The sequence below is a fragment of the Cheilinus undulatus genome, linkage group 2 (genome assembly GCF_018320785.1).
Source record: "Cheilinus undulatus linkage group 2, ASM1832078v1, whole genome shotgun sequence".
In the NCBI taxonomy this organism is placed as follows: Eukaryota; Metazoa; Chordata; class Actinopteri; order Labriformes; family Labridae; genus Cheilinus; species Cheilinus undulatus.
Window position 1 is genome coordinate 30,947,690 of NC_054866.1, and position 121,896 is coordinate 31,069,585.

Sequence of the window (121,896 nt, forward strand, 5' to 3'; positions counted from 1 at the left end):
ATGAAGAGCCTTTTTGGAGCCGAAAGACCTGGTCTCTAAAAAGAGCTGCAATTCCAATCACTCTGAGAGATTCTGGAGGTACGTGAACAGCCATGATTTTTGTTTACAAGAAGAACGCAGCTTGATAATCAGTTGTCCAAGACAGTCTGGCTGCAGACTACAGGACCCCCATTGCAGCCCACTATGGTGAGATGTCACATCTTTCAGAATATGAATGCAAGGTAAAACTTTAAAAATAAATTTGGATTAAACTTCCAGTTAGGATTAGGATTCAAAAGTTTAACATCCAAAACTTGACACAACCTAGTTACAAAACGTTGAAAAAAGCCGATTAAACAGTCTGCTCACAGGAAAAAAGCTTGTCCTCCACGGAACCACTCTAACACAGCTAACATATTAGCTACATAGATAACATATCTACATAGGGTAACTAAATCTAAAGCCAACAAAGCTGCGTTAGCGAGGAAAGCTACTCATGTTAAGTAGTTACGTAACTATGAAGGTAGATGAAGACTGAACAACTTTCATAGTTTTCTAAATCTCCCAAACTCATATTCTATACACCTGAAAAACCTAGTTAAATTCCAAGCAAACACAGCTGTTAGCTACATTAGATTATGCTAGTACTGCTAAATCTAGACCCATTTTAGCTTAGCTAAGGCTAAATAAGTTACATAGGCTTACATAATTATGTTAACTACATAGTTAGCAAAGCTAAGTAAGCTTTAGCTCAAGCTAATGAAGCTAGGGGGCTACCATTTGTGTAACTACGTATAAAACGGGTCAATACATAATTTATTCCCAGATTAGACGTCAGACTTTTTTTCTGTTTAATTTATGAAATGTATCTTAGTCTGTTATGTGGTTATTTCATGAATGTAGTGGCCAGAATTTGCTATAAATAAAACTGAACTTAAAAATAACCTAGAATGGCCGTCTGAGGCAGCAGACCCACGCCGAAGCAGCGCCACCGAGGAACTCACGCTCCCATTGATTACTATGGTGTTCAAAATTCGATGTCCGAGAAAAACCGAACGGGTGTGTGGATCATCACCAAAATCTAACAAATTCTTCCCTGTCACTATCCCAACATTCCCTAAAGGTTTGGTGAAGATCTGACTTTCCGTCGTCGAGTTATCTTGTACACATTCAAACAAACAAAGAAAGACAGATACGGAACCCTTTACATAACCCCCTACAGATTTCATTGGCGTGGGTAAAAAACATCTTGAATGTTGAACCGGCAAATTATGTTCTTTATATTCTGGCAGAGGCGGTGTCTCAAGGTTGTGGTCTGCAAGACTGGACAGCTGAGATCTGTGGTCTGCAGCCAGACCCCTTCTCTGATGGTGTGGTCATTTATGTCTACTGGTACTCTTTGTGTCTAGACATCCAATCCAACCTAGCTGAAGGCATACTAGACCAAGCTATTGGAAGTTGAACTATTTTCAGTATGAACATAGGTGCATCCACAAGAGCATTACAAACTAGCAAAGCACTCGGATTAGCCCTATCTCCCAATAGTACAGAATCCTGTAAAAAAAAAAAAAAAAAAAAAAAATCCTGGATTCAGACGGTGATCCAATCACTCCCAAAACCTAATCAGTTCTTCCTTATGCCATTTGTGACATTTCCTGAAAATTTCATCAAAATCCACCCATAACTTTTTGAGTTATGTTGCTAACAAACAAACTAACAAACCCTGCCAATCACATAATCTCCTTGGTGGAGATCATTATCATTTGGTATCCAGATTCCCAAATGGGATTTAAATCCATGCTGAGTTGCATTGTGTAAACAGGGTCAATGTAAATTGTGCTCAGTGTGTGTTTTATGCTCAGTAAAAGGTTTGTCATGCTCAAGAGAAAGTTTTACATGCTTATAAGAAAGTTTTACATGCACAAGAAAGTGTTGTGTTGGAAACTTTTTAAGACAATCCCACCTTATAGGGATGACAAAGACCATCAGGCTCATCCACAATACTTTCTGGTGAATGTGGAAAACTATCTTGTTCTCACAGCATAGATTTTGTGTGTACCTGGCAACACTTTTCAGTTTGTGTTTCCTTCAGGGCTCTTTTGTGTTTATGAAAATTTAATGCAAGAATTTAGTTTTTTTTTTCTTTACTGAGTTCCTCCAACACTCAGGATGTTAGGATTCTACATCAGAAGATTCAGATGCTTCTTTGAGTGCAACACTAATAACTGGCACCCATTAGTCTTTCTGTGTTTAGCCTCAGGCCTTGGTGTCACATCACATTGAAGTGACACAATACTTCAATGGGTCGGTTTGTTGATGTGAAACTGAACACTGTATCCATTACGAAAGTACCTTGATGGCTGTTAAACAAGTAAGTGTTTCTCTGGATTTGCACCATATTGGACCTTGGCATGCAAAGGAAGGCGTGGCACGTTTGAAGGGAAATTTGAACAGGGGGTTTTCTACATAATGATGATGAGTTCAATGCAACAAAAGCATAATAATGATTTCACTTTTACAGTGACAAGTTTAAAACTACAGTAGACTGATATGATATGAGATTCTTAGAGGCCATATCTCAGTGAAATCAAAATTAACTTTGAGACTGAGAGCATAAGGACCATGTTATGTCAGAATATATACATTAACTTCCCAGTAGAACAGTGTCTGGTAAGTTCTTTTAAGTGCTTTATCTTGTGAGCACAACTTCTGGTGTTTATTTTGGTGATTTGTCTTTGTTGTGATAAGACAGGCTGTTTACTGTAGTTTCATTAACTTAACAGAAGATGGAAGAATTGTTTACTCTTAACATTGAAGCTAATGGGCATCCAAATAGACAAAAAAAAAAAAAAATAGAAATAACTCTGTTAGTCCATCATGTCCTTGAAAAAATCTAAAAAACTATAAAGAATCCCAGCAGAGGTTGACTGTAAGACTTTGTTTGCCCTAGAGCCACAGAAATTATGATTCTGATACTCTTTGTGGGACCTTATTTTATACTATTATGTGTCTGTGGAATTATTCTGATTATTTTCAAACTATATGTGTTTTTTATTTTGGATATTTTCATGGAAAAGTTCCTGAAGGTCAGTGTCAATACACTCATATAATACACAGTATAACAATATTACAGTCATTCATACACTCTAATTTTTTTACTCACTTTCTCCTTCCTCATTTAACCAATGACGTGCTTCTTTATTGCTTTGTGGTCATTATCTTTTTTTCCCAGTATTTCCTGGTCAGTACAATTACAGTCTTATTTTAGCCCTTCCACTTGGGGGTGACAAATGTACAGATGTTGAATTTCACACATAACGGCTTCAACAGAAGCCTGATATGCATCCATACCTTTAAATCTGCTCAGCCTTCCTCTTATGATAAGTGAAGTGGAAAGTTTTCATGAGATTTCAATGTATTTCTGTCATGATGTCAGGATATCAATGCTTATTTTTCTGTGATAATACTGGGCAATTTTAGAGGGTTTCTCAAGATTTTGAAAAATTAACTTAAAACTGTCATTTTTACCCCAAGATAACATGATAAATAATTTGAAATATCAATAATTACCCAAAAAAGTGTTTCCACAGACTGAGGTTTAATGCACAGTATGTTAATACCACTGCCAGGGCTCTAAATAAAAAAAGTAACAGAAGATGAAAAGCAGAGATACTCAGCTTCACACAGCTCTGCTACTTTCTCAGAAGGCACACAGGATTGAGAGAAGACGTAGCAAGATGTCAGAAATATCCAGATTAAAATAAACCACGTAAACAAATGTGCACTGACATCCAAGTAAAATAAATCTAAGTTGTAAAGTGGATGTAGGGCGGCTAAAAATGGAAAAAGGTCTGATTTAATTATGTGTTTATTGTCACCTGTGGATGTTAAAAATATGTACAAATGCACATATTGGATGACCACTCAGCTTTCATAGGAAACAACATTTGGAAGATTCATAAAGTCATTCTTACACAGCTGAATTGCTCAAGACAGTCTGGCTGCAGACACTAGACACCAAAACGAGATGCCACATCTGTTGGAGTTGAAATGCATAAAATACTTTAAAAGTAAAACCTGATTAAATTTCTGGTTTGAAATCACAAAACATTTAATCTAGCCATATATCTTAAGCCAACAAAACTACTTTAGTTATGTAGGTAATGTAGCTACATAACTAACATAGCTAAAAGAAATGAAACTAGGTTAGCCTATTTTACGTTTACTAAAAATTTTACCCATTTCAAAAGTAGTTCACTGTAGCTTACTTAGCTTTTGCTAAAGCTATCACATCTACATTGACTTATGTCTTTTGTAGTGCTGTTAACTACATTGCTAGTGAAGCTAAGTTAGCTAAAGCTAACAAATCTAAAGTGAGCCACTGTCTGTGACACAACTTCTTAAAAGGGTCTAAACATAATTCAACCCCTGATTGAATATCAGACATTTTTTCAGGTTCATTTATGTAGTGTTGCTTAGCCACAGATTCCACATATCAGCTGTGCTGCACACCCCAGCGCCACAGTTTGACTCCAGCACACACTGGAAACTACCCATAGAGCTGTGCAATGCAGCACAGACCTGATCTGCTTGAGACAAGAGGGCAGAGTTCACACAAGAATAGTTTGTCAACAGCTGATTACTTTGCCCTTTTGATGTTAATTTGCGGCTCATTTTGACATGATTCCATGTTTCATTGCTTCAGCCATGGGTGAGTACATTATGAAATTAAAAGGGTTTGTGTTTTCTACAAAATGGCGCCATTGTAGTTCTGTGACCCAGATTATCTTTTACTGTGCTGCAGGATGAAACATAATGTTGATACAGTGACGGTTTATGATCAGGAGTCCATGCATTATGTGGTCATTTGAAGTTGACTGGATGCTTTGCACATCTTTCCAGTTGGATCAATCTGCTCTATGTGGATTGACACCGTTTGGCAGATGGCAGCCCTGAAAATAGAACTGTAGCATATCTCCAACAAAGCGGAGCGGGGTGGTGCTTCAGGCAGAGTACGATTCGTCTGTGGATTGTGGGGGAGCCGTTGTATGTGTAAATTGGAGGTTAGTGTGTAGTGTGTGCAATGTGGATATTTCATGAATACAACTGCCAGACTTTGTTTATGAATATATATTTTTTAAACCTTCAAATTATGTCTCTTCTGTCGTGCTAGATGCAACGTCATACAGTTGTGGTCTACAAGAGTGAGCGTCTGAAATATGCATGGGAAGGCAAGGACCCAACTGAGAGGTAGACAGAATGCCCAAACTGAAACATAGAAACAATCATGCACTGGATTCAAAGTGTAAAATTAAAAACCAAAAGGGATGTAGTGCAGGAAATTTAACAGGAAAATGTTGATTTATCATATGAAATTTAGTGCCAGTGATAAATATACACTAAAGACAGATATATAAGGGCTGGATGATCCCTCCCACTGAAATAGCACTGTCATTAGCAATGAAAAGAAAAGGATTTACATTACATTTAGGGAAAATTTTAAATGTGAAGGGAAACATTTGTAAAGAAAGAGGACAGATCATGTCTCATATTTACTCAGAGTCATTATGATTTGATGTACATTCATTCTTAAGAGATGGACCATGGGGCAGATTTGTTATTAAAAACCCAGGTAAGGTAATATAAAGATAGGTCTTTATAGTTTTGAAAGAGCATTTTATTTCTAACATTAATTTGAAAATTCTTACCTGAGTGCCAAGTTTAAGTTATTTAATGAAAATCAAATCTAATGTGCTAAATTAATAAAAATACTATTACAGAATTTTGCTCTGGCAAAACAGCACTCAAATGTGCATCAGAGAGCCCTGGAGTGTTCTTAGATTTTTTTCTTAGATAGGAACAATAAAAGATATGAAAGCTTTAGTGAATATGCCAGAACTTTCTTAAATTAAGTTTGAGGGTTTGAAGAATGAATATTATTTTAAGAACAGCAAGTGAATGAGTCCCACTGTGAGCAGTTCTTTGTTTCAGAGTGCTACATAGCAAAGGGGGAGGCTGGGCGACAGAATGTGCAGCAGAGAAAAACCATGGTCCATCACAAGAAAGCAGCACAACACATGAATGACGCACAGCAAGCTGGATCTAATTCAAGCAGCTTCTAGTATCAGTTCACACATTCTTGTGTAGCAGCCTTCCATGTAACATCCAGTGTGTCCACAGCAACCTTAAACTTAATGTGTTTGCCATGGTGGCTGCTGTAACAAGAAAGTCACTGCTACAGTGGTCATTTTTTAAGGTAATGTAGACATTTCAGTGTGAAATTTGACTAATTCTACCATTCCATCATTTGTGATACTTCTCTTAAGTCCATGTGACATCCCTGAGGACTTTGTTCATTTATCTTCCTATCTTTATGTTCCAAATTTGGCCTCAGGTTGAATTCAAAGCTTGGCTATGTTTGTTTAATTTACTGCATTATTAATTCATCTGATCCTTCACAAATCCTCGCACCATTATTAGCAGCTGTCAGAAGTAATGAACTGAGCAGGTCCCACCCATAGCTTAAGCTCCACAGGTGGTCTAACAAAGTCTGAGCCAGGGGAAAGTTTAAACCACTGTGAGAAACTGAGAGGTAACTTGATCCAACTATTAGTCTTTCTATCCAATTTGATTGCAGCTTATCAGATGTAAAGCTGTGAGAAATACGCCAAAGGAATGCTGATCCGAGGTGATAAAATATTTGGTTTGCAAAGCAGCATAGAGATGCTCAGTGAGTCGGCATTGTCAGTGATCTGTGAATGTGAGCTTGTTTGGCTGTTTGACTTGACAGTAGATATACCTTATGAGTTTGTAAGCTAAAACTCTTGAAACTTGATCCATGTTCTGCAAAATTTTCCATTTAAAAAAGAAACATTGATGGTTTTGATTCATTTTTTGTCTAAAAGTATGAGTTACACCTCTTTCCTTTGACCTTCTTTACCATTCTCCTCACTACAGTCCCAGTTAAGAAGGCGCCATGGTGAACTCACTGGGGTTAAGGTAAAGGGCATTGTGTGTTTCAGGTTGTGTGTCTGTGTGTATGCTTTCAACAGGTTTTCCAAAATGGAAGTCTTGCAGCAGGAAGCCGTGGATGATCTATGGCCTTGCTTCATAGGGGTTTGGGTAAAATATGAAACACATGGCATACAATAAAGTCCATCTGTAGAGTTATGTAGCCTTTTCATGGCCTCACTGTCTGTTAATCTGTTCTTCATTACATACTTCCACTCTTTCTACAAGTTTGAATCAGATGTGTGAGCTCAAGGATTCTCAAAGTTGATACAAGAACAGGAAACTTTGCATTTATCATCCGTCAGACCAGAGATTACACTACAGCGTTAGTCAGGACAATGATTCAGCCACCAAGCTTTTCTTTGCTGACAAGACAACAGCAGGAAAAAAAACGAGGCCTGTTTCATGTGAGCCAAAACGCATGTGGACAAAGCCACACTTGTGGGAGAGGCAGTTAAATCATCATGGATGTCCCATTCCTCCCTGACTCCCACATTCAAGAATGCATGCGCTTGTTTGACGACAGACTGTGAGGACACAGGCGAGATTTACTGAAGACAGTTACATCTCTGACAAGAATGGCTAGAGGTCGAAGGTCAGAGGAGTGAGTTAACCCTGAATTCTGCTTCTGGGTTTTTGAGTCAGGGAGTTTTTTGTGGCAGAGGGGAACAAAGAGAAGTGTCGGGAGCAAAACAAAAACGTTTTTTCTTTCCTTTCTGGAAAACTACATCACTAAAGTAGCTGCTGTCTCCATCTTTTATATGCAGGAGTTGTCTTTGTTGATGTCACCAATCCAAAAACTTGCAAGTTAATTGAACAGCTTCTCTTTTTAACAAGGTATGAAGACCTCACACACTTTGCCACAGGGGTGAGAGACACCTGCTCTGAGCAGTGATAAAACAGGTCTTAAACTTAATGTTTCCATGAAGTGCTACAAGCAGAATATGACTCATTTAGTGAGAGGTAGATTGCTCCTCTAACTATTGTTGGGTTGATTTATTGTCATGATATTTTGGTCACATAGTAAAGATAATAGATTGGCTTGTAGACATGGTCTTATAGTTTGTTGGAACACATATTAAGAAAGTCTTGTATGTACATCTACAGTGTTCAGCATCCTACTGTTTACAACCATACATGGTTTCAAAGCTGCTTTCTGTCTAATGTAATTCAAAGTTTTATAATGCACTTTTATTTTGTGTATTTTGGATCATTTTTAAAGTTCAAATTTGTTAAAGGGAGCATTATTTCAGTAATTTTGTGTACTTCCAATTCAAGCCACAAGGAGCTTATCCTCCCAATGAGAGGGCTTTGTGTGTTTGGCAACCCTCAGCTTCAATCTGGCAGAATTGAGGAAAGGAAATACACTGCATGTAATGTGTCTCATTATTCCTGTTAGGATAGCAAATGTCACCAAAAAAACAAACAAACTTGCGATCAATGTGATTTCTATCATATCTAAAGGTTATGTCTACCTTGTCATGCCCTGGAGCTTCTTTGTTATTTTGCTTGTTTTGTTAGACTTCTTCACATCTCAGAAAGCTACTAAGATTTATGAAGACAGTTTTCATATTTTGACCTTAAGCTAAAGCGCAAAACGGACATTTCTAAATCTGCTAGTTTCACTGTTGTTCATTATTTAATTCAGGTGTTTAAATCAGACCCGTTGCCAGAGGTGTATAAAATCAAGCACCTAGCCATGCAGTCTCCATTTGCAAACATTTTTGATACAAAATTCATCTGTGAGGGATATTATTGAAAAGTAGAAGAGTTAAGGAAGCAACTCGGCCACAAAGCAGAAGACCAAGTAAAACCACAGAGTAGGGTCAACGGCTGCTAAGGTGGTGCATAAAAGTCCCTCTGCTGATTCCACACTTGAAGAGCCCTCAACTTTCACCGGCATTAATGTAAACACAAAAACTGTGCAGTGATGGCTTCATGTAATGGGTTTCCATGGCCGAGCAGCTGCATGCAATCCTCGCGTCACCAAGTCCAATGCCAAGTGTTGGATGGAGTGGTGTAAAGCACAACGACACTGGACTGTGGAGCAGCAGAAATCTCTTCTGAGGAGTGACAAATCACGCTTCTCTGTTTGGCAGTCAGATGGGTGAGTCTGGGTTTGGTAGATGCTGGGAGATTATTACCTGACTGACTGCATTGTTCCAGCTGTGAAGTTTTATAGAGGAGGGAGCTGTGGGGCTGTTTTTCAGGGTTTGGTCTAGGCCCCTTACCTCCAGTGAAGGCCAATCTTAATGCTTCAGCATACCAAGACATTAAAATGCTATGCTTCCAACTTTGTGGCAACAGGCCTTCTCATCCAAGTGCCTAACCTCATAAATGCTCTACAGAATGAATGGGCATAAATTCCCATGGAAACAGTACAAAATCTTGAGGAAAGCCTTTCAAGAAGAGTCGAGGCTGTTATTGCTGCAAAAACCAGGCCAACTCCATGTTAAAGTGAGTAGATATGAATACAATGTCATTGCGGTCCCTGTTTGTGTAATGGTCAGGAAGCCGAATACTTTTGTCCATATAGTGTAAATTTGCATGGTTAGTGTTTTAATAAATGGACACAAGGAGGTGTCCAGGAGGCATCCTAATCAGATCCCTGAACCACCTCAACTGGCTCCTTTGGACGCAAAGGAGCAGCAGTTCTACTTTAAGCTACATCCAGATGTCTGAGCTCCTCGCTCTATCCTCCACCCACTTGAACTTGTGATGTCATTCTTTCGGTCATTACCCAGAGTTCATGACCACAGGTGAGAGTTGGGACAAAGTTTTATCTTTTGGCTCAGCTCCAGTACTGCAGACACTGCACCAATCTGCCTATCATTCTCACAGTCCAGTTTTTATTCAATCTCTGTGAGACTGAATTTTTTAAAATGCAGCATTATTATGAATGATGTGCATCAGAGGGGGTGAGAAGTGGGTGTAGTCTACGGAGAATGAAAAATGGGTATACTTACTAAACTCTGTACTGCACTGCTGGACCAGTGCCTCATCTGTTAGCATGGAGGAGGCAGGATTATGACCTATACTGCAGCCAAATTGCAGGGACAGCTCTAAATATTTTGGCGTCACTCCCAGATGGTTGTTGCTCTGTCCATCTTAATACACAGTAGATTTTGTTTGTTAGTAAAAGAAACATTTGATAGAATTTCTCTATATTTTTGTCTTTTTTTATTCATCAGTCTTCAGTCTTACACTAACAATAAGCATGCTGTAAGTAATACAGTTAGAATAGATAGAATTATGCAAAGATTTATTGAAGATCACTGCTTAAAGCCTCTAAACAATGTTAACTTTTATTATGACATTTTTAGTTTTATTCAAGCTTTTCTAGCACCCCTGCAGACAACAATGTTCATTTTTTTCAATCTTAATCCAAGGTACCGTGTTATTTGTGATCAAAGCCTCCACCAAGCACCTTTAATTTGTAAAATTTTCTTTAGAAAGTATATCTTGTGTCCCAGCTGCTCTCTTTCATGTGACATGAGTTTATTCACTGGCTATGACCATCAATCATTGTGTCACACTGGTTTAACTCGGTACAGTGTGTTCTCTTTCAGGTCACTGCGGGTTGAACTATCAAAGAAAACGTGGGCTAGAGTAAATATTGAAAGATCTGATTTCCAAAGAGCTGTGCACATAGAGGTTATCTCAGCTCAAGTATCTATTTCCTGAATACTGGCATTGTTTAGTCCTTATGCAGGCTTGAACCTTATATGATACCTACTGGCACAACTGATCTGATGCTGAATGATGTCAGTGAATGGCTTTAATTCGTCTGCGTGTTCTTTATAAATGTTTTATGCACTTTTATTGTCCGTGTGTCTTTGCACCGATTTTTCTCTGATTCCAACCATCATTTATCCTCAGACACCAAAATAGACCTGGGATGTTGAGCAAATATATTCCTGAGTTACTGCACTGAATTATTGTAGATAGGCATTTTTGCTTGATTTCCAAGAGTGAACAGATTGGATCTCACTGGTCTCAGACAAATATTAGATGTGTGCAAACAACAAAAATCAATGCATAGAGAGATGTTTGTTTTCCACAAGCTGTCTTGACTGTCGGGGAACTTTTTCAGAGCGTATTTTATTCCAAATTAACTTTTCTAAGCCCATTTTACAACAGGCACACTCCCTGTAGTTATTTCTTCACACATGAGCACTTTGCATGTGTTGAAACAGGAGCAATTATGTTATGTTGACTATTTAAAGTGTTATAGTCTCCTTTGGTTAATTGAACTGAACTCACATAAAGAAAAAGCATTACTGTTGTGAAAAAAGCAGCTTGTTTCCCTTTATTTAGCTTTAATAGCCTTCCAAAAACAGATGTTTTACTGGTTTGTTGTTTCTTCTGTGCAAAAGTAGTTAAATTAATAGTTACCCCACCCAAAAAAGAGCAAAGATGCTTTAAATAAAAGCACATATAGGGCACTGATTGGCTCAGATTTGTGTTATTTGTTTTTCTGCTCCTTTTGTCCCTCTCTCATCTATTCAGTATGTCAAGAGAGAACTAGCGGGTCTGGCAGCTGACAGTGTTAATCCCAGCATATGAAAGAGGCCTGACAGCTCTCTGAGGGAGAGGCCTGCATCAGTTTGTTTACAGCATGATAATCTGGAGCAGGCATCTTGATTGTGTGCTGGCAGAACATCAGCGTGCCATGCCTGCCGAGCCACATGGCAATTACACTGGCCTCTTATCTGTGTGAATAGACGCTCTAATGACAGATGGACATGGAGAGTGTATTTACAGAAAAAAAGGCCACCAAATGAAAGTACCTCTTCTTGCTAATCTTATTACGGGTGATAGCATGGTCCTGGGGTTAAACTGTGCTAGGGTTTGAACTGAGTAACACAAATCACAACTAAAAAAAGCTGCTTTTCTGAGCATTACATGAAAGTGAAAGCTAGTCAGATTTTACTCTTAAATATTCTCTGGTAGCCTCAAGTCTTAAGAAACATATCTGGTACATTACTCATCTTTCTGATTTGTTTTTGTGGCCACTTGGGGACAGCAAAAACGCCACAAACCACACTGATATATTATCACCTATTTCATTGATCAGGCAAACTTAAAAACATGTTTAGATCCCACATTTGTGTCATAATTTGTGTTTCTGGCCATTTGACAAATATGAGTCCAAAGCTGACTTTCCATTTAATGTTTTGGGTTTCCACCCACTACAGCAGAGATTATCAGGCCCGTAATATGCTAAATGCTTCACTCTGTTCCTCTGCTAGCTGCTTACTCTGTCTGTTTGCCATTTGGTGCAGGCCAGGTAGTATGCATGTATAAATGTGTTAAAGAAAGCTTACAAGATGGAGGTATTGACATGATGAGTGGTTCAAGAAAATGTTTTTAAGGCTGACAGCCATAGAAAGTACACATGTAACTAAAATACAGATGAGCTGCACTCTACTACAGAGGCACACACAGCAGTCTCTGAAGGTGACCACAGCTTTCCTCAATGTTTCAATGTATATCATATGCTCAGTAGTGGAATGTCTATAAAAGAAGGTTTAATTACATCAGAAAGTGCAGCAGTGATTAACCCCTGAATGACTCTAAGCGACCTTATTAACCCCCCCCCCGAATTAGCCGTAACTTCTACTTTAACGCCAGCAGGCAGAGAGTTTGATTAATTAAATAGCAAAGAGATCTTCTGACCAGATGTTTCCTGAGTCATGTGCTCCCTCAGAACCAGGACTTTAATTGACACCATCTGATGGACGGGAAGTGTCATCTACCTGTAAGTCTTATACTTCAGTATTCTTCGGCTTTGAAACACATTTTTGTACATTTTCTTTTTTAGGATGGATATACTGATGTTGCATGGAGATCATACAGATTTGCCAGATGTGTTCATACATTGTAATCAAGGTAGATGCTCAAAGTATTTGTACATGGGTTTTTAGAAAGAGAGATAGAGGTAGCTCCACCTCAGCTATTAGATCACAACAGCCTGGACCTCTTATAATGGAGGAAAGGTAAATGATACGTTCCTACGCATGTGTTTAAAGTGGGATTGTCTTTCATCTTGTGCTGGGACGCTGCCAGGAAAGATTCCCACTGTGGAGTTTAATGCTCCAAGCTATACGCCTAAACCTGTTTATTTATTTTTACAATTCAAAAGAACCTCTTTTTCCACTTATGTATCTCTTTCTTTACCCCTCCACCCCATCCCTCTCTCTCTATCATTAACTTTATGGGAATTTCCATGGAATTCTTTTGTAATGTATGTGATTGTGTAGACAGGAAACCATTTGTGTGTGAGTGAGTGAGTGTTGGGGTCTGCTTTTCTTGGAAAGGCAGAGGTTAAATGATCCATGCTCTGGTGTTTCACCAGTGTTTTTTTCCTTTGAACTGTGCCCCCACCACTGACATGAGACATGAGAACATCTGGATGCCACACTAACACTGAGTATTACTAAATATGTGGAGTCATGAGCAGAACTCAAACTTTTGTGTACTTGAGATTATGTAACAAAGATAAGCAAACAATGAAACAAAATTCCTGGTAAAACTTCTGCTCTTCTCCTCAGCCCTGTCCGTACAAAGGTTCACTTAAATGTACCTTGATTTTGTTTACAAGAGGCTGGAACAGGACATGACGTGCCCAGTCCACTCTGTAACAGGACTGATTTAAGTCAATGTGGTGATGGGAATACAGCGTTATGGACAACAAACAAGACAGTAGTTCACATTACATACAAATTCTGTAAAATTAAAGTCCAAGACATACACTGTAAATAAACCCCATGAATTGGATGCAGGGTGTTGTATTAAAGACAGCAAGATGGCTACCTGGACTAATATTTTGACATTTTGGATCCAAAAATAAATTGGTGGTGACTAACAAGTTGCTGATATTTCCCGCAGCAGGCATTTTCCCTTAAATTCTAAGAACTGTGTGCATGTGAAACCACTATAAGTAGGTCTAACTGCTAGGTTAAAGGTTGTAAGTCATTAAAACAGAGGATCTAAAAATCCTTATCATGCACCGCCTTCGGATTGATAAGGAACTACAAAGCAAGCCATCACCAGAAAGGGGTCATATGAGTATAGTTTATTGCTGCCACTTTTAAATCATAGATTAGATTAGACTGACTATACTTTATTGGCCCCAGCAGGGTTAGGGTGCCACTCTATGCAACTAACATACAGTAAAAACAAACGTAACAGAAAAGACAGGTAGCTATAAAAACAGAAGCTATACCCTGCTTCAGCGCGGATGCAAATCCAAATAAGCCTGTCATTTACAAAAGGAGCAACAGGATGAACTTTTGAGAATGACCATAACTCATGAAACTAATAAGGAAATCATTACTTTAACCACATCATACGGTAAAAGATAATCAAATGTAACCATCAAGACAAACAAATGACTATCAAAATTAAAGCTAGATGGAAAAATAAACTTGGAAGCAATATCTGGCTGATTTAGAATATGGGCAAAGCATCATAAGTAATGCTGTCCTGGAAATTTCTTGATGAGCAAGCAGTTATACACACAATTTTCACACCATATTTAGTAAAAATGCAGATCTCCAATGTCAACAAATCAAACCAATTATCTAGATAAAAATCATCCAATCTCCCCTAAAAAAAATCTTTGGTTTTAACATAATTTTCAATATCTAATTCTTCATCAATATTAAACCAACATGTTGAGAACCAATACTTAAACCCCTGCCTCTTAATATAGGCATGCTTTATATATATATGCTGATATAAAGCATGTTTGTGGCTCTGAGCCACCTGTCAGTGTGAACACAGAGCTGAGAACAACAAACCAAGATGAAATATGGCTTCACTCGTTTTCTTTCAAATTAACTACTTTGTATCAAGAGTTTGGATTTGTCTGCTATTTTCAAGGTCATATATCATAGCCCTTTTCCACATTTTAACACAGTGCCCTGTTGTCTAAATGAAACTTCTGTGCCAAGTTTTGTCAAATAATAGCCTTTCTCAGAGTGGTCAGCTTTGATATGTGTTTCTTTAAATGCAATGAGATCCTTCTCATTCAAACTCTTCTTTTATGGGGCGTGCTAATGTTTGGCAGCTTCTGTGAATGAGGATAACAGGTGAGGTGCAGGTAATGGGTCATTGTGACATCACAAGGAGCTCAGATTCTGACTGGACTCAGATTTTCAGACATAGGAGGATCACAAGCAAAGGCATGGGGTGGCTTATGTCACATTTTGTGGTTGTAAGAGGAAAAAATACTAAATTTTGCGTGACATGTCTCCTTTAATGTTAAAACTGTTGCATATTATACCTTTAAATGTAAGCAGGTTTTAGCCACGCCCCACCCTATATTACTTTTATTGGGCATAGCTTTAAAAAAGTGGGGGTCTATGTAAAATAACCACTGGAAATGACATTAAATTCTTAAGAAAAACACAAGAACCTCAAACTACAAGATGAGTGCATTCCTTATATTGTAGTATAAGCTTTTGGTTACATAGCATCATCAAGCTCTTCTCTCCCGTCTCTCTTTTCCTCCATGTGAGCCTGTGCTCCAAAGGGTTACTGTGGCTCCAGAGCCCCACATGTGTAAGGGGATATCTCCTCTCCTCGGTCAGCCTACAGCAGGGAGCTAACCCAGAGACGCTGCTGCTGCCCCGGCACTCTGCAGGCAGAGCAGTTAGAGGGAAGAAAAGACAAGGAGCAAGGATATGAAAATATCATCAGAGGACTGCAAAGCTGCTTGATACTAGCTCCTAAAATTCTTGTGCAAACACTGTACACATTCTGAAAATGCACATACACACAAACAGTCCTGGCGTATGTCTGGAGGAGGGATCAACTAGATCAACCACAGTGCTTGGCTCTCCCCCATTTTCTGTCTGCAGCCCTACAAAGGTGAAACATCACCACTTTGTTAGTTTTGGAGGCTTTCTGATTACCTCTGACTACTCTGTTCAAACAAACCATTATGAGCAAAAATATTACATCTCTTCAGAGAGTATTAGGAGTATTACAGCTCAGTGGCATGTGATAGTGATCAGCCCACAATGCAAATATTGTTTTTCTGTATCTGGAGTTTTCATTCCCAACTATGTAAGCAACATGTTCCAGTTTGGGAATATTCTCTTAATCCAACACTGCTTTTTATTAAAACAAGACAAACCTGATGATTAAATACAGATGAGGCAGGCTATTTGTTCTCTTCAGTGGCAGAAAATTGCTGTTTTTGGTGAAAAGCTCAATCTGGGTGGCACAAATCCCATGCAAATGTAACAGTTTCACAGCAAACCGTGTGCAAGTCCATGCACATCATGCACACACATAAACACACACATGACTGGAATGCAGCCTAAGCACCCTGTGCTGTGGTCAAAGCTGAATGCCTCACAAATAATCATGATTTTGCCTCTTGAAAGGGTGCAAATACTTCACATTTCTAACAGTAAAAGTTCAAGGGCACATGTTTGTGTTTGCAGTCACTTACTGGTTTCAGTGGTATGACTTAAAAAGAGCCTACAGATTTATTTTAAACAGATATTTGGAAAGTTATGCTTCATTAAAATCTCCATGGTCTGGCTTATACACTGAGTGACCACTTTATCCGGTATACTAGTTTAACTACTCATTACTGTAAATATCTTATCAGTCAATCACATGGCAGCAGCCAAGGCATATAGGCATGGTCAAGACAATTTGCTTAAGTTCAAACCGAGCATCAGAGTGAGGAAAAAGGTGATTAAAGTGACTTTGAACATGCCATAGATGGTCATTCCAGACCGGTCATTCCAGGCTGGTCTGACTATTTTACAAACAGCTGATCCACTGGGAGAGTATAAACAATGGACCAAAAATGAGAAAAAAAAGGATCTTAAAAAAAAGAGAGAAAAGAGAAGAGCACAACATGTCAAACCTTGAAGCAGATGGGCTACAGCAGCAGAGGACCACTCCAGTCTGCTAAGTACAGGAAACTAAGGCTACATTCACACAGGCTCACCAAAAATGGCAAATAGAACATTGACAAACATGACATCTAATGGGTCTTGATTTTTGCTGTGACCCTTGGCTGGTAAGGTCAGAATCTGGCATGAACAACATGAAAGAATGCCAGACCAACAACCAACATAGGTGGTTTTTGGATGCCCCAGGCAAAGAGCATTACAAGGCCATTCTCTATTTTGGTTGAAAAAATATAGAAGTGAAAATATTAAGAAGCATTTCTTTAAATAAAATAAAATCACTTAACTACATAACTGCCGGATATGCCCAAATGTGAGAAAGGAGAACTAGCTCATATTTAAGTAATAACTTAGCTTAAAGTGTTCACATCTAAGTAGTTTTACATGTCTCAAGACAAGGTGCATCTTGTAAAAAAGAGCACTACAGTTGTCTTCTCAGTTCTTCTGCTACACAATTATCCACTATTTTATTCATTTGCCTGGATGAATACAATAGGAAACCAGGTGGCACCTGTTTTCCTGAGACTTGATGCCTTTTTTCCTTACGTCTTTTTTCCTGACACCTGAGGATACCCTTAAATGAACACCATAGCCTGGTTTTTGTGTATTAAAAGTATCAAAATAAGATGAGGAATGAGACTTCTAAGGAGCTTGACCCAGACACTGATGAAATGACTTGGAGGTGGCAAAGACGGGATCCAGGATGGCATGAAGGAGCTGGACTTTGGCACCAATGAGATGCAATGGAGGTGGCTGGGGTGGAGGAGAGTTGCGATAAAATAACAGACTGACTGCTGAGGAGAGGAGAAGAGATTTTTTTAAAGATATATTTTGGGGTTTTTAATGCCTTTATTTGTAGAGTAGGACAGTGGATAGAGTCAGAAACAGGGACCGGAGAGTAGGGGAGAGACATGGGGGAAAGGAGCCACAGGCTGAACTTGAACCTGGGCTGCCTGCACACATGGGGCACAACCCAGGAGACCAGACTTTAAGGTATGACAGTAGCAGAGTGATTGGATCAAGAGAGGTCATGGCAGAAAAGGATTGGCTCAGGGCAGCTGATTATAAATGAAAGAATGAATGAAACGAAAATGTCTTCCTGCTTGAACTTATGCTAAGCTTCATTGTTTGCTGCCATGTGATAGGCTGATTAGACAATTGTGTTGAAGAGCAGTTGCAGAGGTGTATCTAATATAATGATTAATGAGTTTTTATACGTAAAATGCTAGCCTTTATCATGTTTTTAAATATTCACATACAAAAAAAATCTAGATGTAAACAGACATGAAAACATTTCAGTGTCATTATCTACAGTTGCACATGATTGTTTTCTTATTGAGTCAATGCATCACTCTTCAAGATAGCGAGAGTTAAGATAAAGCAACTTCTGCAGCTGTGTTGTTCAACTGAAAACAAATACCTACAGGAGGCTGACCTGACAAGACTGCGGTGTCACAGGTTTAAGCTTCAGGAATGCAAACAGTTTCCTTTCATTTGGGTGAACAACTCAGTATATATGAGTGGGATCACACCATTAAATCAAGTGAACACTTTATGAAGGATGATGCAATTGTTGCTAAAGATGTACACCCTTGAAACATGGTGTAAAAATAATAAAATACCAATGATTTTCCCTTTTACCCCTGTCAAAATACAGATTTGTCTCCTCTCTTGTCTGCTGTTTTATTAATTTGAGGTACTGACTAAGGTAAGATACCTTAAACTTTGATGCCCTACTAGTAAACATGAAGTGATTTATTTTTTTATATCACAACAGCAAAAATAGCAGTCCCAGGAATCAGAATCCAAGTAACATTTGCAAATTACTTAATTTTAATGGCTTCTGCACATGGCCTTAATTGCACAAGTACATGCAATGGTAACATCTCTCTAGTGCTCAGCTTTTAGGTTGAAAACATGGCAGAAGATCTGAACTTATTGGAAAATTGTGGCACTTTTAGATAAGTGCAATTGTCTCATTTACATACAGTTAGAATAAAGAAGTATTCAAGTAATACACATGTTAACAACCCTAGCACTGACAGTAAACCATACACTGCCCTTTGTGTCAGGAATAACTGCAGGACATCACAATAGCTAGTTAATAATAAACCCCCTCTGTACACTGTAGCTTGTGTCTGTCTTTGCTATCAGCCTGAGTCATTGTGGCAGAACAGCCTCATACTGCTACTGCACTTTGGACTGCTTTGTGTGTTTCTAGTGTATTTGTGTGGCTGCAGAGTCACAGTGCAACAAGCGAGCACATGATTTCAAATTAAGCTCAAAAATTGCTGTTGCATTATAAGAGTGAAGCAAGGTGTAAGCTTTGCGTGTTTGCAGAGAAAGCGGGGAAGGTTTTAAATAAAGTTGACTTTGGGGAATCCCATCTCATCACCTCCAGCTTTAGTGCAGCTCTTTAAATGCTCTAACTAAGACGTAGCCTGAGAATACTTAAGGACTAAACTCCATCACAAAAGGGGGTGTTTGCCTGATCTCCACTCCTTCAGTCTATCAGGGTGCAGGGCCCAGTTTGGTTTGCCAGGCCCGGCAATGCAATGTTTACTCTGCTTTACAGCCTGTCTGTTTGTTTTACCCTTCACTGGAGTCTCAGCAGCACTCAAGAAGTCCTGCCACATTTGGGGTCACTTGTAGCCCACCCACCCAGACAGCAGTCTGTCAGCCAAAGAGATAACAACACATCCATAAGGTGGTTGGCTGCAGGGATGTAAACCTCCCCCATGAAACAAACACACTAAGTAATAATCTACCATTTAATGTGGCTGGCAGATCTCCCTCTGATATGCCACTTTTCTCTTTCTCAAGTTTGCCAGGCTTTCCCTTGAGGACATCATAAAACTAAATCACATACGTCAGTCGAAAGAAAGAAAAAAACGTCTGTATTTTTTTCTCTTTTAGCTGGAACCTGTTCATCAACTATATGTTGTCATGGAAGGTAACAATTATATGATAGATTTATTTCAGAGGGTATCACACCTGAGTTCATAAAAGAAAAATGCTCTAGAGAAAAAAAAGACAGAAAGATTGGAGTTAGAAAAAAATAAACACCACAATAATAGAAGAGTCTTTGCTTTGCTCATTTGGCTGTAGAGTAGCCTGCTGTGCTGATTTTCACAGTGTAAGTCTAAATTTCACACATCTGCAATGCAAGTAAGCCACAAGGATTTATGTGCCAAAAAGCTTAATAGATGAACTCACTGGGGGATAAAGTGACACAGCCAACAATTGCTTAAGTTTTATGGAAGTCTAAGGAGGACATGGATCCATAAACTTTATAAACTCTGTTTTGCCGTAATGAGTAATGCACAGCTGTTTTCATGGGGTCTCTTCTTATTTATCATGTTAACTTGGGATAAAAACATTTGGTATTAAGTGATGAATTACTGTTAGTTGTTTTCTAAAGATCTTGAGAAATTTATTTGCTTTGTTTGTCATTAAAAACTGTATTTCCACCAAACAGTCTGGTTTAGCTCATTTTGGTTTAGAAAACCAAATCTGAGAGAAGTCTGGCTGCAGACCACTACTGTGAGACGCCACATCTGTCAGAGTAATGTTTTATTATTTTTTTTTTATATTCAACTTTATTGATATACAAAGTCTGGCAGTCACAGTCATGAAATAACCAAAAATATTACACACGGAGCAATATTATACTAATAAAACAGAAAAGGGTCCAACATATTGTCATGTACAGACCTGTTTTAGAAATAATTACCTGAACCGTGGCCTGCTTTAGCTTTTAGTTTAGGCCAAAGCTAACATAGCTAAAGCAAGCCACTGTTCACATTACTACCTTTTAAATTGGTCTAGCTTTAGCAAATCTAGCATAATCAAACGTAGCAAACATAGCTTCATTTGCTTTAGCTCTAGCCAGTTAGTTATGTAGCACTTTACATGAAGCTTTGTTAGCTTTGGATTTAGCTGTGTTAGCTATGTAGGCTATACAGTTTACGTAGGTTAAATAGCTAGAGGGAAGCTAAAGCATGCCACTGTTCACATAACTACTTCTTAAACAGTCAAGCTTTAGCAAATGTAGCATAATCTAACATAGCTAACATAGCTTCATTTGCTTTAGCTCTAGTCAGTTAATTATGTAGTAATGTTACCTGTGCAGTTTACATAGCTAACGTAGCGTTGGTAGCTTTGGATTTAGCTGCGTTAGCTATGATGTCTATGTAGTTTACGTAGGTTCAATAGCTAGAGGGAAGGTAAAGCAAATGTAGCATAATCTAATATAACTAACATAGCTTCATTTGCTTTATCTTTAGCTACTTTAGCTATGTAGTTACATTAAATATGCAGTTTCTGTATGTTACATAGCTTTGTTAGCTTTAGATTTAGCTACATTGGCTGTGTTGTCTACGTTATCTACGTAGCTTCAATAACGAGTGTTGTCATGGAGGACAAGCCCTGTAAGCAGACTGTTTACTCAGCTTTAATAAACATTTTGTAATAGGTTTTGTAGGTCAGGTTTTTGACCTTTAACTTTTGGTATCCTAACCCTTACCTTCACCCTAACTGGAAGTTTAATCCGATTTTATTTTGAAAGTTTTGGCCTGAATTTCCATTCTGCCAAAAAGTCAGACAGAACAGGTTGGTTATATTGGTACCTTTCCCAACTTTTTTGGTGATCTAAATAACTGTGAACCAAAGTGAACTTATTCAGCCCTTTTGAAAATAACATTTAAAGATGCATTTCCTCTCAGGGCTTCCATAATAGAATGACATATGTAATGGTTTCTGCAGAATTGATTATACTCTTAATTCATGCCCCACATTTTTCAGCGGCCTATTCAGCCAAGGATAAGCTGCCTATGTTGCATAATTAGTCCACATAAAAGTAGGCCTTTTGTATTCACACAATGACACAACTTCTGCTGCTTGACTTCAGGTAGTTGAATAACGTAGAGGTAAGAAATCTGTAGAAAGTAGCACTGCTGGTTCCTTTCATCACTGTTTTAGATCGACTAGCCTACATTTATTATTTTTGATTTGTGACGGCTGTAAACTTTAAATGTTGCCTGTGAGATAAATCTGTTGGCATTTCCTTCTTCTGCTTCTTGTTTGTTTTTTGATTAGCATCAGTTGCAGGTCATAGTTTGCTCACCAGTCTCTCACTTATCCCTACATGCTCAGAACAACTCACTCAAAACTGTGATTTACAAATCCCAACAACACCTTAGTTATAATTGTTGGGGGTATTATTAGTTCAGGCAGCTTGCTGTGAGTGCAGAAGAATCACATGAGGCCTTTAAAGGGGGATGGGCAGAGTTTCCCGAGTGTGGCAGGCTATAGCTTTAAGAGTTTACTACCATCTCTGCACTCACTCACTCACTCAGCACAGCACACAACAGAAAGTTTGGAGGCCAGGCGAGAGCTAAGTGGGATACCGACAGATAGGAAGTGCATGAATTAGAGGAGGAAGAGACGAGGGAAGAAGGGGAATATCAAGCAAAAGCGGAATGAGAAGCAACGTGGGAACTTCGGAGAAAAAGGTTAGAGGGGAAACTGAAACGCGCATGAGCTAATCAACAACGCCGGAGCGAGAGACTTTCAATGGAAGTGAACTAGTGAAGCTCCTAGCGGAGTCAAAGCGCACATTTTAGCATTCATAGTCAGTGTTGTCGTGATTTCTATGACTGTGCTGGTGAATCCTGAAAGCGCAGGCACACGGGAGACGATATGAACACTTTGGATATGAAGAAAAAGACTTTACGTAAACTCAAAGAAAACAGGGGATATGAGCGCTGATTGTTGTATTACGCCTCGATTTTTTCCTCTTTCGGGTTCAGTTTTGCGTCTTATTGGGGATGTTTGCGACGACTTGCATCTGTGCGGCTTCAGCTCGGATACTGACCCGGCTCTGCGCCCTTGTGTTGGTGGTCGCTGTGGGATTCGGCTCGGAGCTGCGGGTCCGGGTCCGGCTCTCGGACGGACTGGTGACCGATGAGGTGTTGGAGGCGGACAGTGAGAGGGACTCCATAACGCTGGAGTTCAAGCAGGGAGATGGGACGCTCATCACTTTTGTGGCGGATTTCAAACAGGTGAGAGGTGGTCCTGTTTACCACTTAAACTTAACTATGGAGCCCCCGGGGGTCGTTATTACCCACTTAGTGTGACACCAAAATGCTCAGAAGACAGTCAAAGACAGTGTCACGTTACTATTGCCTAGTTAACGTCAAATTCACCCCAAATAGAACTCGTTAAAGCTCAACCTAAACACTTAGAAGGGTTGTCATGCTACCAACATTTCAAAACTTTGATTATACTAGACTATCGATACCTGTTCAGCTACCAAGGTAATCAGAACAGCAGTCTTAGACAACCAATATTTGGTCATTTCGTGCTTGAACTACCAAGTATTACAAGCAAACTTTGGCCTACCTTGTCTGAATATAATAAGCTTTTAAAATAAAGTTTTCCAGGATTAATTCCTCCTTAAAACACGTTATTAGTTTCAGAGTTTCCGAATTTTTTAATCCCTTATATATATATATATATATTTTTTTTTTTTTTTTTACAATTTTACCAGGCTGTCAATACCTGTCTGAAAATAGAAGTATTTGACATCAAATATTTGGTCATTTCTTGCTTTAACTACAAAAAGGTGCAGACAAACTTTGGCATGCTTTTTCTAAAGTGTCCAAATCTTTTTAAAACCCTGTTTTTAAGGATTAATTCTTCTCCTACACACCTGCCTTATGAGTAGTTTTCTAAAATTTCAGCATTTTCAATCCTATACAACTCATTAAAATAAAAAAATGTAATGTTTACGTATGGTACTGAAGTAAACAATCTTAACAGTAAGGTAGGGTCCCTATCAGTTCTCCCTGAGGGATCCCTAGTACAGTGGTTTTCATCTTTATTTTGCACAGGGCACAACATCTTAAGGCATACCACATCCATTTCATATAGCCTCTTTAAAACATGGTGCAGTAACTTAAGTTGTTGTGTAGTTGTTTTAATGGTTGAAAAATTCCCATGGCACACCTAGACTTGCCTTAAGGGCACCAGTGTACACCTTGCCACATCATTTGAGAACCACTGCCCTGATAGCTAAACCAAACTATTTACAGTCTTTATGGGTTCAAATAGATGGGTAGTTCTCAACCATTGGGTCAGGACCCCAAAACTGGGTTGTAAATGTGCCTGGGGAAAATGGGGCTAAAGTTGATGTTTTAAGGAAGCTTTAAGCAGGCATACATCACTGTATTTTATTTTGTTTTACTCAAGGTTTCTGTGATGATAAATACATTTTGTCATTTTCTTAAGATTGTGGCTCATTCATTTCAGTCTATCAGGATAGCAAAGCTGTTTTTCTCATAAGAAAACGTTGATATTTCAAGATATCTTGAAACCAACCAAAATTTACATGTTATCACGAGAAAAGGAGAAGTATGATGCATGTTTGCCCCTCTCTGGGTTCCGTAATGTTGCACTTCACATGCTTGTTTTGCGCTGTCTCTTTTTTTTTTTTTTGGTTTCATTTTGTTCCTTCTAAGGTCCGGACTGTAAAATTTTTTTTTTATTATATAAATTTGAGAGAATTCAAAGGTTCAAATATTTGGTCACAATTTCTCATAAAGGAGGTACTGCCTGGTCCTGAGACAGCTATTTTACTGACTTGGGATCCCAGAACTAAATCAAACCAAAAAGGGTGTAAGTTCCCATGACCAGAAACTGCTGCAGTTAAAAGAAAAAGCCCAGTCATGACCTCCCAAGGGCTGAGATAATGTTAAAAAGAGAGTTATTACTAATGACTGCAAGTTCATCTATCTCTTGAGTCCATTTCCCACATTTGTTTCCAAAATATGAAGCCAACTATCCTCCTAACCTACTTCCATTCAAGGACGAATTCAAGACACAATGACCTAATCAAGCTTAGTGTTTTCTCTAGGCAGGGATGCAGGCCAGCATATCTTCAAGGAAAACATCCAAAAAGCCTGAAACACTCCAGAGCAGACCCTATCTCTCACATGAACTTAAGTAGAAGTCTTCATTGATCTTTTTCCATCTCAGTGTGAGTTTCACTGAGGTCAACACAGCTGCTGCTCCTCAGATGTAGACGTCCACAGACCCCAGTGGCCCTGCTGCTCCCAGGTCCAGAGCTCATCATTAGCCGCCATATTTAGCATTCTTCTAAAAGTAGACGAGCAGATCGAGTATCTCCCTCCTTCAGTCGGTGCTGCATCCATGGGGTTTTTTTTTGAAAGATGACTCTATTTCACTTTGACAATGAGTATTCAGAGACGCATAAATGTCAGCCCTGGAAGGAAAACTACAACTGCGGTGTGAACAGCCGAATTGGGTGAGTGGGGGGGACTTGGAGAGGCGCACAGAGCAAAGGCATGTGTCTGTGATGGTTGCTGTCACACAGAAGCTGACAGGCTGGCGAGATGTGAAGGGGGAGATTTACCAGGATTAAGTGGGCATGTCTGACCTTTTTGATCTGCACGTCTGGTTCACTAACCAAAACAGCTAATTTCGAGTTGAAAGAGAAGAGGCCGTCACCCCCAATCATTGGTGACAAAACTGATCCAAAGAGACATACACTGATCTGTGAGCAGAGAGCCTTTTGCTTGGGCGGTGCGGGGGCCTTTATGTTGCTGCACCCCTTCATGCATACACATATGGTTGTGTTTATCTGAATAAAGCCAACAGAACCCCTTAGATCACTTTACTTTTCCGCTGCTTGATTTATCTCTTTGGTTGTAGGTCAGCCTCCCTCCCGCCTCCCCCCTCTTCTTCTCCCTCTGTCCCCCTCTCTGTCTCTGCCTCGCTCCTTTCTGCTCTCCTCTCATTTCTTCTGCATGTGGTTTTCATTTAGAGCTTGTGCACTATCTCCAAGATTTATGGAAAGTTGGATGAGCTGTCACTTCCAGCTGCCATGAATATACAGTCCAGCACGTGGGAAGTAGAGCATTATAACAGGGATGTTACCCACTGGAGATTTATAATGAAAAACACAGCCAAGAAGTGGAAAGGTGATTTAAAAGTTGAACTACTTTTTAAAGGGTTTAATCCCTATTAATCATCTTTTACAGGGATTAATCCAATTACAGATGCTCGATTCCTCCTGGACTGAAGCCTTTGTTCAAGCAAATGATCCCATCTTTGTTATGACAAGACAGTTTCAAAAAGATCCCAGTAAATAATCCACAGACAGCAGGCGTCTCGCTCATCTCTGCTTTGCGAATACGTGGCAAAGATGAGATGGTAAATGTTAGAACCATTAGACACTGGCTGAGCAAAAAGGAAGTTTAGTCAACCTTATCCAAGCAGTGAATCCCTGTGAGAACCAGACATGCTGCGATTTCAGGAGGGTCTGTCTGCAGACATATGGAAAAGATGATGCGGTTCAGCTCTTTCCTTACACCTTTGTGTCATGTTGAGTAAATCTCAACATGTAGATGGCATCGTCCATTAAGTTAAACCCTTATAGAACTGTGCTGGTGTCAGTTTTAAGCAAGAGGGCCATCATGGTAGTGATATAATTTTGTTTGTATGTTGCTCAACCCACTTTTAGCAGAGTATGGGGAGACTTCTTGTCAGTAATTTCACTATTTCATTCCCATCTTGTATCATGTTGATGTATTTACAGCACAGTCAACTCCTAATTATGTAAAATTGCTGCAGTCTGTTTGCAGTTCAGTGATATACAGATGACAACATGCAGTTTTGCAACACAAGACAAACCCCATGTGCTGTTGCAGCTCTGTAAACAGGACAGCTCTTAAGTCATATGATAGCAGAAATTTCCCATGTGCTTTTTTCACTTTTGCATGGATTTATGGTCAAACACAATCACAGACCTTGAGCTAAACATGTTTTTGAGTTAAAAGCAAATGTCTTGCCTATCTGGAAGGCTGTTTTGGCTCCTTCCAGATATATAAAGCTAATCAGTTTGTACTCTTTGAGCCCCATTTTTCATGTTTAACCAGCAGGTTTGATCAATGCAGGGATGTGAAGGACTGCAGTCTTGAATGAGTGAACACTTGAGGAGAGTGCATCCTTGTACGTCTTAAACCTTGATTGTCTTGGCATTTTAAAACAGATTTGATTCAAGTAAAAAATCATCTAGAATTTGTCCAGAACTAAATCATTAAATACAAATGGGCTGATTGAATCTGTAAATTTCTCCACCTACAAATCATGTTGTAATAGTCTGCTGTCATAGATGCACCAACATGCCAAAAAAGCTAAAAAGAGCTTGCCTTGGAGATGGGATAAACCCCTTAAGCTGTTATTTGAATAATAAGAGATGTTTTATTTTGTATTTTTCTTGCTAGTGCTGCCAAGGTCTTTAATGCAGGGATTCTGTCGCTGTAGCAATAGGAAGTAGAGCCTGACCAGTTGATCGGCGGGCCGATTAATCGGGCCAATTATAACGTATTACAGATTAATCAACATAGGCCAATATGTAGCCGATATATTAACCCTTAGAGCTCACGCAGCACGGATACGTGTGGCAGGCACATCCCTTTATCAATCACTTGGTAAAGTTTGAACCATAAGTCGTAGTCACTAACATTTTCTAGTGAGCCTCTAGAGAGTCTCTGAGGACAATGTTGTCCTATACAACAATACGTGACACAGTTTATAAAACGTTGATAACTTTTGAACCGTAAGTCATAGAAACTTACTCCTTTTTCCTCTGAAAGCTGACCATTTTGCCGTTCGTTTGTGACCATCGATGTCTCTGTAGCTCTAAAGGACACAGTGTAGCGAGCCCAGAACTTTGGTGACTTTTCAGGGTCTTTGGAGATTAAATCCACAGCATTACATTCGATAATAAGCATTTTTTTAATCCATTTTCGATAGTGTACTTTGACTTTCTTAAGTGGGCAGCCATATTTGTTTTGACATGCAAAGCATTGTGGGAGTTGTAGTAGTAGTTTTTTTTTTTTTTAGCCCCCAATATCGGTATCGGCATCGGCCCCAACAATCCCATATCGGTCGGGCTCTAATAGGAAGGGTCTTATACGGCTCTCTTTCTTAAGTGTCTTGAGAACATTTGTCATGATTTGGCACATTGCAAATAAAAACAGTACTGCAAAAAAAAAAAAACAAGTACTGTAAAGACTGAATAATGAGTTGTACCGGTAACAAACACCCTGTCTGTTTTGAGGGTTTCCTAGAGGCGACAAAAGGATCTGACAACTCTGCTAAACAGAATTGAAATTCTCACCTGTATGTAACGAATTCAATCAGCAAAGTCTACAACATGCGGGTTCTGTGTAGCTGTGTAGCTGTTTAGATCTTCTGGTACCATCTGTTTTTGCCTTGTGGAGTTTACACTCCTGCTAGATATTGCAAAATAGTAATGTTTGATTGTTGTGAAGTATGGACTTCCAACCCTAACAGATTTGTCTAGAGAAAGGGTGCCAAAACAGCAGCTTGTGGGTCAACTACAGCCTGTGTTTTTTTTTAATTGACCCACATCAAAGCATAATGTCCTTGCTTTTTTGTGTTATGTTTCTTAGTTTTGACACAAGGAGGTGTTGTTTTCCAGGGCTGAAATTGGACACCATAAATACTAAATGCATTCACCACTAAATAATAATATCTCAATTCATAACATCGTAATGAATGTAGAGAGACGGATTACAGCAGATGTGTCGATGAAGACTGGTGTTGCTGCAGAGTTTTACATTGTTTATTGCACAGTTTGCAAGACTCACATCAAACTCCTGTCTTTCTGGTGTCTGAAGAAACCCCAAACAACCCAATATCTTTGCTTTTAGCCTTCTAGTAGATAGCCACTATGATCCTCGTTACCATTGTGAGTGCCACCTGTGTTAGGGTGTAAGGGATGTGCTGTGTCATGCAATTTTACGACTGCTGCATTCGCAGCCACACCCATTCTGTAACATCTGTATCACTGTACATATCGGCAAAGAGTGTGTGAAGATATATCCCTGTATACCCTGTATATATTTTTGAGTCCTGGCCTAGTGATATATCAAAGATGGCCTGCTACCCTTATATTTTTAAGGATGTGGCCCCCAGTTAAAAAAAAAAAATCTGGACACCCCTGGTCTATAGTCATGCTGCCCACCTCTACTGGTCACTTGTTTTTAATTGTCTCCAGCCTGGTCTGTGTTTTTATACCCCAGCATATTTTGTACAATGAAGCAGCCGCCCGCAATGTATAAATTGGGGCAAATTTGCAATCACATTGGTACATTTGCAGTGGCAGATGCACTTGTGCTCATGACAGTATGTGTTTCAGCATTTTTTACTATTTTTTGCGATCACATTTTTGTTAACATTTACAAAGATATGTAGTTCATTGTAGTAACAACTAAATGATACAAGTCAAGGCATATCAAATTAAGATAAAATAACACAGGGCAAAACAAAATATACAAAAGGCGATGTCCCCCCTCCCCAGATAGATCTCAATGAAATATAATAACACATAATATGATAACAATGATAAATAGTGATGATAAATGGTATAGAAATAATAACAATAATGCTAGTAATTATTAGTAATACCAGGTTTCAGGCAGCTTTCTGTTCTACCAGTAGTACAACTAAGTCCCCCCACTTGTATCCAGGGGTATACAGACATTGCAGCAGTAGGCAAAGACACCTCAGGCAGATCCTCACCTGTAGAGTCCCCACCCACCACCGCCATGCCAGCATACCTCCACCACCCTGCCACTGAGGAGAAGTACCAACCAAAGAGGTGAAAGGCAGATATTGTCCCCACAACAAAATGTACATTAACACACCATCCTCCACAGATGATCAGATAGTTGCATGAAAATGATCAGATGCAGCAACAAATCACAATTTTTTTTGATCATGTCTATTAATCTTTCCCAAGATGAAATTGTTCTTTTAGTAGCTCCATGTAACCTAGCCACTGAGAGCTCCATAACAGCAACATCAAGGTAAATATTTAGCCATTGAGATTTTGAGAGAGGATGTGGTGGTTTCCACTGTGTGGCCAGCATATTTTTTTTTTGGCTGCTTTTAGGCCAGCAAGTAATAAAGGTTTTTTAGAGAGAGATATATTTAACATTGACAAGTCATTCAGGAGCAAGGCAGTGGGGGTACATGGCACTACATAATCCAAGATTTCTGTAAGCAAAGAGCTGACCAATTTCCAAAAGTGAGAAACATCTTTGCATGTCCAAAACATATGTATGAAAGATCCAACAGGTCCGTCAGAACACAACGTACATTTTCGTGATGATGTAAATTTCATTAAATACCTTTTCCCGGGGGTGAGATAGGTTCTGTGTAAAAATTTAAGATGAAATTGTTGTTGATTTGGGTTTTTAGAGGTTTCCCCAAAACATTTCCTTATGTAATCCAAGTCAAGTGGGTGCAGCTCTAACAGGTGTTCAAGATCTTTCGTCCACACTCTATCAATACTCAAAGGTTTATATGAAGAGACATTTAGCAATGTATAAGTTTAGATACTAAACCCTTAGTTTGTCCTTGAATGTTCAAAATAGAGTGTAGGCGATGTGTTTTGAGCGGTTCATTCCATGGAACACCTTGTAACCTTCAGTTACAAGGGAAGCTTGTAACTGAAGATAGAGAAAAAAACGATGATCCAGGTAAATCATAATAGTTACCAGTATCATGAAATGGTCTCAGTCCATTCTTATCAAAGATATTTGCCAGTTTATATATACCTTTAGAAGACCATGTTTGTGATAAAAAAGGAATTCCCCCAGTGAGTAAAGAGTAGTTATTGAAAATTGGGCTGTTAAGATGCCAATTAAGAGTTGTTTTAGACTCCTTCTCTACATTCCGCCAAGTCAACAATAAGAATGATACAATTGGGCCAAGATGTAGTTTTGACTGTCTAAGGAAAATAGAGTAAACTAGATCTTCTAGTCTACTTGGTGATGCAAGGTTTACCTCAATAGATTTCCAAGTTATGTCTGCCTCTGGGTTGAACCAGGTAGAGAGAGGTCTTAAAACAAAAGACCAAAAATAATACTTAAAATTCGGCACTGAGAGACCACCCTTTGATTTTTCTCTTTGTGTCGTGGACATCTTGACCCGGGGGTGTTTCCCACTCCAAATAAATTTAGAGATTAAAGAATTGATTCTATTCCAAAAATTTGTTGGGAGGAAGTGGTACCATAGACGAGAAAAAATTAATCCTAGGGAGGATATCCATTCTCACAATTGATACCCAGGCTTGCAGGGATATAGGAAAATAAGTCCATCTGCTAAGGTCCGATTCAACCTTTTTATGTATGTCCAAAAGCATTTCATACTACTACAGTATACTGCTCGCAGCCTACTTTTCAGAGGGAAAAAGGAGGTGTTACAAGTGTTTCCTGTAGAGAGGATTTTATAACAGAACTCAGAATTTCCGTTTCAGATCATACATTGCCTGCTAATGCTAGGTTACTCAGTAATCACACTGTGTGCTGTATCAGAGGCCCATGTGGCTACTGTGGATTCTGGAACAGCTCTAAGAGTTAAGTGTCCATAGCTAAGGAATGTTCAACCATTAAATTATTTTTTAAATCCATTTTGCGTGGTATTTCTCTATGCTAGAAATTCTTAATTTAACCATAAAATTTTAGAACTGGCAAGACCTTTTTCTGCACTGGTGGGTCAAGGGAGCAACAGATGTTTTAGGCCATTTGATACTCACTGTCTCAATCTAGTGTGTTAAATTGGTCAGGATTCTTTAAACAACAGCATTATGGTGGGAATGAGAGTTTCAGCTGTTTATGAGTCTTTATCTCATGTATGCCTGATTAAAGCAGCTAGCGTTTCATCCAGAGGCAGTTTTTACCCTCAGGTCACTTTTGTGATTGTCTTCAAAGCAGAGGCTCCATGGATACACCCTACAGTGAGCTCTCTGTGAGAATGAAGTGGAGATTCTTCACACACCCTCATGTGCTATGTCAAAGGCAGAATGAGAGGCAGGTTGGTTGGCCCTCCCCTTGGGACATACAGTATCTGTTCTCTCACAGCCTTCATAAACAGTGTCAGACTTCAAAACTGTTGAAATGGTTTTGATTTAAGCATTTTTGAGCTGTTAGACATACCGGTTTTCCCCTGCGTGGGAGTCATTTCGTCCTTGATTGTCTGTTAGAAACACTTTTGTTTGCGGATGAAGCAAATGCAAGTCAGTGCAGTGCCGTCACCATGCTTCATGTCTTGTGCTTTTTTTTTTTCTTTTGGGTGCCACACCTTACTTCTCACTCAACCCTGAAACCCCATCCCACTTTGTCACTTGCACAAACTTGCAAAGTCTTTGTAACAGGTAAGTGTCACCTGTTCTGGGAAATGTTGTTGTTGCTTCAGACACTTTTGAGAGCACGTTATAAGGGTGCGCAGGGTTTTCTCTGAGCTGTTGTGAAAGGTCAGGCTGAGTCATCTGTGAGTCATCAATAGATATAATTACTTGTGTGAGAAACTGTCCCAAGACTGATGAAAATTAAATACAATCAGAGGAAGAATCAAACTTTTCTTTACAACTCCAATGTGTACGTGTTTTTTACATTGGTCAGTACCTTAAAAGACCTTTACTCCTACTGAGTTTCACTTTTCACTATATCCCTCTTTATGTGGGAGAGATAATCTCCATAGAAAAGTTATTTCAGTCTGGCGAGGTCACTTCGCAGGGAAAAACTAACACAAAGTTAACATTTTACACTCTAGATCATAGTTGATACCCTTATTTTGAATTGGGTGCTGTTTTTTCCTACACCTTTCATTATAATGTGTGCAGGCACTGCCTCTTTTCAAGATTAATCCATGCACTATAGTCTTTTCTCCACCTTTTGTTCCCCTCTGACTCCCATTCCCATGAAAATAGCTTCCTCTGTGGCCTTGTTGTGGCCCTTCAAGGCCCCCTTTGGCCTCTCGTGGCCCCGTTGATGTCTTTATCCTTTATCCTCCTCCCACCAGCAGGCCAGATGTTTGTCTGTAAGGCCTGCTAATAAAGGAAAAAAGCTGCCCGTTCTCATAATAGTGCAAGGAGAGGGCGCAGCAGAGGGTGACACATCTTCAGTTTTTTTCCCCAGTGATCAGAGACAGTGGACAGTAGTAGTTGTGGCTCATGTTGAGCATAGTTTATATAATTTCAAACTACTTCAGAGGTTTTAAGATTGCATTTGGCAATATAAAAAGGCAAACAAAGGGTTTGTGCTGCCAAAACTTTTGTCCTGTGTTCAATCTAGTGTCCTGAAATGTCCTTTCTGTCAAAGTTGTGGCTGTGTCCTTTCAGCTGGCTCAGTCTGGTTAGTTTCAAACTCCTTAATTCACTGTTTGACTTCACAATGCAAGCCTTATGACACTTCACTCAGAAACAGTGAGGGTCCACACATGGCAGCAATGAAAGCTTTATGGGGGGCAGCCAATCAGGGGGCCCATGGAGTTGAGGAAAATCATGGTCCATTGTAAAGTAAAGCTGTGATAACCATATTTTTATTCAACCTGAATAATAACCACTCCTATTTTTTAAATAAATTCTATTTATATATGCAATAGTATAATAAAGTCTTTCCAAAAATGCAAACCCATTTTTTTTTTTAAAAAAAGGCCTTTTTTTGGTAATGTAAACAATGAAGATGGGCACTTTGACTAAACTTTTGGAAAGTAATATCAGGGACATTATAGCTGAGTTATGATGTGCGCAAACGTCAGTGAACCTCAGAATAAAGTAGAATCACTTAAAACAGCTTTAAAGGAAAAATAATTAAAAACTGCTAAAAAGGTAAAAATTAGCAAAAATCTATTTAAAATGGTGGAAATAAGTTGTGAAAAGTGATTAAAGAGTGGCAAAGATGGTCAGATAGGCAAAAATAGGTCAAAATGCGCAAAAAATTGAATAACGCTGCAGGTGTGGGTTAAGACACGAAAAAGTGGTAAAAATGGGTAGTTTAAATGGTGAAAGTGGATTAAAAGCGACAAACATCTGTTAAGAAAGCTATGCAGTAGCAAAATGGGTAAAATTATTTAAAGGTAGCAAAAACAGGTGGCAAAAAATGAGTAAAACTGCAAAAATGTCATAAAACATGAACTAAAAGAAGTCACAAGATTAGCAAGAAGTTGGAAAATATTGCACAAATTTGTTAAAAATGGGAAATACTAGGAGCAAAGAAAAAAAATTAAAAATGAACTAAAAGGAGCAACAAAAATGACCAATATCTGGGGAAATAGGGCAGAAAATAATGGTTACAAGTGGCAAAAAGTGGCATAATTAGGCAAAAATGGTTTGAGAGTGTAATAAAAAAATGTTAAAAATGACAGAAAAAATGGTTATAACTGGTAAAAATTGATAAAAAGTGGCAAAATTGATTAAATGTGCCAAAAATGGGGCAAAAGGGAGTGCAAAAAATTGGTTAAAGGAAGCAAAATGTTGTAAAAATAAACTGTAAGAAGAAACAAAAATTAGCAAGAAGTTGGAAAACTTGGCAAAAATGGCATAGAAATGATATACGTAGATGTGCAAAAATAGGCTGAAAGTGGCAAAAATGTGTTTAATGTGGAAACAAATTTTGCAAAAATGAGCAGAAACAGTGATGAAAAGGGTTAAAATGTGACAGGAATAAATATTTTGAACATTAGAACCTAGTAATAGCTTCACATACTTTTCAGTTCCAAAGTGAGGCAGCGTTAAGCCAGGTTTCTAGCACCAATGCTACTGATCCAACACACATGTATTGATTTCATCAAATCATAACTGGGGAGGGCTCATACTCTCAGGTTTTCATGGTCCCAGTCAGGCTGAGGGACGGCATTACATCACCCTTTTTCTTGTCAAATAATCAGTCGCTTCCCTGGTCATAAACACTGTCTCTATTGTGAAAGTTTTTGAGAAAAGGCAAAAATGTTAAAGGAAGGGCATGACTAACATTTTAAAAACACCCATCACACAACTTCTGTAAGAATCTTTTTTTTTAATATATTCATAAAAGCAAACATTAGTGCAGGTTTTTTTCCACAAAATGATATTTTGATATTTGCAAAATCTGCTTTTAAAATATCAATGCTACATAGTTTTAATTATGCTATCCTGTGTCATGGTCATTAAAGAGCTGTTTGTGTCCCCTGCTACAGGATATTAGAGCTGTGGGACAACAGTTAGAGGCTCAATGGGACTGAAGCCATCTCCATTGTTTATGCCTTATCTATCTGCCTCATTTCCTTCCCTGTTAGCACCCTCTGTTTGTCTCCTTCTCATTTCCTGAATGCAAAGTCTCCATAAACAGTTGAGCTGTCTGGATAATTGTATCCAGACTGTGAGAATGAAAAGTCCCCTCATTGTGGCCTGAACATATTTTGTACACATTTAAAAGACCAGATTGTGGAAGTGCTGGAAAATTAAGCTACCTTCTATTGTTGTGACGTGAACAGCCAGGGGAGACACCTTTCTTTCCATAGCCTGCAGTGTTTTTACTGTCCATTCACTGCCGCTGTTTACTAATTGGCTTGCTTCTTGGACAGCCAGGTGTGACCCAGCCCCGAATTGACTCCACATTCCTGCCTTTGGAAACTGTGTAATTAGCTTCAAGTCAAGCATTTCTCAGCACAGCAGCTTTTCTCCCACTTCTTTTGTCCATGTGCGAGTGTGTCACCCTCTCTCCCTCTTTCTCCCAACATGATCTTTAATCCCTGCCTACACCTGGGCTTTTAGACAGGGGCTCCCCTCTGCCACCTCGGCAGAAACCCCCCTCTACCCTCCCTCCTTTCACCAACAGGGTAAATCCATGTGTTGTTTTTAAAGGGGGACACGGATCTCTAGAGAGAAGTGGGGTTTGAAGGAGAAAAAAAAACATTTTTCAGTTATTTATCTACATATAATAGCAAATGTGGAAACTGCTTTTTGAAAGAATATTTTACATTGTTGGATAAGGTAATTATGTTTTTCGGCCTTTACTGCTGATGTGAGTGAAGTTTTGGGGAGTCAGAGAGTGTATAATGGCATGCACCATTAGTGTCAGGACTGGGACTAGAATCTGCCACCAGTGCAATAAGAAACATCCTGGACCTTCAGCTCATTGCCACATCTGCTCTACCATCTGTAGTGACGGTGAATGTGCACTGTTTACAAACTGAACTACACTAACACCCAAAGGTCTGTCCATCTGTGTTACTGTAGAAAGTTGGCGTCAAAAGAAGTTGGAGTTATAAAGTCTATAATCTATGATATGATTATATTGTTAAGGTCTTTTTAAATGTGTGTGCAGGTGCTCGGTCATCCAGGTTATGACTGTCAGGGCTTAATACAAACAGGGAAATAGACTTGGTTAAGGTTCTTGAAAAAGTTTCGTCTGTCTTCTAGAAATGACTCAGGCTGATTTTTTTTTTTACCTGACATGCCAGATAAGAGTGTTTCATAAATCCATTGTGTGGGTATATTCCACATTCATCTGGGAAACCTCCCATATAAAACATTTGGGAAAGGCAGGACTTATAAAGAATAAAACGGCAGCTCGCCCACTGAGAATAAAATTCTCAGTGGGCGATTGGCTGAATGTTCTGTGCCTCACATTCATTATGGGCCAATCAGAACGGCAAGACAAAAAGAGGTTGTATGCATGCTCAGCTCTGGTAAAAATGCTGCCATAGTATATGGACAGTGGAATATGATGTGGATAAAACTTATGCCAAGGCCAGTCGGAAGAAGTCTTAAAGGTCTTCTCCACCAAGAGAAGCTTACAGTGCAGCTCTTTGCCCTTGTTTTAATAAAGACCAAATGTAAGAACAAAACAGAAATAAGATCTCATATACTGTAGCTATAACAAATCTCACCCAGATAAACAATGACCAAGCCTTTCAGGTCTGCATTTAGTTCCTAAAGGCCTTATCAATCAAGAAGAAAAACAGCTTTCTAACAGACTTACTACAGAAACTATTACTATCAACAACCTCTGTAAAACCAATTCCAATTTTGCTTGAATGTGGTATTCCAGGGTATAAAATAGGGAGCACAAACGTCCTTTTTTCATTATTTGAGCTGGGGCAGACAGTTTTTTCTTACCTTTCCAAACTGGTATGTAACTGTCTTGTCTCTTGCTGCTCTTTGGCTGGCCCTGGTTGGTCGCGATCACCAAGAAAAGAAGGAATGAAGGACTGATTACAACACTGCAAAATTTTAAATCACGAAAACATTATGAATAGTCACATTATCATGGATTATGGATTTAGCAATATGGATCTGTGGCATCAAAGCTCTGAAAAATTACCAGGCTTTGTGCCTGGAATAAAAATGTTCTGGAAGGGATATAAACTCCAGGAGCCCTCTGTTGATCAGTGAAAAGATAAGCTTCCCATCACAATGAACTCCATGGAGATTTGTATTATTGTTCCTGAGATATTGTACAAAATGCATATGCCACCACTTTGGATTGTCAGGAGTTGAATGACTTGACTTAAGCAAGGAACAAACTACAAGATAACCCAGCCAATTTTAGACTTGATTCCCCCTGCCCAAGCAAAGTGAACAAAACTTAATTTTATGATGGCTCTGAAGATCATCTTGCCAAATCTTCCTATGAGATGAAGTGTGTTAAGGGGGATTTTACCTTCCCTGATCTGCTCAGAAGACGGTTAGAGCTGCTCCAATTTGAAAGTGTAAATATTAACGATGTTTAAGATAGGAAAGCTGTTAAGCGGGGGGAAGTGGAGGGCGACGGAGTGTGCACTCTTTGATTTTTGTCAATGAAACACAAGCCAGTCCAGAGGAAAGCTGACTGAAAAAGGAAGTTCAAAAACAGGCATGGCAACAACAGTAAACATGAAGCATAAAGTAAGACAGACATCATAAATGAGTGTTTATACATGTGCTGTAATACATGTAGCAGTCAAACGGACACAGAGAAGAGTTTTTGCTACAGCAGCTGCATCCACTGGTACATCCATTTAGCTTGTTTATTCCAAAGTCTCACATGACTGTCTGAGATTTTAATTTTTGAAAACAATTATTTCTTAACAATGGATGAATAAGATTTATATTTCTGCTGCTGTGGTCTCCAAACATGTATAGATGTTTTAGTTTTACTCAAATCACATTAAAGTTTAAATTCTGCTATCATTACTGCCCTAGTACCAGGTTTTTAGTGTCTAAACTTTTTGGCCTCTGCTCTGACAGCCTGGCCGATAAAGTAATTCCAGACCAACCCAAACACCCACACAGAACCACCATGATCCCAAATGAGTCATCAGAGCGTGGCTGACCAACAGTCCTCCCTAGCCAGCCGTCAGCCTTATCAACAGACAGGGTCTTAGAGGGGATTGGAAAACAGGAAGAACCTCCCGCTCAGGGAATAGCTGCTGGCACACTGTTAGTGTTTGTGTGTGGGTTTGTGTGCATACGTTTGTGTTTATTTGAATGTCCACCCTAGCATGAAAGTGTGAGTTGGCACAGTTAGTATGGCACTGCTGTAGAAGTCATTTGAATATTTAACTTCCTCTGAGCTACAGAAAATAATCTCCTGTTTCTTTCAGTTTAAAGCTACATGTAGCTCTGGTTGTGAACAGGTACAGGCTAAGTGAAGAGAAGGTATTTGGTCAGCTGGGTTACAACTACAGTGACTGAGAATGTGCACTGTAAATGGCACCCTTTGACTGACTGAATAGGCTTTTGTGCACCTCTTAAATAACCTGGCCCACCAAAGGTAACCACCAATGAAAAAGCACCCCCACCTCTCTGCTGTTTAACAGGTCATAGTGTGACCCGCTAGTCACTTTTCATGAATACAGAATTGTGTTTGGCTGTTGGCCAGAGGTAGTTTGTCTCCAAATGGACTAAGTCCTGGGTGTCAGGGAGCGATGCTGAGGAATCTGTACTTGTGTGGATTATTTATAGCCATGCTGACATTTACAGGGCTCTGGCCGGGAAGACTCAAGGCTACACTGTCCTTTGATTATGGTATTACCCCATCTTTTTCAAGACAGGGAAATGTCACCCCCTTTTAATTCTTAATGTCTGCACCTGGTGATTTTCTCTAAATGCTGGTCTGCAGGCCTTTAATTTTACTAAAGTCTGTGAAAATGCACTTTAAGGTGGTGACTCATTCTACAGATGTTGGCCTTACTTCTTTAAGGACTGCTTCTGAATTAAAGTAGCCTCGCTGTTTATTTTCAGTTTTGGGCTTGCCAACTTGATCTTGATGTCCTTAAGAGTTTTTTTTTTCTTTTCACATGTAGGAATAGGATGTTTCATCCCTCTAACTGCATTCAGCAGAGTCTGACACCCGTCGGCATCATGTTTACCTGATCTTTTGTCAGTGTGTGAGTGGTGTATTTGAAAAGATGTAGCTTTTGTTTGGTCGGTGCGTTCACTCTCTTGGTGTTTGGATACTGTGCGCCATCAGAACAGCAGGCGTAAAAACCCCTCTGATTACACCTTTGCATATCATTCTTTTTTCTGTATTCACAGTGTGTGTCTGCAGTTTCTGAATGTGCCAGCGCTGGTTTCAGGGGGCAGACGTGAGTCTCGTCTAGTCCAAACAAACAGTGGAATCCAGCAGCTTCTGACTGGGCGGAGATGTGGAGATGATGTCATTGTTATTTCTCTTTTTGCTATTAGAAGCAGTGTTGATTATCATCTCTGCATTAATGCTGATTAATTTTTGCTGGTTAAAGGCTTTAATAAAAAAAACTTGTATGATGGAAGGCTGAAGATCTACTGGCTGTGGTTGGAAATTACTCAGTAAGTTCTTCCTGTATAAACTATAGTTTATAGTTTGAGAGTTAAGGGAAGGAGGGAGATGAAAGGATCACTACCATTCTCATGGTCTTCATATCTAATTTGAAGCTTTACAGCTAGTATGCTTGATATGGCATGACTAAACAAGGGGGGAGATGGCATTATTTGCAGTAGGATTATCACAATAACAGGATTTTAAACTTTAATGTGATTTTGATTTTAAAAAATTACAAATAGATAGAATTGCTTTTTTCAATCATCTGACAATGAAAATATATCCAGTTATTGGAATATAGGTCACATTCATCTGGAAAACCTCCTACCCAATTTGTTTAGTAAGGGCAGGACTTATTAAAAAAATTTGGAAGGTGATTGTAGGAATAATCTGTCTGTCAGGTCCTTTATAGCCCAATCAGAGCAACAAGATGAAATGAGGTATAAGGCGTTTTCAGCTTTGGTATGTAATGTGAGCTCGGCAGGCAGGCACTGTTGTAGTTTATAAATGGTGGAGCTTGTTGGTGAATAAAACTCATGCTGAAGCAGGGCGAGAGAACAGCTAAAACGTTCAGCTTGTTTTGATAAAGAAATGCTGTCCAGAACTGATTAATAATGCCACTATACTATAGTTACATCTGAGGTAATCACTACAGTAGCAGCAGCCATTGTACAAACCGTTTTACAGTACTTAGCTTTCAGTGTTGTTCTTTACTCTCTGTTTGATAAAGAACAGTGTTTCCCATACATTCATTTATTTGTGGTGGACTGCCACAAATAGATTCTGGCACTACCTGCTCGCCCTCGCTCTGTGAATGTAGCTATCGTTAAAATGACTATATCGCGAATATCCAAGTATAAATTATGTTGAAGTTTTGAGCCGCCAGGGTGCATTTCTCGCTGGAGTTTCGCTTCTCCCATTGTCCCTGAATGCATCTCTCACAGCAAAGAGCTGTCTTTTTCTCCTCCGCCTATCTGGAAAACTCCTGCACATGCGGCCGAGTTTTTTATACCAGCGGCGAGAGAAGCAAGGGAGAAGAAGATAAACAGAGCAGCGTGGCAAGTTAGCGGCTAGTTAGATGCCTTTTAAGATGGACAACGAGAAACAGCACTGGATCTGCAGGGTTGAGCGGTCGTTCAACTTTGAAAAGGAAGAGGTCAAACTCACGCGGTATTAGTTAAAATACGCCACAAGATGACTCCGAGATAATGGCGGCAGTAACAGAACACTCCACTAAAGACATTAGCCTAGCATTGTTGAAAAGCCAGGATTTAAAAATCTCATAGAGATACTTAACCCAGAATACGAGATTTGCCTGGGTGCAAACCTTTTGCTGAAAGCTCCCTGCCAGAGTCGTACATGTCAGAGAGAAGACGGCCCAGCAGCAGAAAAATGTGATCCACATCTCCACAGCTATGGAGACTTATCTCAGCCTTACAGTTCAAAACACCCACAACAAGTAGTTAAAATGTTCCTGCCTCCAGACAAGCTATCCCCATGATCACACAGGAGAGTTTATTGAATAAGGTCTAGAGATGCTCTCATGTCATGAACTTGTCAGAAACTGGTCAAGCATTTATCAGCACAGATACTGGACTAATATAATCACAGCTGTGAGCCTGAATGGAGGACTAGACTGCAGGGTTTTGGCCTCTGGCTGCATGCAGGATTGGTGAGTTTTGTGTAGGTTTGCTTCACCCTTAATGAGGGAAGTAATCATTTTGTAAACAGCAATAGTAAAAATAGCACAGAAAACATTTCAGGACTTTGCATACACTGTAAAAGACTGAGTATTTCATGATTTATGTATTTTTTTATTTATTAGTAAAAGTTTGAGTAAGTCCTTTTCAAAGTAAAGCTGCTAAATTGACTTTATATTGATTTTTACTTTCTGCATAAATTTGATTAAAATCCAATAGAAAAGTCTATTTTAATCACCAAACTAGTGTCATTTGGGGCTGAATTTAATAAAGCTGCTGAGAGGCCATTTCAAAATATTGCAATATATATTGTGTATCAGGATATAGCAAAAATATATCGGGATATCAATTTTAGGCCATGTTTTTTTTTTTTTTTAGGAAGCCCCGTAAAATAAAATACCTCAAGAAAGGGTGCAAAATCTGCAGGAACAAAATTTAATTGTTACTCCTTTTGATTTAAGTTACCTACTTTATTTATTCAACCTAATTTCTTATTTATTTTTATTTATTTCTTTAAATAAGCTTTTCTTTAAATGTGTTTATGTTAAGTTTATTTGGTGTTTGTTTACATTTGACATTAAATGAAAGTTTTATATTCAAATCCAAATCAAACTCCATGTTTTTTCTTTGCATGAGGGATTTAGAATAAAAGAAGCCATACGTAGATAGCACTGGTTGTACAGTCTGGTATGAACATACTACTAGTGCCAACACATCTGATACTGACCATACAGAATTACAAGACAGATTTCAGTGCTTCAATTCCAAAGGACATGTTTCCTTTGCTTATATGTTCTGTTTACATCTTATTTCTCATAGCAGCCTACTTTTGAAACATGTTTATTCTCTTTATAGTATTGATTCAGGCACCCTTTAGCACCCTCAGACCATAAAAAAAGAGAATTGCAAAATGTATTTTGTAACATCAGTTTAAATTGTCCGTATTTGTATTGATTTTTAAAATTTATTGCAAGGTACTCTAACATGCTTTCATTGAATACTGATTTTATAGTGAGTTTGTTTTTGAATCCTTGAGAATGGATCTTGGCATTTCTGTTCATTTTAGTTTCATTTTAAATTTACATCAATATAATTTGAAATTAATACTTAAATCAGTTGTTTGGGGGTATTTTTAACCCTTTTAACTGCGAAAAGTTCTACTACAGAAATAAAGAAGACCAGTATTTGAGCTGTTGTGATAGCACTCTCCACAGCCAGCTTAATGTTGCACCTTCAGAAGCAAAGTATCACAGATTATGACGAGTTTTCCTTCCTGTTTCAGCATCAAAACTTTTGATGAGTCATGCCGACTTGTTCTAGTTTTGTCAGTGCAAAGCTGAGTTAACTGCTGACTGTGGCATACACATTAGAAATGTCTAAATCAATAAAAGAGCAAATAATAACAGACTGTCTTGTTCTCGTAGATCTAATTGTATTAGATGTTTGCTTGAGACAAAGTTTCATCAGAAGAAACTCCCACATTAAGCAACGTTGCCCTCCCTTTGCCCCCTTTTTGGCCTTTACCCAAAGCAGAGCAGCAGAAGTAGACAATCATTAATGTGGACACATAATTACACAAGAGGAGGAGGCAACCCAGCGTCTACCACTCAAAGAAACGTAGTTGGTGGAGCTACCCTGCTCCTCTGTAATTACCCAGAGAGCCCTGGGGCAAATCTGTGCGGCTGACACGAATGCTTTCCCTCCTTTCTGTGCCTACACTTCCACATGTACACACACAGCGTCCCAGCATAGCGCCATGTGTCTGCAGTATGGGAGGTCCTGAAGTCATGGCCTCTGGGTCTCCCTACACTCGAGGGGAAATGCCGCTCTTCGCCATGTCTCTGTCGACTTTCTGTTCCCTTTTCATTACATCTTACTTTGATACATTCATGCCTCCTGCAGTCGTGACATTCTCTTTAATCAGTCATACTTTGTTCCTTTGGAAAGATAAACTAGAGTACTGGGTTATTATCACAGCAAGGGGACATCGGAGGTATTGAGTTTCAAATTCTTGTGTTTCAGCAGTCCTTTTCTTCATACAGCACTGAGCAGCTCACAGTGACGTGAGGGAAAATCTGGAGTTAATATCAAATAAACTCTAAATATAAATATTTGCTCTGTAATTTGCGTTCCAAAGGTCAAGTAGTCTTGCATGATTGTCTTTTGTAATACCCATGCTTATATTGTATGCATGCCAGGAACTCTTTTCACTGACTATAGTGGTTCTTCAAGAGGCTAACCAGTGATCATGCAAAGTAGTCTATTAAGAGCTACAGAGCGTAAACACTTCCAAGGCACGGCTGCATTGCATACTTGTCAGTGGGTACACTGTTGCATGCAGGAAGTTGGGCCAAAGAGCTTAAGGGAGAACTCAATGGGGTTATCTCTCTGTGTTTTATCTGTCCCAGAGTTCCTCCTGCTCTGAAACAGTTTCTCCTCTGCAGCCTGTTGGCTTCAGACGGCTGTGTGAAAAGCGGAGGAGGGGTGTTTTTAGGACTGTGTGCGACTATCTACAAGCCAAAAGGGTAGGGGGTGGGAATGGGGTTGTCCGATGAATAGGAAGACAGGTCTGCTGCTTTACTCTCCCCACTGCTGGAGCTTCCCATCATGCTTTGCATGCCCCCTCACACAACTCTTTATGGCCCTGGGTTTGGTGCCAGATTGCTGAAACACTTGCCAACAGCAACAAGTTTTATTTATTTTTTTCTTTGATTCCTCAACTATCACTATTTCCCTACTAGTGAAGCTTCACATAAAACAGAGTGCTAAATGTGTCAGACTTTTACTACATGTTTGAAACTTTGTTAACTCTGATAAGTTTAAAAAAGCATGTCTGAGGATTTAATGTGACAGTACAAAATAACCACATCATAGATGGAGGTACATTGCACAGACATATAGGCCATTAAAAGTACCAACAGAGTGTCAGATGAAGCTCTATGGGCTCTATGATGCACTTTTAGCAGACAGTTGTTTAAACAGCTCTGAGCTCCACATATTGAATTACTTTCTTTGAGTGTCTTGAAATGGAAAGAATATTTGCTGTAATCTGTACGAGCCTACACATATAAACAGTGAGTTATTACAGCCTCGCCTTCTGCACCACTTCAGTGTCTTTAGGGGAATGTCTGTTTATCATCTCATCCCTGATGTCTTGCAGGATGTAAAAATATTCCGAGCTCTGATCCTTGGAGAGCTGGAAAGAGGGCAGAACCAGTACCAAGCCCTGTGCTTCATCTCTCGCCTCAACCGCAATGAGATCATCCCCAGCGAGTCCATGGCTCGTCTCAGACAGGTACGAGCCATCTGGTATTTACCAATATTATCTTTTTTTTCCCAAACATGTCCTTAACTTCCATCATTCTTGAAAAAATTAGAAAAACCCTCAGGCCATTCGTTTGGCAGAGGAACGGCGAGGACTGGAGCAGCTAGAGATGAGCGCAGCAGTCAATCTAAGTCGGGCCTGGCAACTCAGCTCCCACATCCACAACATGTGTAGTGAGGCCGGGGAGGCCATCTACACCAGAGAGGCTGATGTCAAACATTGGCTGGATAAAGGTCAGAGTTCTGCTGTTGGTGTGTTAAAATTTCTGCCTTCTCCTCTATCTCCCTTTCTTCCCTGTACTGACGCTATCTATCTTTCCTGTTTTTATCACCTCAGCAGCTCTCTTTACTTTATTTTACTGCTATCACTTCCAACTATATCTTTGGCTTCTTCTTGATAAGGCTCAACTACTGGTCATGCTATCTTTGTTTACCCTTTTCTTTCTTGCTTTACATTTCTTATACATTTCAATTGGCTGGCAATTTATAGTCCTTAATAACCCAGAATTCTTTTTTAATATTTGTGATTTCATTCTCTCTTACTGTCCATAAGGGTGGATAAAGGGGCTAGCATTTTGGGGCCCATGGAGGTCAGCAAAATCATGGTCCACTGTAAAGTTGGGCTTGATAACCACATTTTATTTTTACCCTGAATAATAACCACTCTGATCAAAGCAACCAAAAATGAATTTTATTTAGTTATTGTAGAACAGTATAGCCTATTTCAAAATGTAAACTCCTTTTCTTAAAACAGAATTACATTTTTGTTGTTAATTTTAACAACCTGGATGGGCACACTGAACTAAACCAAAGCTAAGCCAAGTTGTGCACAAATGTCAGGATGCCAAAAAAATAATGCATTAGAAACTAACAAAACTTAGATTAAATACGTAATTGTGAAAAGAGGCAAAAAGGGGTTTCAAATGGGGAAGAATGGCCAAAAAGTGGCAAAAATGGGTAAATAGTCGCAAAAATGTGCTAAAAGTGGCAAAGAAATAGGTTAAAACAGGAAAAATTGGGATCGAAGTGAGTGGAAAGGGTAAAAACAGTCTAATCTTGCAAAAATTGGTGAAAACTGACCAATGTGAGGTAAAAAGTAGCAAAAAAAATGGTGAAATGTGAAAAATGGAACAAAAAGTGCAGAGAACTGGCATAAAGTAGAAAATAGTGGCAATAAATGGCTAAAAATCTTTTGATATCACGCAAGCTAGAGCCTTTGTTCTCAGCTGTTAGGTCTTGATCCATTTTCAATGAGTTGTGGATATGCGCCAGCTAGGGGTAAAATATGCAGCAGAAAGCATGGTATGATGTACTTAAATTCTTAAGGACATGTCTCTAGCTCTTTGTTTCATTACACCTTTTGTTCCAGCTTAAGACCGATTGCTCAGTTTTTCATTAAAATCTATGATAGTGTATTCAAGCCACTCTAAAATCTTAAACTTTGAAGAGAGTCCATTCATTTTTGTGAAAATAAAATAAAATGCTGAGAAGTTCACAAGAAACCAAACTAAGAGTTTCTTAGTTTAAAAAGTTGTAAATTTACAAGAAGAAAATGGACATTTTGGAGTTGGAAATCTCATAAAGACTTTTTTAACTCAGTCTCAGTAAAAAGTATTATTTGATTAGGCTCCAAGCTTCATGAAACCGGCTTCATCTGGTATGATTTTCTTTCAAGCAATTAGCTATTTTGAACTTTATAATCTCAAAAATTCAAAGTTTTGGTTCTTGTGAATTTACAACTTCTCTAACCTGATTTTTTTTTTCAAAAATTAACAGATCCCTTTTGTTTACTTTACTTTACTTTACTTTACTTTACTTTACTTTTTGGAGTTGGGCACCGGTTTAGCTCAGTGGGTGAAGCAGGTGCCCATATACAGAGGCTTATGTTCTCAATGCACTGGTCGCAGGATTGATTTCCAGTTTCGATGCTGTTTGGTGCATGTCTTTCCCCCACTCTCTCTCCCCATTCTTCCTAGTTCTCTTCAGCTTTTTTATTTTTGGAGTGGCCCTAATATGCTCTTAAAAGAAACATTGGGTTATGATCGGAAATTTTAAGAAATTTGGGTCTGGAATCATCAATAAAAAGGTGGTGGTGGGTCCAGACTCTTGGCCAAGTTGAGAACCAATGAGCTAGAGAGATCAAGTGAAAAATATAAAGAATTGTTAAGTGTTGAATTGTTGTCTGAGTCGTCACATGTTCATGTGATTTTATACATCAGAAGTCAGACATTAATATGAAATATTTGTGATAATCACGAAAACAAGATTATTTGTTATACTATAATAGTGCCTTTAAAGACCAGTAATAAAAGCATCTCCACCTCCATCAGCAAAGACATCACTGGCATTGGGCAAAAACCTTGTATTCCCAAAATCACCACTTTTCAGGGACTTAAAAAATGTGCGTTCTTCCAAAATTTTAAACACTGAATAGTCATGGTCAACATCTTTGTCACACTTTATATTGCTTTAAAAATGTTAAAACCCACCAACAGATGTAAAGGGTGACCAGTAGCACTGATGTATAAAAAACAAATTGAAATAGTGAAAAATGGAGATGCAAGGTTTTGGTCTGTTGCCAGTGATATATAACATATATTTTGGTTTGGTTTTAAGCTTTTAAGCAAAGAGCCAATCTCATGTAGAACAGCTATCTGCCACAACAGAGTTGAGTGTTGCAATAAGCCAAAGTTCTGAAGTAATCATCCTTTCAAGAATGTAAAAATATAACAGGTAATAAATCATTTTTACCACAAGTGTTAATCAGAATTGAATTGTGTATCTTAATTTGAGCTGTTAGATTCTTGATTTTTTTAAACACCAGATGTTGAAATCATAGAAAAAGAAAGTTGCAATCTAATTTTATAACCCTCAAACTTTGGCACACACCTGAATTTATAACACATCATTTTCCATTAACCATAAGACCTTTTTGCATTGCTATCAAGTATCTACATAGCAATGAAGTCTGAATTATTCTGGCTGAGGAGAATCCTTATGACAGCACTATTGTTCACTGACAGCACTGTTATAGAGGAAACAATGTTGATGGTCATGGTTCACCAAGCACTGTGCACCATTATCAGCGAAGGGAATCACAGTAGCATCTCCTTTGCATAACAAAGCTGCCCTTTTTACCGCACCATCTCCTCTCTTTGGAGCCACTCAGTTCCCCCTCTCCAGTTCAATACAGTATTTAATTGAGTGAAATCGCACAGAGAATGATAGCCTGCTTTTGTTTCTAGAGCTCTGGTAATAGTGCAACATTTCATGTCTGTGTCACAGGAGTGGATGGCTCCATATTTGAGGTCCTGCCCCAGACAACGGAGGTGGCCAGCTTTCAGGCCTGTCACTCTACTAAAGACTTGTGGCAGCCGTGTCTCTGCACATACAGCCTGCGTCTGGAGTGGTACCCATGTCTGCTGAAGTACTGTCGAAGCCGGGACACCACAGGAAAAAGCTCCAACTACAAGTGTGGCATCAAGAGCTGCAGCAAAGGCTACCATTTCACCTATTATGTTCCCCAAAAACAGCTCTGTCTATGGGATGAGGAAACCTAACATTTGGCTTAAAAGGAAAAAAAAAAGTCTTCAAGCCAATGCTTCCCTGGCCATGCAATTCACAGACGTTACAGTAACACTGTACCTTACTTTATATGATGGTTAGTGAAGCTGCTTCAGGTGAGAGCTACTTGTTCAAGCTAAAACAGGAACAGTTCAGGTTCCAAGTGAGACCAAATCTTTTGAGGAAAGAGAAACTTTGCTCTTCGTTCTATTAGAGGTCACATCGACTCTGAGCCTCTTTGGGGAAAATAACATATCATAGTTAATTATAATGTGACTCTGCCAAGAAGCTGTGACTTTTGTGCCTTCTTTTGAGAATATATCAGAGCAGATGACAGGTGCCAACAACAAAAACCTCTCAAAAAAGCTACAATGTGCACAAAGCTGGACACTGCATTTCTTGCCATGGAAATGGGAGAGACAATGGAATCTGGTTCTGATCATTGGAGCTGTACACATGATCTACAGTTTTGAAGGATAAATTGGATGGTGGCTCTCTCTCTCTCTCTCTGTCTCTCTCTGTCTTTTTATACAGTGATACATTGTTCAAAGTAAATAACTTTTTTTTTCCAACAACTTAAGCTGGCCACAAAGAAAAATCTACTCCAATGCTGGCTTTATTTATTTTAGTTGCAATGTGAAATTAAGGAGGAGTATTTTTTGTATCTTTTTTGTGACATCTTTTTGCATTAAAAACGCTCTTCAAGTCACAACTAAACCACAGATCCTCACAAAAGTGTTTAGGATGATCCATACACCTTGCTATGTATTTTCCAGGGAAGTAAATAAAGTGCATACGCAGTTATATTATCTTATTTAAGAAGAAAGTTTAATAAGGTCTACCCATAATTAACCATGAGGGGAAGCCTTATGCCTACCAGTCACATTCATAGTGTGTAAAAAATGTCAAATAAACCAAAGCCAAAGGAAATGCTGTCAAAGAGGGTGTTATGTCTGTTCACTCTAGTATTTCTTCATGTCTGGGTTCACTAAAACTGCACTGTAGCCTATTAAGTGATCTCTACTGCCATCTGCTGGTTAAACAGTGTTCCTCTTGTATTCAGATGCCAGAGTTCTGCATTTTCCATGCGAACAGTTAAGCGTTTATAATCTATACATCCTATATCCCTGTTCAGTTTTCATGCTCTAGTGCTTTTTGGACTTATGGGACCAAATTTCATACAGTGTCTGTTTTTAGAAATTGATTGAAGAACATTTTTGGTCTATTTTACCTTCATCTTCATCTCAGTCTTGACTGTCATATCCTGTTTTTCTGTTTGTCTGTCCTACTTACTAAAGAACCAAATGAGTGAAATATTTCTGTTTGTGGCCTTCTCTGGTGATCAAGTGCCTTAACATTTCCACTGATAACTTTTTCTATGTAATTATAGAGTAGGTCCTTTAAATATTTTTTCTATGAAAGAGATATGAGTACATTGTAAAAAGTTGCCATAAGGAGCAAATGAAGCAATTTGGTGATGTATCTTAAAGAGCTGTGTTTTACCTGAATTTGTTTCAATAAAGTCTTTCTTTGCACTGCATAATTACACTGGAAATCATTTTAGATAATTATAGGTCATATTATGCCTTTATTTGACAGAAGACTTAGAAGGGGAAAAGGATCAAAAGCTACCAAGTGACCAAAACTTGTAAACATCAGAATACCTCTGTGAGCCACTACTGCTGGACTTAATCAGATTCTTGAGATTTTCCTCTTTCTAACAGTATGTAACATGTCCAAGTCAACTTGATATTTTTCACTCAAAATTAGTTAAAGTGTGTTAAGCCCTTAAAATTCCAAACTGGCTGGTGCAGTTACAGTACAGAGTAGCTCTCCACTGCAGCTAGTATATCTCCTAAAGGTGTCTTTAAACCAGTGTCTTGCCTGCCTCAAGTCCAAAACATATCAGCAAAGCCTTAATTTTGGCTTGAGACAGCAGAAAATGTGCAAATAATATGAAATATTAGCGAACATGAAACTTAAAATACAGGAAAATGTCTATGAATGTACAGTGCCACTGCAGAAAGCTGGATTGGTTTAAAAATGGGATTTCAAATGAGTGAAACTAGATTATCTGTGCAACAACTCCCTCTTTTAAAAAGCCTATAACTTAAATACTACAAGCCTTGATTTTCATACAATACCTCATCAAATTAACCTGACACACCAGATGGATTTGTCTCTCACATCACACTGGATTCGCCAGTGAAAAACAAGGAAACGGGCGTATCCATCTGCTTTGCAAGGTTATCATCAAATAATGCTGCTTGTTAAAATACAGTGGCTGATTGAAAATGTTTGTGGCTGGTAGACATGTGAATCCACAAGCCCCAGTGGCAGGTCGAAAACAATCAGTTGAAAAAGTTACATTCCAACCCAGCCACTTTTGGTGGTCAGTGCATCTAGGTCATTCTCTACAGCACAAAAATGATGTTGCTGCCACCCCTAATAGTTTCAAGATTATAGTAGTGTTTTTGAAATTTCCCCTTGTGGGACTAATAAAGGAATATCTTATCTTATCTTAATTTTATTTCTATTTGTCCTCATTGTTTACAACTTGTGTGTGTTATTCCGGCATCTGACCACAGGATGTCGCCACTGCTAAAAAGATGCAGCAGCCTCACCACAGAGAAGACAACAAAAAGGATGGGAGAATGCTCTCACTTTTATTTTTTTAATAGGCAGGCCATTATTTCTAAACTGGTGTAGGCTACTTAGATGATTCGAGACGGGGACATTTCTACAAGTGTCTGCAGTAGCATCCACTGTGACTAACAAGCTGGGAGGTAAATGAGTGCAGAGGGATGCTGAAGACGGCTGCTGCTGCTGTCACCAGCGGAGCTCACGTAAAGGACGACAGATAGCAGCCAATGTGTATGCAAACAAGCCATTTACAGTCTCTACAAGAAGACAAGTTAACAGAGCACCGGATATCCAGGGTGTTAAAGGACGCGACAACCATATGTGCAGTCTTGAGGTAATTTTAATTTCATTTTAGTGAATTTCAGTGCACGTTACAACCGCTTAGAGACGCTTTGTTAGCCATTTATTGTTAGCTTACTGCTGGTTACTTAGCTTACTGATACAGCTAACTTGTTTAGCATTGTTAGGTGTAAGATAGCATCCGTCTACTTAGGAGACAAACTCTGATAGTCTTGTGAAATAAGAAATGTGTATTTCTAAGCAGAAGAGTAAATACTTACGCTAACGTTAGTCCAGCTAGTTTCAGCACCTTTTCCGTTAATGTTATCCATAACAGGTTTCCATGGAAACGTAATAAAAGTGGAAGCACTGTAAATTTTCGTTTTGTGCTTGTTGAAAATTTAAAATTACTGACTCATTACTTATTTAAAAAAAATATATCTTTTTCTGAAGGAAAGAAACATATGCTCGTATTGCTGTAATTGAATCACAAACACATCTTAAGGCCATGAACACAACTTTTTTGTAGCTACGCAAATGCTTTATAACAGATAACGCTATTTTTTCAACGCACTTTTACATGCTTTTATAACGAATAGCGTTGGAAATGTACTCAGACCGAATACCTTATGTTTGTGTTACATGGTGTAAATAGTTTTATTTGCATGCTTGTTTACATTAGTTCCAGTTTAAACTTGCTCTCCTTGTAGATGTCACGCGAGATGAGATTCTGTTGTTTGTTTCTGTTCATATGAAGCAAGTTTATTATTTGTAAGCTTGTAACAGAGGTCAACCAAACTAACTTTAACCTTTTTTGTAAGCTGTGACTCAAAACTAATCATATTGCACCAGTCCTTGTATGGTGTTTTAAGTCACAGGTGACAGGGTACTCAACTTTTTTCAAGAAAATATTCTTAATAGCAATAGTTTACAATCCAGTAGAGAGAATAAGAGGTCTCTCTGTACATAGGATTGTAAACCAAGTGTCTCTGGATTGTCATCAGAACAAGCAATTTGTGTGCTTATTCCTAGCATTAGCAGGCTATTTTCACTGCTTAATGAGCAGAGGTGGAAAAAGTACTCAAGTGTGCTCAGGTAAAAGTACTCTGGTTAAAATTAACTCAAGTTAAGGTTTTGGTCTTTAAATCTACTCAAGTAAAAGTAAAAAGTATTTGATTTAGAATTTACTTTAAGTACTGAGTATCCAACTGAGTACCTAGTAATTGTTGTTAGTCTCCTCTGGAAGGATTAAAGCAGGGAGTCAATCTTATAGCAAGGCACTGCACACTAATTAATAATATCAATAATGCACTTTAGGAGCATCTAGAGTCACAGGTGAAAACTGTAACTCAGTGCACAACTTTGCTCATGGTGCAGCTGTATCTCACATCAAAAACAACAACAGTCCAACAGAAAGATGACCAAAGGAACTAAAACATGAATCACTGTACAACTGGCAACATCAAAATGTGACTAAACACATGTAGAAACTGTGCCCAAGGGCATAATGGGGAACTTGAACGACACATCCCCCCACATTTAAAATCTCAGAGCCAGAGCTTTTGCTCAATATACTGTTTATATAGTTAAACTGACACTGGTGGATTAACTCTGTCAAATAACTCCCACACTGAAGTGCATTTCACTCAGAATGGAGTTAAAATTACTCTTTGGAAGTTAAAATAAAATCAGAAATATTTAACCCCAAAATATCATCACTCAAGTTTTTTGTTGTTTCCAGCAACTGTTTTGGGATGTAATGTGGAATCAATCTCTCACTATGTTCCACTGTGTAGTCAACAGAAGGGGAAAAAGTACAAAATTATTGTACTCAAGTTAAAGTACAGTCACTCTGGTTAAAACTTACTTTAGTAGAAGTAAAAGTACTGATTTTAAAAAGTACCCAAAAAGTACAAGTACCCAAAACACTTCACAATTACAATAATTTTATTCAATGTAATCAGTTACTTTTCACCTCTGTGACTGATACTGTGGAATGGTTAATTGAGTTGCCAGCCCTTCTCTGCTTCCTGGCATGTGTAAACAAAACATTTTAGCCAGCTAACTAGAAGACTTGTCCTACTACTCGTTATCACAGCCCCAGCTCCCTCAGCCATCCTTACTTCCATGTGTCCTTACAACATTTACCCATAACATTAGAAACAACAACAACAGTACAAGGGAACATTTGATTTAATGATGTCTTTAATAACCTTTCTCCCTCATGACAACTGTCTGACACCCAGTACCCAGTAACCTCTCATCTAGTCTAGAAACGAGCTTGAAGCCTTTGAGACATGCTGTTCCAGTCCGGTGAGGGTGGGCCTGTCCATCTGCACGGTCTCACCTCCTAGCACAAACGTCACAGCAGAAGAAGAGACGTCCCCCTCACCCCACCATACCCTCAGCCGGCCAACTGTAGTGCTATTATAGTTCAAGCAAAGGCTAATTGTTGTTCACTTACAAAGGATTGCACAGTCCAAGTCTTTGGACGGTTATGCTGTGTCTTTCTACTGTAAGCGATATTAAGAGCAACATTTGCCTCTATGCAAATATGATTCAACGTCGGCTTGATGTCTGCTGGCAGCAGAGTTTTTGAAAGAACTTGTATAGTGGTTTCAGCTGTTTCTCTTGACTTTTTTTGTCCGTAGAAAAGAAGATGGCACTGCTTGTGGTTTTTGCACTTTTTTGCCTCTTCTGCTGGGTCTCCTTCTACTTTATCTTGTGTGTGGTTAACGGGTCCAGGAGCTATGAGTGGAACTGTCGTCTCGTCACACTGGTACATGGCATCCTAGCAGTCTGCATCACATCATATATAGGCTATGTGGATGGACCCTGGCCTTTCACACATCCAGGTAGGGGCTTACCAAGTCATTAATGTGTTGTTAAAGAATCCACAAAAACAGGTTTGAAAGACTAAAATATTGGAATAAAGTAGACAAATACTGTTTTACAAATTCTAGAATATGTAACAGTTATAGAAATCTTGAAAATTTCTTTAGCACTGCAGCTAACAAATATTTCTTCCTCCCTTTAATGTAACTACTATTACTTGTATTAAAATATCTTTAATTAAAGAACATTTTTCCTGCCATTATTGTCTAACTCCTTAAGTGGTACATTGCCTAGCCTGTCTCAAATGCACTTAAAAAACTTTAAAGGTTTCTTTAAGCCCTCCAGGATAAAAGACGTATTTTCTTTAATATTGTGAGTGCATGATTTTTTATTTATTTTTTTTGCTTGTATTATTAAAACATCTGTAAAAATGTTGATCCTAAAACAGTTTTGTGTTTCTGTCCACGTATACCAGGTACCAAGAACACTCCTCTGCAGATGAGTGCCATGATAGTGAGCCTTGGCTACTTCATATTTGATATGGCCTGGTGTGTGTACTTCCGCACAGAGGGACCCGTTATGCTGGCCCACCACACCATGAGCATCCTGGGAATCCTGCTGACCCTGTGGCTGGGGGAGTCTGGCATTGAAGGTTGCGCGGTTCTCTTTGGCAGTGAAATTACTAACCCCCTACTGCAGGCACGCTGGTTCCTCAAACAGACGGGACATTACAGGACAGTGCTGGGGAACGTTGTGGACATCTCGTTTGTGCTGCTGTTTGTGGTGATGCGAATCTTTGTGGGAGGCACAATGCTGTACTGTGAGCTGATCTCCCCTAGACCAAGATTCTTTATCAAGTGCGGGGGAGTGGCAATGTATGCTCTGTCCTGGGTGTTTATGGTGGACATTGTTCGATTTGCAATTCGGAAGAGCAAGAGCTGGCACAAGCAGGGACACCAACAAGAGACAGTGGCAGCTAATGGCTATGAAACAAAGAACGACTAAAGTAAACTGATGTGCATTTTTGTCCAAGTTTTTTTCTTTGGACTTAAAGGAGGGACACTAAAAAATAAGAACATTTTGTTTTTTAAACTAAAACTAAAAAGGGATATTTCTTAGTCATAGTTTTCTATGTTTAGAACTATCATGTGACACCTGCCTGTGCATTTGAAAAATAAATTTGTATTGCCAAAATTGCAGCTGTACACATGATAGTCTGTGATTGATTAATGTAGATAATGCCACTCAAAAACGAAACACTTTCTATAATCCCATGAACAGATGATGCTTACAGTGGCCTATCCATGTGACATGTTGCTTCAATGGAAAGTGAAGTGTTAAGATAATGGACAGTTTTAGGGCCCTATGATTTCCGCGTTAACGGAATCACAAAAGGAAATTGTGGAATTGAATGAGTCTGACTGAAATGCTGTGTTTCTTTAGAAAGAGGAACGTACAGTGCTTAACAAATTTATTAGACCACCTGGCATATTTGTCTCAAGACCATCCAGCATCATGAAGTGCTTTAATGTGGACTCTATCATTTTCAGTGAGCTCTCCATGTTTTACCATTTTGAACAGGAATGAGGGATTTCAAACTGAATTCACCCAAATTTGAGCAGGCTCACTAGGCTTCTCTGACAAGTCAGAAATGAATCAAGCACAACATTCAACCACTAAAACTCATTTTTCTGTTCAGGAATGCAAGTAAATAAGTATAATTTGACATATTAATCAAGAAATTTTAATTGACTTTACTATTTTTTCAGTTTTTTTTGTAAATCAGTAAATTTGAAAATTCATAGATAACAATAATAATTATATTTTAGCATTAAAAATATTTGGGTTAAAGAGCTTCTACATATTGGTGTATTAACCATTGCAGAAACATAAAAAATGATTTTGGTAATTACCAATACTGTTAAATTAGGGCAGCATATGGGCAGGGAATATGTTCTAGGGGATCACCAAAGCAGGGCACAACTTGTGCCTCACTTCATAAACAGTCACCCTGCCCCCTCCTGAACAATACAAAGTATGTCAAAGCAGCTGCACGAAACATCGGCAAAAATCATATAGCTCAACACAGGGCAGTACCGTGCGACATAATGTTGCACCTTCAAGAAAACTCATCCATGCTTCAAGTTATTTTACCTCACCACACCAGAGAGTCATGGAGAGAGAGATGTGTGTCTGTGCGAGACACACAGCTGAAGTCACTCACCCTCAAGACCTACTCACCCCTCGAGGGCTTCAAACTCAAGTCGGACGGACTCGAGATTTTATGAAGTCCCGTAGTCTAAATGATGTTATATTTGAGTATAATCCTGTAAATACTGTAGTTCCCTTTGGTTGCTTAAAGAGCCAACACGTGTCTGCATGAACGTACCGTTCTGATATGAGGCAAACAGACGGACAGCGAGGACGGAGGGAGATGATAAGAGAACTGTGACAGTCAGGAGTAGAACAATGCATCAATTTACAGTTATTTCTATTAAATTAGTGAACATTTTATTCATTTACATAAACAAGACCCTCTTTAATGGTAAAATTAGTGTAAAGGTTAAAAAATAGAATTCAAAAAATTAAAACGGAATTTGGAAAGAAATACAGCGGAATTTGGCAAAAATAAAACAGATTTTCATAGGGCCCTACAGTTTACATGTTACACCTGTGGTGCTCGTAAAACTTTTCTAATGATATCGGAGAGTGAGGGATTGTTGGGTCCTTTTGGCTTGTGAAACACTGAGCAGGTGTTAAAGGTATACTCAGGGAGATGAAGTCATACCAGAAAGTCTGAGTGGGCTACCGGGATAGGAGTGCAATCTGTTGTTTACTTCGTGTAATGTAATTTAAAGAAAGTCATCTAAGCTTTAAACTACTGTCTGAAGTACTATTTAGAAAATTCATTTATTTATTTTAATTTGTTTGTGTAAACAAAATTGTCCAAGGGTAGTTTTACACTGGAACTGCTATCATTTTGCAGTCTATTTTAATATATATGTTAACTATAAATATTTTCATGTGTTTGATTTGAAGTTTTTTTAAGTGCACATGCATGGCACAAACCTCAGTGGCTTTGCTAAATCTCTAAGACAAATTTCAGACAGCATGTTTCTCTCTACACCAGTAGTTCTCATTAAATCTAAAAGAATCACATTGCACTGGGCAGTGTAATAATGTAATACATGGTGGGGCAGTGTTTACCACCGTCGCCTCACAGAAAGAATGTTCCTGGTTTAAATCCAAGTTTGCCAGATCCATTCTGTGTGGGTTTTGCATGTTCTATCCATGTATACGCCTCCTCCTACAGTCCAACTAGACTGCTCAGTAAGCTGATTGGTGACTCTAAATTGCCCGTAGATTTGAGTGTGAGCATGACTGGATGTCTCAATTTCAGGCCTGCAAACACAATGGTGTTTAGATGTATAATTTTTTTGGCAAGTATTAGGAATGTACAATATTATCAGCATGATGTCAGTATCTGCAGATATTAGCTCATTATATTAATTATCTGTTTCAGCAGGTATTACAATTTCTGCTGGTATTTACAACTGAAAATTTGGCTGTGAACATCTGCTTATATCAGCTGTAAATATCTGCCATATATACAGATTATTTTGTGGGGTCTTAGGCCTCAGTCAATTGAAGTCTGTTTTCTTGTTAATCCTTCTTCCTTTCTTTGTTCATTCTTAAACTTTAAGGTGTGGTTAAATGAATGAAGTTTTAAGTCTGCACTACATTGATATATCAGTACGATATCTGTATTGTCTAAAATGAATTTGTAAATATCAGGATATCTACAAAAATCCAATATTGTGCATTCCTAAAGCATATGCCACTGTCTGTAATGACCACAGTCTCTGGCTGACAGGATAGAAACCTGTGCAATCATGCATTCATTAGCATAGTTTGTTTTAGATTTCCATATAAAGCCTTAACACAAATGAGTATTATCTGAATATCTAGGGCTGAGAAACAGTTATTGATGTTTAACAATGATAATGCAATGATATTGAGGTAACCATTTTGTTCAGGAATTTTGTTTTCCTCTTAAGCAATTTTTAACATACAAAAATAGTTTTTTGTTTGTTTTTATTTAAAAATGTGTAGGGTTTCTACTTTTGTGTTTTTTACTGAATTGTTTTCGGGGAAAAAAAAACCCATCTAAATACTGTGATCGATTTTAAGTAATATGGTCCAATCAGAACACAGAAGTGCATCATGTGGTTTAGTCAGCTCATGACTAGATTTGATATGAGAAATGACAAGCTACCAGCTTTTGTCTCTGGGTTCAGACTTTATACTAGAGTTATTTTTATTATGAACTTATGTATGTTATGTCCTCGAACATGGGTACCTGCAGTTTAATGTCTGTCCTCCCTTTATTTTGATACTTATATGTAATAGAAAATATGATGTGCTGCTTCTGCACATCTGTTTACCTGCTTCCATATTTCATCTAAGAAAGCAACTCTAACTGGTGTGCCTTAGTTTTTTGAATGTACTTTCCTAAAATGTGTGCATTTCTCTCTGTCTTGTGTTGTGCTGTGACCCCTCTGGTGTAGAAAAAAGATGAAGAACCACTTTCAGTTTGGGCCTTTATTATCTGCCTTTGTAATGAAAGGGTGAAATTAAATAAAGATGTGATTGATTGTATGCATGCATGTTTAAAGCTATGAAACACGTTTACCAAGTTAAGCTAAGGGATGAGCTGCGATTGTGTCATAAAACGCCACAGCTACTCATATATACACTGTTATTACACTGAGACTGAAGTTACCTCAGCTGTCCACATGATGGTGTCATATCAGTTATAAATGAATTGCTAGCCTGGATACAAGAGTCTTTTGGAGGTGCTGGAATAGAGATGCCCAAATAACAATATTTAATTAAGTAACAAATACTTAACAAATGTTAGAATTTACATAGCTGTATAACACTGTGAATAATACCGTATGGCCCTTGTTAATATATACTGCATATTCAGTGGTGTAGTTCAGGTTATACCCAGGTATACAGAGTATATCCACTCATTTTTCCATCTTAATAGAGTATACCCACTTTGCAATCCTCTCTCAGAGGATGACAAAGACAACAACAAGTAATCAAAGTACACTTGTGCATTGCGTTGTAATACATTATCCCTAACACTAAGAAATTGTTTATTCAAAATGCATTATTATGTGTGTAGTTGTCTCAGTCCATAGTTGTTCAGCCAGTGATGATGGTGAAATTGGCTCTTATATTACTGTTAATTTTATGATTATCTTTACCTACTGAAGCATTAGAAGTTAAGTGGCAATGTAAAAATACTAAAGGCCTATTTCAAGGTTAACTTAATATGTAAGATGATCTTGCATGTCTATGTTTATAACCTATGACTGTTTTCTTTTGTGGGGTTGGCCACTTAATATGGGGTATTTCTAAAGAGTATGCCAACTTCATTCTTAGAGGCCTACACAATAACCGGTGCATGCCAATCTTAACATAACCTAGTCTATAGCATTGGTAAGGTGGAGGTCATAAACTAATTTATCCTCTTGGTTTGTTGTAATTACTAAAATGCACATGTACGCTAATTGAAAAACGTATACTCTAAGGACTGTTAATGGAATCAATACATATTGACCATGCTGGTTGCACTGGTTATGGATTTTAGCATTAAGTGTTTGTTTATAGATAACTGTCAATGTAATCAAATACTAGGACATGCAACGCATTCAGGTACTTTTATGTATTTTGCTTTTTCATCTTGTCATTTTGCATTCTATAACCAGTAATACCAAATACATAAACAACCATATATGAAGGGACACACACATGCTTGTGTCTTTCAAGCCGTTTCTCTAGAAGGGTTAAATATGTTTCAAAGAAACCATGGATCATGTTCAGATTGAGCTGTAGGCTGTAAATAATGAACATAATGACTGTTCTCTCAGTCCCAGACCAACCACAGACAAGACAGCCATGGAAATCATAAAATAATCATACAACAGCTCACATAATTAAAGGGAGTCAACCACCAGAAGAAAGTGCCTCCTTACAGGCACTTTCAAATACAAATTTCTAATATATCAAAGTAGATGTCTGTTTTAAAACCAATACATTTATTGTTTATTGATTGGTTACCAACAGTATGTTGTGACTATGTATACTACAATGACAAATAACTTCTGCTGCTGCAATTGATAAATACGGTTAGAGCAGCTTAGTTTGGTCAACAATAAGTGAAACATAATAGTGAGAAGCTGCCAGAGATCGAAAGGGAGGATTTCCAACAGTCTAATTTGCCATATACAAAGGGAAAAAAAATCAAATGAGAGCATTTAGGAAGCTGACTCCAGGTTTACCCCATTGAAACATGTTTAAAAGTTCCTTTGACTCCAGATAAAGTCTCATCTCATTATCATTATTATTTAATTAGTTTTTAATCAATGTATCAAAACTGTGACACTTTTTTCCTAACATCTTATAAATGTGCTTATTTCATTAAAGATCATAAAAGGCCACATTGCCGTTTTAATACAATATGACTACTTGTATCAGCGGCGGCTCACTGTAACTGTTAAAATATATCATATTTTCAGCTTCCCCAACACTACACAGAAACAAAATGAGTTTTTTTCGTCTCCCGGCGGAAGTGGTTAGTGGAAGCGCTAGTGGACTCCCAACAGCTAGCTGGCTAGGGCGTTGCTAGCGGCAGAAAGTGGGATTTTTGGTACCTTTCCGCAAGTTATATTCTTGTACAAATAACGTCTTGCGGTGTAAAAAAGTGCGTTTCATGTTTGCTAAAAGTTTTACAGCGTCTCTGTGGGTTTTTCGTCGTTGTTTACAGAGGAGTGGTGTTACTTTCTGTCCCGTTAGCTGGCCACATAACTAGCCTGCTCGCATCCACGGGAATTCTGCCGAGAAACGACTGAATTCTGGAAACATGGAGTCAAGGAACGTCGCGCTGTGCTAACCGACTTCACTGGATTTTCTCTCGTCAAGGAGACTTTTTGAAGGACAAAACACGGAGACACATCGCCTGCCAGTCAACATACATGCCGTGCTGTATATATATGTTTCGGTGTTTGGCCGGCTCATTGTTGTGAACGGGAGTTTGCTTAGTTTGCACTCGAAACAAGAGCATACGAAGCAAAGTTTTTTTGCTGCAAGAGCTCATCTGTTTTGTTAGCTGGTAGCTCGCGAGCAAGCATACCCATGAGAAAGCATATTTAAGAAACAAGAAACGTGCTTTTTAATCGACCGTCTAATCTGTTTTGTTTCGTATCTTACGTCAGTATAATATTAGCTGCAGTTGTTTTGCTAGTGTGTAACACGGGTCGTTTAAAGCTCGCTATTGAGCGATTCTCATGGTCACGGGAGATTCGTCCCCACAGCCTCAGACAGGCATTTCTGGGAGCAGGGAATACCAAATGGGACTGGAGGAATTTTCAGCATCTTCAAAGATCATTTAGGAACCGAGGCCATTCAGCCGAGCCAGGGTGGTGGCAGACGGACTATATCGCTGGGCCGAGGTGTCTGTTACATTGCAATACGGATTGTTTACACGTTTCACATCGGCGGAAAACGGGGATGTGAATGCACAGGATCCATACACGAGGAGTTCTTGAATGCACAAGAACTTGCGCCAGCTGGTGCAGTGTATTTATTCTTGTAGCCAAAATATTGTTCATTGCCGGGGTAGGATATCATCTGACTGTGCAGCTAATATATCAGAGGCCCTGATTAATTTTTAAGGTCTGCACTGTAGAAATCTTTCTCACTGCTGTTACATTTTGACAAGGACTGTCGGAGAACAGATAGCATTTAGGCAGTATTTTGTCCCCTGGAGTGTTTGGACGTGCCAGCTGTGTCCTACATTGATTTATGTTCAACAGCACCAGTCTTTAATTCCTTGCCTACTTCAGACGAATGCCAGAGAAGGACGCGCCACTAAATCGCCTCATCACACTCTGGAAAATGTTAATCGGATATAATTTGCTGCAAATCTAGAACCGGAAGCCCAATGAGTGACACACAGTCCAGCTTCACTGACAGGTACAGTATGCATCAACATTTATGCTACATTAATGCACTGTTTGTACTTCCTGTGCACATAACTTTGGAGCAAAACATACTATTTTGCAGCACTTTCTTGATTAGGCGATGATTATATGGATCTGACTGAAGCCACTGTTTGATGAAAACATGTTTGACATGCTCCAAGCAAAGCACTTCTTTGTGGTGATGTGCTCAGTAATAACTGGGTTATACAATCTAATTACTAAGAAAGGACATCAGCTCTTTATGGAAACTCTGCTGATCTCAGCATGGGGAAAGGAGTCCTCTGCAGACAGTAAAGTACTACTTGTCCATGAAGTGAGAAGGCCACTGCCACTGTCTGTGTGTGCGTGTTCCAGGGAACAGCTGCCCTATGACCCTTGCACACCTTTCAATATCACTACTACCTCTAAGCCTTTAAAGCTAACCTTCTCCTTTACCTATTAAAACAATCTCTGGATTTAGACAAAACCTTAGCTTTGTGGAGTAATCACCTTATCCAAGGCATCTGTTAACTTGAAGTCAAAGGTTGTACACTGTTGCTAAGATCAGCTGGCTAAATAGAGTGTCATGGCTTGAAGATCAAGCTAAATAGTGGAGAGGGATCAGCCTGTCCCATCCTAATCCACTGCTCTGTTGTTGCATCATTATGAGCATGAATTCGGCTTTGTTTTTGTACCTGGAGAATAAAGAGGTTTCTATTCTCAGTTTGATGTACTCTGGCATTGAAACAGAGAAGTGAAGCTGTTGTGTTATGTTATGCCTGTCCCACCTGAATCCCACATACCTGCGAGGAGAGCAGGCCAATACAGTGGAATGTGGCTGTTGGATTTTCAGGGCAGAAGGGAGCTTTATTGCACAGGTTGGGATCTGAAATATCCTCATGGGCTAGGGCATGAGCTAGAAGCTAAAGCCCAGCCCCATTTTACATGACCCCCCTCCCCCACTGCAATGATGGCAACAGTGGCTGGCACCAACTGTTATTGTGGTGCTCTTTATTATGTGCCATTTGAGACAGCATTTCCACAGCACTTGTGTAGCACTATTTACAAAAGTTGCATGTTTAGCACTCAGCATCATATATCTCTTTGCTCTTATCAGAAATATAAGGCAATACTTTTACGTAATGTAGGACACTGTTAATCGCATTTGATTGCACTTGAGGCCATGAAGAATTGCTCTTGTTGCATGCAAGTGAAGTGTATCCTGGCCCACTCATATTTGCATCTGGATGTTAACAATTTAAGCAAAGCTTTTGGGTTGACATCCTTTTAGTGAGTTTGTTTCCACCTGAGATGGGTGTGTCCTTTATGTCCCATCTTTTTCTTAACTATTAGATGATGCAGGCTAGAGAGCAAAAGAATATGCAGCATGCAGATCATGCAAGCAGTCGTGCCTGTGCTTTTTTATCACCAAAAAATTTGAGTTGGTGTGTGATTAGAATGATTTGGAGAACCGCAGCAGTATTTATGGTTGTTTACCAAGTTGGCTGATTATACGTTTTTAATTGGTTACTGGTGTGTTGTGAGTCTCTCCCTCCCTCCCTACCTCCTCTAGTCAATATCCCTGTCCTTGCTTTCTCCCCCACCACTTTGTGTTATGCATTTTGTTTTTGCTCTTTTGGCTATGGTGGGAGCATGCATCCAACATCTATTGGGGCTGGGCTGCCCACAGATGGGTCAGTTTAGTGTGCTGTTAGCCCTTTGTCGTAGAGTTCTGCTGATCTCCACGTTTTTTTCCCACCCCCCCTCCCTGAGGCCCTCCCGGGAAGTGGTGCTGGTGACATCACTAATAGTAAACAATAGCTTTCAGTGGGAGCAAACTGGCTGTACGCTGTATGCTCCTCTGCAGGTCTGTCAGTGTAGGTCAGGTACATGCAGGGAGGCTAGTCAGAGTATGTCCTAATACTAACTCTGCTAGAGGAAAAGGTTTCGATTAAATGGCTACATAATTAAAGATGAATCATTAGGCTTTATGGATTTAGCGATTAGGAGAATTTGCTGAATATTAAATTCCAAAATGCCTACATCAGCTTAACAGAGCTCATGGAGAAATCTTAAAATTGCTTATTTTGTACAATGAACAGCTTGACAACTTAAGAGCATTTAATTTGAAAGTAAACAGAAAAAACAACATGAACATGTATGAATTTAAAAAATCATTTAAATAATGACTTAAATTATTTACAGTTGTAAAGATCGTTGTGGGTTGTTTTTATGTATGTAGGCTTGGGTTGCCACAATACCAGAATCTTGAACTTTGATGCTCTTCTAGTAAAAATCAAGCCATACTGATGCCTGTATTATTACCATGGTAACAAATATAGAAGGCCTAGACGCCCAACATCAGGTGTCTTGTATTCAACAAACATTGCAGACAAACTCCTGCTCCAAATTGTAAAAATATGCTGACCACATCTTGGTATGTAGTGCAATCTAGACGTGTTTTGGAATTCACCTAAGTCTTTGATGGTTTCTTACCCCTTCAACACTCTTTTTTGTTTTTAATAAAGTTTAATAATAGAGTTTTTGTGCTTTTTTTAATGTATGATCCATGGTATCTAAAAGTAACAGAGATTGTTTTATTTTACAGTCAATTGGGATGGGTGGTATTATTGGCATGAAATTGGTACCGGCTGATATTTGACTAAAAGATTTGATATTGTATTGGCAGATAAAAAAAAAATATACCCAGATTAACTACGGCTGTAAATGTCAGCAGTATAAATTAGCGATGAATGGATTGTGAAAATAAGGGGTGATGCTATAACCAACGTTTAAAATAACAATTTGGCTGATGCCGATGTTTTTTTTTTTACTTACATTATTCACACTAATATTATTTTTTATTGATTTTTGTGATTGTTACATTCCTCATCTAGGCCAGGGACCATAATTATTATCTCATTGTTGAACAACAGTATTATTCTAGTCTTTCTTTGTATCACTTGGGAGGGGATTAATCCAACTTTAAAAAACCCAGAGTAAAGCTTCCTTTTTAAACTTATTTCAAAATGAAAGATACAAAAAAAAAAAAAAAAACAACTGCAGCATAGCATCTTTGGCCTGAAATAAATAACTACTTTCTTTTTTTCAAATCAGCCTCAACGTAAACTGTATTGTTACAAACGAGATAGAATCCTATATCTCATTTAAAAAGAAATTGATATCAAAATGGATAAATTACCCAGCACTTCTCAAAGTCTACTTCTTGTTAGATGCAAGGCTTTTTTTGTTTGTTTTTTAAAGAATTAGCATGTTTGCCATGTTGCAGCTCTTTCTGTCTCTATTCTCATCCAGGATATGAGAGGCAGCAGTGTTGTGCATACCAGGTGTGCGTAAAGCTGCCTTTGTGCAACAGTGTTCTTGTTTGGGGGCTGTGCTCAGAGTCAACCTCCGAGCGTAAAAGGACATTTCTGAGTTTTTAACCAATGAGAGCAGCAGATGAATCAGCTGCACGGACTACTTTTGTCAGTTGATCAAATGGAGAGAGAAATGTGATAAAGTTTTGAAACTAACCACTCAGTGTTTCCCCTACCATTTTATTGGAAGGGGGGCCTGGCCTGCCAGCAGCACCCTCCGCCCCCTTGAACGTCAAGTCAATTTTATTTGTTTTTTCTTTAAAGCGCCAGATCACAACAGAGGCCATTTAAGGATAACTTTCCTATAGAGCAGGTTTATACTTGGTCCTTTTATTAAACAAACTAAATAGCCCAAAGTTATTTATCTTGTTTATATGAATGTATTTAATTTCTAAGTCCTGGTTTTCTGCTCTTTCCCTCTTACTACATGAGCAGAGCAGCGCAAACTGCTCACTGAGCAGAGAGCCCCACCCCTCCTCTCTGTGTCAGAGCTGCAGTCACTCAGTATCATGAAAAAGAGTTCCCCAATGCAACTGATTTATCCTCAAAAGATGTGTATGAACTGATGCCCTGCTTGTTCTACGTCTGAGATAGTTAAACAAGTGCTGAATTTCGGTGCAAGATTGCAGCAATTGTGCACAATTTATTAAATTCTCACAAATCTAACACTTGTAATGCAGGTAAAATCCTGCAATCACCCATATAAATACAATATTATATATGTGTATATATATGTATATATATACATTTATATATGTATATATATATGTGTATATATATATATGTATATATATATATACATATATATATGTATGTGTATATATATGTCTGTGTGTGTGTGTGTATATATATATATATATATATATAATAAAATACAAACCGGCGGGACACGTGGTCAAAATCAGCGACAGTGGGTCCATGTCCGCACGATCTCCCTCTGGTCTTCTCATCACAGCAGGTAGAAATACGCACGGCCCTTCACAGGTGTGTGGGGGCAGGTGAGCCGTGAATATCGGAGGGGATCAGTTCCTATACAGACTGACAAGGCTGTAAACCAAGGGGGAAACACTGCTGCCTTGTAGTTGAAGTTGCACAAAGATCGTAGTCTGCAGTATATGTGGCGAGTGTTTGTTTTTGTTCCAAGAGGTTTTGCTTTAAATGCGCTTTTTCACAAGCGGGGCTCCAGACTGCCCCTAAATGGTTGCATTTTGCCCCTAAAATTTGAGACAGTGCGAGTAAGTTTTTCATCTACTCGCCCATGTGCGACCAGTAAATTTGCCGATTTAAAAAAATTGTATGAAATATTTTTTATTGCTGACAAACTTCTGCTCCACACTTCAGCCCAGTTGTTGGCGCGAATGCACAAATGAGCTGGTTTGCCAACCGACATTAACTCCAAAAGAAGAAGAAAGGAGACAAACACCAAAGAAGAAGAAGGCAGGCAGGCAGGCCAATGTGTGTGAAAGCAGGGGGGCGAGGTGAGTCTTGGGGCTATCGCGCAAATTTACAGGTTTCACATAACTCTAGTAAACAATGAACAATAGCAGAAGGACTTTCGGTGCTTACTTTCTCCCCACTAAAACCAGTGTGCCAGAGGAGACAAATCCTGATAATGAGTCCGACTTGTTTTGTGAGGAAACGGTCATGGCGTAAAAAAGGTAGGAAATTCTGTTTTTCGGGATGAGTGGCTTGCGTGAGTTCACCTGACTGAAGTATTTCAGGGAGACGAATTCAATGAACTGCAAATTCTGCTGTCGATACCCACAACATGCGGGGAACACAAAATTTGCTGATAATTCTGGCACTACACAATTAAAACACGACACTTTGAGCAAACATGATGCCAGTCTGAAACATAAAATAGGGCCCTATGATTTTTACGTTAACGGAATCGTGGAATTGGCCAATAAAAACGGAATTTACAATTTAACGTGGAAATTGAACAAATTTGACTGAAATGCTGTGTTTTTTTAAAAAGAGGAACGTATATCCGAGGAATATGTTCCTAGGGGAACACTAAAGCGGACACAACTTGTCTCTAACTCAAAACACTCACCCCACCCCCTCCTAAACGATAAAAGCATCTCAAAGCAGCTGCACGAAACACCAGTGAACATCACATAGCCCCATACAGGGCAGTACCGTGGGACATAGAGTTGCACCTTAAAGAAAACTCATCCGTTCTTCAAGTTATTTTACCTCATCACACCAGCTAAGCAGTGGGCCTGACCTCATGTGAGGCACGCCGTTCACCCCTCAGAGGCTAAAAATCAAGTCGGACGGACTCAAGATTTTATGAAGTCCCGTAGTATAAATGATGTTGAATTGGAGTAACAGTTAGCTTAATAATTCATCCTGTAGATACTGTAGTTCCCTTTGGTTGCTTAACGAGCCAACACGTGTCTGTATTAACGAAGCGCTCTGATATGAGGCAGACTGACAGCGAGAATGGAGAGAGATGAGGAGAGAACCGTTACAGTCAGGAGGAGAACAGTGCAGCATCAGACTGCATGCACTGTTACATATTGAGAGAGTAAAGAAAAGTTTAGCTAACAGGTTTACTTTTAACATTTTAACTTTAATGTGACCTTCTTATTAAGTTACTATCACTGTGTTTGAGAGAACAGAAAGATTTCTTCATTTACATTACAAACATCAGTTAGGATGTGATTATACTCATGAATATGTCTTATAATGTTGGAAATATCTGACTGGTTATAATTATTTTATATCAGGGTTATCCAAACAGCGGCTCCTGTGCCAGTTGTGGCCCCTTTTCAATAAAATTAAGGTTATTTCTATTTAATTAGTGAACATTTGATTAATTTACATAAACAGGACACTCTTTATGGTAAAATTAGTGTAAAGGTTAAAAAATAGAATTAAAAAAAAATAAAACGTAATTTGGCAAAAAATAAAACAGATTTCATAGGGCCCTAATAAAATGTGCTGTGACCTGTGATGAAAGTGAAACCCCAATACCAGTTGCATTAAATGTGAATATGTACTTTGCAAGTCGATTTACAGTGTGCGCCCCTAAATTTTCTGCTTTTAAGTTAGGGGCCATTGTGCTCCTAGTAAAAAAAAAAAAAAAAAAAAAAAGTTAGTCTGGAGCTCTGACCAGTTCGACCTGCCTGCTGCAGTCTTTTTGGTTTAATTCCTGACTGCATATGCACAGCCTGCTGGCGCCACTAGACAACAGGAGAATGTTGAAAGTGTTCCGCTATTTTGGCTTATTTCAACCACATCAGAGACACAGCGCACTGCATACTTAGCTGATCTGCACAGTCAGCTGGAGGGCGCGTGCAGCAAATGAGGATTCAGAAGGCCTCCACTGACCAATGCCAGTGTTCCATGGTTGCGTTGGTGCATTGCTAACCTTGCAAAGCAGATTGATTCACCCATTTCTTTGTTTTTCACTGGCGAATCCATCTTGCAAAGCTCCCTTCTGAACCGTTTGGGGCCAGTTAGAGAGTGACAGGACCGGTCAGCGATGAATGGCAGTACTTTCAGGTGCGGCAGAGTCGTGACGTAAACAAGCAGCAGCAAGAGGCCAGTGCAATTATGGCGGAAGAGCTTAGCGTTATCAGAACTTGACAACATTACTCTGTTAAAAGAAGAACAAAGAACAGCAGTGAGTTGTTTTCTTTTAAAAAACGACAAAAGTCGTGTACTGACATGTCTGTAGTCACCATGTTTCGCGTTATTCCTCGATAGCTGCGCACGCGCAGCTCAATAGCAGCTACGTCACGTGTTTTGTTGCTCTGATTGGCCTGTAAAGATGTGACAGAACATTCATCCAGTCACTCTTCAAGTTTTTTTAAAGCCTCTGCCTTTTCACAAACTTCGTATTGAAGATGGATGTGTGAAACAAATCCATCTGGCGTGTCAGGTTAGTGCATTGCTTATTGCATTAGTGCATTGTATAAATCAAATATCATCCTTAAATTGCAGGAACATACAGGTGGTTGCCAAGGGTGCTACACACTCAAGGACACCCATAGTGAGTCCTGAGCATTTTGAATGAAGCTCAAAATATAAAACAACTACCAGATTATCCACATCCCTGCTCCTCTCTCAGCTCAACATGACTCAGCCTTTCTTTGCACAGCAGACACTTGATGTTCCTTACAATGAAAAGGTGTGTATATATCAGTATTGGCTTAAAATAGATGGAAATATCAGCATATTGGATTTTTAAAATCCAACATTGTGCATCCCTCAAACAAGTGGTATCAGCAATACTGAAAAGTTTCCAGGTTTCAAACATTTTGAAGGCCTCATAGTGGATCAATGAAGTTATTATATCAACACTAAGTGGCTCTACCAACATAAGAGTTCATATTTGCATTAGTGCAGAGAAACTAGTTTTCATCATAATGGATGTTACAGGGCTCGACAGTGCAAGCGTTTGACTCGCATTTGCGCCTAAAAATAGGTGTGTGCGAACTGTAAAAAATATTTAGGGGCACATGTGCACATAAAAAAATCTGCCGAAGCAGCCGAAGGAGAGATACATGGAGGAGAGACGCCTTGCTTGGCGTCTGTGTAGCCATAGCAACACATACGTCTCATTTATTCATCTCATGTTAAGAACGATATGTTGGACATCTCACCGTCTCGCTGGCTGCTCATAATGACCCAATGCAAGAGCAGAAACCCCAAGACCGCGTAATTCGGTGTTTTTTCATTGTTTATGTGGAAAAAAGACCGTCAGAAGGAGCTGGATTTCCCAGTTTTGTCTTCTTCTGTGCCGGCTTTTCTTCTCGGTCGCCGTTTGTCACAACAGCGCCCCTAACGGGCAGAGGTTGTAGGTGTTCAACAATTTGGTCCGTTTGGCCAAGTGCAGTGTGAATGCACACCAGAGCAAAGGAAAGTGCAACAATGTTGCACTTTCCATTCCAAAACGGACCGAGTCCCCCGGACTATACAAAACACACAAAAATGAAACCTTCTTAATCACTTGGACCGACTCTGACTGAAGTTGCCAAATCTAAAGTACCAAAATTAGTAACATTAAAGACAAAAATTGCAATACTTTTTCAAAACTTGATGATTTTACCTTTCTGTACATTCATTAAAAAATTGTGCTTGTAAATGTCTATTTGCATCACGTTTATTATGGAAAACACATTATTTGATCAATTTTTATTGTGACCCTAAATTTCTTTATGCACTCCTAACTTTTTTAACTTAGGAGCACATTTGCTCCTTGGGAAAAAAGTTAGCGTCAAGCCCTGTGTTATCATGAGTACCTCTGACAGCTGGCTCTGCTTATATGCGCATCCTGTATTTGGCATCCCTCCCTGATAATGCAGTCCACTTCTACTCCATCTAGTCAGCACTGAAGCTAGAGGAAGCTGTGTCAGCTGCTCTCAACTGTTCATTATGAGTATCCAGAAGTCATTTACAGCTCTGATCAGTGGTGCCTTCAGCTCAGCATGCAGCAGAGAACACCTATCTAGCTTTACAGCCAACATGTTTCCTTCAGAGAACAGCAAAAATGTTTTCTTCAGCTGTAGGGATATCGGAGCATGTTTGCAGCCTGGGAAAATTCAAGTTTAAGTCAAAACAGATCTCTTGATTGATTTTATGTCATTCCAATACCTTATTTGGGATTAACAGAATATCTTTGATTTTTGAAATGTGTGTTTGTGGATCTCGAACAAGGACTCTAGAAACTAAAAAGTGAATGTTGATCAACATACAGTTGGATTTTTTATTTGTTAATCAAAGCACTTTATAGTTGCAGGCATAGTTTTCTGTGTAGAAATCTGTTGTATTCCCACTCCTATGGAAGTAACATGATTTCCTAAAGGCAGTGATGCCTCCAGATTGCAAAGGAAACACACTTTATCGTCTACAATTTCAGAGCAGAGACAAAGCCCTCTGAATAATTTAAGGCTACACATTATCTCTAGTTATGATCGCTGTGGGCTTTTCTTTTCCATTGAGTCCTTCATCACAGTAATTTTTAGGTCACAGCAAGCTCTTGTCAGCCTTGATATTGCCAGGTTTTACAAGCTAATTTGATGTTTATTATTTTAGGGTTATTCTTGGCTCAGAATGTGTCAAAGTTGGTCCTTCAGTGATGACCTACATTGTTTTATTATAATGCAAAGAGTTGTGAGCTGGTTTTTCAGGCCCAATCTCCTTAAGAGCTCTAGTCCAAAACCATTAACTGTAGGAACAACACTTAATCTGTATATTAACAGTGTATCCTCAAGCTAAGTACAGTGCAAGTGTAGACTGAAGTTTGTCAAGAATTTTAAAGATGGTTTTTGTACTAAAAAAAAGTTGTTGAGCGCAGCACCAAAAATAGAAGTAGCCATCCAATATTGGGTTATCTTGATTTTAACCCCCCCCCCAAAATTGCAGGCAAACTTCAGCACAGTCGAAATTGCACAAATAGTTGACTAACATCAGACCTTTGTCCACATTTTGAACAAAAAGGTGCCACAAGCAATAGAAGTGGTACGAACATACATGTGCAGATTAGTGCTTTTGGTTATTATTAGTAACAGATTGTATGTGTTTAAACATGTCTTCCAGAAATATGAAAGTATTACCAATTTTGATAACTGTGGACTGAAGTGCCAAATAAACTGGAACATATGTTGTGCAATCAGGCACACAGCTATGCCATAAGTCTTACCTTTTGTAAGATAGATTTCAGTATGAATCATTTTTGTTGGGTCTGGATTATGATTTCCAGGCAGTAAGATGTTTGGCACACTTTTTCTCCATGAGTAAGTTTTACAAAGCCCCGATTGATGTGTTGCACTCTTCATCTATTTTTAATTATTTTGTGTTCAAGTCTAGAGTCAAATCTTGTCTGGGATTTTGCGTCTGTGGTCTCATTTTCTTTCTCATGAATGACCTGACACATTTACCTCATCTTCTCAATCACATGAAAGATGGTATCAAAGGCCAGCACTAATTAAACTGCACATCATTCTAACATTTAATCATTGTCTCTCCCCATGTGCCATTGAGCTATTTAGCAGACGGTAATGTATCGAACACAGAGCTCTGTTATGAGGTTATGTTATTGATGGCGTGGTCACGTTATGGTTTTGGTGGACAGCTTTATTTTTTCCAAACAGGAAAAATCATTGCAATGTTTATTTCATGGTTGCCAGCAACTCGATAACTTTTTTTTTTGTTATTAGTTGTTGAAGAGGGTTGTAGTCTGTTAAAATGTGCAGATTTTCAATTTATTTCTAGAATGTGAATGAGGACCTGACAGAGACTCTGCTCACACCTGGATGTCACTTTGGCACACACTCACCAACTCTCATCATACTCTGTTCATTCTCGTCAGGTTCCACTTCACTATTTTCACACACACTCTCTTCATCACATACATTTTTTATTCCACTGTGTTCCACTGGGCCATTTCTCCCATCATCATCACCAGAGATGTTTGAGTTCTGTTTTCTCTTACTGATTCAGATTTGGAATGCCAAGACTTTGTATTGGCTAATATTGACCATATCTCTGATCTCTGAGGGAAAATAAACTAGACAACAGTGAAGATACACTGATTGGTGACTGAGGACATACTTTTATGAATGGAAATTTAATCACAATACCTGTAATTAGGTAGCTGTTACTTTAGCGTATTTGTCATGGCATAGAATAAGGGCATTAGCTGGTTTACTGGCCTACATTCACGCTACATTTTGGGCAGTACTAGAGGTCAACCAATACTGGTATTGATACTCAGTGAAGAAAGTAGTAACTGTTATGTAAAATTTACCTTCACCAAGTACCTTTGTAGATGGTCAGAAAGAGTAAGTAGATTGTAACAGAGACAGATGGCAATTCTTCATCTTCATTGTTTTAAAATGGGGTAAAAGGGAACAAATGTACACATACAGAGAAAAGGAAGGAGGATGCCAGAGAGGAAAAGAAAGCAGGCGATGCCCCAGGGGAAGGGATGTTACAGAAGTGGGTGAAGTCTGGGCCCTGACTAAGTGCTGGGGGAGTTGGGGGTCTTTCACCCAGCACTGTGATGCTGATGCTTGTGGACACCCTCTACAATCCTGCCCTGCAAGCCAAGAGAGCTTCAGGGCCCAAACATTACTTTCACTCCACAAAAGACGGGATCTCTTCAATAGAGGGAAAAAGGGGACAAGGCTCAGAGAGAGAGAGAGAGAGAGAGAGAGAAAGCTGTCTTGCCCAAGTGTCATGTCCTCACATGTCCATGTAAGGGTTTTGTTGCAATGAACAAGGCTAGTGCCTTCAAGCAAAGAGTGAAACTTGTGAAGCGATGATATTCTGCAGACTGTACGCTGGACAATAGATCTGAAGCTGATAGTTCATCTTCTGTTTTTATCCACAACCATGGACAAAATTGTTGGTACCCCTCTGTTAATGAAAGAAAAACCCACAGTGGTCACAGAAATAACTTGAATCTGACAAAAGTGATAATAAATAAAAATTCATTGAAAATTAACAAATGAAAATCAGACATTGCTTTTGAATTGTGGTTCAATAGAATTATTTTAAGAAACAAACTCATGAAACAGCCCTGGACAAAAATGATGGTACCCTTAACTTAATATTTTGTTGCACAACCTTTTGAGGCAGTCACTGCAATCAAACATTTTCTGTAACTTTCAATGAGACTTCTGCACCTCTCAGCAGGTATTTTGGCCCACTCCTCATGAGCAAACTGCTCCAGTTGTCTCAGGTTTTAAGGGTGCCTTCTCCAGACGCCATGTTTCAGCTCCTTCCACAGATGTTTAACAGGATTTAGATCAGGGCTCATAGAAGGCCACTTCAGAATAGTCCAATGTTTTGCTCGTAGCCATTCTTGGGTGTTTTTAGCTGTATGTTTTGGGTCATTATCCTGTTGCAAGACCCATGACCTGTGACTGAGACCAAGCTTTCTGACACTGGGCTACACATTTCTTTCTAGAATACCTTAATAGTCTTGAGATTTCATTGTACCCTGCACAGATTCAAGACACCCTGTGCCAGATGCAGCAAAGCAGCCCCAGAACATAACAGAGCCTCCTCCATGTTTCACAGTAGGGACAGTGTTCTTTTCTTGGTATGCTTCATTTTTGCGTCTGTAAACACAGAGCTGATGTGCCTTCCCAAAAAGTTCCGGTTTTGTCTCATTTGTCCATAGGACATTCTCCCAGAAGCTTTGTGGCTTGTCAACATGCAGTTTGGCAATTCCAGTCTGGCTTTTTTATGATTTGTTTTCAACAGTGGTGTCCTCCTTGGTTGTCTCCCATGAAGTCCACTTTGGCTCAAACAACGATGGATGGTGCGATCTGACACTCATGTACCTTGACCTTGGAGTTCACCTTTAATGTCTTTGGAGGTTGTTCTGGGCTCTTTTGTTACCATCCGTATTATCCGTCTCTTCGATTTGTCATCAGTTTTCCTCATGCGGCCACGTCCAGGGAGGTTGACTACAGTCCCGTGGATCTTAAATTTCTGAATAATATGTGCAACTGTAGTCACAGGAACATCAAGCTGCTTGGAGATGGTCTTATAGCCTTTACCTTTAACATGCTTGTCTATAACTTTCTTTCGTATCTCCTGAGACAACTCTCTCCTTTGCTTCCTCTGATCCATGTTTAGTGTGGTACACACCATGTCACCAAACAGCACAGTGACTACTTGTCACCCTTTAAATAGGCCGACTGACTGATTACAAGTTTGTAGACACCTGTGTTGCTAATTAGAGGACACACCTTGGTTGAACATGTCCCTGTGGTCACATTATTTTCAGTCTTTTCTAGGGGTACCATCATTTTTGTCCAGGCCTGTTTCATGAGTTTGTTTTTTAAAATAATTCTGTTGAACCACAGTTCAAAAGCAATGTCTGATTTTCATTGGTTAATTTTCATTGAATTTTTATTTATTATCACTTTTGTCAGATTCAAGTTATTTCTGTGACCATTGTGGGTTTTTCTTTCATTAACAGAGGGGTACCAACAATTTTGTCCAAGTGTGTAAGATATACAGGCACATCTCAAAAAATTAGAATATCATGAAAAAGTTCAATATTTTTGTCACTCATTTCAGAACGTGAAACCCATATATTATATAGACTCATTACACATAGAGTGAAATATTTCAAGCCTTTATTTCTTGAAATGTTGATGATTATGGCTGACAGATAATGAAAACCAAAATTTAGTGTCTCAGAAAATATTGTGAAAAAAGTTCAGTATTGGAAAGTCATGGTGTCACATCCTAATCAGATAATTAACTCCAAACACCTGCAAAGGTTTCCTGAGCCTTTTAATGGTCTCTCAGTCTGGGTCAGTAGGCTACACAATCATGGGGAAGACTGCAGACAGTCACTGACACCCTCCACAAGGAGGGTAAGCTACAAAAGGTCATTGCTAAAGAATCTGGTTGTTCACAGAGAACTGTATCCAAGCATATTCATAGAAAGTTGAGTGGAAGGAAAAAGTGTGGTAGGAAAAGGTGCACCAGCATAAGGGATAACCGCAGCCTTGAGAGGATTGTCAGGCAAAATCCATTCAAGAATTTGGGGGCCACAAGAAATGTCGTCATGTCTGATAAAACTGGCGCTTTAGCAGCATCCACGCTAAACTCTTCCGCCATAATCGCACCTGCCTCTTTTTGCTGCTTGCTTACGTCACAACTCTCCTGTGCCTGAAAGTACTGCCTCATTGCTGATTGATCCTGTCACTTTCTAACTGGGCCAAACGGTGCAGACGGGAGCTTTGCAAGATGGATTCGCCAGTGAGAAACAGGGAAATGGGCGTATCCATCTGCTTTGCACGGTTAATAATCATTAACATTTCAAGAAATAAAGGCTTCAAATATTTCACTCTATGTGTAATGAGTCTATATAATACATGGGTTTCACTTTCTGAAATGAGTGACAAAAATATTGAACTGTTTCATGATCTTCTATTTTTTTGAGATGTACCTGTATGCCTGCTTGTGATTGATGATAAAAAAGCAGCATCTTTACTGCTGCTGACTGAATGTGATTTAGGGGGTCCAGGACAGGCAGGCTGTAATTGAAAGTGTTCCATGTGTTTGGGGGGCTGTGTTGTAGAGACCGGCAACCTGCTGCTGCTCTGTGATTTATCCTAAACTGCCTCTTTCTGCTGATTCAGGGGAAACTAAACACACTAAAACACTCCTACTCTTCCTCTACGAGAATACAGATTGTCACTGTCACCCACCTGCAGCCGTGTTGACTTCAGATCACTTTTATAGCAGGATGCAAAGAAAGGAAAAATGAAGAAGAAAGAGTGCAGACAAGGGTAAATGTCCTCATGTTTTCCCTTCATGATGAATCACTCAGTAATATTTAAAGTGTCACTCAAAAAGCTAGATTTATTTAAAGAGAGGTTAGTGTAACAGATGGAATATTTTATGGCACTGGAGAGGATGAGGTAGCAGTAATGTGCTTTTGCTACCAGTTGCATCAGCCGCATAAAGCATTGGGGCTCAACGTTTTTGAGAAAAATAATTTTGCGATTCTTTTTTTTTTGTTGCATTGTAAATGCAATTTGAATTGTCAGGGAATTATCTGTTATGTCATTCTCAAAAATAAGGAAATTAGGAATTTTTTATCTTTTTTATTCAAAAAAGATTGACAGTTGAGTCTAGTGCTGGGCAATTAATCACATTTCAATTTTAATCACAATTTTGGCTTCCTGCAGTGATGAAAACAAGATCATCTTGATTAAACTTTGATTTCATGCTTCCTTTGGCCATATGCTTTGCGATGAAGTGAATGTTTAATTGTTTGTTGTGATATTTTGGACAGAAAAGTAATTATTTCTGTTCTTTATTTTTATCATACATATTTATATTTTTCTACTCTTCATAGTCATTTATCACTACTTTTATAAAGTGTAAGTTTGTTAAATGTGGAAATGAGTAGTCCTACTCAAATGGCTACATAATGTTTAGAACATAACATCTCCGCAGCACACTTTATACACTTTTCTGTGGTTTGAATATTGCAGCAGACCATATTGTGATTTGATCTACATGCTGATCAGTTGCTCAGCCTTTAACATCATTAAGTTAATCTGGTGATTATTGCATGTGTCCCCCGCAGATCTTTCTACATCCCCTATTTATAAAAGTTAACAGCTAATTTGATCAAGAGGCTCACTTCCTCAAACTAAACTTAAATGAAAACAATTGCATTGGAAAGATTTCGGTACATTTTCTCTGTTTCTCTAGGATTATGGATCTTTACAGGTTGTGTTTCAGGCCTCATGACCAGCAGCAGTTTGGACAGAGTAGCACGTGGAACCACCTCTTTCCCTTTCTCAGTGCTGGAGGACAGCAGACAGCATAGCGTGAAGAAATGTCTATCCCCTGGCCCTAATGTCAGGAATCCTGATGAGGTTTATTGGGGCAGAAAGGGCACTGTTTTCCCCCTGAGGCTGTAGCTTGAGCTCCAGAGCTATTGCTCTTGTCTCTCTTAACACACACCACACCTCTCCCTCGCTCCCTGCCTCCCTCTGTCTGTCTCTCTGTCTCACACACTCACTTCTCTTTCTTTAGAGTCACACTTCACCAAACACAATAAAACATGGCTGCACTGCTGAGGTCACAAGTAGAAACATCTGACATCAGTGCGTTTGTTATTAGACCAGACTGTAACAGAAGGTGGTTCATAGGAGTATCACTGCGTGGGTGTCGACTACTTGCAGTGGCAGGGAGTGGAAAGGCGTGACGTCATGCTGGCTGTGTGCAGTGTGCACCCACAGTGTGTGACTCAGGTATATAGATTAGATAACAAGCAGTGTGTGTTTTCTCCTATTGGCAGGCTGAAGGCATGAATCAGGCTTTTCAGGAGACTGTATCATTACACCACTGAGATAGAAACACAGAGCAGGGGAATGAATGGCTGGCTGAGGAAAGAAGAGAAGACATTGCCACTGCTATAGACTGCCACTGGCATGACTCAGCACAAAACTCAACTGAGGACACAGTGTCACCGCCGCAGAGATTCACTTCAGTTCCTCCACGTTTTCCTGCCTGGTCTAACATTTAGGGATGTTTTGCAGTATGCTAGCTTTACCTCTTGGAATGAAACACACCTCAGTCAGATCTGTGCTGCCTGAAGGCACCTCCCAAAACTCTCCAATCCTGTCCTAGTTTTACACAAACCCCACCTCTCCCAGTCTCAACAGCACCTGTATTGCTTTGCTTTGAGTATGAGATTTCAAATTATTGTTGTAGTCAAAATATTTAACCTCAACAGGAAAACTAAAGCCAAAACTTTTAAGAAGACATCTGCCAACACCGATTGGTACAACTTTTCATTTTTTAAGTCAGTTTGACTATTTTGTTGTGGGGTTGTCTATTTATAAGTGGTGAATTACTGTATCTGCTTTTTCTGGACTCAAAGAGGAACCAAAAGTAGTATGAAGTGCTTCCTGAGAATCTTGCACGAGTTGGTCTAGTTCCTTATTGTTCACTGTTTTCCTTCCTCTTTGGTTTGGGAGATCCTTTTTTCGTTGTGTGTCAGAGTCCCTGCTCCCTCTGGGCCGTTCGTCCCTCCCTCCACAGCTTTTTCTCTCTCCCCGTGCTATGGTCTGCTCTGGTCCCGGCCCTCTCTCTCTTCTTGCTGCCACTGTTGCTGCAGTTGGCCTAGCTCTGCCACAGTTTTCCATCAAAACACCAAACCTCAATGGAGCATTCAAGCCCAGGCCCGCTCCAGCACTGCCCCTCCCTCCCATCCCACCCTGTTCTGACTCTGCCTTCTTTCTCCCTTTCTCACTGCCTGCAAATTTAATGGCCCCGTCCAGGAAGAGGTCCCCGCTCAGGCTTGGGAGACTTTTATAGCTGGATCTAAAGAAGTGAATGGGCCAAGGGAAATTGAGTTTTAAATGCTGTTTGTAGATTTTTAGAGTGCAGATCTGCATTTCATCTTAAGTAGTCTTAAGAAATCTTCAGAAATCTAAACTTTACTTTACAGGAGTAGAAAAGCTGTTTTGGGGGTTTTAAATCTAATGTCAAGTTTTGTTAAGCATTTTAAGAGCACTCTTTTTTACAGCAACATTTCTATCAGCTATGAAAGGATCTGAGTTTGTTATTCTGGACCGTGAAATTATTTTTATGGAGTGATGTTTGCAATATACTTGCAAGTGGGAATGTATGTTATGACTAGCGTTTTATTGTCTGTCCCTATAGCTGAGCTTCACACATGCATGGCTTCTCTCAAGGCTTGCAGCCCATAATTTTTATTTATCAAGAATAATCTTTGATTAATTGAATAGTGTTTTAAGGTTGTTATTACTTGCTTTACACTATATGTACACATAATGGCTGCTAGGCATCCCCTGCATCTTTTTGGCGTGTTGGCTGTGCACCTCCTTGAAAGTGAACTGAACACGTACATGAGATAGGGTTTATACCTGATTGGTAGGGGCAGTTCTGAACGTTCTGAACACAAACAGTTTAACAAGTCAACAATTATTCACATCTATATGATGTGTCATTGCCACTGCACAAAGACTAAGCCCCTGTTTACACAGATTTATATTCATTTTGGACAATAGGATAGAAAGTGTTGATTCTTCATGCTTTGAATGACACTGAAAACGGTTTGATATGTGATGGCTCAGTCTGGATGCAGTCATGGTCTTGGACACCTTCATCTGTATTGGTTTGGTTTTGCAGCTGTAACTTGAACTTGCATGGATTAAAGATCGCTGTCAAGTGACATAATCTGCAGTTTTCCACCAATAACCCAAAAGTGGCTTTATGTATGTCTGCCAAGCCTTTCAGAGTGATCAGAAATGTGGTTCTTTTCAGAGATCAGAATTATTGGCTAGCTCAGTAAGAACCAATCTTTTGGTTCCCCAGCAGCTCTTCATTTGGTACTATTTTGTCTTTTTATGTCTCTAAAGCAACAAAAAATGGAAAAAAGGAAACTTTCTCTGAAACAGTCACCCTGTTGTTGACAAAAAGAGCCAGCTACATACAATGGTGTTTCAATGGAGCTACCTTGCAGGTGAAAGTCTTTTTGACTCTGATGAAGACTCAGTCCGTGTCGAAACATTAGTCCTCTGCACCTGATTAAACTGCATGACGTGATTCATGTGTTCCAGTTTCTTCCTTGGATTCTGGAAGTCATCCAAAACTTGTCATATTAGTTGAGTTGTTATTTCAGTCAAACCAGTGCCCCAGAAAGGTCTATGTAGTAAATAGCAGAAAGATACACCAATTGTAAAATTCAGAGCTGATGGGCGATACCAGTATCCATGCTATTTTCAGTACTTCTGGTGTACCAAATCCCATCGTTTTCTTTCATGTTTAGCCATCCAGTTTGTCCAATAGGTCACATCTTTTGTCCGATTATTCATCTCTTCTCTAAATCAGCAGATGTACTACATGGCAGCATTAAACTTATACAACACAACAGATAAACATCTGTTACTGACATCAGTTCATCTCCCATTTTTTGTTGATAGACGATGTCGGTCTAAAGGGCCTATACTCTCTAATAACATTAAACCGATGCATCTGTGCCTCCGTACTAACTAGTATATATCATGTCCTTTTAAGATTTTTTTGTGACAAAATGAGGGAGAAAATCTGTTGAAGAGGCGCTGCTAGCCTCTTAGCTTGTGGCTTGTTCACTGCTATTCACCCTTACTGCCAGCAGCTTGACTGCACACAGTATGCAGTGATACCAAGCAACAGTAAGAGGGCCACAGCAATGATGTGTGGGCTGTTGTTTGCATAAGAGGCAGCATAGTGAGTTTCAATTTCAGGTCATCACTGAAAACATATTGTTAATGCACAGAATGGATGCATGTTCTTAAGTGCAGTCAAGTATCTGGATGCTTAAAATGGATGGTTAATCCATGATAATACATTATATAAACATCCCCTTACATTCCTGTAAAAGTAGCTGGCAACAGATAAGTTCTTTTTTACAAGTCAACATTGAGATATGTAGAAAAAATAACAGAAACAATATAGGTGCTTTGGTTCAATAAGTAACCTGTAAAGTTGCGACTGTCAACTGAGTTTTTCTGTTGCTGCGATATGTAAGTTTAAGTTTTATTATAACATATATTTTGACATTATAGTGAAGAACTGCAAAACAAGGTTTTCAGCAGTTGCTGTAACCACGACATCTCAGAAAAGACACTAGTTTAGAAGATCACTGAATAAACTAGCACCAGAACAGTTGCATCCGTGCACCAGTCATCATTCATCAACAATGATAAGCTGTAACTATTGATTTTTAATTTTATTTATTTAAATCTAAGAATTAACTCAGTAGTTACCTTTTCAAGTGTTGCCATATGTTCCGATCCCGATCGTATGTATCGGATCGAAGCTGATATAAGCATTTTTAATTGATCAGAGACAGGCAATTTCATCAGATCAGCCCAGCCAATCATTTACGTCAGCTGTTGTAAACGGAGCACATTTTACAACAGGCCATAAACGCGCCAGTAACACAACAAAGCAGCAGTAGCAACATTAGCATTCCTGTGTTTAAAATGTCAGCGGTGTGGAAAAGCCTCAAACATGAGAGTGAAAACAGTCCCGTTGCCACTTGCAGCATCTGTAATACAACCGTTTCATGAGGTGGTAGCAGTTAACCCTACAAATTTGATCTGTCATCTCTGAACTAAACATCCAGCGGAATACGGCGACTTCACTATAGCAACAGGCAGCTTCACCGAAGCAACAACCTCTGGACTGTAAGAGAACAGTCAAGCACCCTCAAGAGAGCGATAAGGCAAAAAAGATAACATGCACTCACTTCTAAAAGCATTTGGACTCTGATTCATGGTTTAAATTTCACGCCCCAATCATCTAATTTTGGATATATAGGCGCATTATCAGTACAAACTTAATATGTCTTCCTCAAACGGAAACCTCAGCTGGTGCAGCATGAAGCAGCAGAGCTCTACAGGTGGAGAGCGCTTAAGCTGCTGCTGCTACAGACCTGGTACACTCACACACACAACAGTGATTGTCTGAGATGCTACGTTTAAGAGGAGCAAACCCTGACAGATTTGTGTTGCACCGTACAGTGTGCTTTATTGTACGACCCCCTACTCCTCCGTTTCACGCGCAAATTACGAACAGCCCACTATTACAGCAAGGAAATGATGGAGCGCTTAGTCTAATATGTAGAAAGATATGAGTAACAAACTCATGTAGATTTTCTGTCAAGTTAGCATAATATAACATTTACAACATACAATGTACATAATATGATATATAACATGGTGCATGTTTATTTTTATCAGCGCTGTGGGTTCTGTCTTTTAAAGGGATACTTCAACATTTTGGCAAATTCGTCCATTGCCAGAATTCCTATAGTCTTAGTAATAGGTTTGTTACCTTCAGTTGTCGGTGCAAGCTGTTTTTAGATCGGCCGCTGCCAAGTTCGGACCTGCTTTGCCAACTCAATGTAAGCAGACGGTATTCTGGCTTTCCCTCATCAAACTCATCAAATACACAACCCAACAACTCCAAAACCCTCTTGTGGACAAGTTGTGACCTGCACATTCACCACGCTATGAAACAATCATGGAACATTACGAGACGGAGATGTTTTAAAATTAAATGCAAAGCCAGAACTACACTCCAGACATGGCTGCTGCACTGTGTCACTCCGCCCAGTGGTTTACTCAAGAAATAGTTCAGAGTATTTGCTTCATGCGTCGTCATGTTACATAAATATATTTTATTATTTCATAGCGTAGTGAATGTGCAGGTCACAACTTGTCCACAAAAACCAGCTTGCACTGACAACTAAAGGTAACGAACCTATTACTAAGACTATAGGAATTATGGCAGTGGACGAATTTGCCAAAATGTTGACGTATCCCTTTAATTAAAGAGCATTGGTGTCTATAGTACACACCTCACAGACAGCAGACAGACAGATGAACATTAAAGCACCACACTGTATGCATCTGAAAATGTGACTATTATTACTACTACCACATTGTAAGCTTCAGTGTAATTATACATCATGGACTTAATTAGATGTAGTTAAAAATAATTGATCAAATTTACTTATTTTTATTCATGTAACAACAAGAGTTTAAACTTGGACATGCAATAAGTAAGTTATCTCTGATAAAACAAACATGGTGGAGCCTGGCAGCTCTGCTTCACTGAAGGAACCTCCAAACTTGACTGCATTTTGTATTTAAACACTAAAAAGACAGAGGCAAACTGGACAAAAAAGACCATATCCAGGATGTGCCACATGGAGGTAAAATAATGATGTAAATACTTCTGGTTTAGGGTCAATTTTTAATGCAAAACCTGGAATTTTTAATAATGTCCCTAGTTGGAACATTCTTTATACTATTTCCAGCTTAAGTTCTCTGAGAATCTCTTCAATGCAGAAGCAACATAGACTTGAATCGGAATAGAATTTTCAGGAAAATTCTTATTTCAGGAAATCAGTGGCAATACCTAGCCCTTATATATATATATATATATATGTATATATATATATATATATATACACATGTATATATATATATATATATATATATATATACACATGTATATATATACACATGTATATATATATATATATATATATACACATGTATATATATATATATATGTATGTATGTGTGTGTATATATATATATATATATATATATATATATATATACACATTTATATATATATATGTATGTATGTGTGTATATATATATATGTATGTATGTGTGTATATATATATATGTATGTATGTGTGTATATATATATATGTATGTATGTGTGTATATATATATGTATGTATGTGTGTATATATATATGTATGTATGTGTGTATATATATATATATGTATGTATGTGTGTATATATATATGTATGTATGTGTGTATATATATATGTATGTATGTGTGTATACATATATATGTATGTATGTGTGTATACATATATATGTATGTATGTGTGTGTATATATATATGTATGTATGTGTGTGTATATATATATATATATGTATGTATATATATGTGTATATATATGTGTATACATATATAAATATATATATATATATTAGGGCTGTTAATTGATTGAAAAAATAATATAGTTAATCACATCACAATGCTGTGATTAATTATGATTAGTCACAGCATTTCTTTAGTTTTAGTAATTCTTAGATTTTTAAACATTCTTATAATCAAGTGTTTATTTTTATTATTTTTACTCTATGTACAGCTCTTTGAAAACACTTTCTACTAAAAAATATATTTTTATTATTATTATCATTATTATTATTATTATTATCTATAAATGAACATTTAAAATGCTACCATTTACTTGCATTTTTGTTTGAGATAAATTAATACAAGTATGGTGTTTAAATGAAGAAATATTATACAAACTAGAGTTTTTAAACTTATTTGTGATTTGTAAATCAGAGTGTCTTAATTCACTGAGCAATAATATTTATAAACTGCAAATGAGCCCAGAAGACAAACACATTGGGTACAAAATAACTTGTGCTGTAAAGTGAATGATCAGGTGTACTGTTACCCAGAGGTAGCTGAAGTTGCTGACTGATGTCCGTTGGTCTCTCATCAGAGTAATAAATGTAGCTCGGGCCAGCTGCTCCACTTTAGCTGCCTTTTTAGCTGTCATAGAGTTCACAAATTCTTCTGACAGTAGTTCTCGTAGTTGTTCTTTGGTACAGGTCATCCGAGGCAACCCGGATGATGTCTTGAAGCCCCTTGTCGTCAACAACGTCGATGGTCTGCAGTCTCTGGCAACCCATTAGCGATCGCATTACTTAGCTTAGATGTTGTCATTTTGGGGACAAATCCAGGTCTGCTGGACTGTGCCGGTGTAGCTTGATGTTATGGCTTGATCCTGTGTTGTTGTTAGCGTCTTTGCTAAAATTAGCAACATTAGCTATCATGGCTTGACTCTTCTAGGTCCCAGAGTCTGGAGGAGGAGTGGAGAGGCACAGAATCCACGTTGCTTGAAGTCCAGTGGGAAGTTTCCACAGTCAGTGATGATTTGGGCTGCCATGGCATCTGCTGGTGTTGGTCCACTCTGTTTTCTGAAGTCCACAGTCAACGCAGTCATCTACCAGGACATTTAAGAGCACTTTATGCTTCCTTCTGCTGACAAGCTTTATGGAGATGTTGATTTCATTTTGCAGTAATTCATGCAAAAGGAGGCCCAACTGAGTATTGAGTGCATAAAAATCAACAGACTTTTCAGAAGCCTGACATTTCTGTGTAAAACATCCTTTTTTATTGATCCTATGTAACATTCTGATTTTTTGAGACACTGAATTTTGGATTTTCTTATCTGTAAGCCATAATCATCAACATTTCAAGAAATAAAGGCCTGAAATATTTCACTCTATGTGTAACAACAACCTATTTTTTCATCAAAAAAATTGGCACCAACTTATACATACTGGGACAACCTGTATATACCAGTGTAAAGAGCTAAGATATGCATATCATTTCTACAAGTGTCTTCAGCTGCACCTGTAATTCACTGCATGAGACATGATTGAAAAATCATCTTTTCTAGTGTATTGCAAATGGCCACGTCACTGCTCAGAACATGCTGGAATACTTAACACAGGCCACATTGGTGGGTTTGGCGCCACATTTTGAACCATTTTCTTCCTTGCCATGTCATAGTCGTGCATATTCAGAATATGGGGCGTATACCATTAATATTACTGTTACCTTGAGTGCTGGTTTGACTGAAAAGACTCCTCTGTAAGGACAACAACGGACAGGTGGAGGAGGGCAGAGTGACTCCCAGGCTGTGTCTCATAACAACCACCGAAGACCTACAGTTCAGCAACTTCACTGTAGCTAGTAAATGTGGAAACTCAATACAGCGAAAACAGATGGTACTCAAACACACAGTATGTAAAATTCTGCCACCAGGGAGCTCTCAACCAAAACAATAACAAAATATGACGAGTACAGAACAGCTCCACCCATCTCTGCTGTTTTCTTCTGGTTTTAAACTGAGGATTATCTTCAATAAAAAGGCACCTCATGAGGCAGATTTGCAAAACAGAAAACCAACATTTTGTTTTCATTCTTAAATTTTTCATAATGAGGGAGAAATGCACTTAAAAGTTCACACTCACGCTCGACTGGAAGCCCGCCCAGAATGCACATGTGCTCTGGGATCCAAGGATGCACATGCGCTCTGGCGTTGCTTCTAGCTTAATTGCGGAAGTGCACTTCTAAGTGCATTTCGCCCTCATTATGAGAAGTTTATGAATAAAAACAAAAAGTTGGTTCTCTTTTTGACAAATACTCCTGATGAGGTGCCTTATGATTCCTCAATTTAAAACAAGAAGTAGTATTGAGAAGGAGGTTTCAAAGATGAGCGGCACTGAGCATTGCTGGACCCCGTGCTGGAAATGTCTTGTTCCACGTTACGGGTTTGGGTCATTAAGCCTGCAGTGGTAGTCTCCATAACAAGACACATTCCCTTACAAGTATATGAAAATTAAGAACTTTTTCTTTCAAAACTTAAAGGAATGCCTGAGACCTCAAGTAAGACCTCAGTTAAAGAAATAAATAACATAGGAATGATCTTTTTTATAATAAGCATAGATATTTCAGTGCAGAAATTCTACATATTGTATCTTTATAGAGCTACACAGCTGCACAGACATGGCACGCTGTGGACTTTGCTGAACAAAATGTAAATTGTAATGCAGGAGTTCAATTAATCCATTTTCCCCTTGGGAAATTAAAAAAAAATAGTCTGTGGCTGATAGTCCATGGAGACTTCTTTTTCTGGATTTTATGGTAATTTATTGCCAATTGGCTGATTGTTTCGGTTCTAATGTGTAAGTAACTGTATGTCATTTATCATTCTTATAACAGAGTGAATAGAAGAGTGTTTAAAGTGTCATTAGGGCATAGAACAATAGACTACTGTTTTCTACTGGAAGCAGAATTCAGTGCTAATGTGAAGCCATTGTTACAATTCAACAGAGATATACTGTTGAATTATGTGACCAATGACTGTGTGTTACTGAAACTGTTCAGGGAAAATGCATGGGAAATGTTGACCAGACAGTGAATTTCTTTGTAATGAGCAGTCAATATTGCAGCCATTGGCATCGTAACCTGTCAAAAATTCAGGATTACTGTTATAAACATGGCCTTTTAGGGATGTTTTTGCTGTGACAACAACAGTATATAACTCCCCAGTGGTATCTTCAAATATATGTGTCAAGTTTTCTGGGCAGAGGCACGTTTGACTTATTACAGCTACAAGCCTGTGCTACAGAAAATTGAAGCCTTTTTAGCCATTTAGAGCTGTGCATATCTGTGACAGTTACTTATTTAGACAGTAAATCTCGGGTAAGGTTGAAATGCATGCTATCTTAAATATGTGTTTTTCAAGTTACTAAAAGTTAAACTTTTACAAAACAGTTGGCTCATTTGGGGTTGATCAGGGTGTCTTGTACTAACTTTTTTGGTAACTGAGATATTGAAATACTATTTTTCTAAAGTGAAATTGGGGGATTTTATGTAAATTTTATGTAGAAGCACCTCCTCTTTAAAAGCACAATATTGTTTTATAGTCTTTGCTGAAGCCATGAAGCCCAAAGATAAAGGACAGTGGATGATAAACATGTCAACTTTGCACATGTGTTTATTTCTGTTGCTGCTACATGAAATAGTCCTGGGGGCATACCACACATCCAACTCAATATACCAAAGCCTTCCATGGGTTAGCATTCGATAAAGCCTAAAGCTCCTGTTAGAGATATTGGGTGCCACAGAGCTGGTTATTGACTTTCTGTGTTAACTCAGGCTTTCTGCTTCAGGCGGTGTCCGCACTCACATTAAAGGGGGCGTTTAGCATGTCGTTTGATGCTTGTTCCACACAGAAAAGAACTTTTGCCATCTGCTGCTTGCAGATAAAAAATAATGAAAAGTGACAAATAACATGAAGGCATTATTACAGATTTAAAAAAAACAATGCTGGATCACTGCAAAATTGATACCCTGCTAATAATTACTGGGCTAAGAAGTATATTAATTAAATGGGTTGTTAGTTTTTTTCATCTGACAATTTGTAGGTGCTTCTTTTTTAGTTTTGATTTAAAAACACTTCCCAAATCATTTATTAAACCTGGACATTGTTGTATTTAATTTCAGCAAGGTTATCAAAACTTGAATAAGGTCATTTAGCTTTTTACACCATGAAAAACACATAAGTAGCTATAATATTTCGCAAAATCAAATTGATTTATCAAATTGATTCTGTGGTGCGATGATGTAATACAGAGTCTATGAATGATACCTAAAGATCAGTTGATTTTGTGTTATGTAATAGGCTGTAATTACCCGAATAAATTGGTCCAGCCTTAATGCCTACAGATAGCCTTTCCACATAATGACTGATAAAGTACTATGCTTTGCAGTGGATTTTATGCTGTAACTTAAAGCATAGCACGGTCCCAGCCAGGAGTTTAGACATTTATCATGGTGTTCTAGCCAGGTTGAAGGAGAGCCAGCTTTGTGACACAGAAAACCCTGACATTTAGGCTCAACAGACCAGTCAAACCTCACTCAGACCTAGCGGTACACCCTCAATGACTGCCTCTGTAGTTTATCACTGTTGCTAACAAACATGTAGTTTCTGTCTTGTAAATGCTGAGTTTGTGGTATTTGTCAGTGCCTTTAAATAGCATGTTCTACATCATGAAGCTTCTGCATTTAAGTAACCACCTTTTTGGCTTTCACTTGATTTCAAAATAGCCGTTATCATCTTCTCACAGTAGCTCTAAAGAGGAGTTAAGTAAAAGGGGAATACAAACAACATGGTGTGAATAAGTTTCACTGAAAGTAAAAACTAAAAAGATTGATCAGATAGATTTTAACCCTTAAAAAATAATATGACGAACCGAGTCATTTCAAACCATTATTGTACAAATGATTTACGCTCTATAGAGTTCATTTCACTTTCATTCATTGTTTTGAATTCAGCTTCTACATTCAACAACTGCTTCCACTGAAGTACAGCTTCAGTTGTAGGCCTTCTTAGTCTTAGCCACTCAGCTCTGATGTTCCCCATGCCTCTCACATTATGGAGATATTTTTATTTTTCAAGTCTGTCTCACTTTCATTCCTGCTGCTTTTTTGTCATTCTGTAATGTGTTGGCAGTTCCCTTTTTTGTATTTAGTGCAGGAATTGATGTGATGGCAGCACTGTTTACATAAGTGGAAAAATATCCCCAGAGAGCAAGTTCTTTCATTCATTTTCACCTGCCTTCATTTTGATGTTCACTCCAAAATCATGGTTTCATCAAAGGCATGCAGTAACCCGTGAATTACAATGTTTCAGATCCTAGCCTTTAAACCCTGAAAAGCATTTTCATGTTTCCAGTACCTACCGTATGTCTGGCGAGTTCAGGATTCTTCAAAGATATTTTTGCATCACAATTTAGAAAGGTTGTGTGTTCTTCAAAGAAGCACATTTATTCTATTCATTTCCTAAATAATTTAACAGAATCTGTGGCTATGTAGAGATTGACAACCCTAGCTTGAGTTTTTACTTTCTTGTGCATTCATTAGTGCTTCAATACTTTTCTTACATGATTTAACTCAGTTTTGTTTTTGCCTTTTACTGTGATGATTTCTCTTTGATTTGTACCACAATACACAGTTTAGTACTGCATGATATGAGGTAAAATCCTAAACTGCTTTCACTTCTCCTTAAACTTTTTTTCATGTAAAAACTCCCTAATATACAAAAAGCAGAAGTTCTTCTACTAGATGACTCATAGGTCTACTTCAAGATTAAAGGAAGCCTGATGCATCATCATCCAGCCTTCAGAACGTGGCTTGCCTGTCACGTTTTCATTTGTTCCTGTACCATCAACCAAGAACAACATATGCTTACCCAGTTTTGCCATCCCATAGCTTGTGCATCATGCACATGTCTGACTTAGTGTGTGTTTATGTGCTGATGTTTCCATCTCTCCAATTCAGAGGTTTCTCAGGGAGTGGGCTACTTAAAGTGTTTTTTTTTTTCTGCTGGAAGCTCTGGAACTTATTACAGTCTGAGGCATTTTCATAAACGGGCCATTCAGCTGCTCCTGCTTGGCTCTGAATGGGACACACTGTCACCAGGAGAAAGAAAGTTTATGTGTGCTAGTTAGTCGTGAGACCTCCCTACTACGGAAGACTTGTGTTTTGAAATGAGTTGCTATTTGTTCTTAATTTTTTTATCTCTTACTGTCAGCATTTAATCTGAAAGAAAAGAAAACCTACAGAGTATCCTATTTCTTGTTTACTTTGTCTATTGTACTTGTGCATTTAAGAAAGAAAACTGGTTTGACATGAACTGTGGACCCACATAGCTGAAGGATGATGATTTGACAGTGGTAGAGTATAAAAGTATTGAATGACTTTTGTGCTGTGTCTCCTGGTTAAGAAATCTGTATTTTCTGTCCTATTATGATAGATGATGATTCTAACACTCAAACTAGGGCCACAATTTGCCCTGTACTGTGCTGAAGCACACTTGCCCCCCGTCGTCAGTCCCCGCTGGCCTGCACTCCCAGTGCTCCAAACCCGACCAGGCCTGAGCACGAATACATCATCATGTATATGACAGACACAATTTAAAGGACACACACTCTCAGAGTCAGTGTAGTGAAAAGGAATACAGACATGACGAACACTTCACCCACCAACTTGTGGCTTACTTTGGTTAGGTGTGACTCTTTAGTACTCCAGCACTGTTTTAAATGACCGTCTAATAGGAACAGTGGTATCAATTAGGGCCTGTACCCATAGCCAGCTGTTTTAGTGCTGGCAGTGCTTATTTGTAATTCGAAACCAGTGTAGTCCAGCGTTCTGAGTGCTCAGCGCCCTCAAAGTCAGCTGTTTCAAGCACTCTCAGGTGAAAACCACTCAACTTTTGTAGCAGAGCTGCGCTTGTCAAAGTCACTTCTCCCTCACTTGCCAGTCAAACTCAAGAAAGGGGCGGGACATCTGACAATGGCGGCAGAGAAACTGTTCTGACTCGTCTTTCTTTGTCTTTTTTTGAGGGTAGTTTTCAGGTCTGCAGCTGTAGCCTGTGTCAGGACAGGATTTCTTTATGTTGTCTGCATGTTTTATGTGTCTCTTTTCCTTGAAATGCGCAAATATGAAGCACATGGATCTATTTTCAATCAGCGTTACAGATTCTACAGAGGAAAGAGGGATTAACTTTTGTAACATAGCAACAAGGATAGCTGGCAAGAAGCACTATGGAATTGAAGTCCTGAACACTGCCAGTGCAAAAAAGAAGCCGGCCGTTGATATGCAGCCATATACACTATATTGCCAAAAGTATTCGCTCACCTGCCTCGCCTCACATATGAAATTAAGTGACATCCCATTCTTAATTCATAGGGTTTAATATGATGTCAGTCCACCCTTTGCAGCTATAACAGCTTCAACTCTTCTGGGAAGGCTTTCCACAAGGTTTAGGTGTGTGTTTATGGGATTTTTTGACCATTTTTCCAGAAGCGCATGTGTGAGGTCACACACTGATGTTGGACGAGAAGGCCTGGCTCTCAGTCTCCACTCTAATACATCCCAAAGGTGTTCTATCAGGGTGAGGTCAGGATTCTGTGCAGGCCAGTCAAGTTCATCCACACCAAAGTCTCATCCATGTGCTTATGGACCTTTCTTTGTGCACTGGTGCACAGTCATGTTGGAACAGGAAGGGGCCATCCCCAAACTGTTCCCACAAAGTTGGGAGCATGGCATTGCCAAACTCTCTTGGTATGCTGAAGCATTCAGAGTTCCTTTCACTGGAACTAAAGGGCCAAGCCCAGGTCCTGGAAAACAACCCCACACCATAATCTCACCTCCACCAAACTTTACACTTGGCACAATGCAGTCAGACAAGTACCGTTCTCCTGGCAACGGCCAAACCCAGACTCATCCATCAGATTGCCAGATGGAAAAGCGTGATTTGTCACTCCAGAGAACGCGTCTCCACTGCTCGAGAGTCCAGTGGCGACATGCTTTACACCACTGCATCCGATGCTTTGCATTGCACTTGGTGATGTATGGCTTGGATGCAGCTGCTCGGCCATGGAAACCCATTCCATGAAGTTCTCTACGCACTGTTTTTGAGCTAATCTGAAGGCCACATGAAGTTTGGAGGTCTGTGGCAATTGACTGCAGAAAGTTGGCGACCTCTGCGCACTATGCACCTCAGCATCCGCTGACCCCACCCCGTCATTTTACGTGGCCTACCATTTTGGGGCTGAGTTGCTGTCATTCCCAATTGCTTCCACTTTGTTATAATACCACAGTTGAATGTGAAATATTTAGGAGCAAGGAAATTTCACGTCTGGACTTGTTGCACAGGTGGCATCCTATCACAGTACCACGCTGGAATTCACTGAGCTCCTGAGAGTGACCCATTCTTTAACAAATGTTTGTAGAAACAGTCTGCATGACTAGGTGCTTGACTTTATACACCTGTGGCCATGGAAGTGATTAAAAACACCTGATTTACATTATTTGGATGGGTGACTGAATACTTTTGGCAATATAGTGTATGTCACATCCACACTGTGCAACAGTGCTTGTACCCATGCAAAAGCAATTGTGCTATGCCAAAGCCCACATGCCATGGCCAAGGAAGTGTACCATGCCTAAGTAGTACAGTATGGAACACTCAGGCTAATCAAATAAACTGACTAAACTGGACTTTGGAGACCAAGCGTGCCCAGGTACACTACAGATTAGAGGTGCATCCTTAGTCTGATTTGACTTTATGCTCATTATTTAATGATAAAACTCTCTCAAAGTAGTGTCTATGTAAACAGGAATGGTGAAACATCACTCCCTCTACCTGTATGAAGAATGAGTTATTTAAAGCTAAGGCTATACCAGTACTTGGCAATGACTACTCAAGTGCTCAAGACATTTTCCTCCAAGTTGAAACAGCATAACAGATTAAATATACAGGATTAATATTGCCCCTTAAACTGCTCTAAACTGCTTTGGTTAAAGTTCCCAGTGATTTAAAGAGTACTTAAAACATTGGGAGGATTTGTTCATTTAAGATGCTGCAATGTCTTTGAATATCCTTCAAGGAGTGAAGATAGACATTTTTGTAAGAGTGGTCAAGTTTTCATGGGTCATGTTGTGCGGAGCCACTTCCTTCCACAGATGCTAATTTACATTGTTTTCAGTTCATTTCAGTGTCTTAAATTCAACAATATAACAGTTAGAGCTCATAGATAAGGATACATCAAAAACATCATACTAAATTCCTACTTGTTAGAATTAACAGTGCAGCATCTCCTTCAATCTTAGTCTTCATTTAACTTCTAAAAACATCTTAAATCTTTCCAAATGGGTGCTGACTATATCCAAAAGTTTTTTCACCACTTCATCACTCCGTGGCAGTAATGGGTGTCAGAGAAGTCTGTCTGGAAGAAAACAGGCCATGGATGTGATGGGGATATGATTATTACAGCAAAGTCGTCATGTCTGTGAGGAAGTAGATTGCAACACACACATGCAGAAACACACTCAGCAGAGATCTGAGGGGACATTTGACCTGGAAAAGGCTTTAATCTGCAGCTGAAGAACTCTGATGTTAGATCAGGATTAACATGTTTACCAGTATACGGGTCTCGGCAGAAGCCTCAGATGGTCTTGTTTTTCAGCCTCTATAAACGCATAAGCAGCTCAGTTTCTGTTTACTTTGACACATCATAATCTATCAGGTCATTTTTGGAAGATACTAATACTCCTTTTGTTTTATCTTGCAGGTTTCCCAAGAAAGCAAATAGGTAAGAACTAGTTTTCTTTTCTCATATTTTATAGTACATGCATGCTAATTGGTAGATAATCCAGTGGCCACACAGAGCTCCAGATGAGGGAGGTTTTACTAGGCCTGGTGTGCTGCCGCACAGAAGACTTCAGAGTTTGGACCAAACATCCCCTCTCTCACCCCTCCCTCTCACTCATACACACAGAATAAGGGACAAAGGGGTCCCTCTTCTGAGGACGGCCCATCACTGCCTTTCACTGTGAACAGAACAGTGGCCTTTCACAGTTGGGGCCGGTATAAGCAGAGGGAGCCATACATAGCTTCAGAGGGTTCAAGCCTGAGTTTGGCCTTGTAGCACCTCCTCTGAGGAGCGCCCTTTCTCCAGCGTTGCTCCCTGGGCGCTCAGCAGAGCGACTCCACTTCCTCTTTAGCTGTCACATTATACAGTAGACACACTCAGCATGATTCATACACCAGGAGGTCCTCTAGCCACATTATTCTCAATGCTTGATTGAACAATTGCTGGTTGTGTGTCAGTGTAAGTCCTCCTGAATCTTTGCTTTGGCTAAGTTAAGCATAAGATGGGTGCAGATACCGAAAGGGACAATACAGTGCCTGTAAAAAGAACGATGATAAGAAACCTGTGTTGTAGGGCTGGGGGATATGGACGCTATTCATATCCTGATATTTTTTTAGCTGAATAGTGATACAGAAAACATACCGGTATTGTCATTTATTTAACTGGGTGGCAAATAAACTGGAGATAGTTGTTTTAAATTAGTTGTAAAGACATCTGAGAAATTGTTGAAATAATACGAGGGCGAAAATATTTTCATGTGCCAAAAGGGGGCCCTGACAAAATAAGGTTTGGGAACCCCTGACCTACTGTATCGGACTGTTTACATGAAGGAATGATGTTACTAAAAGGGGTGGGGTGATTATGCTCAGCCATGGTACGAAATAATTGGGCTTAATGTGAAAACACCCACTGTCAAATCCACATGAGCCAAATGCCAAATGGGACAATGGCATATATCAACAGTAAGTTGCACATGGTGTACATAAAAAAGTTACAAAAAATGGCCTATTGGTGAAAAAAATAAGCTCCCTAACTTAAATAAGATAAATTAAATGATAAATTCCATGTTGATTAAATATTTCAAATAGATATTTATGCATTCAGTGACAACTATGGCTAAACTGTTCTGGGGAAAAAAGCTAGTTTGCAGTATGTTTACCGTCTATGATAAATATTAGGCTATTAAAAAAAAACACTGTCCAAAATAAATGCTGTGACTTTATGTAGCTTTGATTATGGGCAATTAACATTTAAATCATACAGTTAAAAATTATTTTTCCCCCTGTCATGTACTTAGGCCTACATGATGTGACAAAAAAACAAAAAACAAATGATGCGCAGTATTATTGTTAACGGTTGTAAAAAGTTTAAAATCTCCATATTTTGGGGAAATTCTAAACCAGAAAATCTTTAGGTCATTAATTTACCACTGACAATAAAGAAAGCCGACACCCCTCTCTAAAATGTTCTGTGTTATAGTCATAAAGCAGGTCACAAGCACATGAATACAATAAAATCTAAATTCATTATTGTTTTTATTTGTATTTATTTTTAATTGTATTGCCTTTTTCTTTCTTTTTAGTCTCTGTATTGTTCTCTATTATTATTTTTTTAAATTTATTTGATTTATATATTTGTTTTAAAATAAAGCAACGTTCTCTAAAAGAATGCCTGTCTGTTAGAACACTTCAACCATTGCAAAAAAGTATTAAAAATGTTGTGAAAAAGGATTGTCAGTATATTACAAATAGTAAAGAATCTGTTTTAGCTTTAGTGTAGCTGCTTGCAAGATGTTTCTCTTTAAAAAACAATGAAATTCATCTTTTTTCATTTCTAAGTTGGTATCAATTTGCCAAAGGGTAGCTAATGGTTCACATGAGCCTCATCAATCATATATATGCATAGCATATATATGATTGAGCATATATATGGTTCATTATGGTACTCACAACCATATACGTGGGCATTCATAACAATACACTAGAAGTTTGGAGAGACAACTACACAGATTCTCAGCACCATAACTCCTCGAAAGTTTGCTCAATCTAAAAAATTCTAACGCTGACAGAGAGCTGAGAATCTGTGCTTTCCGGCAATATATGATGTGTGGTATATATATTACAGTAATGTTGAACACCACCGCAAAAAGGTCAGCTTTGCAGAAGACCAGTGAGAAAGGAGAGTGAAGGAAGAGCGTAAAAGGAGAGCGAGCGAGAGTGGTGTTTTGTTTTCTAAAAATAGTGTTAGATAGTGTTATTTGTGAGTGTCTGTGTTTTATTACACACATTTATAATGTCAAGGAGACCATCAAGAATGGTAAAACAGCCGCTACGGTTCATAGAGGAGGACAGCGATTTGAAGGATGCATCTTCTGAACTGAGGTTTAGTATAGTTCTCTTTTGCAAGTGAGTCCTAGACTCAAAAAATGACTGGTGATTGTTCTAAACATGTATAGGTTCACATTTCAAATGTCCAATCAAAACTTCATGAGCAATAACAAAATATCTTCTCATAAAAGCCATGAAAAACAAATCTGTTTTTGTGTTTGCTGCTGACAATTCCATATAATGTTCAATAATCATTAACCAGATGTTGAAAAGTCAAGTTCAAGTACTCCTGGGAAAAGGGACCAAAGCTCTCAGACAGGGCATTTCCTGACCATTTTACAGCCATAATAACAAAATATGTCCTAATTGCCATTTTTAGCCTCAGGAGGTAAAGGGTTAAATAAACAAGTAAAACGTGCATTTTTTGCAATATGTTTATTGTGAATATCTCAACTGTTATAACCAGGGATGCATGGTATTATAAGATGGCACTGGTACCAGTACATACTGGCTTAAAAAGTTAATTATTGGGGGGCGCAGATGATTGAGTGGTTTAAGGCGCCACCCATGTACGCGGGTGGCCTGGGTTCGAATCCGGCCTATGGCCCTTTAACGCATGTCTCTCCCCACTCTCTTCCCTGTTTCTGAGTCTTATCCACTGTCTTCTCTCTATCTTATAAAGGCATGAAAAGGCCCAAAAATAAATCTTTAAAAAAAATTCATTATCTGTATCAGCAGATATGAACATTTCTGTCATTATTTACAACTGGTATGTCAGCAGTAAATATCAGCTGTACGTATCAATAAGTTTGTGAAGTTTTAGGCAAGACCAACAGATCTATGTCAGCTGAAGTTTTAGGTCTGAACTACATTTATACATCAGTATCAGCTTAAATTTGTTTGTAAATATCAGCATATCAGACATCAGAAAAAATCCAATATCATGCATCCTTAGCTGTAAAAATAAGGTTTGGATTTATTTTAAAGCCTCAGTAAGCATTTTACTGTCAGCTTTTCTTATTTTAAACAATCCCTTACTTTTATCTAATCCACATCAAGATTAAAAGTTTTGATATAAACAATACTGTCCTACCCTATATTTTGTTTGAAAATATGTTGTATCTTAAAACCTCAAGATATTGCCCAGCTCTGTTGTGTTTGCAGCAAAACAATAATGGACCAGTATACAATAATGGACCAGTACAGTAACAGTGCACCTGTTTCTCACAGTTGTTTCTTTATCTACAGAACCAGCAGCATTCTCAGTAAAGACCACCCCCCAGACAAGAAACCCAAAAGTGACAAAAGCTCACTTCCCTCCAATGAGTTCGACCCTACAGGTAACGTCCCACTCCCTCTGTGTCTTTGTCTATTCCCACTCTCTTACACTCTCCCTCTATCTCTCTATACAACCTTTTATCTCACTGCCACATACAGGTCTGTCTCTCTCATCCATTTCTCTCTCTCCCTGAAATACACATGCACACACAGTCTGATAAAACAAGTTTGCTAATGATGGTCTGCTCCACAGTGCATGCTGGGATGGTAAAAGGTGGTTTGTGTATCTTTACTCGTTTGCTTTGTGCTCCCTTTGAAAACTTTACATTCATTTTACTTGTGTGGTCTGACGTCTGATTACTGTTTGGGTCTTATAACTGGAGCCTAACAACAAATTTTGAGCAGTTAGAATTTTCTGTGTAAATTCTAATAGAAAGTATGTGTGTGTATAGACTAAGTCTGCATTAAGCCAACTGTTGGCAGATGCTCACATTTTGCTGATGTGTTGTGGGTTTTAAGCTGATAAGCACAGAAAGGATTGATTACAGGAACTTAAAACCTGCATGTTAAACGTCCACAAGGATCTTGTCGTTTTACATAAATCAGTGCACTGTGACTTTTGTGTGCTCAAAGTGGTTGGGTGGTCTCGGTGCATACTTTAAAAACACTAAGCTCATCATGCACGCCAGTTTCAAGTTTATTGCAGGGTGAGAAACAGACTAGTCTGACACAGCGACACTCCCTGCGGTATTTGTCAGTAATCAGGGCAGCATGATTTGAGATATGACTGAAGCTTCTGTATTCAAAACAAAACAGAAAATCCTCTCTGCACCACATGGCAGCTTATCTTTGTATGATGCAACACAACACAGACATGGTGTGTTCTCTCTGTGGTTACACAAGTCATACATTATGTCGCCTGTCTGTGTGTAACATTACACTAAAATATTTTTCTTACGGTTTGGTCTAATTGTGGAGTAACAGAGTAAAAATGTTGTCAAAGGAGAAGCAAAAGACCTTTTGATTAATTTAAGGTATTATTTCAAGGTCATCCTTAAAGTATTATTTCTAAACATGATTCATATTTTAAGCATTTTCATCTGCTTTTGCATGCCTGCATGCTGTTAGTCTGTGTGTTTTTCTTTTCTAATTATTTGCAAGTTGCATGGACTTTATAACTGCCTTTCCCTAGATTTTCTTGTAGATGCACCTTTTCTGTCATCATTTCAGAGTGGTTTGGGTTAATTAGGGATTGGCAGGATCAGTAAATTAGAATCTAACTGAAGCCACATTTTTGCAAAAAAAAAAAAAAAAAAAAAAAAAGCTATTTTGGGTAAGGTATTTTTTATTTATTAAGGCATAACGTATACCAGACATTAAAAAGGGCTGCTGATCTTTAATTTGACCACCAGTTCCTATTCTTGTACTGCCTGTATCGTTCTTTGAGATTTATCTTATCAGCTCTTTGCCACTGTTTGTTAAAGCCCCTTCTGGTGTTGACAGACAGACCATAAAATCCAGCGAATTCAATTTCATTAGCTGGCATCATGCTGAAATTGATTTCATACAGATCTGAGTTCACTGCAGTCATGATATTAAGACTCAGTTTTAGTTAGGTTAGGCAGCACAATTTTTTGGAACAAGGAAAAGGTTTAATTTTAAGATTGCAGTGTGCCTAAAAACATTGTTTTGACCTAAATCCTTGCAGGTTGTGATTTTAATGCAGGATATACAGAACTGCACTCTCTTTGTTCAAATCACAACAAATTAGTACTCTTTAGTGATACCATTAAAAAGTTAGGTCAAAGTGACAGCACTCTTGCCTTTCCAAACCATTGTTTTATTAAGATACCTATTTGTTCATTTGATTTTTCTTCCTCCATGATTGTTTCTCCTTCATGATTTTCTCTTTCCTGTTTTGTGTTTCCTTTCCTTGTGTTGGTTCTTGTTTTGTTTGTGTGTGCGTGTATGTACATGTGTTTGTCTGCTGCTGTGCTGTCTGCGCTGTGGTCTGCGTGGTGGGGGCTGTGAGCAGAAGCTCTGGTGGTGCAGAAGAGTGGCAGCAGCAGTGTGCTAGCAGAGGGGAAGCCTGAGTCCTGTGGTAAGATGCTCCTGCTGGAATGGCTGGTGTGACAGCTGCATCTACATAACCTCTAGATCCTGGAGTGAAATTGCCTCAAGGTGTTAGTTTTAAACAGTGATGCCAAAGAGGTTAATGTGTTTTAATCACTTCATGTTGGATTTTCCTAAAGCTTAAACAGCTTCTGAAGAAAAAACTTTAGATATGTATTTTATCATCTAGATCTTCAGCTTTTGACCAAAACTGTGGGACATCAGGAGTGAGACATTTGCTGCCAAGACAACAAAAAAAACCTAAATGAGAATTTTCTACCAGGAAATTTTGCCATTTCTGTTGGTCACTACAGTGTAGAAACAATGCAGAAGTTCAAACCAGGCGTAAGAGAAAACATGACTAGTCATTACAACTCTATTAGTGTTTTCTCTCTGGCATCTTACATCATCTGGGAAGGATGGATTTTCACAATTACCTGCCTTCATTACCTTTAGACTGACACAGAAACTGTCATGCAGTTTACAAAAGACTTATCCTAGTAGGTCTCTGACCTTACATGCAGAGTAACACCTTAACTGTCAATATGACTTCTGGCGTCTCGCATGCGTCCAGGACATGGTCGGGATAATCCTCTCCTGTCATTTTCAACAAAGCTGTGCTGTGTTCTTTCTACTTGACTGGGCTATCTCCATGTCTGTCTGAACTGAAGAAAGTCTCAGATAAAAAGACTGTAATATTGCTGAATTCATTCAGACTTCAGAGGAGTAGTCAAACCTTTGATTGCTGTAATCAAATGACTGTCTCCTTGTTTTTGGGATTGTGTAGCTAAATGTAGTCAGTCAGTATTGGAGGTCTGCTGATGCTCTGCGGTACATTTCCTTGGGTTTCAGTAAAGGGTGCTGATTACAGATCAGTTAAACCTCTGAATAATACATTAGCTGAGATGGATTGACCTGATCAGTGATTGTGTCAGCACTCCCACTCCTCATAGTTAAAAACCAACAGCCAAAGATCTCTAAAATGATGCCAAGCACAGAACAAAAGCTTGGAAAAAGGCAAACTTGAGGCAAATTCTCTCCTGCTCTTTGACCCACATGGCCTTAACAGTTTTCTTGACACCCTTGCCCTCACCCCCATTCCCCTTCCCCCCTGCTCCCTCTGCTCTACCTAACCCACTCCCAGTTTCTCTGCTACCCTCCCCCCAGCCTGGAGTTTTTGCCTCCCTAACCTCTCCCTGTGTATTAGCTCCTGTTCCCTCCACTCTCCAACCCCCACCCCACCACTGCCCTTATCGATCTGCTCACCTCTCTGGTTGATGCTACGCTGATGGGCAAATCCCAGAGACAACAACATGAAAATTCAGGGGTCACCTTATTCAGTCTGAGTTACTCTAACTATCTGCACAGTAGAGATGTTTTTGAAAGCTTGCTTTTGTTGGAAAATCTTCTTACTTTTTGTTTATGATAACAGGTTTTCTTTGTCTGTATCCATTCTTTGCATCATGCTTTCTTTGTGTGTTCTCTCCTTTCAGTCTAGTCAGTGTCAGCCGCAAGTTAGATCAGCTCTAATCTTTTCTTGCCACACTAATGAAACCCAATAAAAAACCTGAAAAGTAACATTGTTTCTGTGGCCTGTGATGAAACAACAGGCGAACATGTCTGCTGTGTCAGATCTGTTCCACTGATGAACTTTTCACACTTTTAAGAAGATTGCAAGCAATCTGTTTTCATTGTTTAGACACCAGAAGAATCAATAAAACAATGTTTGAGTCCCCCTAAAACGAGTGGGAATATTAAGTGCTACACTGGCCAACCATGTAAATATTATATGACCTAGTAATATTGACATGGACCAATGTATTTGACACCAAAGTCATTTTGTCATTGCTCTTCTTTTTGTTTATACCATCTGCAGAGAGATTCCTTTAAAAAAGGAATTTCAGTGAACATAAAGTGGAAAATAAAAGAACATGAACAATAGTTTTCATGTGCCTGAATATAAGTGACCCTTCTTGTAAGATAAATATTTTAAAACGGATCCCTTCCATTAGTTAAAGGTTCGTAAAACTTTGGCTGAACAGAATAGAAACCATTAAAAAACAGATAATGAAAGTGAAATCCTTTCACAAAACATGATAAACTTGTTCTAAGTATCTGCTTTGTGTTCAGTACAAGGTTAAAACTTCAGAGAAGTTGATACACTGGCTTCATTTGAGTGGCTTCCTGGTCCTTTTGAAGACACTTTTATGTCCCTCTGTCCCGTCTGTCTCCCTCACAGGTCTGGTTCAGCGATGTGTAATCATCCAGAAAGATGAAAATGGCTTTGGGCTCACTGTCAGCGGGGACAACCCAGTGTTTGTGCAGCTTGTCAAGGAAGGTACGGCAAAGTCTCAAACTGGAAAGGAATACACTGTATGTTTTCACAGAAACAACTTCTGGTTAGGGCAGTTGTAATGGAGATGTGGATCCCCCTTTCATGCACTGACATCAAACTGTCATGGTAGTGTTCTCTGTTCTCAAAGATATGCAGGTAATTGGGACTCACAAACCACAACCACTCTGGCACTTACTTGGAGGAGTAGAGCCATTGACTGTGTATTTCCTCCTCAGTAGCTTCTGCTTTGTTGTACTGGCTCTAAAAGGGACTTTGACAGGATAGTTGAGTGGTCTCCTGCAGTGTTGTCTTTCAGTAGGAGATGATGTGGGCTGTTATCAGGTCACAGAAAACTTAACACAGTTTTTTAGCATTAGAGGAGGAAGGAACTGATCAAGGATGTTTGTTGCACAGACATAGGTGCATAGCAGTTTGTAACTTTCACAATATGCCATCATTTGGCGTAACAAGAAAAGCATTAACTCAGTTTCATCTGATAGCTTGAATAACTTAATATACCCTGAGAAATGATATTTACTGGTGGTATGATTTGTAATTTCTCTGACTGATATAATAAACTTTATGTATGTGTTAGGGAAATAATATTTCATCACTTTGCAGTCATAGCTGCCTTTTCCTCTACTTTGAAGCTACTCATCAGGCATGATTATATTTGTAGTTCACTGATTCTTATACAAATTTTGCCACATTCCAGTGAGTACGCAAAGTAAAATTGTGTTTGTTTTACAAAATACATTAGCTGTCTTCTGCTGACTTTACAGTCAGACGTGGATCTCATAATAACCTGTCTCAAGCCTAAATCCCTTTGTTTGGGGTGGAGCTGTGAAACAGGTCCTTCTCGTAATATAACCACTGTTATGGTCTTTCAAAATAGCACTCAAATAGTCACTTTGCAACAGCACGTCTGTAAAGGCTATACAGTGTATTCATTGTGAATAGATACCAAGGTTTGCATCATGTTTGTCTTTTTTCCTTTTTCTCCTCTTTCCTTTTAATGATTCAATATGTTATATTTCTTTCCTCACTTCTTTATTTGCTCCTCTCTCTCTTTTTTCACCAGATGGGGCAGCTATGCGGGCAGGTGTTCAGACAGGAGACAGGATCATCAAGGTATTGTACTCATCTGCCTCCATGCACTTAAGCTGCTAACGTCAGTTCTGAGGCTGTAGGCTGCCACCTTCTGGTCAGTCTGTATTTCTGTCCTCTCCTTCCAGGAATTTATTGAACCCTCAATATGTGCAGCAGGGATGAAACTGCAGTTTTGGGGCTTTTATGTGTTTTTCTTTTTTAATCTTATCATGTAGCTTTTGCTCTTTTCAAGGTTAATGGGACCCTTGTTACACATTCTAATCACATTGAGGTGGTGAAGCTCATCAAATGTAAGTTTATACTTTTGTGTCCTGGCAGTTTCAACATAAATCTAAGAGTTAAGCTGACCCTTTGCTTGACGTTTCTTTTCTAGCGGGCTCCTATGTGGCCCTCACAGTGTTGGGGCGCCCCCCAGGGCTCCCCCAGATTCCCTTGTCAGAAGCAGAGTCTGAAATGTTGGGCGTTAGCATTTCCTCGCCAAACTCACCAGCAACAGAACGCCCCTACAGTCCTCTGGACCGCTTCTCCTCTGCTCACACATCATGGGTACAAAGACTTACATTCTTAGTTTTTATTTATTTTCAATTACATATCTTTTCATCGTCTGGCCTTCTGTTTCTGTCTTGCTAATGTCTTTCTCTTCCTACCAGCCACCCCTACCTGAGGCCCTTCTATATCTCTTTTGTCATAAATCTGCTTCAGTTCTTTATGTGCACATGTTTTTTTGAATTCTTTTCACATGTCATGTACCTGGAATTCTTCTTTATTTGTTTAAACTTTCCTTAATGTTGTTTGTTTGTTTTCCATAGGACGAGAACAGCAGTGTCTGCAACCAGAAGGTTGACGTGCTACAAAAGATGCTCTCAAGAGAACAACAGGAGCTTCAGGTTAGCATAACAATCTCAACTACTTGAGCTGTTTTCTACAGTTAACTATGCAAAGGTGGAAAGAATATAAGATTATTGTACTTTAGTAAAAGTAGAGTTACTTTGCTTAAAATTTACATAAGTAAAAGTAAAATGACTTACCTATAAATCTACTCAAGTAAAGTAACAGCATGAGGATATGGATCTAGATCAGGTTGTTCGGGCAAAGTTATACTTTTATGATGAAGTGGAGTGCAGCAGATGTTTTGGGATGTGATGTGGAAACATCCTTATGCTATGTGCAACTGACCATCATGTGGAATCAAAATCAAATAATTCGCCAGTTTCATGTAGCTGACAGAAAGCTAGAACCTCCACATTTTGACTTTAAGTTTTGTTTTTGTTTTTTTTTACTCAGTACTTGATGCCTTTTAAAATGTAATAAAGGACATTGCTTCCTCCAAAATATACTCAAGTAAAAGTAAAAAAGTTGATTTCTAAATGTTTTCAGAAAAATTACAAGTAGTCAAAAAAGCTAATTGGTTATTACAATTTGAGTAAATGTTATAACTAAGTATTTAGAGCTGTAAATGTTAACACACTAATGCTCATGATTAATCTGGAAACTTTAACATTTAAAAATAACTAAACAGATTAATCGTAAACCAAGTCTAACCACAACTTCCTCCTATAGTCCTCTAGCATACATGTTAACGTGTCTGGGGGCAAAGAGGTTAAAGTGATCTATTTATTAAAAGCACATCTGTGAAAATATACAATTTGTATTGAGTAGAACTCACTTATTGTTCTCTGAAATGAAAAAAATGTATTTTATATACTTTGTCTTGCCAGCTGTGGTCTTGTCAGGTGTTTGTCTTTGCTACCTGGGATTTTTGTGTATGTTTTGCATCAGTTTTATGTGGGACAATTGATGGAAATTAGCAAGTTGCTAAATCTGGTGCAGCCATGTTTTCATTTCCTTTGTATAAATGATCATCATTGCAGACTGTACCTTAATAAACAAAATTAACTAAACTAAACTGATGAGTGAGGAGACAGACTCAGGTCTGCCGAACAAAAGATTTTGGTTTAAAAAGCTGACGAAGAGAAGTTATGATAAAACCAAAGTCATGTGTTAGCAAAGACGTTTTCATTAATGTGGCATCAAGCTGTAGTCGTCAAGCTAAACTGGTGGTGAGCAGCAGACCTGGATTGTCAACACCACTAACTAAGCTCACGAATGCATTCACATTCAACATTATTAAAGACGAGCAGCTTCCAGACAAGTAGTTTACATTCACTTTGCAGCAGAATTTATTTTGTACCTGATGTGTTTGTCTGCTGATTAAGTTTGCAGTTTAAAGATATTATTGCTCAGTGAAAGGTACTGTATTTTACAAACCATTACAACTAAGCTGAGATATTAAATACTTTTAAAAATAAAGTTTACCATACTTGTACATTTTTCATCTCAAACCAAAATGCAAGTTAATTGTAGTATTTTAAATGTATGATTAATCACAGTGTATTTATGTGATTTATTTTATTATTATTTTTCATCGGTTATCAGCAACAGTTTGAACTCATTCACACCATTGGTAGGAAAATGTGTAAACAAAATATAGTCAAGCAGAGAAAAAGCTACGCTGAGTTCAAAACCATTAAGGTCAGCAGCATCATCTGTTTAATTTTCAGCTGATTTGACATTTCATTTCTAACATACCGCTCTTCTAGGTCAAGTTCAGATAAGTTAAGAACTGCAGTATATGTTTAAAAAGGGTTTAAGGGTCTTCTTTCTATTATGAAACTGTTAACCTCTGTAGATGTTAGCAAGGCTGCGGCATTTCCCTGTCTTTATCACACAGGTATGTATAACTAAACCCTGCAGAGGAGTAGTGTTATTATTTGGGTTATTACAGGAGGAAGCAGCTCCGGTCCATCTTAAGATAGAACAAGTAAATATCAAATATATGTGTTGACTTGATGGATTTGCTGTTTAACACTGTGTTTTTGGGGAAGTTTTTTTTCCTAAATACCACATGCTTTGTTAATAATTAAGTTACCTGATTGTCAGATGATATGAGTATACTACAGACCCTGATGGCTTGTTTTGATTCTACCCCTCTCATTGTACAGGCCATGAAGGAGGAGTACAGCAGGAACCCCTCCCCCAGACTACTGAAAGATATCCAGGAAGCTAAAAAACACATTCCTCAGCTGCAGGGTCAGCTCTTAAAGGCCACTGGGGCATCACAGGTAAAGCAGATAATTCCCTTTCAACAGTCTTACCACTTCCACATACATGCATATATAATTGGGGGTCCAGGAACAGAGATGTAGCAGCACCATCCAAGCAGTCTTTGCATAATTTTGTGCTGTGTGTTCTGGGATCGCACCAGACAAACCGTAATCCTAATCTCATCAGAGGATTACTTTCTCTGTGGGAAGCCACTCTTTTGTGTCTGTGTGACAGCTTATTTTACATACAACACTCACTGAACCTCATTTATGTATGCTAACACACTGGTCTGCAGTCTAAATTTTGAGGTCAGTTTGTGCAGTAACACTTCTTTAATATGTGCTTAGATGAGTATTAATGAGATCCTTCTAAATTGGTCTTTATTTTATTAACACAGGTCTTATTCTGGGATTCTTGAATCTTGCCATTGTATAAATACGCTGTTCATAATAGATATTAAATTTTGTTTTTATGTGAATCTTCAGGAGGCTGTTCCAGGAGGCGACGCAGATGATGGTAGCATGTTTGAATTAGAGCACACCCCTGCCTCCAAGGGAGACAACAGTACAGACCTGTCCTGGAGCAGCACTCCTGTAAGTTGTCCCATGTCAGCCCTATTAACTAACAGAATTTGAACTACCCTCTGAACCCTGCACTAAATCCTTTATTTCTAGCACTAGGTTGACTTAAGGACAACAGATTTATGGCATTGCGCCAGAGTAATTAAATTAAAATAAAACCCTACTTACAGTGGCTTTGGTTACGTTAGATGCAGCCGTCACGAGTGCAAGCGTAACAAAAAGAGCAATTCATACATAAGAAGAAGTTGTTGATTTCTTTGATGGTTTCTTTTGTTAAAGTAAGACTCATTGATAGGTTTTGTCTCGTTCTACCTCTAGATATCTCGGGGATTTGGGCCTGGATCTCCAGACAACTTCTGCCCAAGCCCAAAGAGCACTCCCAGAAACAGTTTAAACTCCTGCCACTCTCCAGAGGCGGAGGATGCCACTGACCTGGTGGATAGACTTTACTATGCTCAAACTAATTTATTAATAAATAATGCATATTGCAAGTAATACCACAAATTCAACCATGTACCATCATTTTTTTCTCCAGGACTCTCTGTCCCCTACCACAGTTAGCAGCCCCTCTTCTTCCCGTCTCGTCTCACAAATCATTGGAGCTGAAGATGACTATTTTGATTCGGACCAGGAGCAGGTACTTTGCAAAACAGCAGTCTTGATATCATTTCCACTCATAGTATTGCTAAAAGCATCGATCACATTTTAAACAGAAGTGACACAATATATTGTATTTCTTTGTTGTTTTAAAATCTAAGGTGATGAGACGTAAGTGAGCAAAGATGGCATTTTACAAACTGTCGTGTTGGTTTTATTGCAGACAAACGGCCAGTGTAACATTTTTAACAGCATTGATCAGCTCAAGTCTCGACCCGCCCACCTTGCAGCCTTCCTTCACCATGTCATCTCTCAGTTTGACCCTGCTCCTGTGGTACAACCTGTCTCCTTTCTACTGTTTTGAAATGTTTTATTTTCCCTTTTCTCATTAAGCCTCACAGTCCTATCTCCTTACATCCTTTTTAATTAAGCTACTCTTACGTTCCCAGCTGTGCTACCTCTATGCTGACCTCTACAAGCAGACCAACTCCAAAGAGACCAGACGGGTCTTCATGGACCTCCACACGTTTTTCATCGACCGGGGAGCAGTGAGTACAGCTTTGTCTATATGTGTAACGTTAATCTAAATATCCGTCACAGAAAGTCTGCACAGTACATCATTGGCTAGATTTTGACCAAACTTTTTGTCAGCACAATTATACATGTCAGCACATTGGCAGGGCAGTCTAAAAATGAAGCAAGAGCAAGCCTGTTATTGCTGTTTTTAAATTATTTTGAAATACTAATAATGAGAAGTGTGAGAAAACACTGAAGGGCCCACAATAAATACCTTAATTTGTGATCTATAGTCAAGTTTACATTTCAGGCATACTATAAAACATTTTCAAAGTTTAATCTCTGTAATTACCACAACAGTGCTTTTTATTATGTTCTTATTTGTTCCCACAAATCCTTAATAAGTCTAAGAAGTTGTAGGTGTTTACTGTTAAATTTATTGGACTTATGAAATTTAAGGTCAGAAATAGAACTGGGTTGGTAAAGTTGTTAAAATATGCAATCTCTAATATCAGTGTACAATGTATGATAGAAATGTGGCATTAAGATGTACCAGAAATGATCAAATCATATGCAGCCAAAAAAATGCTTTTTGCCTAACCAGAAACTTCAGCGCTGGGCCTGTTTACTGAGAAATCTTGCAATCCTGTCAACTTTTTTGCATTTTGCTTTTGAAAGTTTGAGCTATTTTTCCTCTGTTCAGGTCTTTCAAAGCTCTTAAAGTCTTATATATGATATTTTAAAAGTGTCAAGGACCTTTTGCTGTCATGATGCTAAGCTACATCAGGTTCTAACTCCTTTGTTGTGATCTAGAGACCCCTAGTGGCAAACATGGCATAATGTGTCATAAGTAGATTGATAGTGTGTTGCAAGATTTAATTAAATTCGCTTTCCATGTCGGTAAGTTCTCAAAGTGTGAAGTCAGTTTTATTTTTATCTATTTATTTATTTTTATTTATTAACTTTACAGAATTTAAAAGTTGTCGTTCCTGAATCCATATCTGCTGATCTTGGTAAGTATCATGCTTTGTCCCTTCATTTACAGACCTTTAAAATTCTTTGCATACTTACCATGCATATGCCTAGCGCAAGTGCTTAGAAATGAATTTTTCTGGTAGTTGGGAAAGTATCTCTCTGCTTTAACAGTGCCTATTAAGTTTATACTTGTTGTAATCTCTTGATTCACTTGGAGTAAAGTAAGTATATGTGTGCGCCTGCGTTTGCAGATCGAAGGCGGACAGAACTGATCCCGGAGGAAATAAACAGACAACATGTTCAAACGTTGCAGGACTCACTGCTTCCTGATATTCAGAGGAACCTAGAGGATTTCAGGTAAATCTGTAACTCAGGTGGTTTTAATTTCTATCCTATGTTAGGTTAAAAATAAATGTGAGGTATCTCGCTTGTATCTCGAGCTAATCAACCTAACTGCAGTTTATGATATGGCATATTGTTTAATGCAGGCAAAAGCGCAGTATGGGCCTAACGGTGGCTGAAGTAGAGTTGGCCAGACTTGACCAAGAGAGAGTCAGAGATCGTGTCACTCTGGAACGAGAGCGCTCTTATGCTGAAAACATCATCACCAAAATAGAGGATATCCTGTAAGTATCACATACACTAAATGAAGACTTGTGCTCCTCAGGGCCTCTATTACTCTTTTTAAAGCTTTTAGCCAATCAATTTTCTTTTTTGTTATAGGTTAACTACTCAGACAACAGAAGAAGAGAAATGGTGAGCAAACTTATGTTGCATGAATGTGGATGAGGGAGATAAGTATTGCTTTAAGCATATAGTATGAATGTGATTATTTAAGGCTTATAGGGCTCTTATGGACCAATGTAACATTTGTGCATTCACAGCCTTTGTATTTTGTAATATGTTTCACAATAATTAATAAGAAAAGCAGCATCACATTAGTTCATCAGTTTGTTGTTGATGAAAGTGTAACTTCTAGTCATCCTTAATATTAAAAGGAGAATACAAACAGCATATTTATCTCCCACAGTTCATGTATGAAGCTCTGGGGAAGTCTCTTACATATTTTATCTAATTAATGCAGTGTTTATATTAAATAATTTAACAGTGTGACTGATTGATAGAGTCTTGTTAAAAATGCCATATGGCCACAGCTCCACTCCAGATGGTTTGTGTTGAAATTGTACGAGAATGGCTGGTTTGGCATATGGTGCAAGTTACAATGTGGACACTTGGAGTGTATGCATTGTGTTTATTTTTTGGTAAGAATTCAGAATCATGTGTTATCTTTTCTGTTGTTCTTCAGCACTACAATGCAGTATGTCATCTATACATACATGAAGCACCTTGGCGTGAGGGTAAAGGAGCCTCGCAGTCTAGAATCCAAACGGGTCAGGATCAACTTCCTCCCCAAAATCAAGGTACTCTAGTCTTTTTGTTATGTAATTTTTGCTCTACTTGCTCTCTTTCCCCTTTTAAACTACCTGAATTATCTGACTGTTCTTGATAAAATACAGAAAAGCATCAAGACTGAAAAAGAAGGAGAGGAGAAGGTGAAGAAACCCAGATTTCCCAGCATCCTAGGACCGCAGCGTCGACCCAGCCGCATTGAGGCAGCACCAGGTGGGTCATAACTCATGAATCAGTCACAACTGTAACACTGCTTCCAAAGTCTTTAAAAGTTCTGACACGACTCTTCTCTTTTTTTAGTGGGTAAAGCCTTGGACAGTCGGCCCAGGCCTCAGAAACAGTTGTCTCAGCCCTCGCTGGGTGCTAGCGACCACACAGAAGGTGGCCGTCTACGAGGCAGCCAATCAAGCGAGGGCTCTGAACTCACACACTCCACGTCCGTCAACACCTCATCCCCTGGCAGCGCCACCTTTAGCTCTGACACCAGCAGAGATACTGAAATGGGTTAGCTTCTGTTTACAAATTAAGCTGTGATGTAAAAAAAAAAACGTGTAAAAGGAAAAAGGAATGAGTTGTTGCTCATTATTTGTCTTCCAGGTGGAACTCCAACCTCAGCCCCTTCCAGGCTGAGTGACGGTCTTCAATCTGACCCTCTTGATGGGTTACCATACCCTGCATCGCACTTTGATCTTTACAGCCTGGACCAACTGCAAGAGGATGACAGAGAAAGTGACAGGTGTGTTCAAAGTCTCATTTGTAGCACCACTTTTTTTCTTATGGACAATATTTATTTATAACATTAATTTTCCTGTTTGTAGAGCCCATGAGGGAACACCAAAGGCCTTAAGAAGGTGAGAATATCGTTCAATCTATGTAGAAGAGAAGGTGTGATGATAATCAATGGGGAGTTTTATTAGCCAGGACAAAAGCTAATGTCTAATTTTGCTCTAGGCTTGAGGGACTGGGAGCTGCTGATGTCCAGAGTGAGGATGACCAGGGAACAGACTCCGAGCATGACCCTCCAAACTGGCAGCAGCTGGTGGGGAGAGAGGTCCTGGCGGGTCTCAGGCCTCAGGAAATCAAGAGACAGGAAGTCATTAATGGTGAGGAGGCCGACTTGTTTTGATAAGCCTGTCTCTTTAAAGAGTAACTGAAACCTAGAGATTTAGCTGAGGTGCACTTATCCTGGATTTAATAAAAATGTCTGTTGAAAGTTATGGAAAGGGCTGAGAGGGAGGGGGAATAAGACACACAGACTCCCCCCTTCCTGCTGTCCCAAATCAGCCACACCATCATTCAGTCTGTGCTGCTTCTCCGATTAAATCACTAGCCATTAAGTAATAACCACTCAAGGTAGGCGTACCACAAGTATGAAACACTTTATAGGAAAGACATGGTTTATTCAACAACAGCTATACATTACCCATTGTCCTATAGTTTCACAGTTGCGTCTCTTAAAGTTAACAGTATAAAAAAGTGGGCAGTAACTGTTGAGCTCTGTGGTGAAGACAGGTGGCACTACATATGGCACTTGGCATCAGATCAGCCAGTAGAAATTTCTCAGAAAAATTCAGTTTCAGCAGCTCAATTTTAATATTTTGAGCTGAAATGTTGAGATTTTCATCCAGACTGTTCAACAGTACCACTAAACCCCATGTGCAGGGTTTTTCATCTGAAAAAAAGTTATCTGGGAGTTTAGTTACTCTTTGAATCAAAACTGATTTTAAAGCATACAAGAGCTTTCCCTTCTGTCTGCTTGAAGTGTCAGTTAAAAAAATTCTGCAGCAGAGCACTAACAGTTGTCCAACCAATGTTGTTGTCAGATGTTCAACATATCAGGATGCTTCAGTGATCTGCTTCCTTGAAATAACATTTTGTGTTGTACCTACAGAGCTGTTTTACACTGAGCGAGCACATGTGCGGATGCTGAGAGTTTTGGACCACGTTTTCTACCAAAAGCTATCCAAGGAAGCCATTCTGCCTCCTGTTGACATCAAGAACATCTTTACCAACCTGGACGAGATTCTACAGCTGCATGGTACACACATCTCCTAAAGCCTACCAATACACTATGCATGACTGCTCTTTAACCATTATAACTGATTAAAAATAATAAAATCTCAGAGTAGTAATGAGATTCAAACTAGAGTTTGAGGTAAATTCAACCACAACTTAATTATTATTGAGGTCTTAAACTGTGTGAAAACACCCTCAGACTTTCTATCTTACATGCATATGGGTTCCTCTCTGAATTTCAGTTTCAATACTGGAGCAAATGGCAGCTGTTCGGAAGAGGAATGAGTCTTCAGTAATTGATCAGATAGGAGATGACTTGCTCTCCTGGGTGAGTGCAAATTTCATGCGGAGATTGTATTTTCTCCTTTCAAACATTTCCCTTTAGCTGAATAAATTTCAATATGACTGGTGTGGTAAGATGGAAAAGTGATGTTTGAGAAGTTGAAGAGTTCCCCAGAGCCACTGTAGATGTTGATTTATATAAAACTTCCTTCATGAAGAATTTCTTTTCTAATTTTATATCCTGCACCAAAAATCCTGATGTGAGAAAAAAGCTTAGACATAAAACACTAGAGGAAAGTAACAGGAACTGCAAGGGACATGGAGTGAAATAGAAGTCTGTTTCTCAGTAAATGGCCATGTCAGACACTGCCCTAGATTTTACTGACAACTCTGCATCTAGATTTCATGTTTGATACATCAGATGTGAGGTAGCCACATATCAGCTGGCAGCCTTCTCTGAAATGTCTCCATGGGGGATAAGTAGGGTAACCGGTCCCCTGAGGGTCTGAGCATTGATCCAGTCTACATTAAAAGTTAAGCTGTCTCTTCTACTATGAGGACTTAAGCCTGCCCCCCTCCTTCTGGGAGTCACTGCTCATAGTTTGATAGTAAGACTTCCCCATGGCAACTGCCCCTGACCCAGATCAACTTGGTGGCTAATCAACGTCTCTGTGCATCTCTGCTCTCCCCTGTCTTGGGTTGGACGGTTACAGTTTGGTGGTGGAGAGGAGGAGAAGATCAAGCAGGCAGTGGGGACGTTCTGTAGTAACCAGCCATTTGCTCTGGAGATCATCAAGACCAAGCAGAAGAAGGACTCGCGGTTTACTTCATTTATTCAGGTAACAAAATCATGCTCATATACTACAGGAAATGTTACATAAAAGGATAAATATTTAGAAAAAATGACTGGATGCATAACCAGAATGTCACAGCCCTGATTTATAGTATAAGCTATTTGTTGTTCATTATCTCAGAATTTATGCTTTTATCTGATAGATTTTTTCTGCTTGGGGACCACTTAAGTTGAACAAGCTTTTTCCCATACTTTGCAGGAGGCAGAGAGTAACAGATTGTGCCGCCGACTACAGCTTAAGGACATCATTCCTGTGGAGATGCAGCGACTCACCAAGTACCCCCTGCTACTCGACAACATCGCCAAGTACACAGGTGCTGTAGTGCTGCCTTTGCAATCAAGTCCTCACAGCAGCAGTTTGTTCTTGTTGTCAGTTTATATAGACAAGATTGTTTTTGGAAAATGAGATTTTTGCATTAGCCAAATAAGTGGTAGATGGGCCATAGCTACTGAACAGGCATAAAAAGCCGCAACCTGCGTTGGTTAAGAATTCTGAATGGGAAACCATCAAGAAAGTTGCTTGTAAAACTTACCTTTTGCCCCCTGATTTTGGGGCATAGGACTAATTGTTACAGCATTGTAAGAGAAGGTATGTTTCACCATAGAGTGCAGTGATGTTAACATGTGTTGTGTGCAGGAAGAGCCTCAGAACAGTCTACTTTGAACAGTCTTATTCAGCACTTTAAAGTCTTCCAGATCCAGTCTGTCACAGGGAACCAAATGATTATGTACTTTTTAAACCTACTGTTTTAAGCAACTGTTTCACTTTATCTCCTCACGATTGGATGCTTTCTAGCTTAATATGACAACACTTTATTGTCTTCAGCCTAGTGAATCACTCTTGCTGGTTTTAGCGCTTTGTTGTAGTGTTTAGTGATACATTGTTCAATTTCTGTAGTCAGTCTCTCTTCTGAGATCCTCAAATCAATTAGATCCTGTAAGGCACTGAATTTGGTATGGAAATTAATTTTCTCATTCTGTAAGTGAATATGGGAATATTAATACATTTCTGTGATAGATTCTGGATGTAAATGAGCAGCAGGGCTCTATGTGCTATTATGTAACCCATTAATGAAGATGCAAAAAGAATGAGAAACATTTGATGGACATTTCAGGAAATGTCTTGCACTTTATCTGGTTCATTATTTCTGTCTTGGCAAGGCTTTAGTCCTAACAGAGAGAGCGAGCAAATGATGAAGTATGATCAGCTATTACAGGACCATAATGGCGCCCTGCTTTATCATAATTTTTGAGTGTGTGCTAATGGATGGAGGAAATATCAATCCCTGGCAGCTCCTTATAGAAACAAAGAGCCCTTATTTCTTTTTTGATGTCATAATATTTTTCAGATAGTGCAGTGGAGAAGGACAAAGTGAAGCAGGCAGCAGAGTGCTGTAGGAAGATCCTCAATCATGTTAACCAGGCGGTGAAGGAATCTGAGGACAAGCAGGTGTGATGTTTTTCTTAAATCTCCTTTCGTGTTTCAGCCTTCACTTAGATCCTCTCTTCCTCAATTTCACTCTCCTCTTAAATCTAGCTCTGACACAATTAATTTTTTTCACTACCATCTTTGCTTCTCTCACAGTTGCTTCTTTTCAGACAGTACTAATCCTTTTCTGTCTCCATTTCTCTCCATGCTGCATTCAGAGGTTGGAGGACTATCAGAGGAGATTGGACCTTTCCTCTCTAAAACAGACAGACAACCCCATGATCCTGGAGCTAAAGGTGATTCACACTTTTTTAAAAGCAGTCTCACTTGTTGCCCACCCACTCACACTGCTGCAAGGTAGTGCTATGTGGAGACAGCTCCACTAACCAGCAACAAGTTATTTATAGCCATTAATTTGCCCATTCTTCCTTTCAACAGAACTTGGATCTAACCAAGAGAACAATGGTGCATGAAGGTCCGCTGTCATGGAAGGTTAACAAGGACAAGACTATTGGTTTGTAATCAGCAAATCATAACTCTTTGTCATCCAACTCTGATATTTCTGAATCACCTCAACACTTAACAAAAATCTGTTTCCTTTCAGAGCTTTACACACTCCTCCTGGAAGACATCCTAGTTCTGCTACAGAAACAAGATGAGCGTCTGATCCTCAAGTGTCATAGTAAAAACCTGGCAGGCACAGCAGATACAAAACACATCTTCAGCCCGATCATCAAACTCAACACTGTGTTGGTGCGCTCTGTGGCCACAGGTCAGTCGAGAAACAATCTTTTGTCTTTTATGCACCACTTAATCTGGTGTATAAGCCACATTTTTAACACCTATTTTTTTCGTCTAAAAAGTTTGCTGTGACTAATATATATATTTTGAAATATCCAATATACTAGTAGACTGAGACAGGCGTCATCATAACCATTAGTGCGTGCAGCTCCCTCCATTTGACACTGCATGATAGCAAATCTGCATTTACTCAAATCACTGTAATTGAGAAGTTTTTTTGTGTTCTTGTTGAGGAGTTATTTTTTTGTACTTCATTACGTTTTAAAAAGCATCAGTCACTGAATTAAAAGTACTCACTAATAGCTAAAACAAAGATGTCCAAACTTTCTTCCAACAAAAAGAAAATAGCCAGTGGTTTGACTTTCACAACACATGACAGGTCAGAAGCACATTGCAAGAGAATCCCCCCACCTTCGTCCCAAAAAAGCCATTGTGTTTTACTTTAGGTTAATTCACACCTTATACTAAACAACCTTGTTAGAAATGCATTTTCATATTTCTTATAGGTTTTATGGTACTACATCTTTCAAAACAGGACAAATAAAAAAATGCTTTAAACTCAGATCAAATCATCAACACCTCTTAGCTTTGAAACCCTTCATTATTTACATTATCTACAGAAAATCTTAAGAAAATGAAAGGGGTCATTACATGTTGGGCAGAATTTTAATCAATCTCATCTGCTGTCTTCTCTCTCCTGTCAGACAACAAGTCGTTCTTTGTCCTTTCCATGTCAGAAAATGGAGCTCAGATCTATGAGCTGATGGCACCTACGGTCTCAGACCAGATAACGTAAGTCCACACACCCTTTCAATTTATGGATTGAATAAACTTGTATAGTTCCAGTTAAATGGTTTAAGAACTGATTTTTTTTTTTTTTGGTTAAGGTGGCAGCGTCTAATCACCCAGAGAGCTGATGCTATGAAAGTCAAACCTCACAATGTCATACCACTACCTCAGACTGAGTATGTTTTGTTGTATTATCATTTACTCTGGTCTAATGCATTCTCTTCATATGAATTCATTGATAACTAAAGATGTTGCTTGTGTGACAGTGGGGAGAGAGACGGTGTGGAAATCATAACAGCAGGTGTTTCCAGGCTGAGCAGGGACCCTGACCGCACATCTACTGGCAGCACCCAGTCCACAGGTAACCATAGACACCTGTTTCTTTGGTTTTTCCTTCAGCACTGCTTTAACTACTCTATTAGACTCAGATCTATGGATAATCCTCTTAAGATAACTGTAATTATCCTCCTGTAGATAAAGAGAGCAGTCCAGCTTCCAGAAATGAGCTGCAGAGTTGTCTACCAGGAAGTAACCCATTTGAGGGAGGTAAAGCAGAGGAAGAAGAAGGTTTTGTGGACCCAGAGATTCCATACCAAGTGGCTGAAGATGGAAAAGAAGGAGACTCATTTAACATGTTTCCCTCCAGAGCTGATGAAGCACTAAAAACATGTAAGCACACAGAAGAGATGAATGAATATTAAGAGCCTTTTATGCTGTGAGTTAACCAACTTTTCTCACTCACGTTTTCCCTTCAACTTCTCTGCAGTGGCAGCCTTAAAGCAGGTGTTGGTGACCCAGCTGATGTCCCAGGAGGCAGTAGAGCAAACCAAACGCTCCACCGGGGCCCGTCTCCTCAGGACCACCTCTTTGCGGACTCCTGTAGACAGTCGTGCTCGGGTGATGGTTCACAACGGTTCAGATAAGAACAGCCCCCAGACAGAGGACAGGACTCAGGATCTAGGCTCTGGAGACACAGGCTTCTTTGATTCTCCTGAAGATTATGGTGAGCTTGGGCAGTTTGAGCCAGTAAAACCCACCAACAAAATACACAAAAGCCAGCGTTTAATGCATCATGGGATAAAAAAACACATCAGGGTGTAATGCAGGGTTGGGATGGGGCATAGCACCACAGTGCTGCAGTGTTCGACTTCTTGTTAGGCACAGAACAGTCAAAAGGTGGTTTAGTCATTTTTTTGACACATCATGAACCAAATGAGTCTTGCAAGGCTTAAAGTATATTACCAGTAGGTGGTGCTAAAGCAAAATTGCAAAACTGACATCCACAGTAGATGAGTGGCGTGAGTGAGTATTCATCAAATGTGTTGAACATTTATGGGTCCAAGAGTTTGTAGATCTCATCAAGCTAGATTTGCCTACCGGTTTCCACTCATAGAGGTTAAAAAAACTACACAGAACCTACTTTAAAATTTTAAGGGGACATTACTACTTACCACATCCATGACTGAGACCCATAAATCATCAAAAGTTTCACCTCTTCTAATATGCAAGTTTCACAAGTTTAAGGTGGAGACAGTCAGGAGGGTCATACTAGAGAATCTTTGTCTTCACACTGTTTTGTGAAAGGACAACAGTTCAAATATGTAATTTATTTTAATACCATATTTTAATTAGTAAGACAGTCGTTCCTTAACTGGAAGGAACGACTGTATTTCATTAGCTTATCCCTAAAAGGAAATATAATGTTTTTGTAAAGTTTGGCCACGTTCAAAAAAGAAAATAAAATTGCTCCATAACCACAGTAAAAGAGGCACTACTGGGTAATTTTTACTACCCCCGTGTCTGAGATCTAAAGAATGTAAACCTTTTTCACCAATTTTGATGCACACACCGAGGCCAGTGCATTTTTTGTGATAGTTTGGGGGTAGAGCAAGAATTATTTCAATTTTGATAGGATCTTTACACTTTTCAATGTATTGTTCCTAATTATGAATGAAGCAGCTCAAAACAGTGTTTGGCTTGAAAGCAAGCATCACTGGTAAATAATTTAAGAAAAAAACTTTCAAAAGTGATTCTGAATATGATACTTGTGTGGTCAGCTTGAGTGTTTCTGTCATGTTTTTTCAAACTGTGAAACCAAAACAGCAATCACTCTGTCAATCTTCTAAGTGTGAGATGAGGGTAAAGCAGGGTTGCCAGGTCCGAGCGACATAACCAGCCCAATTTCTGATCAAAACAACCCCAGAAACCAGCCCAATGCAAACATTAAAAATAAGCCTGTAAAACATCTGCCAAACTGTACATATTGCCCAAAAATTTCAAAAGTATTGCTGTCATTACCAAATAAATTGCAATGTTTAATCTATTTCAGATATTGCTTGAGATATTAATTGAGCTATTTAGTACAGCATTTTAAATGAATTCTGCTAAAAGAATGATGGGAGCACTAAGACTACGTTCACACTGGAGGCTCCGTAAAACCACGGACCTGGCAACACTGATCATGAGGGCTGTACTGGGAATTCTTTGGCTTTGTGTTGTCTAGCATAAGGAAATCAATCCAGATATGATATAAAACCTTTTATAAGAATTAATTTGCTGAGGTGACACAATGAAATAGAAGATTAGATTGGTTCAAGGTTTGAACTTGAAGACTCATCTGTGTGTAATTAGCTTACCAGTGAGCTGTTTAGTAAAGTGTGGCTAAGTTGGACTCCTTAAATATCTGAGTTGTAAGGGGAAGTACTTTTACAAATTGTGGAATTCTAGTCCTTGTTTTTTCCTAGGCACTTGTATTAAATAGCTCCTTGTAATCTCTCAGCAGGATATTTGGTCCTGGAGGGATATGGTGGTCCAGGGGAGACTAGCACAGATGACGACATCTTGGCATCAACTACAGGGAAGCAGCTGCGCTCATCACAAGGCTGTGCCACCGACTCTGGCATCAACTTGAGGTTCTCTTCAACATCACAGGCCGGCAGCCTCTCCTCTTTTAGCAGACAGGTCTTGTCTCACCTCAGAAACCTTCAAGCCAACCTCAACTATCTAAAGGTACCTTAACAGTTCATGATCTCAACAACACACATTCCTATGAAAATGTTTTTTCATGTTTCATGGTAAGTGATGTTGTGATTTGTGGCTTTTGTCTTGCAGGAGGTGGAGGTTAAGTACAATAATCTAATACGCCAAAGGCCAGAGAAGGCAGCAGCAGACACAGATGGAAGTAAAGGTATCACAACATATGAATGACTAGATCTCAACATGAGAAACATTTCCTGTGTATGTAATTTAATTTTCTTTCTTTAATTTATTTCTCTTTGCAGACAAGAGATAGTGGAAGTCCGTGCCTCAGCATTCGAATCTGGTCCCAAAGAGGAAGCACCGACTTGCAGTCTGTTCTTACTTCATGTGTCCTGGACTTTTCAGGAGATCATATAAGCTTGTCCTCTCACTGCTGAGCCCCTCCTTATTTCTATCGCAGTTGTCTCACGGTCGCCACAGAGAATGAGAGACTTAAGCATAAGCAGAATTGTTTGAAGGGAGGAGTAATCTCTGTGATGCCAACGCCCCCTCAGCACAAGGCAATCAGGGATGTGGGATTGCCCCCAAACCTCACCCCTCTTCCCTCAAGCATCTAACACCCATTTTCCCCAGATCCCCTGTAAGAAAGAGAACTTATACCAAAATGTACAAAGATGTGTGTTTAGAATATATATATATATATATAGATATATATATATGAAACACAAAACAAGAAAAGGAAAATTTTAAGATAACGTATTAAGATTTTTTTTTTTTTATCCCAAGATGTATTTATTTTCTTTCTTTTCATTTTTTAAGTGTTTCCCATGTTGCTTGCATGCTTTTGGCCATGGTGTTAACCTTTTTGACTGCTTTTCCTGCTTCAGTCATACAGGGTTAGTGTGAGTGTTGATAGCACGCTAGCATACTAGCAACGCTAGCCAAGCATCCCCAGATGTAATGGTGGGAATATACTTGGACTGATAGAGGCCAGAGTTGCACTGGTGATAAATAGATCCCATTGTGTTTAAAAAAATATCTGAAATTGTGTTGAAGTCTAGAATTTCAGGTGAATTCTAGGTATGGTGTTAACTAGAATGAAGAGTCTGAAGGCTCTGATCTGGTCCTGTTGCATTTCTGTGCTGCCTCCTTCTTCTTCCATCTCCTCCTCTTCATGATGAGATGCATTTGTCACTTGTCAGCTCCTTTCTTCTTCTGTCTTTGATTCTGCCACTTCTTTTCCTCTCCATCTAAACACTTATAGGTGTTGTCCTTTTCCTTCTCCTTTTCCTCACAGCCCTGTGGCTTTCATGCTTATTTATCCCCTCCTACACTCTTTATGTCATACTTCCTTGTTTTCCTTTGGGTATCTTCCCCCTTCCCCTCCTCATCTACAAGGAGCAGCCGTGCTCTTTTTGTATCAGCTCCAGACAGAAATGCTGCTTCTTTCCGCTACTGCTGATCTGACTGCCTGATATTCTAATAATGTAATGAAGTTCAACATATACTGTAAAATGATCAAGTTGGAAGGTTATGCATAACTTTAATAAATAAATTGTGCCATGACACATTCTAAAAGGAAAAACATGCATGTTCTTTCTCTTGAAGCTTTTCAAAAGTTTTGTGTTTGACACTGAAAATTACTTGGAACATTTGAAAAGATTTTGACTGACCTTGTTTTTTGGCTGTTTCTCTTAACATCATTAAATGATTTAAATTCTCCACCACTAATTCAATGAGAGCTTTTCGTGATGAAGAAAAGAGCGATGATCTATTTTCACCTAAAGCATGATGAGCCACAAAATGCAATGTAATAGGTAGTGAGAGGTAGTTTAGTCTTGGGTTTTTGTTGTAAAATGGCTTTGCAGTTCATTCAGTAATGGAATTTATCCATAAACTTAAACAAGGTGAAGTATTAAATCATGGGGGGCACTGATTACCCAGGCTTCCAGTAGAGGAAGGGGCCCTGGATGTTATTTTAAAGGTCTTGCCAAAAAGAAGTTATGATGCCAGGTGATTGAAGTTTATTTATTTTAAGTAATTCATCATTATCAGAAGTTTTAATTCAACTGTAACAAAAATAAACACAACTTTTATGGTTAACATGCTTAAATATTGTTTAGAAGACATAGCTGCCCTTAAGAACATTTCTCTAAGGGCATATATGTCTACCATATTTGATTATAACTTTATAATCCCCTTA

At 38.9% G+C, this 121,896-nt stretch overlaps 3 protein-coding genes across 5 annotated transcripts; all 3 read left to right on the forward strand.

The window, feature by feature from the left end:
• Nucleotides 1-22,068: 22,068 nt before the first annotated feature.
• oafa (OAF homolog a (Drosophila)) lies at nucleotides 22,069-49,720 on the forward strand. Its single transcript, XM_041801981.1, has 4 exons — nucleotides 22,069-22,990; nucleotides 44,450-44,584; nucleotides 44,667-44,847; nucleotides 47,899-49,720. Exons 1-4 carry the CDS (start codon nucleotides 22,757-22,759, stop codon nucleotides 48,171-48,173), a joined length of 825 nt encoding a protein of 274 aa, XP_041657915.1. The 5' UTR covers nucleotides 22,069-22,756; the 3' UTR covers nucleotides 48,174-49,720.
• Nucleotides 49,721-50,896: 1,176 nt separating this feature from the next.
• Nucleotides 50,897-55,655, forward strand: tlcd5a (TLC domain containing 5a). The gene is made up of 3 exons (XM_041801994.1): nucleotides 50,897-51,154; nucleotides 53,751-53,954; nucleotides 54,410-55,655. The coding sequence occupies exons 2-3, from the start codon at nucleotides 53,759-53,761 to the stop codon at nucleotides 54,937-54,939; spliced, it is 726 nt and encodes a 241-aa protein (XP_041657928.1). The 5' UTR covers nucleotides 50,897-51,154; nucleotides 53,751-53,758; the 3' UTR covers nucleotides 54,940-55,655.
• Nucleotides 55,656-60,590: 4,935 nt separating this feature from the next.
• Nucleotides 60,591-121,361, forward strand: arhgef12a (Rho guanine nucleotide exchange factor (GEF) 12a). Of its 3 annotated transcripts, none has more exons than XM_041801913.1 (41): nucleotides 60,591-61,980; nucleotides 94,118-94,138; nucleotides 97,774-97,865; nucleotides 99,839-99,904; nucleotides 102,155-102,253; nucleotides 103,332-103,381; nucleotides 103,593-103,650; nucleotides 103,734-103,906; nucleotides 104,170-104,247; nucleotides 106,363-106,482; nucleotides 106,951-107,058; nucleotides 107,365-107,481; nucleotides 107,582-107,683; nucleotides 107,867-107,977; nucleotides 108,093-108,191; nucleotides 109,130-109,172; nucleotides 109,386-109,491; nucleotides 109,623-109,760; nucleotides 109,858-109,890; nucleotides 110,441-110,555; nucleotides 110,652-110,757; nucleotides 110,845-111,048; nucleotides 111,142-111,280; nucleotides 111,363-111,395; nucleotides 111,496-111,647; nucleotides 112,436-112,582; nucleotides 112,803-112,888; nucleotides 113,556-113,681; nucleotides 113,895-114,009; nucleotides 115,045-115,145; nucleotides 115,343-115,420; nucleotides 115,563-115,638; nucleotides 115,729-115,896; nucleotides 116,630-116,717; nucleotides 116,813-116,890; nucleotides 116,981-117,075; nucleotides 117,189-117,383; nucleotides 117,481-117,717; nucleotides 119,494-119,723; nucleotides 119,826-119,901; nucleotides 119,996-121,361. In XM_041801913.1, the coding sequence occupies exons 1-41, from the start codon at nucleotides 61,949-61,951 to the stop codon at nucleotides 120,004-120,006; spliced, it is 4,302 nt and encodes a 1,433-aa protein (XP_041657847.1). In that variant the 5' UTR covers nucleotides 60,591-61,948; the 3' UTR covers nucleotides 120,007-121,361. The 3 variants fall into 3 exon arrangements, with proteins under 3 accessions (XP_041657847.1, XP_041657856.1, XP_041657864.1); XM_041801922.1 differs by having other exon boundaries at nucleotides 119,497-119,723; XM_041801930.1 differs by lacking the exon at nucleotides 99,839-99,904.
• Nucleotides 121,362-121,896: the final 535 nt, after the last annotated feature.

Bases quoted from the DNA above. Each gene is read 5' to 3' on its own strand.
- arhgef12a (XM_041801913.1), top strand. From the start codon at position 61,949: ATGAGTGACACACAGTCCAGCTTCACTGACAG. The intron at 109,761-109,857 runs GTAAGTATCACA...TTTTTGTTATAG, and splicing joins ACCAAAATAGAGGATATCCT to GTTAACTACTCAGACAACAG. The intron at 111,049-111,141 runs GTTAGCTTCTGT...TTTGTCTTCCAG, and splicing joins CAGCAGAGATACTGAAATGG to GTGGAACTCCAACCTCAGCC.
- oafa (XM_041801981.1), top strand. From the start codon at position 22,757: ATGTTTGCGACGACTTGCATCTGTGCGGCTTCAGCTCGGATACTGACC. The intron at 22,991-44,449 runs GTGAGAGGTGGT...GATGTCTTGCAG, and splicing joins TTGTGGCGGATTTCAAACAG to GATGTAAAAATATTCCGAGC. The intron at 44,585-44,666 runs GTACGAGCCATC...TGAAAAAATTAG, and splicing joins CCATGGCTCGTCTCAGACAG to AAAAACCCTCAGGCCATTCG.
- tlcd5a (XM_041801994.1), top strand. From the start codon at position 53,759: ATGGCACTGCTTGTGGTTTTTGCACTTTTTTGCCTCTTCTGCTGGGTC. The intron at 53,955-54,409 runs GTAGGGGCTTAC...CACGTATACCAG, and splicing joins CTGGCCTTTCACACATCCAG to GTACCAAGAACACTCCTCTG.